Source organism: Manis pentadactyla, chromosome 5 (assembly GCF_030020395.1).
Source record: "Manis pentadactyla isolate mManPen7 chromosome 5, mManPen7.hap1, whole genome shotgun sequence".
Lineage (NCBI taxonomy): Eukaryota > Metazoa > Chordata > Mammalia > Pholidota > Manidae > Manis > Manis pentadactyla.
In genome coordinates, this window is record NC_080023.1 from 32,086,786 (window position 1) to 32,197,137 (window position 110,352).

Here is a 110,352-nt window from a genome sequence, read left to right on the forward strand (position 1 = left end):
GCACAGCTCAAAACAAAAGCACCTTCTTTGAAATGGTTTCATCTTGAAAGTTCATGCAAATTTTTTATTTTATACCATAATATATACTGTTTCAATATTGTTTCAATATTTAGATTACATTTTCAATTACTCACTAGTTAATTTACTTTTTTCCCATAAAGTTGATGCTCACAAAAAGTGCACCATATTATCCTTTGGTTTTCCATATTTATGAGAATCATGGATTTATGGGAAATATCCTGCCACACGACAATGGGCCCTCCATAAATGTCTGCTGGATCTTGATCAGTCCACCAGAGGAGCACCATGGTTGAATCAACAGGCAAAGCTCCTTCCAGAGAGCAGGATAATAAATTAATTAAAAGGTATAGGCCAGAAGTGACCTGGAACTTTATTTGAATCTATATAATCAAAAGGAGATAATCATTGCTGTACAAAAATGTAGGAGTTATGTAATAGATAATTGTATATTTATTATAAATAATCACAGTTATTTACAATAATGTCAATTTATAATATAATGTATTGGACTATTTACAGAGTGAAAAAGCTAATTATTGAATATTTCTCCAAGTTTTGGTTTTATTCTTAGAACCTAATGTTTAAAAAAAAAACAGACCTTTTCTACTCTAACATCCAGAAACTTGGTCAGTTCTGAATCTGAATAAGCCAGGAATATGAACTCCTATATATTTAACTGTGGCATGATTTCCATTTCCAAGCCTATGGCCAAAGGAAACATTGATCACAGTATTACTAAAGCAAACCCTCTACAAACTAACATGGTCTGCCCTCAGTTTCCTCGTTGTAAAGTGGGGGTAACAGTACTTACCTCATGGGCTCCTTACAGCATTAAATACAATGCACATGAGCGTGCCTGATACAGTGCTGGGCACCCTGCATGCAGGACCACCCATGTTGTCGGTTTTATTCACTGCTCTATCACCGATGTCCCCTTGTTCAGGGCTGAACTGTGTCCTTCTCAAAATTGATATATTGAAGTCCTAAATCCCAGTACCTCAGGACTGTGAAAATACTGGGACATAGGGTCTTTACCAAAGTAATTAACTTAAAATGAGGAGTAGGAACTTAATCCAATATGACTGGTATCCTTGTAAGAAGAAATCTGGACACAGACAAGTGCAGAGGGAAGACAAGGTGAGGACACATGGAGAGACAGCCATCTACAAGGCAAGGAAAGAGATAAGGAACAGATCCTTCCCTCGTGACCCAAACAAGGAACCAATTGTGCTGACCCCTGGATCTCAGACTTGTAGCCTCCAGAATTTTAAGAAAGTAAATTTCTGTTGTTTAAGACATTTAATATGTGGCAGTCTCAGCAAACTAATAAAGCACTAAAAGAAAAGCTCCATGAGGACAGAGATTGTTCTTTCTGTTCTATGATATACACAGAGTGCCCTAATAAATAATTGTTGAACGATTACATAAATATCTAGTCACATATTTGGCACAAGATATCGAGCACATCTTTGAAGACTGAATAAGTGATTTTATTTCCCAAATACCAAATCAAGACATAGTCTGAGAATTAAAAAAGTTATGCAAATTAATTTATATAAGCATTATAAAATTTTGAGTATGAAATCACATTTAACAAATAACCTTAATTGAAAAAGGTAAAATGTCATGAAATTCGAGCTGGTCTTGGAAAATCCAAATTGTCAAACTGTTTGATGTCCCTACTCCCTGGCCAAAATTTAAGCACTGTGCCACTTACATTTACCACATAACTCACTTGCCTTTCCAACCTTGTGCCCACGTTCCCCACAGGACCCCTTTGCTGGAACCAGTGGTATCTGCATCAATTCCCCACACACCTTGTAGGCTCAGCTCAAATTCCTCCTCTTACATAAAGCCTTTTCTGACCCTCTGAAGCCAAAGTGAAATCACTCTCTCTTGGGACTACTTTTTAAAAAATGTATCACTTATTTCCTCATGCCATTAATTACCTGTGTGTGAAGATATCTGACTGGTTTCCATTTTAGGTGAAAGGTCTCTGAGGACAAGAGCTTTTAAAAGTACTTATTTCTACCCCTATCTAAAGAGGGGTCTAGCAAATACTGTAAATAGATTTTGAATTAAATCATTGGAAAACAGCACAGTCAGCATTCACACCCAGCCCCAGCTCCAACAGTATGAAGAGCCTTCTAGAGAAGGCACTGGCAAATCTGTCTCTTTTAACAACTTGGGCACAAGTCCTACTAAGAGTAGGAAACAGAGAATTGCAATTATGTAGTTAGCAGGGGTAGTGTGACATCCAAAAGGTACAGCATCACCATTGACTTCAGTATGATAAACATGCACCGTGCCCTATTTTTGAATAATGCCTATTTGATTAATGCTGGGTGCTTCCTCTCCAAGGATTTTTAGTATTCTTCTGGGTGTTTTTTCAATCAAGTAGACACTTACCTCAGGCAGTCAAAACAGCAGCAGGATGTGGAAATATGTTTGATGTCTGCCTCCATGGACTTTGGAACACAGCAAATGTGTACCCGATTAAGGTAAAAGAAATACTGTAAATAATATATTACTTTTTTTAACTGTCTGATTTTTCTAATTCTTCCAATATGAAACATGAGCCAGTGTAAGGGGGAATCTTTCCTCTTGATTTAATGCAAAGTCTTTAGGAAAAACAAGTGGGATAGTCGTCAAGATGCTTTCTGACCACTTGCTCTCCTTTTCATTATGACCTTTAAAAATACTGTTACATTTCCTTTCATTTAATTGGATCCAAACAATAATGATAAATAAAAATACCTGGAGGAAGAGGATCCTAACTTCACACATAAGCATGGATGTCACCACCTTTGACTATTTTACTAAACATCCCTAAATTAATCCCCAAACTTTCCCCATTTATGTGATATAAGACATTTTGAATGGAGCTTTTAATTATATAATATTTTAATTATAACATTTAATTATAATATTTCTCCTTGGAAATTAGGCTCTAATAACAAGCATTATTTTGAGTAAAGCTTGGATTTTCAGGAATATATCTCAGAGATACTGAAGCAAGTCATATGCAATAAGGTATAAAATATAAAAATGCAAATCAGTAGTATATAAATCAGAGAGTATAGGCATCCTTTTATAGATAAATTCAAATGGAAACAAAAAGCCGCTTATATAGTCAAGGAAATTAGTTGAAATATTATAAAACTGTTAAGTGTAACAAGTTTAACAGGAGCTATAAAAAGATAAAGCCCTTGCCCAAATTAGTTTACAAACAACGACTGGAGTTCAAGTTAACTAGAAATATAAATTGTACAAGGGGCTGATGGGAGGTCATTAATTCTAGTATAAAAACAATTTTTAAAATTTTTTGGATAGATTTCATTTTTAGATTCAAAAAGAAAATGTGAATTATACTTTTTTTTTTAAACAGTGATACAGGAAAAGTTTTCATTAAAATAAGCTAAACAAACTTTGCCTTCCTTCCCTAGTTTCTAAAGACTATGGAATAGAAAGATTGCTATCTAAAATTGAAATAACATAATCAGCAGTGTTACTAGGGAGGACACGAGACATAGCAATCACTGTGTCTGAATTACACAATGCATCTTTGTCAGATCATCTGTACCAAATAGTCTAGATTAAATTAACCGACTTTTTAAAAAAATGATCCAAGTATACTTTTGCTTCAAGTACAAAGGAAAGTAAAATGAAAAACATTGAGAAATGTGACAAATTTTGCCATCCAAATGACACTACCACCTAATCAAAACCACAGATTCCTGAGGTCTGAAAAATGCAACAGAATAGGGCACGCCTTGAGATGTTTGGTAAGGGAAAGCAAACTGAGATTCTACCAAGAGTACCTCTTCTGGGACAGGGTAATAAATCCTCATCAGAATCTTCCGTTTCCTCCTGCACCTTGAGAACTGCTTTAAGATGCTCTCATCTTCTCAACACTGAGTGAAAGAAAGTGAATTTTATGTATTTGAAAAATTTGCCAAATAAACAAATACATGGAAAAGAAGAGAAACTGGTGTGAATCTGGGGTAAATCTTCACCTTTAAGACATCCATGAAGTAAGATGAGTTGAAGATCCCACCATCGTCAATTCCTGCTTCTTTCGAATCTTCATTTTTCCTATCTTCAACACAGAAAAGGACACTGCTTAGATAAATTACTGTGTAGCAAAAGTTGTATTTCAGGAGTTTTGAAAGTGCTTTCCTCCTTTTTTAAGAAAATGAATTTCCCTTTCTGTGAAGATACTGTAGACTGCTAGGCAGAACTATATGTTCAGCGGTATTGATGGCTTCTTTTATGATGGTATTCTAAAAATGTTTTTAATATTTCTCATAAACCTACAAAAATCAAGAGGTGTTAAATTCCACAATGTTTAGTAGCTAAAAGATCCATTTGCAGAAATAATGAACAAAATTGAATAAGTCTAAATAGTTCATATAAAATTACTGACAGGCTAACATATTCTTAAAATTTAACAAACTATACATTATAATGATGTGAGCATAAACACAGTATACATTTTGTTCTTATTATAAAGGAGTAACTTTAAATAGGCAAGATCACCAAAAACTCTTGGACATAGTTCAAAGTTCCCTGTATTTCCTTTTATCCCCTCTTCTCTTTCAAATTTTCTGGAAATACAGTGTCTTCAAGACAAGATGGGAGGAGTCAAACACTGGAATGTATTTGAGAATTATTTTAAAAGTATTCACAACAGAAGCAGCACACATCAATGAAAAAAAATTGGATGTATGACATGCCTCCTTTGGTGAGAGAACACTTATAAAAATAGAAATTTAAAATTAACTGAGAGAAGAAAACATGGCTAAAAGGACTGGTAGCTGAGTGGGGGTGGGGATGGGGCGGGGGACAGTGACAGGGAGACAAACAGGATGCTGGGAGGTGAGAAATAAGGGTGGGGAGTAGTGGGCGATCTCAAGAGGAACTAACAAGGTCTGTTGCTTATAGTTACATAGAAAACCTTAAGAACAATAACAGACAAACAAATGTAGCTTAGAAAGAAACCTGAGAGAAGGTAGAACCCCAATAGCTGAGAGGATGCAGTCCGCAGGGTTAGTGGTGCTCCGGGAAACTGAAGGTAGTCTCCCACACGTTCCCAGCCAGTGCAACTGTGGACACTGCTGCTTTCCGTTGAATCAACAGATCCTGGCAAAAGACCACAGTCCAGAGTGGGTGGACCTTGTGCTCCAGGAAGCATAGTACTCTCTTGAGAAATAGGAGCTTCAGCTCTATTCAGTTCAGTTTGTTGGGTTTTCTGGTTTTTTTTTTTTTTTTTTACCTTTCTCTTTTTGGAGTGGTTTTAAAAGTAAATACATGTTATTTTGAGGAAGAATTCCAATCCTAAGAACATATACAGGTCCTGCTAGTCAAGCAGCGGTTAAAAGCCAGAGTCAATAAAAAGAGATGTTCGCCTTCCCCCACTGCCTCACCTTCTAGAGCCCTGCCTTCCCGCCCACCTCACCCCCCTTCAAAACTCACAAGCCCAGAGCCACACTTCTGGTAGAGTGTTCTTTCAAGGGGCCACCTTGCAAAACTGTTCTTGAGGTCCCACATGTAATTATATGAACATGGTCCCACAGCATGAACATTTCTTTCTTAGCTATTTTTAAAAGCACACTTCTTTCTTATTACCAAAGTAATATACATTCATTAAAGAGAAAAATGCAGAAGAGTATTTACAGGCAAAGAAAAAAAACACCCTCAGTCCTATCACTTTGATATGACCATTATTACGATTTTAATATTGCCTCCTGTTAGCAAATCTTTCTGAATTACAAAAGTGAGGAACTCTCTGCTGTTGGTGCAATCCAACCATATGCTCCATTTTTTCTACGACACATTGGCAAAACTTCTAAAGCGTGTGTGAGTTTGGAGTGGATTGGCTTGCCATGTTGGGAGGCTAAGGTATGAAAAGTTGAAGTCTCTGTCCCAGATAAGTACCAGAGAACCAGAGCAACCGTGCTTTTACACAGAAGGAAAGGCTTCGAACCTCAGGGCATTCAGTGTGGGTGTGCAACACACTTTGGATGAACGAAAAAAGGAAGCAAGGCCACTTTCCTAGAGCATAATTCATACACTGTCTTTTTGCTGGCTTAATTACTGAGGGGGAAAAGTGTGTGTGTGTGTATGTGTGTGTGTGTGTGTGTGTGTGTGTGTACGCAATAAGAGATAGGGTATGTTTAAATACATGTATATATGTATGTCTCCCACTGGTGCGTGTATCACAGTTGCCCATTGGAATTGTGCACTGGATTGTACTTAATGTCATTTTATACCTTATCATGCAACTCACTTGTTCAGAAACCTTCCATGGTTTCCCAATGTCCTCTGAAAAATGTTGGAACTCCTCAGCTTTCTCTTTTCTTCAGCATGACCTCAAATGACATTTGCTACCTTGCCTCATACAACTCCTGAGAGGTTCCTGTTCCAGCCGGACCCTTTGTCCCATGCCCTTTCCGGACTCTGAAATGCAGCATGGAGTCCCCTCTCCCTCCAGCACTGGCATCACCTCCTCCATGAAGATTTTTGGGGATTTCCTGACCTGATATTTCTTTTGCAAGACTGTGAGCTCTTTGAAGACAAGGATGAAACCACACATGAATACTCATCGCTTTCAAATGAATCGATTTACCTTTTTAGTCTTTTAACTCCTATATCATGGTCCTTCTCTAAATTTTACTTATATTCTGCTTGTGTAATACTTAATTAAGCAATTATGTATATTACATGGATTACATATATATATAATTGCTTAATTATACCTATTGCTAATATGTATATATTTTCTCATATTCTTGAATACAGGGGTCATATTATACACATTTCTTGCACTCCTACACTCCCCCATACCTATGTAAATGTTCAACTAATGCTTCTGAATTAACTTAAACGCAGGATTTAAATACCAGTAATTTTTCCATAACATAGAGGAGAGGGTTAGAAACATAGAGTCAGCCTTATTCTTAAACCAGCTGAAGAATGGGAAGTAGTTTATCTTACTTTGTGACTCCCCATTCTCTACTCACAACACAAGAGAAATCTAGGTAGTCCCCAACTTAGAAATAAGGTACATTCTTTATACATGTTGTTCACTGATTTGGAAATTACAATTCATTTCCCGTTTAAATAATATAATAAATAGTGTTAAGATCCCTAACAAGTCCCCAAAAGCAAATTTGAACTCTCAATGAAGCAGAAATAATTTGCACTAAAAAGTAGAAAATGAAACTACTAATATATTTTATTAATAAAAGAACCAATAAACAAACAAATACAAGTGATTATTTTTAACTTGAATAATCGTGATTCAAGAAATGCAGATTTCACTATAGAAAAAGAAGGATATATATAATCATTCTCTCCTGGTGGCTACCATTTACCAGTTTCTGGAGACTTTAGTGGAATAGAGATGTGGCCTGAAGGCCTAGGTCTTACTCTTGATCGCAATTCTGGCTACAGTTGTGAGTAATTTCAGGATCCACATGAAACCATGTGCAATGCCCAGCCATTCTTTCCCTTTGTCTCCTCATCTTCAGGGATCTTCTCCACCATGCTCTAGACTCCTACTCCCACAGGCACACCCTGAACCACGCTATCCCCAGGATTGTGTCACCTTTAAATGTTAAACTCACATGTCCTCACTCTCTGCTCACCTCCTAATCTTCCAGGTCATTTGCTATGCTATTCCCAACACTCCTACTCTTCAACCTATTTGAAATATTCAGTTCACTGATCTTTTGGCTACCTCTCTTGAGTCTCCTTCTGTTTTAGATCTGCAACTTAGATTCCAAGATCCAATATTTCAACTATTTTTGTACCACTGTCCTTCAAATACATTGTCCTGTCAACCATAATCCAAGGCAGTGCCATCTGTCTACCTGCACTAGAAATGCTGAGAGCTCCTTGTCAGGGAAGAGAGAGGAGGGGTGTGAATCATACACCCAGTTTGAGCTTTCTTATAACTCCTGGTCACCTATCTCAATCTCAGTATTTCCTAGTCATCCTAAATTGGATGGATGGCTAGCTGGATGGGTGGATAGATGGATGGATGGATGGACGGATGGATGGATGGATGAATAATATAGATGGAAACTTCTAGAGGTGCTAAAGATAATCTCTGGACCCTTTGTAATGTGTTCAGGATGGATGACCATTAGTCTAGCATTTCTAATTTTACTCCAAAACATATGACTTTGCAATTCTAAGAAAGAACAAAGTTGGAAGCATCAATTTCTAATTTAAAACTATATTACAAAGCTATAGCAATCAAAACAGTACAGTACTAGCCTTAAAACAGAAACATAGACCAATGGAACAGAAGAGAAAGCCCAGAAATAAATCCATGCTTATATAGTCAGCTGAGCTTCAGCAAGGTTGCTAAGACTACAGAATAGGGAAAGGATGGTCTGATCAGCAAATGGTGCTGGAAAAACTTGTATTCAGATGCAAAAGAATGAAATTGGACCCCAATCTTGAACCACTCACAAAAATTAACTTGAAACAGATTAAAGCCTTAAATGCAAGGCTTGGAACAATAAAACTAGTAGAAGAAAACATAGGGAAAAATCTCCTTGACGTTGGTCCTCACAGTGGTTTTTTGGATATGACACCAAAAGCACAAGCAATAAAAGCCAAATCAACAAGTGGTACTATATCAAATGATAAAGCTTTGGTATAGCAAAAGAAACAATAAGCAAAATGAAAAAATCAGTCTATGGAATGGGAGAAAATATTTGCTAACCATGTATCTGACAAGGGATTAACATTAAAAAATATATGGAACTCATATAACTCAATAGCAAAAAATAAATTAACAGTCTAATTAAAAAATGGTCAAAGTAATTGAATAAAAATTTTTCCAAAGAAAACATCTAAATGGCCAACAGCTACATGAAGAGATGGCCAACATCAGTAGCCATCTGGGAAATGCAAATCAAAACCACAAGGTGTTAATGCAAATCAAACCCACCTCACATCTGTTAGAATGGCTATTACCAAAAAGACAAAAAATAACAAGTGTTGGTTAGAATGTGGAGAAAGGGGAACCCTTGTGTACTAGTGGTAGAAATGTAAAATGGTACAGCCAGTATGGAAAACAGCACGGAGATTCCTCAAAAACTTAAATATAGAACTACCATATGATCTAGCAATCCCACTTCTAGGTATATACCCAAAGGAAATAAAATCACTATCTCAAAGAGAGATCCATACTCACAAATTCATTGCAGCATTATTTACAATAGGAAACAACTAAGTATCAATGGATGAGTGTGTAAAGAAAATGTAGTGTATATATATATGTATACACAGTGGAATATTATTCAGCCATTAAAAAGAGAAGGAACTCCTGCCATTTGCTGCAACATGAATGGACTTGAGGGGATTTTGCTAAGTGAAACAAGTCAGAAAGAAAAAGATAAATACCATATGATTTCACTCACATGTGGAATGTAAAAAAGCTGAACTCATAGAAACAGAGTAGAATGGTAGTTGCTGGGGAGTGAGGAAGATGGGGAGATGTCAGTCAAAGGGTTCAAACTTCTAACTGTAAAATGAACAAGGTCTGGGGATATAATGTACAGCATGGTGGATATAATTAACAATACTGTATTATATACTTGAAAGTTATTAAGAGAGATCTTAAATGTTATCACTCCATAAACACACACACACACACATCAAGGTAATTAAGTAAAATGGAGGTGTTAACTAACCTTATTGTGGCAACCATTTTAGAGTATATCTGTGTATCTAACCATCATGCTGTAATTAACTTACATGTTATAGGTCAATAACATATCAATAAAACTGGGATTAAAAAAATATGGCCTTATTTTCCTTTAAAGTAGATGTATCTGTATTGCTCATAACATCATAAGCACATGACAGTTTTCTGCCTTCATAACTGTCCATTAACAAATGAGGAGGAGAACCTTTCCTGGGGAAGGAATGAAAAGCTCTGAAAGAGTGTGGAGGAGGAGGGAAGAGTCTCAAGAATATGTATCAGAAAGATTGCCTGAAAAGGAACTGTGATATAAACCATGAAAGAGACAATGGAGATTTGTAGTGAATTGTGTCCACTAGGCTCTGAATCAGTCTCAACCTAGTGTTATTGTTTAGTTGTCATCTGTTAATCAACAACTATTTTTGGAACACTTCATATTGACCAGACACTGTTCTAAGAGTTTGGGAAATAAGAGTGAAGACGATCAAGTCCCTACTGTCTTGGAGACCAGGTTCTAGTGACAAGAAAAGGCAACAAAAGAATGAACAAGGATGACTAGACAGTGAATGCAGAAAGAGGGATAATTCGGATGGTGTCAAGGAAGTCATCCCTGAAGGTAATATCTGAGCAAACACCAATGATGAAAACACAACTATCTGTATGGAAATCTGGAACCTTCCTTTCATCTCAGGATTACAAGATGGCTGCTGTAGCTTCCAGCATCACACCCTCACATAACTTCCAAAGCAGTTCTGGGGCTCTGTCCTTACAAAGGTTTCCTTTTACCAGAAGAAAAGAGATTTTCCATAAGCCCCAGCATACTTCCTTTCCTGTCTCACTGGCCAGAAGTAGGTCACCCATATCTACTCCTCAACAAGTCACAGGCAAAAGAGACTGTGACTAGAATGATTGGCTGGGCACAACAATGCTGGGGGCCAGGAAGGGGTATCATTCCCTGAGAATATACTGCCCCAAACCTAAACCAGACTAGCCTGCTCTTCTCAAAGAACAAGAGGGAAGCAGCTACCACAAGGACCAAGCTTGAGATATTTCATTTATCCAGGATTTACTGAACACCTAAGCATGGGCTAGACACTGGACTAGTGATAGGAAAAAAAGATGACCTAGGCACCACTTTCACCGTCTCACCCTACTGCTTAAAAGTCATCTGATGAGGGAACTCACACGTCCCTCTTTCCTATTTCAAAGGTACACTTATGGCCATTTGCCATCCTGAAGCGTCTACTCATCTCTTTTAGCTCTGAATTACTTCTCAATTCATAGCTTACATTTATTCATTTTACAAATATTCATTGAAAATCTGGGTTATTAAAGGATATGATTTTGCTAAGAAGACAAGGCCCGTGCCTGCACAGAGTTTCTGCTTCAGTGCCATAGGGAGTAAATAGCCAAAAAAAAAAAGAACAAAAAGTGTATAAGTGAGGCATGGGTGTTAACTGAGCACCAAGGAGGAGCACCTTCGCTAGTCCAAAGGTAGGGTGACAGATGGTGGTAAGAAAATATGTATTTTGTTGAAAATGTCATTTAAATCAATATTTAAAGGATAAATAGAATTCTGGGAAATGAGTGGAGGACAGGAGTTGGAGAAGGCAAGGAAGCTAGTCTACTTTAAAAAATGAGCATGTGCAAAGGGCCAGAGGTGGGGGGGTTGAGTTGGAGGAAAGGTGCTCAGTGTTGCTAGGGAATAGAGTGGGAGGGGAGAACAGGGAGAGGCAAATCTATAATGATAGGTAGAGGCCAAGTCAGCATGGGTAGTGAACTCTTGGGACTTTATCTGGAGGGAAGTCAGTGAAGGGAGTGATGTGTTTAGGCTTGCTTTTTAGAAAAGACATTCTTATTCCTTTGTACCTATCTCCTTTGCACACTTCAGCCACATTACAAACAGGATGATCAACAAGACACCGTGGTAAACAGGGTAGTGACCAGGGAGTGAGTAGTGATTGACAAGGTCTAGGATTTCTGAATGACAGGGAGGTAACCAGTCAGTGAAGGGAAGGAATCAAAGATGACTTCAGCCATTTCTGGTTTAGGCACCTGAGGATGGTGGTATCCTTCACTGGATGGCTTCTTTTCTGTACAAGTCGTGTTTGAGCTACCTCTCGTGGAACACTGCGTGTTCACTAATTAACCTTTTTTTGTGTGACTTTTCTCCTCCCTCCCCACCTTCCAAATTAAAGCCACTCCGTACATCTCTCCCATCACACTCTTGTCAGACGTACTTCACTCTTCTCCTTTGGGTTCACACTCCCGTGAACAACATAAAAAACATGGTTTATGTGCTTTGGGTTTTCATCATTCTGTGTACCTTGAGTGATGCCTGTATTTTTTGAGCCCCTACCATGAGCAAGGCACCAAAATGCAAAACAATTCCACCAGTCATCACTAATATGGTTTTTCACCTAATAAAAATCTAAGTCATCCAATCAGACACTTAATGAAGTCAGTGATCAATGAATTCCAATTAGTAATTGACATGAATCCAGCACTTTGTCTTGCATTTATCTTTTATTCATTAACAGAACAAATCCTCATGCCTTTACATTTTAAAGATTAATCTTATGGGGTACCATGATGGGTGTTCTCCATGTGGTCTTTTTTATATGTGCATTATTTACAATATGCAATCTGACTACTTGAGGTTACCCAGCACTAATTTTATAACTCCGTAGCTACCTCATGGGGCTCAAAATATACTTTCATCTCTACTTTTTAGGTAGTGCCATACCTGGATGAAGCATCAAGGTGAGAATGGTGAACCTAAAAGGTCTTTAAAACATCTTAAAGCAATAACAAACCACAGACTGAAGCAGCGGTGTTTTTAAACATTACACAGGACTAAAACAATTGAACCAATTTTTCCTTTGTTCTTTTTATTACACTAATATTGTTTTAAAGAAACTCAAAAACGTTATAAAGTCGGGTACCAAGCTATACAAAGTCCTCCAAGAGGCCTGGCTTGGACAAGAAGGCTCGTTTCCGCCACCCCGCTCTGAGCTCGGTGATGGCCACTGAGCACGCCCGCGCTTGGTTCCAGGGAAGCAAGCAGAAATGAAAGGTCGCGGGCCGAGCCCACAGCTCGGCCGCAGTTCTCCCCCGAGGCGGAGGTTCCGGACCTAAGTTTGCCAAGTTTTCAGGCAGGCCCCGCTGAGCAGATGCGGCTGCTACCGGTCTCGTTTTCTCTCCAGTGGCAGGCCTGGCCCGTGGGAAGTTTGCTTCGGGGGTCTCCAAGCCTTCAAACAAAAGTCCTGGCAGGCAGAGGGACGCCACCCGGGCCGCCCCTCCGAGCGGCGGGCGACGATGGGGACACGGCGCCCCGAGGCACAAAGACCGAGCGCGCTAACAGGATGTCAAATGACCTTGGCGACTTGGGACCATGTTAGGGTTTAAGTCACCCCAACTGCCCTCCCCTGGCCCGCTGCTCTCTCCCGAATCCGCCCGGCCCACCCGCTCCCTCGCCCAGGACGCCTTTCCCTGCTTTTTCTTTAAGGGAGTTGTGTGTACTCGGCCCCGAGGGGGCACGGCCGCGGGCCCAGCCCTTCCCGCCGCGCCCGGGGCCGCCCTTCCCGCCGGAGCCGCCGGCTGATTGATGGCCCCGGCCGGCGCGAGTCCCCAGCCTCGGCTCGCCCGCGAGCCCGGCTGTGTGTTTTGGAAGCGGCGCGGCGGGCTGCAGCGCGGTGACGCCCGGAGCGGGCAGCGCCGCCCTTCCTTCCCCCCGGGCTCGGGCGGTGCTGGCGGGGCCGGGCGGGCGGGGCGCGGGGCCCGGGAGGGGACGCCGGGGCCGGGGCCGGGGCGGGGCACGCGGGGTCGGAGGCTCCGGGGCGGGGGCCGCGCCGCGCACGCCCAGCCCCACGGCCGCGCCGCGCCCCGCCGGACAGGTTCGGCCGGCGGGGCGGCGCCCGGCTCCGGGGAATAATGAGTGTCTGTCAGGCCGTCCCCGGGTGACTGGGCGGGGCGGGCGGAGGCGGCGCGGGAGGCGGGGGCGGGGGGGAAGGGCGCAGGGCGGGGTGCGTGTTTGCGCGAGTGACTCGGCCGACCCCTCAGGCGGCCGCCTCCACCCAAGTGGGTGGGGACCCGCCCCGCCCGGCGGCCGCGGCGGCTCCCTCTCCCCTCCCACCCCGGGTCCCAGCCTCTACTTACCCCGCCAGCCCCGGGAGGCTCGCAGAGCGAGCGGCGCCGGCGTCATGTGACTGCCCGAGTCGGTGCCAGGAGCCAGAGGGGAGCCAGGCGCGGAGCCGCGCGGAGCCGGGCCGAGCCGGAGCGCAGCGCGAGCGTCCGCCGCACGCGCGCCCGTCCCCGTCCCCGTCCCGGTGCCCTGCGGCCGCCGCCGCCGCCCCACCCGGAGCCCTGACATTGCCGCGTTCGTGGGGTTCAAGGTTGCCCGGTTCCGGGCCTTTATTTCTCGTCTGCAGCGCTCAGCACGGCGCCTCGGAAAGTAAGTCCCGTCTCCCACACCTTTCATTTTCGCTCCGACGCCTGCTGCTCCCGTTTTTGGGTCGTCGGGCTTCAGTATTCTCGTGGGGGACGCGCAGTGAATGGGCTGGGGGTGCAGCGCGGGGGTGGGGGCGCCTGTGGGCTTGAGAAAGTGCAACAGCTCGCAGCCGCGGGTGGGGGCGGAAGGGGAGGGGGAGGGGCCCCGAGTTAAGCGGCTGGAAGTGTGGGATTGGGGGAGCCGCCGTGCGGATCCCGCGGTGCGGGCGGGAGGGCGGCAGCGCCCGCCGCGGCCCCAGCGAGAGCGAGGGCGCGGGCGGGGCTCACCTGTGTGGTCCCCCGATCGCCGCCCGCCCCCTCGCTCGCGATTCCCTCCGAAGCCCCAGAAATCTCGGTGCTCTCCGCGTGTGGCAACGTTGTTTGCAGAAAGGTAGCACCGAGGCCGCGCGCTCCTGCTCCTCCCCCTCCGAGTCCCCCGCTCCCGCGCCCTCCCCCTCTCCGCCCCCCTCTTCGGACGGGGCGCGCGGCCGTCCGCCAGCCGCAGCAAACTTGGAGCGGCCTCCGGGACCCTCTGGGAAGAAACTTGGGTCGATTGGGACTGGAGGCAGCATCCCATTCTCGTTTCTGGAGCCCGGGAGCTGCCAGGGCGTCTGGATCCTCAGGGGCAGGAGGAAAGAGCTGGCCGGGTTTGGAGAGTCCTCTTCGGGGCCAGGAGAGAACCTGCCGCAGTGCCTGGAGCAAGGATTGCAGCGTGGCTGGAGGCGGAGAGTGCCGTAGGCAATTGCCTGCAGCGTTAGGGACCCGAGCCGGGTGGGGACCCAGAGACTGATCCCTGGACCCGGACCTTTGGGACCTACCTAACATTTGAGTGGCTTTCTTGGAGACGCCAGATACCTGGAATTGTCATAGCTACTTTGGCACGTAAAAGGGAGAATCTTTTCTGCTTTAAATTTTACCGCAACATACAGTAATAATAGATGAACATTTGAATGGGACTTATTTTTAATAAGTCAGGTTAAACGGAAATTGGAAATCGCTCACTTTGTATCTCACTAAAATAAATCTTTTTTTATGTACTGAATCTTTTACTAACTCGAATGTATTTTTCCGTTAGTATCACTCAAGGCACTTGAAATATATTGATTATATTCTCACAGGAGTCTGGTATGTGAGGAAAAATATAAACTGGTATTCTGACTTCATTTAGATTTAGTATCTGTAATTATTAAGCAAAGTCAAGTGGGGAGGAGGAGGGCAGTTGTTCCTTACAGGTTTTTCCAGAGCAGTTTCGCGCTGTCCTTTAATGAGTTCTTTATGTATGAATTTGAAGAACATTTTTATAAGAGAAATCCACGGCATGATAATCTGCCTAACCTGAGCGAACACTTGCTTTTAGGGAAACAAAAAATAATTTGGACATTAACATCTCCAAAATTTTGTGAGTTAGTAGTTGCTTAAAAAGTAACCAAATGCGTTTTTGTCTGGCTTGAAACTGTGTATTAACCTTAGGCTATTAACAGAACCCTCTAGATTTAAACTCTCTAGAAAAACTCAGTTTCTACAGTCTGCGTGGTTTGCTGCAGAACTAGTGGAAGAAAAAAGCTTACTGTACTATTGGTAAGTTCAAGGAAGATACGCTGTAGGGAGAACATTTGCCTTGCATGAAGGAGAATGCAAGTATAAATATCATAATGTGAGAATGACAAAGAAACCTAGTCAGATAAAAAAACAGCAGTATAGCTTTAGAGAAAGCTATTGTTTTTTTCACTGCAAAGTTTCTAAATTAAAACCCAATCTTTTGGTTGCTCTGGGCGCAGTGATGCCTTTTTTTTCTTTACCTGTAGTTCTGTCTACACACAGATTCTTAAATCTATGATAATGGAAACCTGAGAACAGTCGTGGCTAACAAAATGAAGAAAAATAATAAGGAAAGGAGTGTGAATGGATTTTACTCCCGTAAAAATAACCTAAAGGAAAATAGACACTTTAGGATATCTTAGAGAGTCGTTAACTTTATTCTACAGATTGTGTAACAATTGTGAATTAAATGTCAGGAACCACATCACAGTCTCAAAAGTTGAATTTCCACAGTGTGTGCACATGTACAACAGATGTGCTGCTGTGTGCAAATGTGTACCTATGCAGAGACTGAAAATTTGGGGTGACTCTAGATGTCCAACCCTCGGTGCCTTGGAATTTAGTTCTGTGGCTGAGGGACACTTAAAGTCGGTTCCAGTTCAGTTATGTGGGATAACCCAATTGTCATCTGAATTCTTAATAGCAGTGCTCTGGCTTCATTTTCCTCATGATGCTGTAAGGCTGAACAGTAATCCAGAATTTGATCATGGCTAGAGACCATTCTTTGGGATGGGGGAGAAAGAGACAAAAGAAATCAAATCAGGAGAGAGGCTGGCGTTAATCAGGAAGGTCTCTGCTTCTTGAATATAATAAAATCACATGTTCAGTTCTGATGTTTACTGTATGTGGAAGCTCTTATTTGTAAATAGGGTAGGTCCCCTGTATAAAGCTAGTGTTATTATTCACACCCATAGAACAAACACCTCCACCCCCCTGTTGTTGTCTTAAAAAACTCCAGCTGCTCATGAATATAGGGTCAGGGAGGGCCGGCTAAATGTTTCTCTGTGCTTTCTCTCCAGCACAGCCAGCAGAGCTGTTTCCTGTTCTTTGTTTCAAGGCTGGGGTTTGCGTCATACATTCCAAGTGGCATATGTGTGCTCTTTCCTGTTTCAGGCTGTTTTATGGTAGATCAGTAGCCCAGACCAGGCCATGGTCCCTGCCCCTAAACTCCTGATCCCCACCCAGGGAGTTATCATGTCTCCACACACTTGAGATTGCTTAAGAAGCCTGTGTTATGTCATAATGAGAAGTCAGTTAACCTTTTTACATACACCCTTTGTCCAGTGTGTTTATATGGTTGAATAAATGCTTCTTTTTTAAAGAATTTATCATTGCCAAATTGTGATTTTTAAGAAATTTGTGTGCATGTTGGCTGCCTTTAGATTTTTTTATTTTTCATTCTTGTTTTGAGATGGGTAGGGTGTTTGTTTTTTGATAGGCATTTTGCCGTGAAGCTGTCAATTTTGGATCAAGATTACCACCTTAGAGGTGAGAGGACCTAGCAGTATCTGAAAGATGTGGCCACCTGTGTTCACATTTAGCACAGGACACTCAAGGCATAGGAGACTCCACTGGCTGGAGAACCTAAGTCGTCTTGGAAGCTGGACTGACTTGAAAGTCTTACTTTATGTTTTAAGGAAGGAATCTTTAGAAAAAGTATTGAAATAAAACCTAGTATATATTGAGAAAATCCCAGGGTTATTTCTTATTTAAGGACAAAGATTTCAGTACTGGGATAATTCTTTTTTTTCTTTAGGGACAAAGATTTTACTGTATTCTACATCTGCTTTCCAAGCTGTTTTAAGAATAAAGAACTTAAGGAAAAGGAGAACTTGAAATAAAGAAATACATCTACTGATAGTTTAGAAAATTTTAATCTTGTATTTTGAAAACAGAAGGAGAAAGATTTTTTTATTTTACAATAACTTTTTCATAATTCCATTTTTAATTTTCTATATGGTCTATATTTGTGGGTTAACAAATACCTTTAACTAAAACCTGCTTTAACAAGTTATTTTTCTTGTGGTTCAAGAAACTTAAGTTTTAAAAAAATGGTTGAAAAAGAAAACTTCAGGCAAGTTTCTTTTAAAAACATTTTTGGGTATTTTTTTAAATCTAAGAGAATTATCTACAGTGTCCTCTAATGTAATTAATTCACAGTTGCTGAGGTAGCAAATTAGACACTATCCTCTCCAGAATTGGTGATAATAGTGTTTTTGTTTTAACTTAATGTCCCACCACATTCTTTCTTTATGGATAAAGGGAAATATGTGATATTAAGAAAGCTATTAGAATCAAATCAGCTATTGATAACCTTCCTTGAAAAATGGGAATTTTGGAAACTTTCAATAAGATACTACCTTTCTCTTTTGGGTGAAGCAAACCTGAAGTGCTATGCTGACTCATAGGACAAGAGACCTTTAAACTAATATTCATAAGTGACCCAAATTGAAGCAACTTTTTTTGTTTTAGTTCCAAAGTTGTTAACAATCCAACTTGATGTGATAAGACAGTCTTTATTTGTCTTACCCCAATTCATTTTTTTCCTCCCCATTTGAGGGGAAAAGGAGGTTGTTAATAGAGATGATAAGGGTCTAGGTCTAATTTATTCTATTATAGAATAATAGAAAAAAAATCTGCAGGCTTTAAAATGATAAGCTCAACGATTGGAAAAAATTATACCAGTCTGATAGTTGCTATAATTAGAAAAAATGTATAGGAATAATAGTTTTGTTGCAAATCATTATTACTAATTTAAAGATACCTGCCTTTTTAATATTTCCAAATCAACATTTTTGCTATAATGAAAAGCTTTCTTAGGTGATATTTCTGTGTTTTCAAAACCTATTGTGTTTAAGAATAAATAATAAATACAAGCAAATTTATCCTTTACATACTAGGAATTACATTATTCTAGAAATTAAGTTTCTTTCTGAAGTGTTCATTTATCGTCAGTTTGATCTTTTTAAAAAAAATCCCTGGAGTCATAAAAAAATTGATAATCTGGTTTGCTAACGTGTGATACTCCAGTCAAAGTCTATTTTGGAGTGAGTTGGTTTTTAGCATTCTCATTTTCAAGCCTGATCTGTCCCTTTCATAGACTCCAGTTCTCATCTGAAGCAGTAATGCCCGAGCTCGAGACAGGAAACCAGACAGCATTCTGCCCTGATAAGAGAGCATTGTCTAAAGGAGGTAGCTCTGCTTCCCCTGCTCTCCACCCCCCACCCCCCCACCCCCCCGCAACTAGCCTTCCTTGAAATTTAGTAGTAATTAAAGAGACACAATGTTGTAGACACAGTTTCTCAACCAGAACTAGGACTTTTTTTCTCCCAAGGCAAGAAAATACCTTTTAACTGGCTCCAGGCTTTTTCTAGAAAGTCACCATAGTTAAGTGGAACATTTAAAAGAGGTATCAATGTATTTTGTATCCCTCTGTCAGTGGTTAATAGTAAAGTTCTTTTGCAAAACAGGTTCCTGGAGCTTTTTGAAACTCACTCCATTGTGTTGGCATGCCGAATACATTAACATTTCCCCCATGTAATTAAAGGGAGCAGGAGACTCAATGTAGCGAGTTAAGTGGTCCTTCAGCCCATGCATTCCATGCAACCCAGGGTCTAGCTCTTACCCTGATTTCCAGGAAGGCGGTGCTTCTTGAGCAGCCTCCCTCCAGGACAGCCTTGAAGAGCCCAGCTTAGCCTGGGACAAGCTCAGGATGGTTGCCAATCTCTCTAAAGCCTGAGGATCTCCAGAGATGGCTAGTTCAGTAGAGTTTTGGCTAATTCTAGACATCAAGTGAACATCGAGGTCAGTGCATTCTACCCTGGAGAGCGACCTGTGAATCAAGTGTGGTTTTTCTCCTTTGGCCTCCGCACTCCTCTTCCTACTAACTGCTGTTCTCTGAGTCTAATCACTGAAATCCACTTCTTTATTCTTGTACTTTACACCCTGGTACCTTCCATAGTTCTTCACCCCCAAAATACTGTCATTAGTTTCAAGTTCCTGTTCCGCTTAATTCTCCAAACAAGGGAGTTTTCTTTCCCGAGCTTCCCAAAGTTGTCACAGTTACTTTGCATTTTAGGTTTCGAAAATTATTTTCAGGCTAGCTTCCCTGGTCCCTGGGCAAGGTACCCTTGTGTGACACCTTTTGTATATTATTCTGAGGCCCTTGCCCTGCATCTTATTCTAGCATGTGAGCAGGGTAGTTGAATATCCATTTATTCATCTCACAAGTATTTATTGAGCACCTACTTATTAGAACTAATCTCAAATTACATGCAGTCATTATTCGTAGTTATGCCATGGGACGGAGTAGGTCCGGGTTGATCCAACCTGAAAAGGCATGTTGAAATCTTAATTGCTGGCTGGAACCTCCCCTTGGCACTGCCTAACATGGGCCAGTGTGGCACTGCACACATCCCACACCCTCTGTATTGGGAGAGGGACCCCAATATGAAATTATCTTACTTAGGCGTTGGTCCCACAGCACAGACTCCGAAGCAGAACAGAAAGAGCCCCGGGTCTGCAGAACACACTTCTGTACTTCTGCAGCTCCAGCCAGCTCTGCGAATTTGGGCAAGTCATTTCACCTCTGTTCCTCCATTTCCTCATTTCTAAAATGGGGATGAGGGCCTGACCCTTCCACCTTTGTACAGTTATGAGGATTTCCGTATTTCCTTGGGTAAAGCTGCCAATTTCTCTGAGCAGTTTTATGGACCAGTTGCAGGTGCATTGGCTAGGAAGAATAGCCTAATTTGGGGCCTTCAGAATGTGCCTTTTGATCTTGCGTCCAAGCTTGCACACGGAGAGGGTAGGCAGCTCCAGATGGGAGGGGTTGAAACAGCCACTGCTGTAAATACACCATTCCTACATTCCATATTCCCCATAGACAGATCTGTTTGAAGAAATTGCACTCTCGCTATTGCTGTTTTTCATGTAACATTGTCTTCTGCCTGGGGAGGTGGTAGAGTGGGATGCCAAGTCCACCAGCCTTGAAAATCAAGACTACTATGGGTTCAAATCCTCACTGTGTGGCTTAGCAGCTGTGTGACTTGGGCAGTTGACTTCACCTCTGTTCAGTGTTCCCCTCAGTAAAATGGAAAGGTAGTACCCACCCACCTCCTAGGCATTCAGTGACGCAGTCCATGTAACGATGCCAATCGTATATAGCCACTCGTGATGAGGAAGATGATTAACAGGAACCATGTGACATCACCTAGCCCCTGGCCTGCCTTGGCTAACAGACGTATCCTTTAAAAAAAAAAAATCCTTATGTTTTTTAAATATAAACAGCCTTCTCATGCAATTGTCTCTTCCCCTCGCTTTTCCGAGACCTTGACCCTAGACTGGTTTAGAAGATAGTTCTGGGAGGATAATAAAAATATTCTTTGAGGATGATGCTGACAAGGTCTCTGGAGGATCCATACATAACAGAACAGACAAGGTTAAGGTTAGGAGCAGTAACTTTTGAAGGAAGTTTCAACGAATAGGTTTCCTTTAGTGTTAGGCCCCCTCCCACCCGTATTAATTAAGGGCAGTGTTCATTAAGTGCTTTCCCAGGGAAGGGTAAGGACTGTAGCACTCCTAGAGGGCTGGGTGCTCTTGTGTTCAATCCTGTGCCTGACAAAAATTTCGTTTAGTGAACACGCCCATCTCCTTTGGGGAGTGGGGAGGGAAGCCACCCTCCGTAAGGCACATTTCCAATCCAGGTGGTGGTCTGAGACAGGCCATTTGGAAAATTAAAAGGCCCAGACTATCTAGGTAAGAAGCGGCCCCAGATAGAGAGGGTGCAGTCAGCTGGTTGCACAGAGTGGGGAGGGCCTTGAGCTGGTCTTTGAAGAATTAGAAGGATTTAGATAAGCCGGAAGGGGACGGGGCATTCCACACTGGTTGCCCAGCATCAGGGCCAAAAATGAACAAAGGCAAGGAGGTGTGGGGGAAACAGGGTGAGCAGCGGGAAGGGCACTTGTTGGAGCAGGGGGCAGCTGCTTAGAGGGGGTGCCAAGCATGGGCTCTTGAACCCATTCTGCAAGCTTTGCGGGTCCCGTTGGAGGGAGTTCCTAAGCTTGGGAAAGACTAGATGAGGAGAGGACTTAGGGTGATACAGGTGGCCAGGGGGTCAGGATGAATTGGAGGGACCAAGGGGCTGGGAGTGGGGGTTGGGAGACCAGCAGAGGAAAACCCCAGTAATGCAGTCTTGAGGCACTGAGGCCCTGGCTCCAGGTAGCACTAGTAGAACTGGAAATAAAAGTTGATGAGGAGGGCTTGAAAGATGACTGCTAGGTTTCCATGGTGAATGTCCAGAGAATAAGGCAGATAGGAGGTGGGGGTGGCGGGCTGTCTTTTGTAGGCAGGCGCAGGGAGGAGAATTTGGGTTTGGGACACGTAGGGTTATTTGTCTTACACAGCAGTGGTTCAAAATGCTTTTCTGTTTCTTTTTTGTTTACTTTTGAAGGGAGAGAGCAGTATTAGCTCATGGTTTCGTATCCAAAGGTTCAGTGGCTCTATGAGATAACTTTTAATGGAGAATCTTCAGGAGCTGCGGGAATTACCACCACCCTGACGATTCTTCCTGGTTATTTTTAAGGTTCCAGCCATCCCAGCTCAGGCTGGAATTTTCAGGAACTGGTTGCTGACTGGAGCCAATTGGTCCCTCCCAGACTCCCACTCCCTCCAGGGTGGGGCCCCATGGGTGGAGGCCCCTTAGGGTGGAGTAGGGTGGGTCCCCAGTGATAGGGCACCAGCAGAGAGGCAGTGTGGCCTCACACAGTCCTTCTGGATTTGATTATATAACGCCTCACAGAAGGGAACTGCAAGAGCTGAGACAGCCTTGAAAGAAATGTACCCAGTGAGATTATTCATTACGGGTATTTTTCAATTGATCCTAGGTTGCTTGCCCTTAAAACTAAAACACAAAATTGTCAGAGCATAAAGAAAGAAAACAAGTGTGTAACTTTAGTAGGGAAAATGATCAGTGTTTGCTAAAATTTAATTAAGGTGTGGGATGCTACCAACCAGGTGGCATTGAACTTGAGAATTTACTTGAAGAGTATGAGTTTGGGGTTCACCACCCCCCACCCCTGCTGTGCTGGGCCTCAGTCTGGGAAGGTGCAGGGCCCTTGCTGGGTTGTTACCTTTGCACCTGTCCTTATTTACATGCAAAATCAATTGCTTCGCTTGGTCTTTCCGAAGTACAGGGTGTGGGCAGAATCTTATCTGAAGCCGTGTCCTGTTTGGACAAGTTGGACTCGCCTTGGCAACTCTCCATAGGGTGGAGCAGATGGGTGGAGGCAGGAAAGTAAAATTGGGTGGCTTGTTAGCAGAGAGAGGAGAGAGGGCGGATTGTTTGCTCACTGGATCATTATATTTAACCTGAAACTAAATAATTAACTTCTTTCCCATTTGCAAAACATTTTGATGCAAAATAATGTAATTTATGAGGGGCACAGATTGAGATAGACTGCATGAAAGTTTTTCAGTAGAAGACTGAGGTTGGTGAAAAGCATCGAGTGGTATGAAAAGTGGACACATTTCCAGGTAAGTGCGAGCACTTAGCTATTGTGAAAGGAACCTCCAGCTTAAAAATGCCTACTTAACATCTGTTGCCTGGTCCCTTGTATTTCTGACCAGGGCAACTGCCATTAAATATTCGAGTCCTTGGAGCTCTTGAAGAGTTGGGGTACAGAAGTGAAGGAAGAAGAGTTTCTTGGGAGAGGAAGTTTAGTTCAGCGATGTTGCCTGCCTGCCCTTATTCTCCTCCTGACCAAGGATTACACAAACACAGATTTTTGTTTTGTTTCTTTTTCCCCTGAAGTTCCTTTGGGGACTAAAGGGTGGGGGCAGGCAACATACTTCCTCCTGACATCCAAACCCCTGGAGAAAATTGGAAAGGGGCACTAACCGATGCAGGGTCAGTTTGAGCATACTGTTTTTCTCCTTAACACCTGGCTACGGTCAGTTTAGAGACAAAGATTTGCTTTGAGGGATGCAGGTAATTTGGAGCTTTGGGGTCGGGCTGGGTTGGGGGAGGATAATGCAGGGTCCCAAAGAGGATCTGAGAAAGGAAAGAAAGATACGGAAAATGTATAAAAACGAGACACAAAGGGAGAATGTCCGAAGCAGATTCTGCTCTGTCCCTAAAAAACTTCCTTCAGACACACCTCTGTGTGTCTATCTCTCCGTCATGCCTCTAAGGATGGGGCAGTCATTTATAAGGTTATTCCTATAATAAAACATGCTTTCGCTTCAAGACAAACTACTTCCAAAGGCAGCTTGGTGACACCAACCTCCTCTTCCTTAAAGGGCTGTGTGTGTTTCTAAGCACCCTCTCAAAGCAGTTGTTCAGTAGGCCTCACAGAGCACTGAACAGGACTGAGACAGAACTATGTTGCTTTTGAAACACCGTGTAAATGATTCACCAACACTTTTTAATATGTAATCGTGCCATTTTGTGTTTTAGCAAAAATCTGACTCTTTTTTTTGAAGTCTGAAAAGTCAGAGGTGTGAGTGGAGAGACTGTGAAGGGAAATGTGTTTGTTTCTGTGGAGGAAAATTTTGGTTCTATCTGCCCTTCCCAGCAAAATAAACAGTTGGGAAAGATGACATTTGCTCCAGTTACAGAAAATTGTTTTGGCAATGATTATGTTCTTACATCTTCGCTTTAAGCACCTTGATAACTTGGAAGTTTGATGGGTTTTTGTTTTTGTTTTAACGAGGTTTGCTCCTTTTTTCTCATGCAGTTTTGGTATCCTGGGATTTCTTTGTTTAGAATGTATTTCTTGCTCAGCTAGTTAAATACAACTAAGATATAAAAGTAAAAGTATTAGGATTGGGAAATAATTGTGAGAAAAAAACAGAACTACATTTGGGGCCCTTTCATCTCTGTGATACCCACATAAAATAGCTAACAATTCCTGAGCCTGGTTAAAAACCCACTTAGTTTAAAGATCCTTAGGTTGGCAAATTTCAATTTACTGCTGGTGTCTGAAGCCCTAATATCTGTTTTAGTGCGCCACCTACTGGTTCTATTTAAGATTGCTGTCAGTGTTGTGTAATTTCTATAGCATTTGTAGGTGTTTTTTAGCGTTCTTTTAAAATGATGGGAATATCCCCAGAGCACAGAGTCGCCCATGCGTAATAAAAGCCACCACATTTAGGGACTCCAATTCTCCAGTGCATAGATTACTTCTCAGTTATACGGCAAGCATTTTGGAGACACTGCAGTCCTTCCTTTCTGATTCTAGACCAGAACCCAAAGACAAGGTCAATACTATCGGCGAAAGGGGTCTTAGGTCTTAGGACCAGTAGATACGGTGTATAGAAGTTTTTTTACAAATAAACCAAAGCCTGATTTGTATTAATGTGTTTGATTCTTTTCCTAAATTTGGTTTCTTTCCGGCTTTGCTTCCCTCTCCCGTTTTTATTAAGTTTTTAATTACAGAATTTGTAAATTTAATAATTGGCAACCCTCCCAGGAAGCTGTCTTGTTAACTGTTTAGATGTATCCGTTGCTTTGCATGTCCTTCTTCTCTTGTTCCATATCCTGCTACTTTTATTAAAATCATAATCAGTCATCTTAGCAGCTACCAGATTGGGAACAAAAGTGCTGTTAGACATGTGAATGGACAGTTTGGTTCTGTTCATAAGAGATATTTTAATTTCACACAGGCTTTTATTTTATTGTCTAGTGATGCATTATTTAGTTGGGAGTTTCAAAATGAGGCGTTCTGATTCTTTTTCATTCCTTCATTAGCTGAAATACTTGTAGTGAGAACTATCCCTTCATCCACAGCAGGGTGACTCTTGAGGTACAGTTCCAAACAAACAAACATACCCTCACAATTCTTTTTTAATAGATAAGTCAGGCTTTGTTAGGAAGGATGCTTCATATTAGACTTTAGTTTTTTCTCTTACAAGTCTTGCAAAGTACTAATTTCCTTAAATTTAGAAAAGCCATAAAATGTAAAGAGCAAAAGTGATTTAAATAATTTCTTTAAATGATAAAAGATATGGTAGGTTAATACGTAATTCATTTCTAATGGATTCAAGCAGTCATTGCTGTAGACATTAGAAAAAGTCATTGAAGGCTTTATGAGCTAAATGGTGGAGTTAGAATTTGAACCAAAATGAACTCTAGAAGCACATCATCTTAATTCCCATGCTGCTCTCATGGGTAATAGAGGCTGCGGGGTGACGTGAGGTGTGGTATATAGTAAAAGGGGTGGCAGTGGCGCTATTGTAAAGTGACAGGGTCACGTACAAGAGCCCATACAGCAGGCTGGCAGCTATTAACTTCTAAACTGAATGTAGTCTGAGGGTGTTTTTAAGGGTGGAGAGGACTGACCTGTAAAGCTAAGTATGTCAGCAAAGAGGCAAATGCTTGACATTGATTGCTCCGTGGGTTCGAGCCAACAAATGTGGTGCTGTGTAGTGTGCAGTATGTAGAGCCCAGAAATTCTTCACGTATTTATTGATGTAACTTACTTACAGAGCATGAGTTTTGTTTGTTTTGTGTTCAATCTCATTTGATATCCCTAAAAACACAGGTAAAGGCAGTGTCGCCTGACAGGAGTTACCCTAGAGCTGGGCTAAGGATGGAGATCTGCTGCTTGAGTCTCAAGACCGCGGCTCTTTCATTACATACCTGAGAATATGAGTGCTTTTATTTAGAGGATTTGTTTCAGATTACTGCCCAGTGGTATGTAGTGGAGTGGATGAATCTGTAAGAGTAAATTAAATTTGAAAGGCTTGGAGAAGGGGTGGCCAGCCATGGGTCAGGACTACTGAATTATCTGACCTCACTGATAAAAGCAGATCTCACATCTTTTGTTTACAGTCTGCTTATGGGGCACAGGACATCCATTCTTAGAACCTTACCCATCTGTTCAGCTGCTAGGCTGCGAATTGGTTAATAATAGATCCCCAGACACAAAAGTGGTTTTCATCCTTCATTATGAAATCATCCATTTTTCACTGGCTGTTAAGATTTGTTCTTGCTGGGATATATAAGAGGCTAGTAGCACCATTGATTTGAACAGCCTGGTGTTAAATTGTGTTTGCAGATTATAACACACCCTGTGATGTAGGAAAATAAAATTTTGAAGTTGGGGCCTTATGTTGAGTTAATGATGATATTCACGTGCTGTCATGAGACCCACAACGTTCCTTTTTCAATGAAGCATAAGAACTACATAGTATTGCTTTTATAATTGCATGTGAAGCTATCGGAGTATAACCGGTAGAGCATGGACACAACAAACTACAGGATTGCTATGATGGAGGTCGGGATAGGGAGTTTTAATACTGAAATACAGGAAGTAATCTAGAACCAGAGACTTTTGCAGTTTTTTCATGGAGAACTCAGTCTAGAACTTGTTCCCCTTCCCACCCAAACCAAGTGATCTATAAAGACCTCACCTTTAACCACAGTGTTTGATACTTAAACCAAATTTGGATGGTAGGTGCCTGAAGCAAGTTGTTGAAGATCTGGGTAGTAGCTGCGCAGTGATTCCATAACCTATGAAATGTAGCTGAATGTTGAGCCGACCGAACATCATTTTGTCTTGTGGAAGCAGTCAGCTTGATGTAGATGAGTGTGAGAAGTGGACTAGTATGGAACACAGAAGAAAATGGAGGGATGACATGAACACAATAATAGAAGAAAACAGAAAAACCAAACAGGATCAGGATGGACATTTCCTTTACATTAGGCTAAAGATTAGAATATTTCCTAATGAGGACAAATTGGAGTGAATTACAAGCTAGTAGCCTTCATATATACAGAGTGCTTAGAAAACGAGGTGCAGGGGAAAAGTCAAGATGTCAATAAGGCATCTCTCAAAAGAAGAAATGCAGATGGTAAATAAAGAGGAAAAAGATTCAACTTCAATTATTAAATCGATTTAGAATAATAGTTTGCCATTTAGATGCTAACAAATTGGCAGGTTTTTTTTTTAAAGTAATAATACACATTGCTGATAGAAATGTTGGGAAACAGGTTCTATTTATTGACGAAAATAATAGAACATCTTTGTCGACTGATACATTAAATGCTTTGGAAAATATCCTTGACTCCTCCAAGAATTCTCTTTCATAAAATTTATCCTAAAAATTAATTCAGAGTTTGCAAGAGGTTATAAGTATAAAGGTGCTCATTGCTGTGAAATGGTGGAAATTCAGAAACATCCTAAGTGCCTGATAAAAGGGTGATTTAAATAAACTCACGGAGTGGCACACTGGATTTGCTTTGGAACCATACTTCCTGAAAAAGAAACATTTTCACAATAAATTATCAAGTGCAACTATGGATACAAAATAGCATGCAGACTATAATCCATTTAAAAAGAGTTTGGAAGGTTAAAAACAAAGATATTAGTGATGGTTTTTAACATTCATATATAATGTGAACTTGTATTGAGTTGCACAGGGGTCTTAAGCAAGATTTGCTGCTCAGTAGGGGCTGTACATATAGTTCCAGAAATGTCAGGGTTTATGTATTTGAGTTAGAAATGCCAGTTGACTCCCATCTGGTTATGACTATGGAGTCTGGTTTTAATTATATAAAATGGCATCTTTCATAGGTAAGGGAAATAAATTCTAGCCATTCTGGGGGTGGGGAAGAGGAAAGAGCAAAGAAGGAGGGGTGAAAAAAATTATATTTTTACTAGTTTATATTTAAAGTAACCTCGGAATTTAATATCGATGGACACCTTGTTTGTTTTAGGCCAGAGCACCCTAGAAGGCTGAGCTGAAAGAATGCTCATGTTTGACCCAGTCCCTGTCAAGCAAGAGGCCATGGACCCTGTCTCGGTGGTAAGTTTTCCGACACTGAATGCTTTTTATTTATTCCAAGTGGTCATAACATTATTGTGTGCTGTGTTACTCCTTAAGGTTACTCATCGCTTGATGCATTTGATAGGTAAACTTTTCTCAAATACCCTGGTAAAAAGTGAGAGAAATACCCTCAAAGCAACTGTGCATCCTTTAATAAATGGGATCCATGTTTCCTTAAGACCTGCAACCCACAGCCCCCCAGGGTATGATCAGCACAGAACTTGGGCCACAGGCAAACCTCCTCACAACAGAAGTAGGTTTACAAAACTTCCTCAGTTACCAGTTTTTTATCTTAGTCTCCGGGGATTATTGGTTTTGGCAAAAAACATTTGGCCAGACTGATTTTTAAAAATTAATGTGCTTCTAGGGATATTAAAAAAAAAATGTTCACGATGTTTGTCATCATTAGGAAGCTATTTGTGAGTGTACCTACAAGAAATCTGCTCAAGAACATGATTACCTAATGGTGTATTTTTCTTCAGATCACACATCAATATAAAATGTTTGTCAGTGTCATTTTTTTTTTTTTTTAATAGTAGAAGAAAAAGATATTTTGTTTTGTCTCGCGTAGCGTTCAGGTGGTCCTTCGTGGAGGTGGTTAAAAAGATGAAACCTTGGATGGGGGAAGTCTCACTCTTTTAGCATGTAAAAAATACACTAAGAATAAAATGGTTTGCTGAGAAAACAATGACGACAGCCATATATGGAACTGTGATTGCAGGAGACAGGACCGGGGAGGAGCTAGTAAAAGAACTTGGTGGTGAGGATGGAATTTTTCCCTTGGAGGAGTCTCTGACTGGGAGGGAACTATATAGCCCGTGGTCTGTTTCAGCACCTTCATGCTAAGCGAGCCACTCTTGTGAGCCATTCCCCTCTAGATGCTCTTTGGCCACCTGGGGCTTAGTCCACGTGTTTATACAGGTCCAACACTAGTGCTATGGAGATGGAACATAGGTGATAAGGGAAAGGTGTCCAACTTCAGAGGCAGGAGTGGTGCAGACCTGAGGGTGGCTGGGTTAGTGAACATCAAGTGAAAAGGCAGCACTCCCATTCTGTCTTGCACTTTTCTTCCACGGCTTGGAAAATACTCACAAGGGGAAAAACTTGGCCTGAGTTGTGTATGTGAAGGTTGGTAATGACACGCTTGCAAAATTAGATCATCCTTATGCACTGACTGTGGAGGTTCCTGCCAAAAATGTTTATACGAGACGCAGGGGTCACTCGGAGGCCCTCGGAACTGAGTTGCCATGGATATTATTAAGCTAGTGAATTGTTTACCACCGTGTACGGTGAAAAGTTAGGTCAGGGTGGCTTTTAGGAGATAACATTTACATTCCAGCATGTTAACTGGATAACCCAGTGTCTGAATATGGTAATAATTGAGCAATAAGATTTATTAATCAAAAAACTAAATTGACTTCTAATGTTATTCAGTGCTCTCATTGTATCCATCAACCTCTTTCCCCCAACCATTGCAGAGCATGTTGAAGGAAAATTAAAGATATAAAATTTCCCCATTAATTATATCCTTGAAATATGAATAGGTTTTTAGTACCGGAGAATATGATTAATTTTGTAAATGATGCAGAACCATCTTTTATGCATTTTAATATTCAATATACTTGCAATACTTTTAATCAAGCATGAAAATATGGCTCAAGAGCCTAATTTAAAGTAAAATAAAGATCCACATTGCTTCATTGGTATGACATAATTAAGTGCAAGGAAATACACAACTAAAAAAATGGAAATAATGAATCTGAAATAACAGTTATTCTTGTAATACTGTAACCTATATAAATACATGAAATTAAGATGTATAGTATTTTTGCACTTAATGGTCTTTCTCTCCTTCATGCTCTAGTTTTCAACTTCAACTATTGCTTACAGAATTTAATTAGATTGTTTCACCAAAAGTTAGTGTCAGTCCTTACAAATAAATTCTTTTTCTTCACTCAGTGAAAGCTCAGTTAACTGAAATATTTAGGAAGCAATGAAATTAAATAAAAAGCATTTGTTTCCACTCTTAAACCTTCAAATTGCATTTTTCCTGCCTTCATGAGTGGACATTAAACCTAATTTATTATTCCTTTATGCCTTTTTTCTTTTTAATTCTGTCTTTAACCTGAAGGTCAAAGTCTGGACTCAGGTCAGTGTTCTGAACATTTAGGCCGTATAGGATATTTGTAAGATTCTTTTTGTTTTAATTCCACATATGAAGAAAAATAATGACTTATCTCCCCACCCCCACCACCCACCTTTTTCTTAAAAGGCAAATACAACAGATGCAATGTGTCTGTTTGGTGTTTTTCTATAGTTTAGAGAAAGTGAGGAAATGTAATTTCTCTCTCACTGAAATGTAAACCTCTTCTAAACCTTGTGCTTTGAGGTAAATGATAAGGCTTTGGGTTGTCCTATTAAAGTTTGCAAGAATAGGGAGCAGAGTAGACCCCCCTCCGTTGGTGCTGTGGATCTCTGCTACTTAGCAGGATGTTGGCAAAACCTCCAGCCCTCAAGGCCTCTTTTTTTTTTTTTTAATTTGTAAAATTGGAGATTGTCATTTGTAAAGTATGAGACAGCATGTATATATAAAATGTACATGTAAAGGATTTGCTTTTACCAATACATTTCCAAAGAGGGTTGAGAATTAAAGAATTTTATTCTATTTCTTTAAGCAAGATGACTTTTGAAGAAAATGTTTTTTTTCTTTTCTTGTAAATGAGAACTGTCGTCTGACAAGACTTCTTGAAGACTGAGAAATACTAAAACAGTAGTTCCTCTGGTCTGGTCTAACAAAAACTTTTCATGACTTTTCTGAGCCTGGTGGAAAAAGGCACTTTATGCTTTTGTTTGCATGGAAGGGCATGACGTTTGCTGTCTCCAGAGTGTGTGCTTATAAATGTACCACACCTTCCTGCACTTGGAACCCCACCCTTGGTATGAAGATCCCTTTGACTTGCCATAGCCCTGTCACGGATATTTTTTTTTCCATATTAATGCATAGTGAAATAGAGACTCACTCCATCCATGTGTTGTGCAGTCACTCCCACTTAAGCCATCTTGTAATGGAAAACTCTCCAAAACTACTTCCAGTGGAATAAGAAACTATTGAAATTCTCACTTGGGTATAGAGTGGTAGTTTTGGAAAATTATCCAAACCCTGTGCCCTTTTTCCCCACCACAATAAAAATCATTTTTTGAGAATCCAAAGAATTGGAATAATTGGTATTAGCCTTAGCCTTGTCAGTAGTAAAAACCTGCTCAGAAAGTGTGTTGATTCACTTCCTTCACTCATCGAGTGTTTATTAAACATCTGTGCCAGGCCTTAATCTCCCATTCTGATGAGAGGAAGCAGTCAGCAAATAAACACACATGCTGTGGAGGTATGAACACTCCTTTCAGTGTGTGTTACAACAGAAGGAAAGAACATTTCTTAATAACAGATCTTCTGAAAAGTAAAACCTATTACCACCCCAGGGAGGGTTGAGTCTTGTCTTCAGGCTGCTCTGTTCCAGGATATAGGGCTCGCTCGGTCTCGCTCGGTCAGCATATGCACTGGGGCATTGCACGTCAGTGGCCAGAGGAGGCTCCTTGCTTCATCAACACTCGCCTCTGATACGGATTTGGGGCCAGTGCAGCCACGCTTATTTGCATTGCTTTATGAGGAGATAGGAATGGTCTGGACAGGTCGCTTGTACCAGGGTGTACCCACCAAAGGCACCCATGCTGAGCACACCCTGGATCACTCCTTCCACTGTGGAGGGCAGACTGTTGCAAGCTGATTGCAGTAGCTTGTGTGCTCCACCCAAATAATTGAAGCAAACACATCTAATAGAAGGTTCTGGTCAACATTGCTATGGAATTTGCTAGTGAGTTTGAGGAACCACATTTTTTCACCCTTTTGTGAAGCAGTCAGACTGGAAATAGTTAATTGTGAACTCTGTTGTGTGTCCAAATGTGTGTCCCTACTCCTAGCCCAAGCCTTACAAACACCTTACATCAGCAAAGAGGGTGGGGGCATTCATGGCGAGCAGACTCACAGCTTGAGTGTGAATAATGTTTATAAAACATGGCTTTATATGTGGCTTTTTTTTTAATGGCTTGAGAAACCTGAGAGTATTATTAAATTTTCAAGTCTCCCAAGTTCTAAATTCCTATTCTCCTTAAACTCACCCCACGGTTAGAAAAAAACCAGCAATGACAGCAATGAAAGTGTGTCCTCGTTTCATTTCCTATTTAGCTGCCAATAACTTGTCATTAAAATCTAGGTCATAGGGGGAGGGGGAAGGTCTTTAAAGAATAGGGCTGAAAATAAGGGAGAAGCTACATTCTGGTGAGTAGAAACACCTAATATTGCCTCCCATTTCCTGCAGTTTTGTTTCTAGTATCAAAACTTGCGCCTTTTATATAAAGGAAATTATATAAAGCACGTTAAACTTTAGAATTAGGAGAAATCTTTTGTCCTCCTGTATTTAATTATTTCCTTAATCCCTCATTATCCATGACTTAATTTTTTTTGGTTAGTGAACCTTATGCCTCGTTTAATATTGCCTATTTAAATACGTCTAATGGTAATATCACTGTATGTTTTGGGCCTCTCACCTTATGTGTTACCTGTGTGTGTACCTTGTTCTAAAGAAAGGTAGAAATAATATTTTCCTCCTTTGATTCTTGATAAGTAACTCAGAGCTGCTTTTAAAAGCAGCAATTTATATTTATTTTCTGATTTTATATTCTTCATGTCCTTGTTTTTAAGCAGTGTTAGTGAAAATCCCCCCCCTTAAATAGTATTTAAATAATTCATCAAATTTGAATACTAAAAATTCATATTTTTATTCTGTATCTCTACCACTTAGAGCCATGCTTTCACAGGGCAGTCTGTGTACCTTGAGCCACTCACTCCCTCCCCAGTAATTCAGAATCTGCATTTTAACAAGACAGGCAGTTGAATTCATGTGCACAGTAAAGTTTGAGAAGCCCCATTTGGGAGGATCAAAGTCTATTACAGTAGGAACAGAAGAGACTCCTAGAAACAGTGTGTTAAACTCCTTACATCTGTTAATTGAATCCAATTTTAATTTTAACCTCATAACCTCCTAGAAGGTGGGTATTTAGTACCACCTTGACAAGTTTTGCCATATCCTCATGGGACTTGCACACCTAACATTTAGTTAGTAATTTTTCTTGCCCCCTTCCATAGAATTGCTTTTTTAACATAATACATTTGTTTTAAGAGGGAACTTTATGTCACTACTTCTGGAAAAAAACAGGTTTTTGTATTAGATATATAAACAATTATTTTAAAGCATCATACTGCAGTAATCACGGTTGTAGGAGAGCATACAGATTTTGATGATATGAATAAACAAAGGAAGGACAGAACAAAACACATAATCTTAATTATGAGGAAACTGACATAAAAAACAGATAAAGATAAATCCTCCCTGGCTCTCTCTCCCCTGATACTCAGGCTCATTGGGTCCAGAGAAGGGAGCAGACAACCAGAATTTTTTAAATAGCACAGGTGATTCTGAAGCACAGCCAGGTGGAGATTGGCCCAGCGTAGGCCCAAGGAGGAAAGGGTGTGATCTGAGTAGTAATCCCAGTCAAAACCACTGCTATCCCACAATTGTTTATAACTTTTAAAAATGGCCACTGGAGGGGCCAAGGAGGATCTGAAATTAATAGTGCCTTTAAGCTGTTTAATTATAAGGCCCCATTGGTGGGTATTCTTGGTTACATCATGAGCTAGTATTACCTCAATCATAAGTGCATAAGATTTTAGAGCTGGAAGAGAGGCACAGCTCATTGCTTACCACTCTCACTGTAAAACATTCAAATCCAAGTAATTTTTTGCAGACAGACTTGATGTTACCACTAAAATTTCAGTTCCTGAATGCCTACAAGTAAACAAAATGGCTTATGTTGAGTTTAATTTTTTTTAAAGCATTCTAACAACAAAGATACTTTTTTCATTTTCAAATGAGGATTAGAAGTGATTTTAGTGAATTCCATAGTGAAGGACAGTACTATAGTGTGCCATTATTATGATTTTGATTGATTTGTGTTTAAAGCTGATAGTATTAGGTTATTCTGATACTACAAGAAAGATATTTGAAGAAAAATTAGGTCAGTTGTGGAACAACTCAATTTGGGAGGAAATAGACCATTTCATCAGCCTCTTGATCAGGGGGTAGCAAGGTTTAGAGGAGGGGACACTGGGCCTCAAGTTTGTGTGCAAGTGGCTTAGAGCATTAAGTGGCCTTCCATGAGTCCTTAGCTGCTTCTTACACTTCTGTATCATCCACCGATTTAGAAATTATGTCATCTTCTGCACCTTCATTCAGACAGTGAATAAGACCATTGAGCAAGCTGGGGCCAAGGACATAGTTCCCCCAGACTGGATGGCCTTTGGTCTATATATAGTGTAACAGTGTAGGGTCAGTCAGGATCATCCTGGTTGACCTGAGATTGAGGTGTTTCTTGGAAGGTAGGGCTTTTAGTGCAAAAACCAGGACAGTCCTCAGCATACCAGGACTGTTGGCCACCCCAGGCATGGATTGGTCTGGTGGCTGAAGCCAATCATTTGTGCTACCATGCAGCTCCATTTCTCCATGTTATACACAAGAAAATCACAAGAAACATTAAGTGATCCTGTTGCTGAAGTCACACACCCTCAAGCTAGAGAGAGCATTTCCTGCTGATAAAGAAACTCTTTAGAAAAACAACAGGTTAGTGGGCTTGGCTGGCCTTGGTGAACCCCCCAGCACTGACTCCTAATAATAAAGGTTTCTGTTTATGACCTGTTTTAGAATTTTGCCAGGTGTCAACCTCAGCCTTAACATCTGACATGGAAATCACCTTAGAATTAATTCTGAGATTTTTTTTTTTTATGTGTCAGACCCAGTTACCCCATTATCTCTAGTTCTTACATTTATTAGACCAGCTCCCTCATAGCATTTTTTTAAAAGGTCCAGTATATATCTGAATCCAAATGGCTTAATAGAAAGTGCATGGTATTGAAAGCGCCTCCTTGTACATTTTCTTCCTGACTCATGTTTCCAGCAAACGCACTTAATGGCTGTTCACACGTTTCCCTCTTCCCTTTCCAATAGTCATACCCATCGAATTACATGGAGTCAATGAAGCCCAACAAGTATGGTGTCATCTACTCCACACCGTTACCTGACAAGTTCTTCCAGACCCCAGAAGGCCTGTCGCACGGGATGCAGATGGAGCCGGTGGACCTCACTGTGAACAAGCGGAGCTCCCCGCCCTCCGCTGGGAGCTCTCCTTCCTCGCTGAAGTTCCAGGCCTCGCACCGGAGAGGCTCGCCGGGGTTGAGCATGCCCTCTTCTAGCCCGCCTGTGAAAAAGTACTCACCGCCTCCCCCGGGAGTGCAGTCCTTCGGCGTGCCACTGTCCATGCCTCCCGTGATGGCCGCAGCCCTCTCCCGGCACGGGATCCGGAGCCCCGGGATCCTGCCCGTCATACAGCCGGTCGTGGTGCAGCCGGTCCCCTTTATGTACACCAGTCACCTCCAGCAGCCGCTTATGGTCTCCTTATCCGAGGAAATGGAAAATTCAAATAGTAGCATGCAAGGTAAATTGTACCACTGGTCTGCACTGCTGCTCCCACTTAGTCTATAGGGGTTCATCATCAGACGGTCCGGGTGAGGCAGCAAAGGAAGCAAGAACCAAGAGTTGTTAACACTCTTGAAAGGAAATATCCATCTTAGAGTCTGCCCAAGGCATTTCCTTTTTTCTTTTTTTAGTGTTGATCCTGGAAGCACTCCCACGAATCAGGCTGTCTGTTGAATGCCATGAAATGATTTCTTTCACTTAATTGTCACTTTGGGATAGTAAAAATGTTGATTTTTCTATTTTGCTTTATTGAATGCCAACATGATTCTATTAAAAAGGCATTTATTAAATACCTTTGGTCATGGTGGTAACCAGTGGCCATTAAAAGCCACATTGTTTACTGCCTGGTCGTAGCCAGAAGATTAGGGTTAAAAGGAAATAACCAAAAACCGTAAGGAAGAATCATTTGGGGGCTGATATATTTAAAGTCTGGCTTCCTGTGTGTGATGCTTACTGGCAAAATAATGGTCAGGAGAAACAAGACTCCCCAAAGATTCATTTCTGCTATAATTTTGCCCAAGGCAAATAAAAGAATGTTCATACATCAGTGCTATAGATAGAAGCTGTGCAATAAACTTTTAAAAGCTGAAATTGTTAAATTGTACATAGAATGACTTTTCTATTTTTATTTTTTAGTACCTGTAATTGAATCATATGAGAAGCCTATATTACAGAAAAAAATTAAAATAGAACCTGGGATTGAACCACAGAGGACAGATTATTATCCTGAAGAAATGTCACCCCCTTTAATGAACTCAGTGTCCCCCCCGCAAGCATTGTTGCAAGAGTAAGTATATTTAGGCCCTCCCATCATTTGCATAACAGTGTATATCTTGGGACCTGGAATGGAAACACAAACTTCCAACACAGGATGTGATCACAGATTGCAGAACACTTTGTAGTATGTGGCAGCCACTGGGCAAGATGGGAGAACCTCTCCAAAAACTGGGCTTGGTCACACGGACAGCGCTGTGACAGTTATGTGATGTTTTTAGTGAATTGGTCATCCATGATTTTGCCACCTGACCACATAAATCATTTTTGTCTTGCTTTTTCACCCTTCCAGACTATGTATACATGGTTCTCTTAATCCCAATGTGGACTGACTGTGGTGTCTTAGATATTTCACTTCAGGTTGGATCATGAAAACTTTTCATATAGACACACAGCTTCCTTCTAGTCGTCCCTTCTCAGAGGATATGCATACTGTTATTAAGGCAAATTCTTCAGTCAGAATTTCCAGGCCAACCGCAAGCCAAGGAAGACACTCCAGAAAAAAAGTCCTTTAAATAGTGGTGGCAACAGAAAGTTGTCCATGTAGCTCAGAGAAGTTCTTGATTGAAAGGTTATTTATTCTCTGGTCTTTTTAATCATACCTACCCTAGAATGTTCACTCTGCCTTCGAACTGCCCTCCAGTCGGAAGGTTACTGAGTTGCTTAGCAGCCAAGCTCCTGGACAGTGGTTTATTCTGGGTCTCACTTGGCTATAATGTGAAGGTGCCATACACAGGTGCAGTGACACCATTCATGGGCTTGCTCCTGTGGTGTCCTTGACTTCTACCAGTGATCACACTGGAAGGCTGTGTTTGTGGTAGCTTGGGTGACCTTTGGATCTGCCACCTTGGATCCCAGCTCTGCTCTCCACCTTATTATGTGTGGCTTGGGCTAGTCACTTACCTTGCTGCCTCTGTTTCCATTATTGGGTGTAATTATTTTTCTTGGTGTTATTGTCTTGTGTTGATGCTTCCAGCCCTGGATGTAGTGGCCAGCTTCCCACTGCAAAGGCAGTAGTGATTATCTCCTCCAGACCCCTTCTGTCATCATCTTCCCATATCACCTCTTCTCCAGCTTGAAACAAATGTTTTGCCCACCTCTTTACTTTTTATCTTTTCCCCTCTCTCTTACACAACTCTACAGCAGAATTGTGATTTTTCTCTGGTTTTAGGACAGCAACTATCTGGAACTTCAAATATATTCTGGTTGTATCCACATTCCACCCAAGTAGGTGCCTTCACAGTAGCTCAAGTATTGCCTCTTGTACCAAGTCATAATCAGTTGCGAGTCTCGGGATTGTCATGTACTTCCCGGTAGATGAAGAAAGGAATGAATCTTCTTGGAGCCAGCTACCTCAGCAGGGAGAAGGTGTGTCTGGAGGACTTGTACATTGCGTACCCTTCACAATTGCATAATGCCCCTTCATCCCACAAAAAGAAATTTTTCCCAGTGTTCTCAAAGGAATTATTTCATTCCCCTATAAGTCATGTGGGAGTGGGAGCAAATAGAGATCTGGTGAGCCAAGGCATTAGATAACTAGCCTATAATCACACCAGTCACAGCAGAGGAGGCTGGGCTTGATCTGCTCCCAGATGAGTGCTCATAGCCACCCAATGCATCCACTCGTGCATTCATCTGGAAGGAAACACAGACTAACCAAAATGGACACATCTTGCAGGCTGAACTACCTCTTTTTTATCATAGGGGGGTGTCTCTGGCAAGGTTACCAGCAACATGATTTTGCACTGGTATTATAACTGCACAAGTGATGAAGAAAATCAAGAGGGCTCCATTGACTGAAAAAGGGTTCTTTCAAAGTCTGGGTTATCATGAATTACAGTGTAAAACATTATGGCAGAAAAATACCTGAAGGGCAATATTCTCTGCTCTGAATGCTGCTGAAAACAGGTTCTCTTTTCTCTCTTAAGCAATGTTCTTTTGATGATCTCAAGCTCAGTGGTTTTTAATGATTAATGAGTAATATGCTTATTTTAATGCTGACCTAGGAATGCATTTTGCTCCTCAAAAAATTCAACAGATTAGCCACAACTGCTACACGTAGTCTTTGAGTAATTCTCCCCCAGATGTGATTAGGTAATGTCTTGGAGTGTGCCCAGTAGCAGCCCACATAGGAAACCAGCTAGCCAGCAAAGAATCACTTCAAGCCAAGTGCCTAGTACCATTGCAGTGAGGCAGCCCCAATAATATTTGCCTTAGGAAGCCCCTCCTTTCCAGAGGCAGGCTACAGCTTTGAAATCCATTCCCTTGAATATAGAGTTACAGCTTGAGGATTATTTTTAAAGGCACTCAAATATATATTGGATTTCTTTTGTTGTATATTTACATACGTGAAAATGTATTTAGGACAGAAGGCCTGAGGATCAGATTGACCCATCTCATTGTGTGTGTGAATTGTAGCACACTTAAGAGGAGTTGGCTTAACTCAAAACAATGACCAGGTATCTGGTACTCAATAGGTATTTTAACTTCTTGGTTGTAATGACCCCAAACAACCTCTTTAAAAATGAGCATTGAGTAGTCCAAAAAGGGTGAGCACTTGAAGGCCTGTTCACTAGGCTCAGACCATTACCACTTCTGGCTCTTTAGAGATGAGGCTGCAAATTACTCTCAGAATGATGCTGCTTTTCAAGGTGCACATTAGCTTTAGTAGACATTTGCTGATCTGGTGTTGGGACATCCCCCCAAAATGCATGAAATTAACAACTAGGGGCAAAGTTTGCAAATGGATTCCTGAACCTCAGAGTATTAACAGCTACAATTTAATAGGTTGACATCCAGGACGGGTAGTATTCTCAAGTGCTTTGTGTACATTACAGCAACTTTCTGAGATCACATTTTATGATCTTCCCCATTTTACAGACAGTAAAGGAGCACAGAGAGGGTAAATGCCTTGCCCAGGGCCACAGGGACTGAGCTGGGATTTGAGGTTGGAGCACGCAGCCTGTTAGCATATATTGCTTTCAAAAATGAGCAACTAGAAAAAGCAATTGTACCTGCTGTGCAGAAACTTAGATTCCCAAACCGTAGCGTCTAAGAATTGGGAGAGACTTCTGAAGTCATCAGGGATCACTCTTTGTACTGCAGGGGCAGATGAGATATATTAAACCATTCAGTTTTCTCCCCCCAGCATTTTATTTCTTGAAGTTCTCTTAATGAAGATGACACATTTCAAACAACGGCATTAAAGTTGAAAGTTTAAAAAAAAAAAACATGATAAGTTTTTTTCTCTTTAATAAAGGGTTTTAAATTAACAATTCGGCTTTATAAGAATTGTATGTATCCACAAACCCCTCACTTACTTTCTCTATTTGTCTGTATATGTAATCACAGTCCTTACTCTCCCCCTCACTTTTCCATGCTCACTTTTCCATGTGTTTAAACTTGACTATCTTATTCTTCTGCTTTGCCCCTCTAAGTATCAAGGTAGGGAGGTAAAGTGGTACTCAAAGCTGACAGTGTTCTTAAGTGAGAAATAAGTAAAGTCCTTAAAGTAAACATCCTTTTAATTTTCCTTGTCACTCCTTAGCCTGCCTGGGAAAGTTACTGGTAAGGGACAGGTACTCAAATTTTTACCAAGATAAAAACAAGTTTCAATTCAGGGACTCCCTTTTGTTTTTTATGGCTAAATTTCACATTATCCTTTTGTGCCTCACAAGCTTGAGTGTTTACCCTCATCAAATTGTTTTTCCCTTTCACCTGCCTTTTTTTCCTCCCATACACTTGTACAAAACATTCATATGTTATTTGGAACATTTATTTAAGAGCTTCAAATTCAAACTGAAAAGACAAAAAAGTTCATTAACAGAGGCCAACAACATAAACCTGCAATGTGTCGAGTAAATCAGTCATTAGGAAAGTGAGTGAAAGGATTAGAATTTTTTTAATTACTTGACATTAATCAGAGGAAGCCTGAGAAAACTACAGACTTTCCCAACTCATCCCCATCTGCCTTTTCTCTCCACAAACTTCCTTTCTGATGCCGGACATGATTTGGTTTCAGAAAGGCAGAGAGGATGTCAGGCACCGGTGGGCAGCAGACTCTGGTGTGGAGCCAGCGCCTCGCCTCCCCACCTGACTCGCACTGCAGCCTCCCTCCAACAAGAGTATTAACAACAGTAAAGGTTTGAGCTTGGGGAGAGAACAGTGCCAACTTTTTTTTTTTTTAATGAGCCAGAATTTGAGAACCAAATGTGAATTGGTGATCTTTAAGAGACTCAGACCAAATGCCAATTTCATAAAGGATAAAATGTAGATACATCCCAGAGTATGGTTGCCTGAGACTTCTTTGGAATTTGATCTTTTCACATTTTTCCCTGAAGAACCATAATGAAAATCAGGGCAGCCTGTGAAACACATAGAACAATGCTCTGCAGTGCCTGGTACCACAAAATTTTATAAGTAGGTGAATCTTTTTGGAGGGAATGCAACTCAGTACTTTGTACCTCCCTCTAGCGTAGCACCTGTAACCCTCCTTACTGTCATTACTTATCTACATGTCTGTCTCCCCCTAGAGTGTGAGCTCCTCGAGGGCAGGAACCCTGTTTTTATTCATCTTTGTGTCCCGGTGCCAAGCACAGTGCCTGGCTCATGGTAGGTGCTCACTCCATGTTTGTTGAATGAATATAGCAGTGCTTCTTGGGGTGATCAGCTCATTTCTTTTTGTCTATTTCATTGGGTTTTTTGTTTGTTTGTTTTTGCGCAGTGTTGTTAATGCTTTTGGTAGGCTGCAAAAAAAAGGAGGAGTCTCTTTCAACATTTTGCGTTTAATATTGGCTTTTATAGGAACCACCCTTCCGTCATAGTGCAGCCGGGGAAGAGACCTTTACCTGTGGAATCTCCCGACACCCAGAGGAAGCGGCGGATACACAGATGTGATTATGATGGATGCAACAAAGTGTACACTAAGAGCTCTCACTTGAAAGCACACAGAAGAACACATACAGGTATTAGAAGTCCAAGACTCGCTCCATCTTTCTCCTTAAGAAGTACTAGAATGGAATGTTAGGCTCAAGTGTTCTAGCTTTCAAAGGTTGTTGTGGTGAAATTGTCCAGGGCTTCTTGAAAAGTATTTAGTTTGTCTATAGATGTCTCTATTGGTCATGAGAAGTCAAGGTTTTGATAGCAATATACTTTTATACTAAGTTAGGATAAACTCAAGGTTATCTGTAGAGCAAGGTTCCCTGCAGCCCTTGGCAGTTCTATACTGTCTGTAGTAAGGGAGAGGGACCTGGAACCTGCTGGAGCAGAGGCTCTTAAACCATGGGCGTGTTGCATCGAGATTGTGGCCCTTCGTATGGGCTATCCACCTAATAAATGTACCTTACCAAATTCACAGTAAAAAAAAACCAGCTCCTTATGCAGAACAAATAAATGCAGCAATTTTTGGAAGTGGAATTCAAGTAGAAGACTGTCATTGACAAAAAGAAAAGGGAAGAGATTTGGGTAATTCATCTCTTCTAAAATTGAAGGAACTTCTGTGCCATTGCCTGCCATATTTGTTCTTGGGTATTTTCCATCTTGCCCAGAGGGCTCAGTCAGATCTTATAAAAATTATGTAGGTGAAGAAAACATAAAATTGCTCTGTGCTCTTGAACGTTTTGTAAGCAAAACATCTTCAGGATTTCATACAAAAATGTTTTAAATAACCTGATTAATTGCTGTCACTCTCAGTGATTATAACATTTACAGTTAATTATCCAACCTAACCTCAAACTCCTCCATGTAGAATTCTACTGTAACAGCATTTGGTCTCTACATACATTACTCAGAATGTAGGTTTTGTTGTTTGAGTCTTACAAGACATTCCTATGAAGAATATTTACCAAGAGAAAATTCTGGAATTTGGAAGAGAGGGGGAAAGGAAGGCGTCTAGCACAGGGGAAGTGAAGGTTTTTCAGCAAATCCTGGGGAGGAGGAAATCAGCGTTCGTACAGCTGAGATCTTTGGCACTGTTGTAATGCTCTTAACAGAGAGAGAACTGAGGGTGATGCCTAATGTTTAAATGAACATCCAATCAGCAATGCCAAGTAGACTAATAAAAGCATCCTTAGGGCATTATTAGGACCTGAGAGGTGGATGTTACCCACTTCCAATTTAAGATTAAAAACACAAGGAATATTTGGATAACAATTCAGACGTAGGGAAAATACCTCTTAGCATTTATATTCTGTGCAGCAAAGCAGGTAATAGAAATTCTGACTATCTCACTGAAATACCAAGGAACGGCAATCCTTCAGGTTTCTAGAGAACATGGAGATGTAAATGGATTGATTTGTGATGCCCATTACCAATTATTACAAATTTAAACATGTAAGTTTGCCATGAAAAGCCTTTTTGTCTGTGAATGCTTTCACATGGCTCTCCCAGTGGTTTTCCCAAAAGGGTCTCCTGTACTTCACCTGCCAAGTACCATTATCCTCCAGGAGAGGGTTGGAGAAACCTGGCTTCTGACAGGGTGGGGAGGAGTTACTATAGTTTTAGTACTTCAAAATTAAAGCCTTATGCTTAAGCATAATTGTTACTGAGTAAACAAAAGTTAAGATGTTGAAATCCCTGACAGATATTTCAGATGATTGAGACTTCATATTTTGGGGAAAATATTGAAAAAAAATAGGAAAATCTCACATACTTTCAGTTTGGGCTCTCGTTAAATAAACTGATAGCACTGTATATAACTAGACCACAGTAGGTTTGAGACTTGGAGATAAATACAGATCATCAGGTGTTTCTTAAGCTAGTCATCCCTACTATCGAGGGCAAAACCAAAATTATTCGGTAGCCCCTCACAATGGATTTCAGTGGCTTGATGCCTTGGGAATCCTTAAAATCCTTCCCCCACTTTTTTGGCAGAGAGCCAGCTAAATGTTTAGAGAATTAAGTCATTGTTCCTTTTTGTCCTATAGTGATTTATAAGGCACTGTGTTACTGAGGGACAAATGGATGAATAGATCTTGAAAATAACTTCTCAAGAGCTTTAGCTCGAAATCTTAACTTTACACTATCTTTACAAATTAATAGCCTTTTGTGCTAAAAAAAAATAAGCTCTTTTCATTTTTCCTTTTTGCAGGAGAAAAACCCTACAAATGTACATGGGAAGGATGCACATGGAAGTTTGCTCGGTCTGATGAACTAACAAGACATTTCCGAAAACATACTGGAATCAAACCTTTCCAGTGTCCAGACTGTGACCGCAGCTTCTCCCGTTCCGACCATCTTGCCCTACACAGGAAACGCCACATGCTAGTTTGAAGGCCTCCTCAGCGCGGCTCCCCACTCTCCCGGCTCTATCTCTCTGTCCTCCCTCCCATTATGTAACTCATTTTTTACATGTACATTTTAATTTGGATTCAGCTGGTCTGAATCTCTGAATTTATATCATTCAAACTTCTGTATGGTCAGTAGTAAATACTCTCTAACCCTCCCTCTCCTTACCACGGGTCAGACCTAAAGAATGTGAACACTTTTTTTTCCGGGGATGCTAAGCAAACCCTTCTTACAAAGATGTTTAATGAGAACAAGGGAACATGTAAACAAACATAACCAACTGTTGGTTTCTCCATGTATTCCTCAGAAGAATGTCAAAGTAAATGTATTAGAAATACAGTATCTAGCCTGCTAGTCCTTGCCAGAGACATTCATACCTCTGTGCCTGTGATCTCATTTTCTGCTTTACAGAGGAAAGAAGGGTGGATCCTTCCCCAGGCCAGCTAGAAGTGCAGCAAAATCTCAGGCTAGTACACACAAAAGGCTCTTCCTTCACAAATCTCGTCAGCTTGGATATATCATTCAACTAAATAAGTCCTTGACCCTCCTCTGTGCCTGCACTAGGAAGGTGGTCTTGGCCTTCATTGAGAGGTGAGCCAGAGCTGCTGTTTTAGGTGGGTGATGTCTGTCACTCTCAGTTCAAGGGGTGGATGCTGAACTTGCATAGCCTGGAGTTGGAACAGAGGGGGGCACAGAAGGAAGCCGGCCACTCCTCCAGGGCGAGGTGTTTTCAGTGAGGTTTCATGATTTTGTTAGCTGCGCAGTGCATTCCCAGAGTCTCTGGCATATTCAGCTGTGCAGAACCATACCGCAAAGCCAGATACTGAGGGGATTATCTATGCGCCTGTCTCCATTCCTAGATGTCCTTAATGTGGATCATCAAGCATTGATAGGGATACCACAGAAATATTTGCCCACTAATGGTAAAAAAAAATATTTTGGGTAAGAATATTGACGGCCTTTCTTTTACCCAAACTACTAAGAGCTCTTTTGCAAACAGGGAAGTGTTGAGTGGTAATTGTATTCCCATGCCACATTAATCATATAGCTTTTATACAGAAACTCTTCTGTATGAGCTGTAAGGTGCCAAACTGTCATTTGTGTTCATGACACATATCATAAATAGACATCTGCTAATGCTTTTGTAGATTGATTCAATTTAAGGCCTGAGTGACATTATTTGTAACTATAACTGGTTGTGAAGCACACATACCTTTACTTGAGGCACAGATTTCTGAAAGATATAGACAACCACAGTTCAGGGATTTATGTGTGTGTGTGTGTATATATATATATATATATATATATTCCCAAATGTTTACTGTTAGAACTAACAGTAACCGTTAATCTCCTATCACTATCAAGTATCCTGTCAGAAGAACCTGAAAATGACTCGTGTTTATGTTGAGGATGAATAGCACCATCATTTGGGGGAAGTTTTTTTCAAAAGCTGGCTTTTGAGCACTATAGTCTAAATGCCAATAAAAATAATTCATGCATAAAAATGCCATTGGTTCTAAATTTGAAGAAAGTGGGTGATGGTGGTCAAATGTGGGTGTGTATAGCCAAATGTGCCTTCATCCCTCGATAAAGGGTGGAGGAGAAGAGAGAAGAATGGAATCCTGAAGATTCATCCCAGCCACAACTCAGGATCCAGCACAGCCTTAACTGGGGGATGCATTGTGTTTAATTGTTCTTAAAACATCAGGGAATGAGTGATTCTGGAGGCCTGCAAATTGTGTGGGGAGCTGAACTTGGATGGCACTATGTTAGTGAAAGTTGGTTGTAGGGACTGTGCACCTAAGAGAACCCACTCATTGGCCCTGTGAACCACCTGAAAAGAAATGTAGTCGAGAAACGCAAAGTAAATTGTTATCTTTGCACTTGGTTCTGATGTTCTTTTGTAAGCACTGCAAAATCTGTTAAGAATATTAAAGCATCCTAATTGGGCTTTTTTTCTTTTTTTTTTTTTTGCAATTAAGATGTTAATTGAGGGATAAAAATGGCTCTGGGAAAAGTAGGTATCATCTATGTTGTAAATGCTTAGTCACATTCATGCCAGAGTGTCTATTTCTTGATATGGTTCTTCCACAACACACGAATGAAGTTGCAACGCAAGGAACTTTTTTGTTTTGATGGAGACGACCAGTTTATGTGTTCTGATGTAGTTGTAGGAACAGGGGCAAGAAAGGGTAGAATTAATCTTTAAATAATTAGCTTTGAGTGTGAGTCCAGTTCATAGAAAGCTTCATGAGTTCTCATGAAACCTGATGTGTTTGCTATGGCATATTTAAATTCTTGTTCAAAAGAGCAAGACTCTGTGAAGACTATGCTATTCAGTTTGCTTAGATTATGTTAACCGTTTATTAACAAATTTCCATTTTAACTCAAAGAAAAGCAGCCCAGAGAGACAGTACTCTGTTCCCACGCTGGTCTGTATACCTTAGTTACCAATTGGCTCTTAAGCAAATTTTCCTTTTTTATATATATTTGTATTTTACTATGTTAGTTGAGAAATTTAGTCTCTTAGTCATTTTTAGCTGTTATTGTGGAAGACCTCAAATATAAGATAAGATGCCCTTGACTATGTGGTTTAAATGATGTGCCATGTTACTATCAATGGTGATTTTAATTGCAAGTTTAAATTGATGAGAATGATTTGTAAACATGAAGTTAGTTTGTGTAAGTTCTGTTTGTTAGAGAATTTCTTTGATTATCCAAGTGTCAGCTTGGAGAATTCAGAAAAATAAAATCTGAATCCAGTATATGTTAGATTTCTAAAATGTGAATCTACATCATAAATGGGCATTAACATTCTAAATCACCTGGATTGGAGAATGTGTTAGCAGCATAGCTATGTTCAACCAAGGAAATGCTAAATACACAGAAATTTCAAGAGCCTTGGAACAGATATACAGGGGAACTATATATGTATATGTATATTTTATTAAACACCTGTCTGCACTATCAGTGTTGCACTAATGTGGAATTTGAAAGACTATATTTCTGATACTGTATATCTGCATGTCATCCTTGATTAGATTGTTTTAAAGACAATCTCAAAGATCTGAGGTTTTGAAATGATTGGTTTGAAAATACAGTCATCTTGAAGGAATTACTGTCATACATGAAGTTGCTCAGAGTTGTCTTTATTTTCTCAGTCAAGGTTAACAATTTCTCAATGATAGCAAATTCACTTAAGAAATAATACATTTACAAAGCCATTTTACATGCATTAAATGAGGGCTACAACAATACTATGTTTTACAAATACTAGCACTTTTTTTTTTTGGCTGTTATGTACTTAGTGTTAGAGGGTCAAAATAATCTTTCTGCTTAGCATCTCTTAAACCACACCTGCAAGTATAGCAGGATTATTACATTTACAGTACTTTACTACTTGTATAAACTATGCAGAAATTTTTAATAAAGTGTAATATATTTTATAAGCTAATAAGACTGAGTGGGTAAAGGTTTTTAGCATGCGTTAGTATACTTGCAAATACTGAAACATTTTGGTAATCTTTCTTACTAAAGATGTGAATGTTTAATGTACCTTCTCTGTTTCTACTCTAGTCCAATGGGAATTCAGTAATGACATTTTGTCATGTCAAACTGTGAACATAAATTTGTACTGTACAGTCCTCATATACTATATACAGTATGCAATATATGTATTATATACTTGTTAATAAAACCATCAGAACATTAAGTGTGATCATGTGATTGCTATATATGCGTGATCACTAGGAACAAAACCAATGCAACATGTAAGAGACCTACTTAGAAATTTCAAGGTCATTGACTCTGATAGGCAATTATTGATAGAGGGAAAGAAAAGTTTATCTAATTGGAAAATGCACTAAACAAGTTAACTCAGTCCTAAAGCTATGTCCCTGCTTTTGTGTTAACAGCAACAGGAAGTCTTAACAAACCATAGATTTGTAGACAACCCTGCATAAATCTACAAACTCACCTAGTACATTCTTGGGATACATTATTTATATGTTGTTTATAACTCCCACCTGCTTCCAAAAGGGATTTTCAGTGCCTTGTATTAAAAGACACATACGTATAATACTTTAAATTTTTTAAAAAGATAAAAGGTCAATTTACTTGCGTGCACTTGCACAAGTTAGGTAATGTCTTTGATCTCAATTTTTCCTTCTATATAATGGAGATACAATGGATGTGAACATTCTTATTTAGAGACTTGTTATGATGAATAAACAATATAATGGATGTAAAAAAAAAGATAAAAAGTCAGGACTAATAGCTTAGGGAGTGGGGGACTCAAGAATGGGACAGTAACTACATAAGTAAATAGTTCTAGATAAACATGAGTAGTCTGGGCACTCTAGCCCAGTCTAGTTGACATAAAATGAACCATCACACTAACTTGGTCAGCCTAAGGACTTGGCTTCTAGAGAACTCTAGGAGAAGAGGCCTTTGAGCACCTTCAAGGCTTTCCATGCTGCTCCAGATCTCATCTCTTGCTGCAAAGTCCAACTGCTTCCCTGACAGTTAAACACCCCCATGGCTGTTGTGGTGCCATCCCTCAGTGGAACTAAAATCCCAGCACACATTCAAACCACCACCTCCTACCTTATCAGCCCTTATTTGTTCTACACACTTGACCCTGCCCTCCCTGAAATCACTCATTACAATCTAATCTTTCCAAGACTCTTCCCTACCAGACTGAGAACCCCATGGGCTGGGGTGGGACCTGCTCACCTTGTACCCTCAGTACCACACGCAGACAGCAATTGAAAGAATTGGTGAATCTGAGTTCTAGTCCTAGCTCAGGCGATAACAACTTTATCCCTTTACATCCAACTGCCCACCTCCAAATCCTCCCCTGAATTTGTCCTCTCATGTCCATTGCCATTCCCCTGCCCCAGCTTAGGCCTCTGGGACTTAGCATAAAAGTCCCCTCACTGTCTCACTGCAGTCAACCTCTTCCACAGTCAACAGGTCCATCCAAAACAAGATCTGATCGTGTCATTGCCCCTCATTTAAAATCCTTCTGTGTTCCTCATGGCATCTGATCTGGTTCTTCTTAATTCAGCCCTACTCCCTTTAAAGCTTCATCTATTAACAATAAACCTGTTTTCCTTTTTCATTTTTCCCCCAAGAATTTTCAAACATTCCTTGAACTCTGACTTTCATAGGTGCACAAAGTATTCAGGGTTATACTCACCAAACTCCCAACTCACCTTTCAAAACCCCACTCAAAAGTCACCACTTCTTTGGGTTTTCCTTGGGTAAACACTCACCCTCAGCACAAAGATACTCTCTCCCTCGTTGGTTTTCTGCCCCCATAACCTTTATGTTTCCCTCAACCATTAGCATTTACCCCTGCATTGTCAGTTTCCCGTCTGTCTCCTTCCCTCAGTAGATCTCAGATCATCCAAAGATGATTCTATTCCAGGTGTCCAATGTCCAATCCTCGGGGCCAGGCACAAGGTGGTACTCAGGGAAGGTGTGTTGAGGGAGCAAATAGATAATAGCTAACATTAATTGAGCGTTTACTGTATGCTCGCACTATTCTAAGCACTTTGCAAGTATTAATTAGTTCGCCTCAACACCATAAGGCATGTAGCTATCATTCCCTGTACAGATGGAACTCGAGGCACAGACAGGCAAAGTGATTTACCCTAGGTCACAAAGATAGGCAGTGGAAGAGCCAGATTCAAATTCAGACTAATTGCACAGCCTGCTTTCTTAACTGCTGCAGGAGTTTCTTGTCTGGGTGTCCTTCAGGCCATTGGTGCCTCCTCTCAAAATGCCAGCCACACCTGCTTGCCTTTGCTCATAGAGCCATTTTCTAGGTTGCCCTCCCCCACCATCCCAGGCCCCACTCATCTGTCCCTTAACTAGACAAATACTACTAATTCTTCAATAATTGTAAATCCTGAACTCTCTGTGGGGTGAAAGAGGCCGAAATTCTGCTGATTTCCATTAATGAGGCTTGATATCTTCTTTTAAGTGCCAGATATATTGAGGTATAACTTACATAAAGTAAAATTATTATTTTTGGTGTGCATTCCAAAGAGTTTTGACAAACACATACAGTCAAGTAAGCACCACCATCAAGACACAGAACAATTCTAAACTCCTTAATATTCCCTCATGCCCCTTTGCAGTCAGCCCCCACCTCCAGGCCTATTTTGTTTCCCAGGACTTTCTGACTTTTTTCAGAATGGATATAGCCCTTTGAGTCTGGCTTCTATCACTTGGCATTTGTATCTGAGATTCAGCCATGGTGCTACATGTATCAGTATTTTGTTCCTTTTAATTATTTAATATGGATGCACCACAGTATGCTTACACATTCACCAGCTGAAGGATACTTGGATTGTTGCCAAATTGAAGCAATTATGAATAAACCTGCTGCAAATATTCACATAGTTTTTTGTGTTAACATAAGTTTTTGTTTCTCTCAGGCAAATGCCGTAAGTGGGATTGCTATATTGTGTGGTAAATAATGTTTGGTTCTATAACAAGCTGCCAGACCTGTCTTCAAGAGTCACTGTAACGTTCTGCATTTCTACCAGCAATGTCTGAGAGCTCCAAGGTACCCTACAATCTCACCAGCTCTTGGTATTGGTTTCTTTTGTTTTATCCCTCTTAATGAGTGGAGCAGCATCTCATTGTGCTTTTAATTTGCATTTCCCTCATGACTTATGATGAGCACCTTTTTGTGTGCTTATTTGCCATCTGATCTGTGTATCTTCTTTGATGGAGTACCTGTTCAAGTCTTTTGCCCATTTTTGACCGAGTTGTTTTATTATTGAGATTTGAAAAGTATATATCCTAGATACAAGCTCAGTTTTACTAATATTTTCTCCCAGCATGTGACTTATCTTTTCATTCTCTTAACAGTGTCTTTTGAAAAGCATGTGTTTTAAATTTTGATGAAAGTTATCAATTTATTCCTTTTATGGATCATACTTCCTGTGTTCTATCTAATAAATCTTTGTGTAATCCAAGGCACAAACATTTTCTCCTATTTTTTCCTCTGGAGGCTTTATAGTCTTATGTTTTATGTTTAGGTCTGGACCCATTTTGGGTTAAGTTTCATTTATAATGTATGAGTCAAGGTCCATTTTCAAAGTATGCTTGTCGAATGGTTCCAGTGCCATGTTTGATAAGACTATTCTCTATCAAATTGCCTTTGCATCTTTGTCAAAAAATCAACTAACCATAGGTGTATGGGTCAATTTCTGGACATTGTGTTTCTGTAATCCATATGTCCATCCTTTTACCACATGATTTTAATTACAGTAACTGAAACTGAGACCTTCTACATAAATCACCAGGCACAAGCAAACACCAAACACCTCCTGAACAACACAGTGTGACCTGTGACACAGAGAAAACCCTACTTTGATTTAAGTTCACAAACCAAACTAATAAAACCCATGAGGAAACATATACTATAAGCAGAAATTAACAGTCACTGCACGTGGCACAGGAAATCCATACAGTGGAATTGTTAGGAAGAAACTAAGTACATTTAAAGACATAATAGAATTAATTAAAGCTTAAGAAAAGTGTCTCTGGTTCCATTGAAGATGTGAATAAATGAATTCCACTCTATTCCTCCTGCTAATTACAGCAGAAAACATATAAAGCACCTACCAGTAGACTCTAAAGGGTGAAGAGAAGACAGTAGACTGGCTATAGAACTTGGGACTTGAAGGGCAGCCCAGCAGTACGTTCCTTGGGGTATGTTTTGGTTTGTCTGTTTTCCTGCTGTATATCCTGATGTGAGAGTTAGAGCAGCCCACAACCTGGAATCACTACCAGATACAGACAGAAACAAAAAACAAAACAAAAGACCCAAGAAAATCCCACTGTCTCTCAACAAAGGACCAGGAAGAGGATGGCCCTACAGGATGGAGACTTTTTGACTATAACTCTCCAAGGAGAGGCAAATACTATGAAAGATGCAATGTGCCCCACTGCCCACCCACCACTGAGTCTGTGAGATGGAGCCCAGTCACCATCCCCACTCTACACTAAGTGATGGTCAGCAAAGAAGTGGATGCCCTCCCCCTTTCCACTGCTGCAGTGTCAGCAGACTGTGGAAGGAGTCCTGTCCACTATTCCTGTTCCCCATCCAGTAAATGCGTGCTCAGGCAGCACTCCTGCTCCAGCCTCCAGGCGCTGTGTTGAGAGACTGTGGAGTGGGACTCTGCTGATGATGCCCACCCAGCCCTAAGCAGCCAAGAGGCAGCCTCCCCTCCCCCTTCCAGTAGAGAACTGGGAGAGGATGATGGAAAGGACAGAGCAGGAAAAGAAAAAAAAAGACCTGTTAAATCTAAGTATGAAGTCCAGGCTCATCTCTGAGTGGCCTAAGCACTAAAATGCCCAGAATCGACACAGCAGAAGCTTTCAGAATTGAACTACAGGGTGGAATACCACCCAGGTTTTAACCTGGCCTCTCAGTTCTGCATAGTGGGACTGACCAGAATAGTACAGCAAAGGTTCAAAAGTTAAATTAACATTTAAACTATAGCCCACAAAAGTGGGCCAGGATGAGTGTTCTAGATCTAAATGTGTTGACTGCTAAAATAGAATATTTAAAGGGGAAGCAGAGTCTCCTAATGCAATACAAAGAATTTCTAAGATGCAATCCAAAGTTACTTGGCATAACAAGAACTAGGAAAATCTCATCTTACATGAGAAAAGAAATCAGTAGACACTAACACCCAAAGGCAGAAATGTTGGAATTATCTGACAAAGATTTCAAAGGAACTATCAGGAAAGTTTTCCTAAAAGCAATTATGAACTCTTGAAACAAATGGAAAACTAGAAAATCTCAGCAAAGGAATTGAGAATATAAAGGAAAGAATCAAACGGAAATTTATAAATGAAAATACAATATCCAAATAAAAGTACTCACTGGATGAACTCATGTAACAGAGATCATGAAGGAAAGAGCCAATGATCTTCAAGATAGATCAGTACAAATTACCCAATCTAAACAAAAGAGAAAACAGATTGAAAAAAAAAAGGAACACAGCCTTAGGAACTGTGGGAAAAATCACAAAAGATCTAACATTCATGTTATTGCAGTGACAAGAGAGAATAAAGTGCAGGGCTGAAGAAATAGTTGAAGAAATAATGTCTGAAAACTCCCCCAAAATGTTGAAAGAAAAAAAAAACACCCCTACAGATTCAAGTAGCTGATTGAATCCCAAAAAATGATAAACCCAAAGAAATCTCCACCCAAGCACACCATTAGCAAACCACTGAAAATGCAAGACAAAGGAAAAAAAAATGTAGGTTGACATAATATGCATGGAGCATGATAATGAATTTTCACTTCGTAAGGTAGATAGATATTAAATACTAGAATTGTGAATGGTTTCATTTTATAGAAACATTCAATAATACGTCATGAGTTTTTCCAAAAATTAAGTAAAACTTCTCAGTTTCTCCCTTTGCCCAATCCTGCTTGCCTTACTCTCATGCAAGGCCCATTCTCTACTGCGGGTGTTGTTCCCCATTAGACCACTTGCATGCAAATCTCTGTCCTGGAGTTTATTTCCAGGGGGCCCAAGCTAGACATGTGCAGTTGGCATGACAGAAACGTTGGCCATCTGCCACCCCTTTCAGATGGTGGTGTGGTGAGACACACAAATGTTAAGTTGACAGATATTGTTAAATGGCCCCATTTTATAGCTTAATTTGAATAGCTTTGATTTTTAATTTTAGATATTTAAATATATGATACAATCTTGGCAATAAAATGAGTTGTAAAAAATATATATTTGATCATTCAGATGACCAAATATATATTTCCCAGGTATATTTGGCCTTCATCCACAGTTCCTAAAACACTACAGAGCCTTAAAGGTAAAATGGGTGTCTTGTCATGTTAATGAGAGACTTTTGGACCCCTACGCAAGTGAATCAGCCAATGGCCAGTGATTTAGTCAATCCTGACTATGCAGTGAAGCCCTCACAAAAGCCCCTGAGAAGAGTTTATCACTCTCTTGACTCTCTGGGGTCCTGCTTCTCTGTTGGAGAGAGAGCTTCTAAGCTTGGGGAACCAGGACGCCTCCACGTGCCACAGAGCCAGGCCCAAAGCTCCACAAGGATAGGAGCTCCTTTATTTGTGACCTTGCCCTGTGGACCTTTTCATCTGGCTGTAAATGAGTATCCTCTATGGTATCCTTTATTAAACTGTTAGTGTTTTTCTGAGTTCTGTGAGCTGATGTAGCAAATTAATCAAACCTAAGGGGGAGGTCATGGGAACCTCCAGTCCGTAGTCGGTAGGTCAGAAGCACAGGTAACTGCCTGGGGCTTGCGACTGGCTCTGGAGAGGGGGCGTGGAGTACAGGACAGAGCCTTTAACCTGGGGAATCTGGTGCTGTCTCCAGACAGACAGCATCAGAATTGAGTTGAGTTCTCGGACATCCTGCTGGTGTTTGAGAACTGCTTGGTGTTGTGTGTGGGGGAGACCTCCCCGTCCCCGACACACATGCATTGGAACTGGGCCCAGGAACCTGAAAGGGGTTGCACAATTACTGCTGTGTGTACTATTGTTTTATATGAAAAAACACAATCTTCACTCATATTCTTGTTACAGGTTCCACAAATTTTTGGGTGTGATCCTGCTCACCCTCTTCATTTCTGTTATATTGTCTAGTTTCTGCTAAAGAGGAACACTAGTGGTTTAATGAGATGACCTTGTATCTGGCAAGCAGGCTGTACTATCTTACTAGTTCTATTTGCCTGATGATGCTAGTAGTTATTTTTTAATGAGGATAATTATTATAACACCTGCAATAATAGCTATTTAATTTTTCCTTTTAATTCTCATCTCTAATATGCTTTTCTCCTGTCTTAAAATGTTGGCTAAATTCTGCAATATCATGTTAAGTGGTAGTGGCATCCATGTGGCATCCTTGTCTTACTGATCTTCATAGAAATGTATCCAAAACATCTCCAATAAGCATGATTTCTGTTATAGGAGTTTTGGTGCACTAGCTTTTATCTGAGCAAAGAGGTTCCTCCTTTATCTAGTATTCTCAGTGTTTTTATTGTACATAGGTGTTAAACTTTAATGAATGCTCTTTCTTCATCTATTTAGATACTCTTACAGTTTTTCTCCTTTAGACCACATAAGTTAAAGTGATAGATTTTTTTTTAATGTGGAAACTTTCTTACAGTTTTTGTATAAGTCTGCTTGTGCATATGGTATATAAATATGTATATTTTAATAACATGTAAAATTTGGTTAGATGACATTTTACTTAGGATTTTGCATCTTTGACAATAAGTAAAATGAGCCTGTAGTTGCCTGATCAAGGTTTCACTAGTTTCCTAAACTGTGTGGAAGAAAACAATGACCAGCCAGCTAAGAACAGGCAAGGGCTATTATTCAGAATTTTCTTTAGCAAGTCACTGTCTCTTGTGTTTTGGCAGGGACTCAAAGGCAACGGAGAAGGAAAGCTTGGTAGTGGAAAGAAGGAAAGGCTTCAAGTATGCCCTGGAGGCCGCTGCCTTGGGGAAGCTGTAGGAGGGCAAGCTAGCAGCAGGGCATTTTGTGTGATTGGTTCAGAGGGCACATTGCCTTTCTCTGGTTGGGCCTAAGTTGGAAGTGGGAACAAAAATTAGGGAAACCGTCAGTTATGAATCAAGTCCTGGTTATTTGGCACCAGTTGTTACAGGATTTATTGTTTGGCTTCTTGGATAGTTTGATAGAGGTAGTGGTCTGACTTCTTACAAGTCTAACTTGTAGATAGTAATTTAGCTTCCTGGGCTGGTCACTGTAAATAATTAATCTGCTTCCTGGGCTGATTATTATATATTGTAGGTCAGAGTTCTGTCTCTACATGTGATCTGGCCATTATCTGTTCGTATACTCAGTCTTTCAACTGAAGTGTACACCTTTCCCTCTTTTTCAATTTTTTGGAAAAATTTATAACAGAGACTCTTGAAAGTTTGGTAAAATTCCTTTGAAAAATTGCCTAAGCCAAGTCCTGGACAGGGGAAGTCTTTGTTTTTAACATCACTAAATAATCAAAATTTCAAATAATCATTATTAAAATTTTCTCTTTCTTCTTCTATAAATTTTTGCCCTTCATATTTTTCCAGAAATGTATCTGGTTCATCTAAGTTATCATATTTACTTGAAAACAGTTAGTCATAATAGCATTTTACAATTCTTTTAATCTGCATGCTTATTTCTATTTTCCTTTTTATTATATATTTTGTGTATTTCTGTCTTCTGTTTTCTTTCTTTGATCAGTCCTGCCTCGAGTCTATTATCCCAGTTTTTTGAAACAGGCAAATAGGCTTTGTTAATTTTCTGGAGTGCTTTGTGTTTGTTTTATTAGTATCTGATTTCATCACTTTCTTTACCTTTATTATTTCCTTACTTCTTGTTGGGTTTGCATTGTTGCTATTTTTCAACTTCTTGAGGATATTGTCTAACTCATTTGTTTTCCATCTCCCTTGTTTGTTTGTTTTAAAAATGTATTTAAACTTACACATTTCTTTCTGAATTCTGCTTTAACTGAGTCCCCTGAGTTTTGGTACCCAGGCCAAGTAGCTACATAGAGTGGTGCATTCGGCTCCATGCACAGTCAGGCCTGGAAGGAGTGGAAGCTCTCTTCTCTGCAGTAAAGAAGAAATTCTGTTTCCATGTGCAAAAGGGACTGTAGGTCACTCCTCATGGCCCTCACTGTTGAGGTCACCCAAAGCAGGTGCCTCTTTCTGACTGAAACACATACTATATGAGACTCACAAGGTGGCACTGAGAAAATATTTTTTTGTCTTCTGATTTTTTTTCTGAATATCACCTTTTTGTCCACTAATAAATTATTTGTGGGGAAGAGTTGAAAAAGGCAAGGATTTAAAATTATTTATGGAAAAAGGGCAGGATCTCTAAAAGATTACAGAGAGAATTAGTTTAAGTTCACTAGTAAACTTTTTGGGAGTGGCTCAGTGAGTAATTATTGAATGAAGGAAGGAAGAACTAAACAGATAGGAGTATTAGTATAGGAGTAGTCCCTAAAAACTTAAATCCTTTTTCTCATTTTCTTTTTTTTTTTTTTTGTAGATAATTACTTTTTTATTGAAGGGTAGTTGACACACAGTATTACATTACATTACATTAGTTTCAGGTGTGCAACATAGTGATTCAACATTTATATACATGACAATTCTAGGTACCAGCTATCACCATACCAAGCTGTTACAATATCTTGACTATATTCATTACATCCCGGTTACTTATTATTTTACCATTGGAAGTGTATACTTTTTTTTTTTTTTTTGTGAGGGCATCTCTCATATTTATTGATCAAATGGTTGTTAACAACAAAAAAATTCTGTATAGGGGAGTCAATGCTCAATGCACAATCACTAATCCACCCCAAGCCTAATTTACGTCAGTCTCCAATCTTCTGAGGCATAACAAACAAGTTCTTACATGGAGAACAAATTCTTACATAGTGAATAAGTTCTTACATGGTGAACAGTACAAGGGCAGCCATCACAGAAACCTTCGGTTTTGCTCATGCATTATGAACTATAAACAGTCAGTTCAAATATGAATACTCATTTGGTTTTTATACTTGATTTATATGTGGATACCACATTTCTCTCTTTATTATTATTATTTTTAATAAAATGCTGAAGTGGTAGGTAGATACAAGATAAAGGTAGAAAACATAGTTTAGTGTTGTAAGAGAGCAAATGTAGATGATCAGGTGTGTGCCTGTAGACTATGTGTTAATACAAGCTAGACAAGGGCAATAAAACATCCACGTATGCAGAAGATTTCTCTCAGAACAGGGGGGGTGAGGTTCTAAGCCTCATCTCTGTTGATCCCCAATTTCTCACCTGATGACCCCTCTGTGACTGTGCCTGTCTTAGGTTGTTCCTCCCTTGAGGAATCTTACCCATCTCTGGCTAACCAGTCATCTTCCGGAGCCATACAGGGAAATGTAAAGTTGGTGAGAGAGAAGCCTTATTGATTGAAATGGTTAGCTTTTTATTTCTTTGCATATTTATGCCCTGTAGCTTCTATGCCCAGCATTTGTCTTGAGGTATCTTTACCACTTGGAAGAATTATGATACTCGGTAAATTTGATATGAGGCACAAATTCTATTTAAGGGTTGTAATTAGGAAGGAAGAAGAAAAGCTAAAGAAGTAGCAGGCGGAAGAAAACATGGGAAGATTGATTATTTCTTTGACATATCTTCTTGTAGAGTAACTTCAGCATGTATAGGTTTTAAGCTACTACTTAAATTGCACACACACATTAACATAATAGGAGTATAGTTACATAACCAAAGCATACCTGTAATTACCAGCCATCTCCAGTGAAACCAAGAAAACCAGATAGAAACCTTAGGCATTTGTGAAAACTTATCTATGATATGGTGGATATTGTCCAACTGAACTTGAACAGTCTGAGAGAAATCAGACAAATTAAAACAACCCATTCCTGGGGACTGTTCACATCCCTTATGTTCTTTTAACAGTAAATAGTCTGTAGTTGTAAGATTTTGGAGCACTACAATTTGCACTTCTCCTAATTCTTGATTGAGTTCCAACAGTATAGATCCAGTCAAATTTGTTGTTTTACTGTATGCACAGGCCAGCTTAGATATCTCCTTCCTCATTCCCACGGCAAGTCCAGGAACTGGTGGGATGAGTGCATCTACAGCTGTAGCAGTGCGTGGATCTTTGTTGGGGTTTTTTGATGATCATCTTCTGGCATGAGTCTTCCAGAGAGTGCTGATGTTGGAAGTTCTTTTTCATATTGTATCTTAGTTCATTTTCGGGGTAGCCCAATTAGGCTTTGATTCTCTGTATAAACACAAACAGACCCTTTGCCTACACTTTTATATGCCCTTTATACTCTTGTGTAGAACTCATTGGAGGTTACCACACAGGAACTGCCCTTTTTTTTTGGTATCACTAATCTACACTTACATGACGAATATTATGTTTACTAGGCTCTCCCCTATACCAGGTCCCCCCTATAAACCCCTTTACAGTCACTGTCCGTCAGCATAGCAAAATGTTGTAGAATCCCTACTTGCCTCTTCAGTGTTGTACAGCCCTTCCTTTTCTCCTACCCACCTATGCATGCTAATCTTAATATCCCCCTACTTCTCCCCCACCCCTTATCCCTCCCTACCCACCCATCCTCCCCAGTCCCTTTCCCTTTGGTACCGGTTAGTCCATTCTTGAGTTCAGTGATTCTGCTGCTGTTTTGTTCCTTCAGTTTTTCCTTTGTTCTTATATTCCACAGATAAGTGAAATAATTTGGTATTTCTCTTTCTCTGCTTGGCTTGTTTCACTGAGCATAATACCCTCCAGCTCCATCCATGTTGCTGCAAATGGTTGGATTTGCCCTTTTCTTATGGCTGAGTAGTATTCCATTGTGTATATGTACCACATCTTCTTTATCCATTCATCTATCGATGGACATTTAGGTTGCCTCCAATTCTTGGCTATTGTAAATAGTGCTGCGATAAACATAGGGGTGCACTGATCTTTCTCATACTTGATTGCTGCATTCTTAGGGTAAATTCCTAGGAGTGCAATTCCTGGGTCAAATGGTAAGTCTGTTTTGAGCATTTTGATGTACCTCCATACTGCTTTCCACAATGGTTGAACTAACTTACATTCCCACCAGCAGTGTAGGAGGGTTCCCCTTTCTCCACAGCCTCGCCAACATTTGTTGTTCTCTGTCTTTTGGATAGCAGCCATCCTTACTGGTGTGAGGTGATACCTCATTGTAGTTTTAATTTGCATTTCTCTGATAATTAGCGATGTGGAGCATCTTTTCATGTGTCTGTTGGCCATCTGTATTTCTTTTTTGGAGAACTGTCTGTTCAGTTCTTCTGCCCATTTTTTAATTGGGTTATTTGTTTTTTGTTTGTTGAGGCATGTGAGCTCTTTATATATTCTGGACGTCAAGCCTTTATCGGATGTGTCATTTTCAAATATATTCTCCCATACTGTAGGGATCCTTTTTGTTCTATTGATGGTGTCTTTTGCTGTACAGAAGCTTTTCAGCTTAATATAGTCCCACTTACTCATTTTTGCTGTTGTTTTCCTTGCCCGGGGAGATATGTTCAAGAAGAGGTCACTCATGTTTATGTCTAAGAGGTTTTTGCCTATGTTTTCTTCCAAGAGTTTAATGGTTTCATGACTTACATTCAGGTCTTTGATCCATTTTGAGTTTACTTTTGTATATGGGGTTAGACAATGGTCCAGTTTCATTCTCCTACATGTAGCTGTCCAGTTTTGCCAGCACCACCTGTTGAAGAGACTGTCATTTCGCCATTGTATGTCCATGGCTCCTTTATCAAATATTAATTGACCATATATGTCTGGGTTAATGTCTGGATTCTCTAGCCTGTTCCATTGGTCTGTGGCTCTGCTCTTGTGCCAGTACCAAATTGTCTTGATTACTATGGCTTTATAGTAGAGCTTGAAGTTGGGGAGTGAGATCCACCCTACTTTATTCTTCTTTCTCATGATTGCTTTGGCTATTCGGGGTCTTTGGTGTTTCCATATGAATTTTTGAATTATTTGTTCCAGTTCATTGAAGAATGTTGCTGGTAGTCTCATAGGGATTGCATCAAATCTGTATATTGCTTTGGGCAGGATGGCCATTTTGACGATATTAATTCTTCCTAGCCATGAGCATGGGATGAGTTTCCATCTGTTAGTGTCCCCTTTAATTTCTCTTAAGAGTTACTTGTAGTTTTCAGAGTATAAGTCTTTCACTTCTTTGGTTAGGTTTATTCCTAGGTATTTTATTTTTTTGGATGCAATTGTGAATGGAGTTGTTTTCCTGATTTCCCTTTCTGTTGGTTCATTGTTAGTGTGTAGGAAAGCCACAGATTTCTGTGTGTTGATTTTGTATCCTGTAACTTTGCTGTATTCCGATATCAGTTCTAGTAGTTTTGGGGTGGAGTCTTTAGGGTTTTTTATGTACAGTATCATGTCATCTGCAAATAGTGACAGTTTAACTTCTTCTTTACCAATCTGGATTCATTGTATTTCTTTGTTTTGTCTGATTGCCGTGGCTAGGACCTCCAGTACTATGTTAAATAACAGTGGAGAGAGTGGGCATCCCTGTCTAGTTCCCGATCTCAGGGGAAATGCTTTCAGCTTCTCGCTGTTCAATATAATGTTGGCTGTGGGTTTATCATAGATGGCCTTTATTATGTTGAGGTTCTTGCCCTCTATTCCCATTTTGCTGAGAGTTTTTATCATGAATGGCTGTTGAACTTTGTCAAATGCTTTTTCAGCATCTATGGAGATGATCATGTGGTTTTTGTCTTTCTTTTTGTTGATGATGTTTGTGGATGATGTTGATGGACTTTCGAATGTTGTACCATCCTTGCATCCCTGGGATGAATCCCACTTGGTCATGGTGTATGATCCTTTTGATGTATTTTTGAATTCGGTTTGCTAATATTTTGTTGAGTATTTTTGCATCTACATTCATCAGGGATTTTGGTCTGTAGTTTTCTTTTTTGGTGGGGTCTTTGCCTGGTTTTGGTATTAGGGTGATGTTAGCTTCATAGAATGACTTTGGGAGTATCCCCTCCTCCTCTATTTTTTGGAAAACTGTAAGGAGAATGGGTATTATGTCTTCCCTGTATGTCTGATAAAATTCCGAGGTAAATCCATCTGGCCCGGGGGTTTTGTTCTTTGGTAGTTTTTTGATTACCGCTTCAATTTCGTTGCTGGTAATTGGTCGGTTTAGATTTTCTGTTTCTTTCTGGGTCAATCGTGGAAGGTTGCATTTTTCTAGGAAGTTGTCCATTTCTCCTAGTTTTCCCAGCTTGTTAGCATATAGGTTTTCATAGTATTCTCTAATAATTCTTTGTATTTCTGTGGGGTCCGTCGTGATTTTTCCTTTCTCATTTCTGATACTGTTGATTTGTGTTGACTCTCTTTTCTTCTTAATAAGTCTGGCTAGAGGCTTATCTATTTTGTTTATTTTCTCGAAGAACCAGCTCTTGGTTTCATTGATTTTTGCTATTGTTTTATTCTTCTCAATTTTATTTATTTCTTCTCTGATCTTTATTATGTCCCTCCTTCTGCTGACCTTAGGCCTCATCTGTTCTTCTTTTTCCAATTTCGATAATTGTGACATTAGACCATTCATTTGGGATTGCTCTTCCTTTTTTAAATATGCTTGGATTGCTATATACTTTCCTCTTAAGACTGCTTTTGCTGTGTCCCACAGAAGTTGGGGCTTAGTGTTGTTGTTGTCATTTGTTTCCATATATTGCTGGATCTCCATTTTGATTTGGTCATTGATCCATTGATTATTTAGGAGCGTGTTGTTAAGCCTCCATGTGTTTGTGAGCCTCTTTGCTTTATTTGTACAGTTTATTTCTAGTTTTATGCCTTTGTGGTCTGAAAAGTTGGTTGGTAGGATTTCAATCTTTTGGAATTTTCTGAGGCTCTTTTTGTGGCCTAGTATGTGGTCTATTCTGGAGAATGTTCCATGTGCACTTGAGAAGAATGTATATCCTGTTGCTTTTGGATGTAGAGTTCTGTAGATGTCTATTAGGTCCATCTGCTCTACTGTGTTGTTCAGTGCTTCCATGTCCTTACTTATTTTCTGCCCAGTGGATCTATCCTTTGGGGTGAGTGGTGTGTTGAAGTCTCCTAGAATGAATGCATTTCAGTCTATTTCCCCCTTTAGTTCTGTTAGTATTTGTTTCACATATGCTGGTGCTCCTGTGTTGGGTGCATATATATTTAGAATGGTTATATCCTCTTGTTGGACTGAGCCCTTTATCATTATGTAGTGTCCTTCTTTATCTCTTGTTACTTTCTTTGTTTTGAAGTCTATTTTGTCTGATATTAGTACTGCAACCCCTGCTTTCTTCTCGCTGTTGTTTGCTTGAAATATGTTTTTCCATCCCTTGACTTTTAGTCTGTACATGTCTTTGGGTTTGAGGTGAGTTTCTTGTAAGCAGCATATAGATGGATCTTGCTTTTTTATCCATTCTATTACTCTATGTCTTTTGATTGGTGCATTCAGCCCATTAACATTTAGGGTGACTATTGAAAGATATGTACTTATTGCCATTGCAGGCTTTAAATTTGTGGTTACCAAAGGTTCAAGGTTAGCCTCTTTAGTATCTTACTGCCTAACTTAGCTCGCTTATTGAGCTGTTATATACACTGTCTGGAGATTCTTTTCTTCTCTCCCTTCTTGTTCCTCCTCCTCGATTCTTCATATGTTGGGTGTTTTGTGCTGTGCTCTTTCTAGGAGTGCTCCCATCTAGAGCAGTCCCTGTAAGATGTTCTGTAGAGGTGGTTTGTGGGAAGCAAATTCCCTCAGCTTTTGTTTGTCTGGGAATTGTTTAATCCCACCGTCATATTTGAATGATAGTCATGCTGGATACAGTATCCTTGGTTCAAGGCCCTTCTGTTTCATTGTATTAAATATATCATGCCATTCTCTTCTGGCCTGTAGGGTTTCTGTCGAGAAGTCTGCTGTTAGCCTGATGGGTTTTCCTTTATAGGTGACCTTTTTCTCTCTAGCTGCCTTTAAAACTCTTTCTTTGTCCTTGATCTTTGCCATTTTAATTATTATGTGTCTTGGTGTTGTCCTCCTTGGATCCTTTCTGTTGGGGGTTCTGTGTATTTCCGTGGTCTATTCGATTATTTCCTCCCCCAGTTTGGGGAAATTTTCATCAATTATTTCTTCTAAGATACTTTCCATCTCTTTCCTCTCTCTTCTTCTTCTGGAACCCCTATAATACGGATATTGTTCCTTTTGGATTGGTCACACAGTTCTTTTAACATTGTTTCATTCCTGGAGATCTTTTTCTCATTTTCTTCCCACACTTACTCTAGAGTCCCACTTTTTTTCCACATTCTGTCACTTAGGAAATTTCATTTTTAAAAGTGGAAGAAGAGTTATTGATGATTTTATCTTCCCTTAATAATGTAAAAAGCATGGAATCATACCTGGGTACTAGTAATTATAAAGAAATGGGAGATCTGGGCTTATAATTCTTAGGTCTGGCTTATATTTCCCAGTGAAAAGTTTCCTTTAAAAAGAGGAACAAAGCCAAGACATGTTGCTGGAGGGTTCCCGGCCCCATCCTGGAGTTAAGGCTGCTCGTAGTACCCAGTAGAGTCCACCACTGGGCCTGCATACTTGCATGTGTCAGACGGTCATACGATTTTTTATTTTTTGACCCAAGAGTTATTTGGTAGTATTTATTCCATTTCCAGATATTTGTGATTTTGTTTTAGCAATACAGTAGAGTAGGAAGGGGGAAATAGATCAATGAAACTGAATAGGCAAATCAGAAATACATCCTGATATGCAAGGACTCTTATATGTAAGAAAAGTCATACCTCACATTAACGGGGGAAAGGCTATCTAGGAAATGACTCAAAAAGAACTGGATCACTATATGGAGAAAAATAAGCTGGATTTTCTACTTATATCATATACAGAGATGGGTGTCTGGTATAAAAGAAAAACTTGAAAGCTAACTGAAGAAAATGTAGGGGGAGGAGAGATTTCTTCAACAAGACTGAAAATGTATAAACCACAGAGTAAGATTTCAAAGGATTTGATTGCACCAAAACTCATTTCTTTCAGCAAAGTAATAGTTAACAGAATGGAAGAAGGTATTTCCAGCATCTGTACAAGGATTATCCAAAAACTACATGTAAATCAATATTGATAGATCCCCGTAAGAGTGTTGAATGAGAAAAGTAAGAAACAATATTAATATCGCACACCATTCATGTAAATTAGGTACACATATATATCCGAAACAAAACTACATGTTTTATAAGAATACATGCATATTCAAGGTTACAACTTGAAGTGTGTATCGGTGGAGGTAGGAGAATGACAGTAGGAACTAAGGAAACGGGGAAAACAATGAAAGGAAGAAGGGAGACTTCGGCCCCAGCTCAGAGCATAAGGTCATCATTAGTCTATACATGAGAACTCAATTCCATGCAGAAAAAAAATCAGACTGGAAAATGTTTGTAAAATGTCTTGTCTTGTAACTCCTCTACCAGCTATGTTCCCTCAACTATCTTAGAAACACACATAAGCTTGTGCAATCCCCAGCCTAGGTTTGTTGCACATATTTTTTTTCAATGAACAGAAGCTTCCAAGGTTACTAATCAAAACTTTATTTTTATTAAAAATAAAATGGTGAGCAAATGGTAGAACTGAATATTCAAAATGACAGAAAGAGTCATCTGGCTAATTTCTTTTAAAGGCCTCTCTTCCCAATAAAGAATGGAGTGAAACAATTGGTTGCATTTGGGCTTTTAATTAGACCCCATTTAATATGCCTACAAGAATTTTGCCTGCCAGGCCTCGCAAAAGTCTGTGCTGCTGATTTTACAAGAATTGAATTCGTGGAAAGACAAGTTGGCTGGAATTAAATAGGAGATTATCTTGGTAAATGAGAATGACAAAAAAATCAAGGAGAAATGCAACCTTATTGGAAGGGGTAGGAGGAAAAACAGAGATGGGTTGGCAGGGATGGGCCAGCAGCCATATGGGAAGTAAATCTCAGAAATGCAGGATAATTTAGTCAGAGCTGATATAGGTTTTGTGGAACTTGAAGCTTTCTTAAGAGGGGCTCTTAAGAAAAATAATATAAAAATATGAGCACAGATTCAGCTGTGATTGTGAATATTTATTTCAAATGAGAAAAGAAATCACAAAAAATCATAAATTTTAAAAGCTGATAGGGTAAATATTTCAAAATCTAAAAAGAAACCATACTGTCTCTTAGAACTGCCTGACCATCTCTGTAATACTTGTTTTCTACACTTTTTGGCTGCATAGTCTTTTATAGCATTTTCTTATGACAATATTTCATGATTTTTTTAGCAGGGAGAAGGTATAAAGATAAGTCAGCCTTTCCTCTGGTATGATTGATTAAAATTTGTTTTTTATTATTAATAATTGGATGCATAAAACATGATTTCACACAGATGTACTTGCTTTTGTTGAGACTGCTAAAGTTTTGAACCCTATAAAAACAAGTTCTGAAAAAAATCTGTTTCATGTAAGTCCATCCAAAAGGGAGGACATACATGTTTCATTTATCATTTTATTTGTTGCATTATTGAGCAGGTTCTTCACAGGAAAGAAGTTCTGGTTAGACCAAGTATTGAAAACTGAGTCCCGGCTGATGATTTTACATGCCTGAGGACTAGATGAATTTTCCATGGATTAGCTTCTGACCCTGTACATTTCAAACCTCATTTCTCTTCCACAAGATGCCACAAGACACACTTACTGTAATACAACCTCTGATGCCTGAGCTTCATGTTTCCATGCAGGTGGAGCCAGCCTAGTGGGTGGTAAAAGTATTCCTGGATGTTATTCCCACACAGGGATGAGCTGACAATAACTCAGCATGGAAGTACTGTGAAAACATGAATGTATCCTACTAAGCCCAAATAAAATTAAATTTCCCAGTTAATAGTTCTGCAGGTGAATCCCAAGAGTGCCCGCAGCTACTCCGGTCCCATTAACACAAGCAGAAATCAGAAAGGAACAAAACAGCAATCTTGACCAATTGCAGTTAAAATGTCATTCTTTTGTAAATTGCACAAAAACAAATGGCAAGCGAGCATGACACTGGTGCCCTCCCAGAACTTGGAAGGGGCCTGCAAATGAATCCCTTAAAATTCATTAGCTTCACCGTAAATCCACCTCTGACCCTACCCGGCTGCAAACCGGCAGATAAACTCAACTGCAGACCCTGTTAGAAAGTGCAGAGTCTCTGGTCTCCCCATTGGGGACCCTGACTCAACAAAGGAGAGTGGTACTTTTGGAGCTAAGTGGGATGGGATATGGTAGGTGTGGAGGTGGGAGGGAGGAGAGGACAGAGGGAACCTACTGAGTCCTCATTATCTTATACTAAATAAATGAAATCATTATCTCCAGGGCTGGTCCTGGCAAAGTATGAACTCATCATCTTTTAAAGTCTCCTGGTGTTCCAAGAAGTGATGGCCAGGGCCAGCTTCCCCAGACTGCTGTTACTCTCCTGCCACACACACACACACACACACACACACACACACACACACACACACACACACACACACACACACACACACACAACACACCTTTGTGTCTTCTCCTGAGTTACCTCCACAAGGGCAAACTTTAAGTCAGGAGCTGAGTCTGTCGATTGGAATCTTGGACTGCTGCTTGGAAACTGGAGACCTTTGGTCTTCTCCTTGTGTTCTAAAATGGAGGCAATTCTACCTCACCTCACAGTTCAGGGGCCATTAAATCAATGTGATCCAGTTAGAGAGCATAGGAAGCTCCTTAAATCCTAAGGATGATTTTCCTCCTAAAAAACAAGCCTTTATTTCTGCACTACTTGGAAGGTTAGGGAACTTGATATTCATAACTATGACTTTAAGATACCACTTGAATAATCAAATACCAACTAAATACTACTTTTAAAAAAACAACAACCTTTGCCATTAAATCTCTCTCTCTCTCTCTTTTTTTTTTTTTTGACACCTCTGGTCTGCAAGCCTTGGAACAGATTGCCTTTGTTCACGATTCTGCTTTGTCCCCTCCCATTCCGAACATCCAGCAAGCTTTCTAATCTCTCTGTGCTTCGGTTGCCTGGTCTGTAGAACAGGGGCGGTTTATCTCTGATGGGGTTGTCGGAGTTAACTGAAAGAGTGTTTGTAAAGTGCTTAGAGTAATATGGGACTTTCTTAATAAGCCATAGTTATTATATTCACTACATACTACTTGGGTTTTCAGAATGAATAAGGAGGACATCTGGATGAAAAGAAGATAAACACCCCAGAGTTGCTGAGGTTAGAAGGACATTCCTGACCACTGTTAATGGGAGGATTGATAAGAACTTTTAGAAAGTAACTAACTTTAGGAAGTTTTATCAAAATTTTATAAGTGGATATCTATATCTAATTTCTAGGAATCTTACAAATTGATTTAAATTAATTTGACCAGGCGACCACTGTCAGGTTCTTATGGTAAAATTCAGTTGGCTCCGGGGAATAGAGGGAGATGATACAACTTTAATACTTAGCCACATACCTCCACTTGGGGTTTCTAATTAGGGTAATTCAAACATTAATTAACTGCTCTAGGATATAGATGAGAGATAAGCTGTCATACAGGCTACTAATGTGTGATGGGCATGGTGAACTGTCCTTCTGCACACTGTGCTGCCATTTTCAAACATGCCTCCCTGTGCTACAGAGCTTGGCAAAACTAAACACCGCGTTTTCTACACTCTCTTGCAGCTGAGATTGGTGTGTGAATTAGGTCCCACCAAAGGCATGTCAGATGTAGACATGTCAAAATAGTCCCTTTTTTACTGATAAAGGCTAAGCTGGAGGCTATGCTTAGTGTGAGGTCCAGATGGGCAGCTAATTAAAGCCCAGGCTTGGGCCAATTTACCGTCCCCATGAGGACACCATAGGGCTGGTAGTGGCCTTCCTGAGCTGGGAGAAGAGGGTGGAAGTGAGGATCACTTAGTAAAACTATGGCTCAGGAGAACTTGTATTTCTTGCAGGCAGCTCACTCCCAGGAGGAAGAAAGGGAAACCAGGACTGAGCATGCCCGGTTGTGTTCCCAAATGCACCAAACTAAGCCACCTCCTTCCTCTCCAGAAAGTGAGAGAAAGAGAGAGGCCAGGAGTGTCCCAACTTCACATGGAGGACAGACATGAAAGAAGATAAGAAGGGTTCACATTTAACTGTTATTTATTGGCAGAAAGCCTTGAAGAGGGCAGAGAGCTGTCACGATTTCCTCCATCTACTCCTATTTTGAATTAATTTGTATAAACATATTCACCAGTGCATAACCTGTGTAGTTAAAAAAGAAAGAAATGTGTGAAAGTCACAGCCATGTGACTTCCACTTCTATGAAGGCTAGAGTAGCCTTCAGCAGACCAAAGCTTCTGTCAGGAAAAACTGGAAAATCCAGACACAATAACTTTTTTGTAAATGTTTTAGAAGCATTGGGGTTGAATGAAGCAATAAGGAGTAGGGAGTGCTGATTCTGGAGAAGGGAGAACTGCAGAGGAGAGCTGCTAATCAATCGGCAGCCACTTTCCCCTGGAGGATCCTCATCCTGCAAGCCCAAGAGGAGAGTCATTTCCTTCAAGGGCCTCCTATCGAAAGCAGCTCTCCTCCTTTATTCTCTGTCACAAATGGCTGATGGCATGCACTGGAGATTGTAAGTAAATGTTGATTTAGTTGTGTTTTTATCTGTCTCTGTCTTTAGACTATAAACTTCTTGGAGGCAGGTGAACAGTGTGTCTTCACTGTTGTATTCGGAGCTTCCAGCCCAGCACCTGTCACACAGTAAATGTGTAGTTGAGTATGTTGATCTGAGTTCAGCGGAGGTGAAGTGAGGTGAGCTGAACTGAAGCAGTGAATGCTTTCTGGCTCTCTCAGGTATCTTATGCTCTAGAGGCATCTTCTTCCTCTGAAGCCCCTATTCCCATAAGACTTTGTCAAACCCAAACTCCTTTCTGACCAGAACTGTATCCCCTGGGCCCTGCTCTACTACCTCTAGGGCTTGGAAGTCGGTGGGGTTGGGAGCCTTATCCTCCACCCTCTGAGCTCCCAGGATCCTTATCCTCGGCCCTCTGAGCTCTCATGACTAAAGGCAAGGAAACTGGGTCCTGGTCCTGATCCTGCTGCTGTATGATCTCGTACCATCTGCTTTGCGATGGGACCCTGACTCACTCACTTTGGGGTTTTGTCCTTTCGTGTTCCTGTAGGAAATCTGACTTTCTTCTGAGCACTCTGAAGTGTCAGGGAAGCCGATGCAAGGGGCCCACATTTATATGAGACTAGGGTATAAATCCAAACCCCTATAATTAAATTGCAATGAGAGGCATGCCTGGACTGTGTCCTACCTGCCCAGGATCAAGTGACCATGGAAGCCAAACCCTCGTGAGAGGGCTCCTTTGGTGCCTGCAGAAGAACTGCTGGCACTGTGGTCAGAGCAGGGGCCCAAGGGCCAGGCAGCCGCCCCTGCTGCCTAACCAGTTGTAGGGGATACTTGCCCTGAATGTGTTACCTGACCCTCAGGGCCTCAGATTTTGGAGTTTAGGGATGGACAGTTCATCTATTCCATGTGCTTCTGATGAGAATTAAGTGGACCACCAGACCTCCAGTGCCTAGAATAACCCTGGGCACAGAGGACGCCTCTGTAAGCACTCACATGACAAATTTAACCAGGTCTGGAGAGTTCAAAAAAGCTTCCTCTGGCCCAGACAACCTCTCCTGATCAGAACTTAGACCCTTCTGGGGCCTGGCTGAGCATTAAGGGAATGGAGTCAAATGCTCCCTTTCTAGGACTCCATGCTGACAACTTAATTTTATTTTTAAGATATTATTGATATACACGCTTATGAACGTTTCACATGAAATAACAATGTGGTTACTACATTTACCCATATTATCGAGTCCCCACCCATACCCCAATGCAGTCACTGTCCATCAGTGTAGTAAGATACTGGCCACCCACTTTCATTGTCATGTCAGGGATTTAAACCCTCAGATTAATTCGTTTGGTTATGTAACACTTTCCCTTGTTTACATTTAAATCCAGATTATTCTGGGAGTTAGCTAGGGGCAGGGGCTGGCGTTTGTTTCATCTTCACCCACGGTCCCTCATAGTGTCTACAGAGTATTCCATTTCATAAATGCATGGATTTGCTTTTGGTGTTTTACGACCCCCGGGGCAGCAGCCTCCAGCGCGTCTCGAGGCGGGTTCCACCTGCAGACAGCCCATCTCATCAACTACTTTCTCCTTAGTTTCTCAGTGAGTACCATTTTCATGATCTCTTTTCCAGAATCTGGCAGCTATTTTCCAAAGTCCACTGCTTAGAGGAAGCCTGTGCCTAAGAAGAGTAGATACCCCACAAGCTTTTCCTTTCCTCAAAACCCTTATCACATCTTTCTAAGTCCTTCAAGGATAAACTAACTAATAAATGGATGATCAGTGTCTCTCTCCCAATTCATTTTATGTAAGAACCTACTTTAGGCCTCAAACCTCAAAGTGGGAATTTCAGGCAAAACGGGGTAGATGTTTTTAGTTAAGGCCCTCAAAAGAGGTAAGGATGTTCAAGAAATTGTCCAAATGGAATTGCAAGCAGAGAGAATCATTAGACTTGGAAAGGTACTTGATCACAACACGGGCTTGTCTGTAGGCACGTTGGCCAGTGAGCTCCTTGGGGCCAAGACCAACTCCCGACTCATGGAGGCAGATGCAGGACCCAGCCCCTGGCCATCAGAAGAGCTATGTAAGTCCTTCTGAACTGAGTTACACTGGAACTCTCAACCGATTTAGTAAGGTCACAGTGGCTTGGCTCATAGTAAGGCACTCTGTCAGCGTCTTTTCAGATGAACTTGGTAGGAAGGCAGTAAGACACAGTGAATTTGAGATTCAGAGTTTGGAATTCAGAATCAGATAATCCAGGGGTCGAATCCCAGTTTTACTTGCTTCTTGCAGTGTGCCCTAAGCCTCTCTCTGTAGACCTATTTAACAGGACTGCTATGAGAATGGTGTGAAATCATGCATGTGAGATGTACATTGGTAAATTGCTAGTACTTACTCAACATTACCTTGGGCCAGAAACTATTCTAGGGCTTTCTCACTTTATCTTCCAATAACCTGAAGAGGGAGATGCTTTTCCTGCCTTTTTTAAAAAACAATTTACAAAAAAAAAAAATTTACTTGATTGAAAGCCTTCTTATGGTACATACACTATTTTATGTAGCTCAGCTGTATTCGCACTGACCTCAGCAGGCTGTAGTTTGGTTTTCAAAATTCTGCTCAATTACTGCTGTTGTCAGTTGGTTTATTTTCTTTCAGGATCTCAGCCAGGCCCAGAAGGGTCTAAGTTCTGATCAGGAGAGGTTGATACATTCACATTATATCTTATTTTTAATCCCTTCTCTGGTTGATGCTTCCCTGGATCCTTAGCTTTGTATACTCACACCTGGAACCAGCATCCCTGAAGGCTCTAAGATGAATTCCCCTACTCCAACATCCCATGCTCTAATTCTACCCTCCTCGACCTGGGCTCGCCCCAGCTGCAGCACCCTGGCTGTGGGGTCCGGTGGGAGTCTTCAGCCCTGACCACAAGGAAGTGCTTTAACCATCCCACTTCTTAGGGTGAGGGCGTCGAGGAGCAGAGAGGTTAAGTCAAGTCCCCAAGGTCACACAGCTAGTGAGTGGTAATGCCGGGATCCATAAGAGGCCCGTGATCCGAACCATTAAAGGACAGCTGTGGGGTTCCAGGTGTGGGGTGCCACGTGTGGAGTGCCATGTGTGGCTAATAACTACTCAGTAATTACAGTGGTGGTGTTTGAGGCGGAGAGAACCTCAGTTCCCTCAGCGGACCCACACAGGGGCCTCCGCCTTCAGACCAGGGCTGCCATGTCCTGTTTGCCGGCTGCTTTCTCCAAAGCCTGCCCTGGCCGGCCACACCGGCCTTCTCACCACACCCCAGTGCTCTTACCACCCGAAAAGTTCTGGCCACACCCTGCCTGCTCCCGGAAGGTAAACAGGGCCACCGGAGAAGGGCGCATTGTTGTGCCTGCAGACTTGGCCCTGGAGGCCGAACACTTTGGCTTATAAATGCCACAAATCAATAAACAATAAAAGTCAGAATTGAGGCCCTCTTGAACTTCAGCTGACCTCAACTTCAAGGCAGTTAGTCATGAGGATAAATGTCCAGGACTCAATTCGAGAAAACTTCCGCATGGCATCTAGTTAACTATCTGGAAGGAAGGGGTTTGCAGTTTGGAGGAGGTAATGGGGGCATTGTGTTCTTGGAGAAAGACAGAAAGTTTGCCAATGTCACCCAGAGCTGAAAAAACTGCCCTGGTACCAATAAAGATCACAGTACCGAGAGAGTGCAAGATTCCTTTCCCGCAAAGTGCTGGCCTGCGTGAATAGGTTTAATCACAACAGCTATGATTTATTGAGTGCTTTCTACATGCTAAGCACTGTGCTTAATCTTTACATGCCTTAATTCACTGGATGTGCTCGATGACCCTATGAGGTGAGTTTTATTATCTTCATTTTACACATGAGAAAGCCGCAGTATGGAGAGCGTAAATAACCTGCCTAGGGTTGCTCAGTCCATCTGAGGCAGAACTAAAATCTGAACCTGGGATCTTCCATAGCCCGTGCCTGGAGGCTGGCATTGGGATATTTCTCTATTTTCTCTGCACTTAATTTTGAATTGGATTTATTATACCAAAGTATATACAGAAAAGAGATCACTTAGAGGGGCTGATGAGCTAAGGCTCCCCGGGGTGGCTGCGGAATGTAGGGGATGTTGGAAAAGCTTGCATTCCCTGGGCAATCAATTCTGTCCCTGCTCTTAGTCTAAGAGGCTCCTGTTAAAAGTTAGGCCTCTCATCCAATGCTGAATGCAGAGTACTGCAGGGGTGAAGGGGGCACCTGCGAAAGGGTACAGGCCCCTCACAGAGCCCTTCTCCTCCCTCTGTTATGAAAGGCACAAATTCTGCCAAACCTGGTCTCCTGGCATTTCTGTCTATGGTGCAGGTTGACGTTTGGCTTTCGTTGCACCTCTGAACTAATCTTCTGCAGACAAAGGCTACCAGAGAGAAACGACCTCAGCAACAGCTCCAGAGGAGCCAGGCGGTGAGTACAACACAACTCCATAACCTTACCGACAGGGTGGGATCACTGATGTGTTCAAGGCCACCCCGAGAGCTGGGGCAGGTTTGAGTAGCATGCTTTCTGAGTGTGGTAAGAAAAATCTCTACCTCTAATGCGTCTGTGGTTTATCTGGAGTCAGGAAGTGCTGCATAAGCTCGGGGCCTATGCAGATTTATTGGACGTAGGGTTTTCAATGCCCATTGCAGGTCTTCCAAGAATTGTAGTGGAAACTTTCCCTTTATTATTCCTATGTATGGGGTCATTCCTTTGTCTAGTACACTATAAATACTTCAAGTATGGTAGACGAAGTTTTAACATGATTCTTCCCAGTAAGGTTCAGGAGTTCTGGTTCTCAATCGCTGAGGCATCTGTTCCTAAGAGGGAAACTAGGAAATGTGGCCTCCAGGCGCCCCCTGCTGGAAAAAGAGGATGCAGGCATTTGGGACCTGGAGTTCAGAGCCTAGAGTCTTCTGAGAGTTTGTGAACATCTCCTGCTCGGTTCATATACATGGGGAGCTTATTCTGCTCGGACTGGATTGCATGAGAATAATGAAAGGTAATGGCCTAGTGGTGAAGAGGGCGGATTCTAGAGCTGGGCTGCTCGGGTTCAAGTCCTCTCTCTGCTACCGCCTCTGTGACTTCAGGTAGATCACTATCCTGGGTACCCTTCCTTCCTTGTCTGTATCATCAGAATGATAATCCTAGAACCTACCTTACACAGCATAGATAAATAAAGTATATTTAGACATATTTAAAAAGATGTAAATAAAGTAATATGTCAAACACTAAGACATAAATGAGGTAATATGTGTAAATGAATTATAATTGTTAATTACATGTGTTGATTATTATTACAAATTCTATCATTATTCTCATAATTATTATAAATAAAACCTAAGAGAAGGTTTTCTTCCTGTCTCTGAACCCTAAGGGTCACTCTCCTGGCCATCAAAAATTCTAATAATGGGGGAGTCATTAATAAGGAGATACCACAGAAAGGAAGTATGGCAGAGATTATGACATATATAAAATACATCTCCCATTCCACCTCTCAGAAAATATTCAATTATCATCAGCTGTTAGTCATTCAAACCTTGGGATGTCTCAATGACACATTATTCTAGACACCAAAAGCAGGGAAGAAATTGTTAACAATCTTCCAAGAATAAAGCATTCCCAAAGGAAAAAGGGACAGTAACTGTTGTATCAGCCAGGTGCTTCCAAACTTTGTTGGGTCTGTTGGCTTTCTCTGTGATAGCAGAATAATTTGTTTACTGCCTTTTATTTCTGCTTTGGAGGGAATTTAATAAAGTTTGGTGCCTCAGGCAGAAATGGGTAACCCCAGCTGAACAATTAGTTTTCTTGGGAACCTGGATATTGTATGTATGTATATTTACATATATATATATATGCACTGCATGTATGTATGTGGATACCTATATTCAGAATGCTTTAAGATGCTTATGCCCTTTAGGGTGCAACTTTAGTGGTCATGGAGAGGGCGGTGGGCATGAAAGAACCTCTGATAGCTATAGGGCTACACGGGGTACTGTATTCTTAACAAGTTTTGAAGTTGGACAGGACAGAGCTTAGAAAGGGAAGTGGTGGTGGTGGTGATGTATCTATATGGTGCAGTCAGCAAGTGGAGACCCTATAGCTTGACATCAGGGGGAGCTGGTAGCTGTAGAAGAAGCTCTGCCATCCTTTGGCCTGAAAAAGCTCATGCTAGGCATCATGTCAGCCTTGTGAAGTAGGCTTGATTGTTCTACGTATCAGAAAACTGCACCTCAGAGAAGATGGATGAGCTGCCTGAAGGCACACCACTGGTATCTATAAGGACAAAGAGAAAAGGTAGGAAAAAAAATATTTTGGAAGCTGGAAAGCATATGGACAAGTGATTAATGACTTAACTGAGAGAAGGAAACTAAAGCAATGTTAACGTCAGCCTGGAGGCAGACTGATTGAGTCACAGAACCTTGGAAAGACTCAAAAGTTAGTGGCTCTTGGGTGAAAGTGAGGCTGAAAACACAAGAGAGTTATAACTGTGTAAAATGCACACAGACACCCCCACCAAGATCTGCCGTCCATCTGTCTCCAGCGTCAGAAGTCCAGAGGCTGATTCTCTAAAGAAAGTAAGCCAGAGAGATTCTGAAATTCAGTGACATTTAGGGCAGGACACCATATAGGAAACTGAGGATCAAGTGGAATTCTACTTCCTAAACTGTGAACCCTATCTCCTTTCCTCCATTCCAGTCTCAGAACGTAACTGTCAGGTTTGTATCCCTCAGATCAAAGACTGGAGGATTCCTCTCTGGGGAAATGACTAGATTAACAAAAAAGACCCAAAGAGTCTGACAAATGGGAGTCTCCTAATGAAACAGCCCAGCAAGATCACCCTGCAGAAAATTCCACCCACGGGCAAGCTCCCCATCACCTTAATTCCACATGTGTGTACACACACACACACACACACACACACACACACACACACACACACACACACACCATAGCTTCCTGTCCGTTTTTTAGTGCCTCAATACTATGAGATGGAGCTAAGTGTAACCAAATGTCTGAGGAAACTTTCTAATAGGAAAACTGAGATCAAAACAAAAACTTTTTTAAAGAGTTCAGTAGAAACAGAAATAATGCCAGGATTCAGAAGAAAGCATCAAAAAGTTGTAAATAATATGCTCAGGGGATATAAAGAGAAGGAAAAGAGGTTATATAAAGATAAAAAGAGATTATATAAAAGTTAATCAAAAATTAAACTCCTGAAAATTAAAGCTATGACATCAGACATGCAAAATACCATAGAAAGTTTGGAAGATAAAGTTGGGAAATATGCCAGAAAGCAGCAGAAATATCAGAGGTGGAAAATTAAGGGGAAATAAAGAAGAAAATTTGGAGACCAGATCAAATATTATAATATTCAAATAAATTAGGAGTTCTAGAAAGAGGAAAGAGAGAAAAATGGAGAGATTGAAATTATTCAAAAAGTAATTCAAGAGAATTCCTCAAGAACTAAAGGATATGAGTTTTTATATTGATAGGCCTCCCTGAGTTCCCTGCATAATGGGTTTTAAAAGTCCCACACCAAGATACACCATAATAAAATTTGGAACTTCCAAGGACAAAAAAAGGATTTTAAACACATCCAGAGAGGAGTAACAGGTCTCACTCAAAAAATAAATATCAGACTTCTCAACAGCTATACTGGAAGCCAGAAAAGCAATGCCTTCAAATATCTAAGTGAAAAATACTTGTAACTTAGAATTCTTTACATAACCCAACTATCAGTCATGTACAAAGGTGAATTAATTTTTTAGACATTCATGGTGTAGAAGCTACTGAAGGATGTACTCACTCAAAATGAAAGTGTAAAACAAGAAAGGTCATGTCACAGGGTGGGAAAAAGGAAGATCCAATATGGAGAAGAACAGAAAGGAAAATTGAGGTTGTAAAAGGAAATCCCAGAGCAGCCGCTATGCATGATGCTTAGAGAGCTGCAGTCCAGATTGTAGCAGGAGGAGCAAGGGCTCTGGGAAGGATATCTTCCCTCCCAAATTTTTACACCATTAGAACATATTGAGAAAAGACCTATGTTTCCGATGGAGGATTTGGGAATGATTCAAGTAGTACACCAAAAGCTAAGTGTGATATTGTGAGTTATAATAAGAAACATGTATTTGGTCTTCCTATTCCTGGCACAGAGCTCCTAAAACCCTTGAAATTTCCTAAGTGAAAGGTGTCTTTTGTTATGTTAATGAAGTGACTTTGGGGAAGTCCATATGTAACCTAAGGATGGGAGGTAATTGTCAGGAGTGCAACCTTGTGATTAGAGGGCTGGAACTTTCAGTCCCATCCCCTGGTCCCCAGGGAGGGGAGAGGGTTGGAGGTTGAATCGGTTGCCAGTGGCCAATGATTTAATCAAACATGCCTATGTAATGAAGCCTCCATAAAAAACAAAAGGATGGGGTTTGGAGAGCCTCCAGAATGGTGGACGTATGGATACAACATACCTCTGAGATATTTTGGGTTTGTTCCAGACAACTACAATAAAGTGATTATCACAATAAAAGGTGTCAAATGAATTTTTTGGTTTCCCAGTGCATATGAAAGTTATGTTTATACTATTTGTTGCTCTATTAAGTGTGCAATAGCATTATGTCTAAACAATGTTTATAACTGCTCACTATCATCTGAGCTTTCAGTGAGTTATAGTGTTTTTGCTGGGGGGGTGTCTTTCCTCCATGTTGATGGCCACTGACTGATCAGGGTGATTGTTGCCGAAGGTTGGGGTGGCTGTGGCAGTTTCTTAAAATAGACGTTGAGGTTTGCCCCATTGATTAACTCTAACTTTCACAAATTTATCTATAACATGTGATGCTGTTTGATAGCATTTTACCAATAGTAGAACTTTCAAAATTGGAGGCTATCCTCCCAAACCTTGCTGCTACTTATCAACTAAGTTTACATAATATTCTAAATTCACTGTCATTTCAACAGGCTTCACAGCATCTTTACCAGGAGCAGTTTCTATTTCATAAAACCACTTTTTTGTTCATCCATAAGGAGCAATTCCTCATCCATTCAAGTTTTATCATGAGATTGCAGCAATTCAGTGACATCTTCAGGCTGTACTTCTAATTCTAGTTCTCTTCCTGTTTCCACCACATGTGTAGTTATTTCTTCTACCAAAGTCTTGAACCCCTCAAAATCATCTGTATGGGTTGGAATCAACTTCTTTCAAACTCCTGTTAATGTTGATATTTTGACCTTTTCCCACAATTCATGAATATTCTTAATGGCATTTAGAATGGTAAATACTTTTCAGAGGTTTTCGGTTGACTGCCCAGATCCATCAAAGGAATCACAATCTAAGGCAGCTATAGCTGCCTTATATAATTAATATAAAAATGTATTTCTTAAATAAGAAGACTTGAAAATTGAAATGACCACTTGATCCAAAGCCTGCAAAGTGGATGTCATATTAGCAGGCATGCAAACAACTTTAGTCTCATTGTCCCTCTCCATCAGAGCTCTTGGGTGTACTGTCAATGAGCAGTCATATTTTAAAAGGAATCTTTTTTCTGACCAATAGGTCTTGACAGTGGGCTTCAAATATTTATTAAACCATGTTGTAAACATATGTGCTGTCATTCACCCAGGCTTTGCTGATCTATTTATAAAGCACAGGAAGTGTAGATTTAGCATAATTCTTAAGGGCCTTAGGATTTTTCAAATGGTAAATGAGAATTGACTTTAACTTTAAGTCACTAGCTGCATTAGCCCCTCACAAGAGAGTCAGCCTGTTCTTGGAAGATTTGAAGCCAGGCAACAACTTTTCCTCTCTATCTATGGAAGTCCTAGATGGAATCTTCTTCCATTAGAAGGCTGTTTGATCTACACTGAAATCTATTGGTCAGTGTAGCTACCTTCATTAATGATCTGAGCTGGATCTTCTGGATAACTTACTGCAGCTTCTACATCAGCTCTTGTTCCTTTACCTTGAACTTTGATGTTTTGGAAACGGCTTCTTACCTTAAACCTCATGAACCAAACCCTGCTGGCTTCAAATTTTCCTTCTGCAGCTTCCTCACAGAACTGCAGAGAGTTAGGGCCTTGCTCTGGATTAGGCTTTGGCTCAAGGGAATGTTGTAGCTGGTTTGATCTTCTATCCAGACCACTCAAATTTTCTCTGTATCAGCAGTAAGTCTGCTTCACTTTCTTATCATTCTTATGTTCACTGGCGTAACACTTTTAATACTTTGAAGAACTTTTCCTTTGCGTTTGCAGCTTGCCTTACTGTTTGGCACAAGAGGCCTAGTTTTCGGTCTGTCTCAGCTTTTGACATGCCTTCCTCACTTAGAGGCCATCATGGGGTTATTAATTGGCCTAATTTCAATAAGGAGGGTCAGGAGAGTAGGGTAGAGACAGGGGAATGGCCTGTCAGTGGAGGAGTCAGAATACACAACTGATAGATTAAGTTCACTATTTTATATGGATGTGGTTGCCTAGAGAGAAGGAGGAATCCCTGGGCACTTAAATGAATAAGATGATATTTAAATGACCCATTTTTTATAGCCTTTATTTTTTAGAGAGTTTTAGGCTTACAGCACAATTGAATGGAAAGAAAAAATATAATTAAATAGAAAGTGCAGGGGGCTCCCATATCACCCCTGCCCCGAGGTGAGCACAGGCGCCCCTCCTTCTGCACTAGAGGGGTACATTTGTTATGATTTCAGAACCGACACCAGCACATCATCACGCAGAGCCTGTAGTTTACATTGCACACTCGGTCTTGGAGGTGAACATTCCATGGGTTTGGATAAATATCTGATGACATGTATCCACCATAATAGCATCATATAGAATAGTCTCAGAGCCCTAAAATTGCCCTGTGCTCTGCCCACTCATCCCTTCCCCACTAGCCCCTGGTAACCACTGATATCTGTTTTACTGTCTCTCATTTCACCTTTTTCAAAGTGTCATATTAGTTGGAATCATACAGTGTATGGCCTTTGCAGACTGGCCTCTTTCCCTTAGTAATATGCATTTGTTTCCTCCATGTCCTTTCACACCTTGACAGGACCCTGATTTTTAGATGAATCTTTTCTACTGTGGAATAGTAGATATTTACGTTTACGACTTTAGAGGAACACAATACACCTCCACCCCTTTCCTGGAATACCTATTCTCTTTTCCACCTTATAGGAGGGTCCAGGGATCTGACGGAACCCACGGCCGACCATTCACTAATGTATTTAGAGTCTAACATTGATCATTGTTCCGATTACTATGACTGCATAACAACCCCAACACTTAATGGTGCAGTACAAACATTTCATATGCTCACAGATTCTGTGGGCCGAGAGTTTGGATGCGGCACACCGGGCATAAATAGTCTCTACCCTACTATGTCTGAGGCCTCAGCTGGAGAATGTAAAGCCGAGAGGATGGAATCATGTAAGGGCTCCTTCACTGTCTGGAGATTGAAGTTGGCTGTAGGCTAGGCACATCATTTGTTCTCCACATGGTTTCGTTTATGCTTCCTCAGATCCTGGTGGCTGGTTGCAAGGATGAAGGTCCCAAGGGAGAGAGCATCAGACAGAAGCTTTATTGCTTTTTATAATCTAGCCTTTGAAGAGAAGCCTTCTGTGGCATTATACTTACTGAAGCAGTCATGGAGTCCACGCTCCCTCTCCCTGCCGATCTCAGGGGAGGGGAAATAGATTCTGCCACATCATGGGGAGTGGAAAGTTTGTGGAAGAACACATAAAACTGGAAGTAGAGCTGTTGCTATTTTTGGAAAATACAATCACCTTTGTATGTCAGATACTTTGCTAGGTCCTGGGGATTACTAGTGAAAGCCATGTTTCCTGACCTCTAAACCAGAGAAAGGATACACGAAGAGTGGGTGAACAGGCAATCACACCAACAATTTTAAGTTCTAGGGCAGTTGAATAAACCAGGGTGCTTTGGAAAACATAAGAAAACATCATAACCAAACTTTGGAGCTCAAAAAAGCTTTCACAGGAAAAAATTGCTACAGAATCTTAAGCAAAAACTCACCTGCATTTGTGAAAATACAGGTGTGGGTCTGTGGGAATCCCACTTAGCACAGGCCATGGGGCTACCTCCTGAAGCTACTAGCGTAGAGCCTGTGGGTGCTCACTACCCACATGGAGTCACAGGCCTTCCCCTGTCACCTTGAGAAAGACACCATGCTGGCAGTAACCTTCCACCCTTCCTGCAAGGTGGCAATATGATCCACACCAGTGCAGAGGCCATGGCTCTGACCTCTGGAGTCACCTAAAATTGTAAGCAGAGTCGGCATGTCCCAGAAATAGGCTTGTTAGAATGAACTGTTCAACCTGGTTGTGTTAAAAATGCGCAGGTCAAAGATGACAGAAGCAGACATGGGCTAAATCGCTCCATTAGTATTTCCATTTCCCTTCCTTCCACCTATACCAAGCTTTAGAGGATTCAAGAAAGCCTTGTTGGGAAGGACCTGATCTAGTTCATACCTTCATTTTACTGAGGAAAAAGCTAGAGAAATCGAAGTGACTCAACATGACCCAAACCCAAGGTCATGTTTTGTTTTGTTTTTCCCACACATTGCAAAGCACTGGAAAACATTCCATTGAAATGTGTGAATAGATGTCCAATTTTGGGTGGGGTTTTGGAAAATTATCATTCAGTTAAATCCCCAATTCACAAATTAGCATTTGGCATCCACAGACAGACGCTTAAGCCAGTATCCCTACTTCCTCATGGTTAGCTCCCCACCTCTGAGGGGACAGTGCTCCCCCACCTCTTCCTCAGCCCCCTGAAGCATACTCATTTCCCTCAGAGCTGAGAGGGGTAACAGAGGCTGAATGAGTGACATCGCCTTTTAATTTGCTTTTAATCATGGTGGCTTGGTAACCCTTCCAGACACCCTTCACAGAGAACAGTTTTCTTTTTCCACTTGTTAACCTCATTCATTAGACTGGAAAAAGAATTCCTCATTCCTCAAGACCTCTCACTTTCATTCTTCTAATTCCTTTTTTGTGCACCACCAGGAAAGTAATGTGTGTGAAATCAGAGCCAAGTATATTGTGGTTTCAAACACAAGCCTGTTTGGATCAGAAGCCTGGGGGATTGTTGCGTTTCAGCCTCAGGGGACAGCCCAGGGGCCTGACTTAAAAGGGAGGGGCCCGGATGGCCCTTTGATTCAGCCCAAATCTGGGGGTGGATATGGCACAGGCTTGTCATTTGGCACTGTGGGTCTTGGCCCTGGGCCTGTTTCCCAATTCAGGCCTCCCTGGAGCCTGCTGGCAGCTCTGACGGTGCCCTGACTGGGCTGGTGCTATGTCTGAGATTCCTGGCTGCTCGGGGAGTATACCAGCAACCCCCAGGGTTTGGCAAATTCCATTCCCTCCAAGAATGCTGTTCCTCATCAAGTGTCTCCTCCCCCTACCCCCCACACACCCTGTGCACTGCTTTAATAGGATGTTAACCTTGTGTTTGCTAGTTGATTTTTGAAGCATTTATTGTTTTTGTTGTTTGCATGGAAAATCTAAGAGAATAGACAGGCAAATAATTAGAATTAATGCAAGAGCTTAATTAACAAGGTTAAGAAGCAGATACAGTGTTGTGGTTATAGCCCTAGATATTGTCCAATGAGTTTGAATCCTAGTTTCACCCCTTCCTTGGCCAATTTACTTAACTTCTTTGCACTTCTCTGGACTTCAGTTCCTTCAACTGTAAATAGTTATTAATATCTCTCTCATAGAGTCCTTGTGAGATTGAATGCCTTTCAAACATATAAGATGTATAGGAAGGTGCCTGGCTCATGCTGAGAATTATACAAATGTTAGCTATTATATTAAAGGTTGCTGGCTTTGAGCTAAGTATGTAAGAATTGATTATATTCTATATACAGCAGTAGTTAAAATGTCACATTTATATAATTTAAAATAGCCTAAAAATAAAATACATAGGAATCAATTTAACAAACGACAGCAGTCTTTAAGAAGAAAATTATAACATTTTATTGAGTATAATTAACGATGGCCCAAATAAATGAAGAGCTATTCTATGTTCATAGACAGGAAGATTCATTATCTTGAAGACCTTTTTCTCCCCATATTAATCTTTAATCCACAGAAATTCCAAATAAAATATTGATTGACATTTTAGTGTACATATGTGGAACTTGACAAGTTGATTCTAAATGAAGATTAAATAGCAAATAATTGGGAAGTACAATGTTAGCACAGAGGTTAATGACTAGAATAATGAAGCAGAGTAGAGAGAACAGGATGACACTCCCTCATTTATGAACACTGGATAAATGGCAAACGTGACATTACAGATCAGTGGGAACAGGATGCATTATCCAAAAACCAGGGCTGGGGCAATTGGTCAGCCATTAGAAGACTTCAGAACTGGATCCCTGCCTCACCCACACCTTGGACTAATGCCGTAAGTATGAAAAATAAAGAATAATAATGTCTTTTTGGGTCAGAGAAGAATTTCTTAAGAGTTGGAAAGCACAGACCATAAAAGCAAAGATTGATACATTTGACTCTGCTAAAATTAATTTCTGTTAACATTTTATTATTTTCTGGTTAACAAGGTAGGTTCATGGTCCCAACTTTACCCTTTCCTCACAAGAGAATAATAGAAATACATCAACGTGCTCATTATGGTGACTTTGCAGTGCCGGCCTGTGGAGCAGGCAGAGGCGCATGTCTCCAAACACTTGCGTTGGCACTTGAACATGTGACTTGCTTTGGCCAACAGAGTGCAGGATGACATATATGATGCTCAACCAGAGATTTTAAATGTGCTTCTGTGGTTCACATCCACCATCTGTCATGAGAAGAACATGCCCTGAGTAGCTGCTAATGTCTTCAAATGAGAGGTACATGGAGCAAACCTAACCAGACCTGACGCCTGGAACAGAACCACCCTGGCGACCAGCAAACCTGAGTTAAGAAAATTAATTTATGTTGGTATAAACCACTGAGACTTTGAGGGTTGTTTTTATACAACATATGCTCGCAATTGTTGACTATCACATTAACTTAATCCAAAGAAGTTTTTCCTTTTTGGAAGGATGTTGGGGGATCACAGAATCAATAAGTGGTGGAGGCTTGGAAACAGGCAGGAAGTAGGATATTTCTGGAGGACAGCATTCAAAGACCACCAAAAACTTTCGAACCAGGCTCTGGAAGGCCAGGGCACTGCTGCAGGGATAAAATAGAATTCTTTTTTATTTCTTTGATCCTCTGAAAGAGAATATGCAAAAATATACCTTTCTAAGAGCTTGGGCCACCTATTTACCCACTAACTAGGGAGTGCCAGAATCCTGGTCACTGCCTTCCAGACTATCTTCCCAGTGGAAGAAAGAATGCCTCAAAAGAAAATAATGTACTTTTAAGAAGAGGAGATTGATACTGGGCAGCCAGAAACAATAAATGGCCAAGACTTGTGCTGTCCAAGCAACCTTTTGGGTATGCTATTTCTTCCAATGAGAGCCAGCAGAAGGGAACATCCGCCAGCAAGAGCACCTACCTGGTCAACTCGGTAGTTATATTTTTCACAGTCAACTTGTGTTTGCTCTTGAGAAAAGGCTGTCTATCTGTTACTTGCCTGAAGTGTTTTCCTGTGTCTGCACGGGACCTAACTGCATTCTAAGTGAGTTAACAAAGGCAGTGCTTCCCACAGAGGGTCACCCTGGCCATGACTGGTCTCCTAGGGTCTCCTCTGAGGCCATTATTTTCCACTAGTAACACAGAGGACAAGAGGAATAGTCTAGACAGCACAGAGGACAGAGTAGCAACAACCTGGTTGGTTGGTGTAAGATTTTGTTTTGAAAACCAAGGTAATCAGAATGGGTTTATCGTAACCAACTGGACAGAGCTGAAGGTAACTTTGAGTTGGAGAACAACCCAAAAAGACTATAGTATAGAAAAATTATTCTTCTTTGGGTGTATAGTTTAGAGAACAGAAGAGAGAGATTGACCATGGACTTTGTCTCTATAGTAGCTTTTCAAGCTAGAAATATAGCCACAGGCAACTTCTCTAAAGTCAATTTCTCATCTACTACTCCCCCAAAGTCTCACATTCAAGACCAAGGCAAGTCTGATCCTGCCAGGCCTCTGATGAAATCAGCTGTGTTCAGGATTGTATAGTAGGGCATCAGTAAAATGGCTATGAACCGTTTGAAGAGTCTTGGAGCCATTGCAAAAAGCCCCAGGCCTACATATGCTCATCCACAGTCTGAGGTTGAGTAGATAACGTATCTTATATACTTGCACTACTCTTCCCAAAATATATAGAGAGAAATGACTGGGTTTATTTCTACATTAATTCATTTTCAAGAGTTGTTAGATCCATGATAGTTTCTTGTTAGTATAGATATTTCTCATGCAACAACTACAGAAAAATTACTGTCAGAAGGGGATATGCAAAATAAAGATACTACAGCACCTGCCCACTGAATTGTGAGGTTTAAACGACTAAATGCATGCAGCTGTTTAGAACAGTGCTTGAAATAAGGTAAATGTTCAATAAATACCAGTCACTGTTATAAAGGGATCCTTAGCCTTGAAAGGTGGGAACTACTCATCTATATGATCTCTGAAATCATCCTTGTGCCTCTACATTTTAATGGCTTAATGAATTTTATGAAAAATCTTGTGAAAGGGAAATAAATTATTTGAGATCTGTTGATCCTGCTATTTCTAATGCAGAAAATAGCTAGGCCTATAAACCATCCTAGGCTCAGGTAGAAGCTATCCTTGGAAAAGGGCCCATATCTCTTCAACTGACAGTGTGATGGAGAGAGGTTGAACTTGGATACCCCTGGGCACTGGCAGGAGTTCAAGTTTTTTTCAACATTTAATTATTTTCTGGTTAACATGTTCATTCATGAACTCTGCTGTTCTGTCTGAAGCAACTTGCCCAGTGGAAAACTCCATAGCAACGACTAAAGTAACCGCAAGGTGTCGCTCTAACCCAAAAATTTCACACAAGTCAATGCCCCTGGTGGCAAGACCTCAATTTCTTTTTTTATTATAATTTTTTTTAACTGAAGTATCGTTGATATGCAATCTTACACTGGTTTCAAGTATACAACACAGTGGTTCAACAGTTATTCATATTATTAAATCCTCACTCCCACTAGTGTGTTTATCTGTCAACAAAGGAATGTTACAGAATCACTGCCTGTATTCTCCATGCTGTACTGCTATCCCCGTGACTGACTTATATTATGATTGAGCATTTTTGTGCCCCTTTATCCCCCCACCTCCATGAATGAACCTTGTTAACCAGAAGGTAACTACCAGTCATTTCTCAGTGACTATGAGTGTACTGATATTTTGTTCATTTTCTTTTGTTTTTAGATTCCATAAATAAGTGGTATTTGTCTTTGTCCACCTGGATTATTTCACTTAGCATAATACACTCTAGGTCCATCCATGTTGTCAAAAATGGCAGGATTTCTTTCTTTTATGGCTAAATAATATAACATGTATATGTACCACTTCTTCTTAATCCATCCATCTATTGATGTTGCTTCCATATCTTGGTTATTGGGAATAATGTGGCAATAAACATAGGGGTGCATGTATCTTTTTGAATCAGGGATTTTGTTTTCCTTGGGTAAATTCCTAGAAGTGGGATTACTGGGTCATATGGCAATTCTACTTTTAGTTTTTGAGGAACATCCATGCTGCTATCCACAGTGGCTGTACCAATTTACATTCCCACCAGCAGTGTAGGTGGGTTCCTATTTCTCCACATCCTCTTCAACACTTGTTATTTCTTGTCTACTGGATAATGGCCACTCTAACTGGTGTGAAGTGATATCTTATTGTGGTTTTGATTTGCATTTCGCTGATGATTAATAATGTGGAGCATTTTTTCATGTGCCTTTGGCCATCCATATTTCTTCTTAGGAAAAGTGTTCAGGTCATCCACCCATTTTTCAATCAGGTTTTTTTGTTTTTTGTTTTTTGTGTTTTGTCATATGAGTTCTTTTTATATTTTGGGTGTTAACCCCTTATTGGATAAATCATTTACAAATATATTCTCCCATTCTGTAGGTTGCCTTTTTGTTCTGCTGAGGGTGTCCTTTACTATGTAGAAGCTTTTTAGTTTGATGTAGTCCCACTTCTTCATTTTTTATTTTGTTTCCCTTGCCTGAGGAGATGTGTCCAGGAAGAAATTGCTCATGGTTATTATGTTCAAGAGATTTTTGCCTATGTTTTCTTCTAAGAGTTTCATGGTTTAATGCCTTATATTTAGGTCTTTGATCTATTTCAAGTTTACTTTGTGTATAGAGTTAGACAGTACCCCAGTTTCATTCTCTTGCATGTGGCTGTTCAGTTTTCCCAATGCCAGTCAGTTAAGAGACTGCCTTTTTATATTCATGGCTCTTTCATTGTATATAAATTCACCATATATTGGGGGGGTATTTCTGGGCTCTCTATTCTATTCCGTTGATCAATGGGACTGTTCTTGTGTCAATACCAAATTGTTTTGATTACTGTAGCTTTGTAGTAGAGCTTGGAGTCAGGGAGCATAATCACCCCAGCTTTGTTCTCTTTTCTCAGGATTGCTTTGGCTTTTTGGGGTCTTTTATGATTCCACATGAATTTTAGGATTATTTGCTTTAGTTCATTGAAAAATGCCATTGGTATTTTGATAGAGATTGCGTTGAATCTGTAAATTACTTCAGTTTGGATGGACACTTTGACAATATTAATTCTTCCTATCAATGAGCATAGGATAGATTTCCATTTATTTATGTCTTCTTTAATTTCTCTCATGAGTGTCTTATAGTTTTCAGAGCACAGGTCTTTCACCTCCTTGGTTAGGTTTATTCCTAGGTTTTTTTTTTTATGCAATTGTAAATGGAATTATTTTCCTGACTTCTCTTTCTGGTAATTCATTGTTAGTATATAGGAACACAACAGATTTCTGTGTAATAATTTTGTATCCTGCAACTTTTCTGAATCCAGTTATTAGTTCTAAATAGTTTTTTGGTAGAGTCTTTAGGGTTTTCTAAGTATAATACAATGTCATCTGCATATAATGACAGTTTAACTTCTTCCTTACCAACCTGGATGCCTTTTATCTCTTTATCTTATCTGATTGCCATGGCTAGGACCTCCAGTACTATGTTGAATAAAAGTGGTGAGAGTGGACATCCTTGTCTTGTTCCTGGTCTTAGAAGAGAAGCTCAGCTTTTCAACATTGAATATTACATTACCTGTGCATTTGTCATATATGGCCTTTATTATGTTACCTTCTATACCCATTTCATTGAGAGTTTTTATAATGAATGGATGTTGAATTTTGCCAAATGCTTTTCAGAATCTTAAGATGATCCCGTGGTTTTTATCCGTTCTGTTAATGTGCTGTGTGCTGCTGATTGATTTATGAATATTGTACCATCCTTGCATCCCTGGAATAAATCCCACTTAGTCATAATGGATGATCCTTTTGATGTATTTTTTACTTAGGTTTTCTAATATTTTGTTGAGAATTTTTTCATCTACTTCCATCAGGGATATTGGTCTAAATTTTTCTTTTTTTGAAGTGTTTTTGTCTGGTTTTGGTATTAGAGTGATGCTGGCCTCATAGAATGAGTTTGGAAGTATTCCCTCCTCTTCTGCATTTTGGAATACTTTAAGAAGGATGGGTATTAGCTCTTTAAATGATTGCTGGAATTCAGCTGTAAAGCCATCTGGTGCAGGGATTTTTGTTTGTTAGGAGGGAGGTTTTTGATTACCAATTCAATTTCTTTACTGATAATTGGACTATTCAGGTTTTCTGTTTCTTCTTGGGTCAATCTTTGAAGACATATTTTTCTAGGAATTTTTCCATTTCTTCTAGGTTGTCCAATTACTGGCATATAATTTTTCATAGAATTCTCTAATAAGCCTTTGCATTTCTGTGTTATCCATTGTGACTATTCTTTTTTTTTCTGATTCTGTTTATGTGTGTACACTCTTTTTTTCTTGCTAAGTCCAGTTAGAGGTTTATCTATTTTGCTTATTTCCTCAAGAAGCCAGCTCCTGGTTTCATTGATATTTTTCTGGTTGTATTATTCTTCTCTATTTTTTTCTACTTCTGCTCTGGTCTTTATTGTGTCCCTCCTTCTACTAACTTCAAGTTTCATTTGTTTCTCTTTTTCTCTTTTCTATAATTGTGAGTTTAGACTGTTTGGGGAGATTGTTTTTGTTTTTTGATCCTGTATTGCTATGTACCTCCCTTTTAAAACTGCTTTTGCAGCACCCCACAAATTTTAGACTATTGTATTTTTGTTTTCACTTGTCTGCATGTATCACTTGATTTCTGTTTTAATTTGTTCATTGACCCATTGATGATTTAGAACCATGTTGTTTAGCCTTGATGTGTTCGTAGGCTATTTTGTTTTCTCTGTGTACTTAATTTCTAGTTTCATACCATTGTAGTCTGAGAAGTTGCTTGATACAATTTCAATCTTTTTTAATTTATAGAGGCTCTCTTTGTGGCCTAGGACATGATCTCTTCTGGGGAATGTTCTATGTACATTTGAGAAAAATATGTATCCTGCTGCCCTTGCATGGAGTATTCTGTAGATATCTGTTAAGTCCATCTGATCTGATGTGTTGTTCAGTGCCTTAGTTTCCTTACTTATTTTCTGTCTGGCTGTTCTCTTGATGTAAACTGTGTGTTAAAGTCTACTAATATGAATGAGTTCTGATCTATTTCCCCCTTTAATTCTGTTAGTATTTGTTTTACATATTTAGGTGCTCCTAATTATGTAATTAGGTGTTCAGTGCACAGAGATTTATAATGGTTATATCCTCTTGTTGGACTGATCCCTTTTTCATTATGCAATGTCTTTCTTTGTCTCTTGTTACTTTCTTTGTTTTGAAGCCTACTTTGCCTAATATAAGTACTGCTACTCCTGCTTTTGCTCCCTATTATTTGCATGAAATATCTTTTTCTATCCCTTCACTTTCAGTCCGTGTGTGTGTTTGGGTCTGAAATGAGTTTCTTGTAGCCAGCATATAGATGGGTCTTGTTTATCCATTCTGCCACTCTATGTCTTTTGATTGGTGCATTTAGTCCATTTACATTTAAGGCAATTATTGATAGGTATGTACTTATTGTCATTTTATTAACTGTTTTCTGGTTGTTTTTATAGTCCCTCTGTGTTCCTTTCTTCCTCTCTTTTAGTCTTCTTATGGTGGTTTTATTTAGTGTTAGGATTAGATTTCTCTTCTTAAATGTTTGTATATCTATTATAGGCTTTAGCTGTGGTTACCATATGTTAAAAGATAGCTTCTTAACTATATAAGAGTCTATATTAAGTTTGATTATTGCTCTATTTCAGACACAATCTAAAAGTACTTCTTTTTCATATCCTCCTCCACACTTTATGTATTAGATGTCATAATCTGCATTTTTTGTATATCCCTTGACTGTGTATAGTAGGGTTTACTATTTTTGTTTTGTTTTCATTTTTTTTTTGTTTTGTTTTAATTTCATACTTGCTTGGTAAGTAATTAGTCTACTACCTTTGCTGTGGGTTTGTTTTCACTGGTAAAAATTATTTAGGCTTAGGAACATTTCCATCTATAAAAGTCCCTATAACATATCCTGTAATACAGATTTAGTGGTTATAAATTCCTTCAGGCTTTGTTTATCTTGGAAATATTAAAACTCTCATTCAAATCTGAATGATAATCTTGCTGGGTAGAGGATTCTTGGTTGAAGGCCCTTCTGTTTCAATAAGTTAAATATTTCATACCATTCCCTTGTGGCCTATAAAGTTTCTGTGGAGAAGTTTGCTGAATGCCTGATGGGGTTTCCCTTATAAGTAATCTTTTTTCTCTGACTGATTTCAATACTACCTCCTTATCCTTATGTTTGTCGTTTTAATTATGAGGTTGTCTTGAGGTTGTCTTCCTGGGGTTCCTTTTGTAGGGGCTCTCTGTGCTTCCAGGACCTGCATGTCTATTTCTTTTCCTGGATTGGGGAAGTTTTCAACAATTATTTCTTCAAAGAGACTTTTATCCTTTTGTGTCTCTCTTCTCCTTTTGGTACCCATATTATGTGAATATTATTTGGCTTGGAGTTGTCACACAGTTCTCTTAGCATTCTTTCATTTCTAGAGAGTCCTCTTTCTCTCTGTTCTTAGCTTCATTGTTTTTTTTGTTCTCTAATTTCCATCCATTGATGGCTCCTCTACTTGCAGCAGTCTATTATTCATTCTCTCCATTGTATGTTCTATTTCAGTTGCTGTATTCTTTAGCTCTGAGTGGCTCTTTTTCAACTCTGCTATCTCTTTGTTGAAGCCCTCTCTGAGATTCAATACTTCTCCACAGATCAGTGAGCATATTTATGACTCTTACTTTGAAATCTTTATCAAGAAGATTGGTGATCTCTGTTTCATTTAGCCCTTTATGATGTCTTATCCTGTAGTTTTGTTTGGAACATATTCCTCTGCCTCCTCATTTTGTCAGGGTATCTGTTTTTCTTCCTTTGTATTAGATGGATATGCTATGCTTCCTGGTCTAGAAAGTAGTGGCTTTATGAAGAAGGTGTCCTGTAGTATCCAGAAGCTCAAGACTCTTTACTCTCCAGTGTCTGGCTCTCCTTTGTGGTGGAGCCTCAGTTGCTGTTGGCGGGCTGTGGGCAGGGCCTCCTTTCTGTCTGTCTGCCAGCAGTGATCCAACTCAGACCACCATAGACAGAAGTTCACCACAGTTGGCCATTTTTGAGCTGAGCAATGGTACCTCTGCTGAGATCGTTGTGGGTGTGGCCACCCCTGCCTGCCTTGCAGTGATGGCAGCACTGCTTGGCTAATAGAATTGGCAGGGTGGTTGTGTGACTCTGGGGCAGGTGCCCAGTCATATGCATGGTGGAAGCTGGCCTGGGGCATGGGGTTGCATGGTGGTGGAGGGGTGAGCAGCACCAGGCTGGGCCACCCACAAGGAAGAAGGAGCAATTAGAGCTGGCTCCCACAGGTGCCTCCCTATTTGGGCCGAGACAGAAACAAGAAAGCTGGGAAAGCCTCCCCCTGCCTGCCAGGCAACAAAGCCTGACACTACTGGTCTGAGCAGATGCACAGGGAGATGAACCACCAGCAAGGGAGATGTAGCATTTGGAGCTCTCTTGAGTTCCTGACCTGTTGGGCCAAAGGATGGCTGAAGAAGTGTCATCTATCTGCCCTTTCTCCTGCAGAGAAATCTCTATCAAACCCCCTGCCCCTCTGGCACCCCTCCTGCTGCTGGCAAATCTTTCAAATGGCTACCTCTGTTTTGGGTCTTGGCAGGACTGGTGGAGCGTGCCTGTACCCCCCAAGTGGCTAGAGTCTCACCCTCCCAGAGTGCTCCAACTATCCTGAGGGTCCAGCCCCACTAATCACCAGAACTCAGTGCAATGTGGACTCATGTTCCCTGAGCAGATCTCCAGGGCCAGGTGTGCAAAGTTCCTGAGTTCCTGTCCCCTTCTCTCTCTGTTCCTTTTCCCTCCACTTGTGGACTGGGATGGGTGAAGGGCTGGGATTCTGACTGATCATGGCTTTACCACTTCACCCTTCTCTGTGTGTTCTTCTCTTTTTCACCAAGTATAGATGGTCTGTTTTGAAGTCTTCAGGTTGTTTCCAGGGTTAATTGTATTTGCTGTAGTTGCTTCCTTGGTGTGTGTGGGGGAGGAGGTTTCTGCCTTGCCTTCCTACTCTGCCATCTTTCCCACACCTAGTTCCTTTTTACAGCTTTCTCTCCAGTGCTTCTCAAACCTTACTAGGCATACAGATCGGCTGGGGGTCTTGTTAAAATGCAGATTCTAATTCATTAGGTCTGAGATAGAGCCTAAAATTCTGAATTTTAATAAGCTCTCAGGTGAAGCTGATACTGCAGCAGGGTTCTGGCTTTCAGCAAATGTCATTATTTCTTTCCAAATGTTTTTTCAGTTGTTTCTGATTTGGGAGGGGAGTAAGGATTAAGCAGACCCAAAAAGCAGATTCATTTTATGTCTTTAGGAGGTAGTGAAGAGGAAGAAGAAGAAGAAGGAAAAGAGAGAAAAAACAAAAGAAAAACCAGGGCCGCTTCCTTAACATTCCAGTCCCATGAGTCTCTTGTAGCTGTGCCTCTGAAGAACTATTGATGTGGTAGGTGAGACAAGGTGAGCCGCAGGAGGCTCAGAATGATTCTTGCCTGTATGATCTTTCTCTGACCCAGGGTTCATTAAGGAATTTTTTTGCAGACTTTACAAAATATTGAGTGACCAAATGCTTCAGGAAACACTCCATTGCTTCCCCCAGAAGCCAAGTCAGGATTTCTGACAGAGTCCATGTAAATACACTGGAAAGAACCAACCTGAGAATTGAAGAAGTGAACTAACAGGAAGAGATGCTTTGCTGATGGTGTTACTCTTGCATGCCCAATGGGATCTATTTTAATGTCATGAACTTCTGCTTTCCACATCCGGAAGGATGGGGAACAAGCAATGAACTGAAACTGCCTCTAGCCCCAGTGCCGGGTGTATGACTTCTAAGGGCCCTTGCTTTAAGTTAGATGCATACCACAGAAAGACAAGCTGCTGATAGCTGGCTCCTGCTGCATTTCTCTTTCTCTTGGTCCTTTTTTGATATTGTTTGGTTTTTCCTTCTTAATGATCTTATGTCGTTTTCCAGCTGCTTATTCTTGAACCTGAAGCTGAGTTCTAAGACGTACAGATTTAAAAATTAAAACCAACATTGTATCTATTCAGTTTTTATTATATCCATTCAAGTTAAAGCATATCCAGCTTCCTGCTTATAATGGCTAAAGAAGATGTTGGCTCTAAGTTTTGCCTAAGGTTCTGACAATGGAGTGCATTTCTGCCTCCATCTTCTCCTGGGCCTCCTTATGGGGAAAATCCCCCCATCAATTTGCATAAAATATGTAGCAGCATGTCCTAGCTGAACCCAAACTGGGAATGAAAGTTTGGTTTTCCGAGTGATTTTCACACTTCTCTATTTATAGGTATAAATAGATATGCATAGGTAGGAAGAGAGAAGAGTGTTCGGGGGGTTGCAAAGGAAAGGTGGGAAGGAATAAGGATGATGGGAGGGATGGGCTTCTGTTCATACTCCTTGCTCCCCTGTACTGGTTTGGAGCTCCCATGAAGGGCAGGAGTGAGTGATGAACAAATGGATCTCATGAAAGACTTGGTGAGACTGTGGATTCCAGCACTGCAGTGTTGGGATGCTGAGAATGTTGGTACCTGGTTTTGTGAACCAGTGTACCTGTGTAACATGCGGTTCAGCAGTTTCTTTATTATATAAACCACATATTTGACTTTGAGAAGCTGATCTCCTGAACTTTTTAAAGAATAAAATGTTTTGAAATTTTAATTCTATTTGCTATATAAATTGTAAATACTAAGAAATAAGACATGACTTCAGTCTTTGCATAATTATGAATCCTGCAGTGATAATATACAAAAACAAGAAAAAGAAACAGCAAAAAGCCAAAATTTATTTTTTCCCAATTGGCTAATTGTTCACAATTTCACCCTCATAAATTTAGTAAGCATCAAAAGATTTAGTGATTTTCTTTAGTTTTACTTTTCAGAAAAATAGTATAGAAGAGACCAAATGATGTTTTTAAAATGAACAGAAATTTTAATTTTCATTTTATAATAGAGAAAAAATTCACAGCCCATTATTAGGTTGATTATACACACATACTCCTGGTCCTCTTTTTATTGGACTCTACATATAGTGTTTTCCTTTTTCCTTAATGTCTCTTTAATTATTAATGTTTCTCAGATTGTGTGAATAGCTACAGTCACTTTTTATTTTAAAACAGGAGGCAGTTATTTTATAGATTTAGTAATTTATAATGTGTATTTATATGTATCCAATGGAGTAATAATTTCCAACTTTGTTCTCGAAGCTTTATTTATCCGTTTTCTAACAGTCATTTAATGTGATACTAGGTTTCTAATAATTAGGCATTTTAAAATTAACTCTAGGCACTGGTATGATTGTCTTCTTTTCCCCCCAAATTTTTATTCAGTCATAATTGACATATTACATTGTTTTCAGGCATACACATAAGGATTCAATATTTGTATATATTGTGAAATGGCCATCACAATAAGTTAGTCACCATACATAGTTACAAATTTTTTTTCTTGTGATAAGAACTTTAAAGATCTACTGTCTTAGCAACTTTCAAATACGCAACACAGTATTATTAACTATGGTCCCCATGCAGTACATTACATCCCCACACTTATTTATTTTACAACTGGTAAATTTATACCTTTTCACTCCCTTCATCCATTTTACCCACCCTCACCCCCTCCCTCTGGCAACCATCAGTCTGTTCTCTGTATCTGTGACTGTGTGTTTTGTTTCTTTCTTTAGATTCCACATATGATATTTGTATTTCTCTGTCTGACTTATTTCCCTTGGCATAATGCACTCAAGTTGCATCCATGTGTTCACAAATGTCTGGACATCCTTTTTTGTTAAGACTAAGTAATATCCTATTGTGTGTATATATCACATTTTCTTTATCAATTCATCCATTGATGCACACTTAGGTTGCCCACATATTTTGGCTTTTATACATAATGCTGCAGTGAACATAGGGGTGCATGTATCTTTTCAAGTTAATGTTTCATTTTCTTTGGCATTTCTGTATTGTATGGTAGTTCTGTTTTTAATTTTTTGAAGAACCTCTATTCTGGCTGCACAAATTACATTCCCACCAGCAGGGCACAAGGGTTCCCTTTCTTCATATCCATGCCAATACTGTTATCGTTTTTTTAAATTTTATTTTAATATAGTTAATCTACAATTACTTGAACAACATTATGGTTACTAAACTCCCCCTGTTATCAAACCCCCCCTGCCCCCTGCCACATACCACATTACAGTCACTGTCCATCAGCGTAGCAAGATGCTATCGAATCATTACTTGTCTTCTCTGTATATACTGTCTTCCCCATGTCTGCAGCCCCTACATTATGTGTGCTAATCATAATGCCCCATTTTCCCCCTTATCCCTCCCTTCCCACCCATCCTCCCCAGTCCCTTTCCCTTTGGTAACCGTTAGTCCATTCTTGGGTTCTGTGAGTCTGCTATTGTTTTGTTCCTTCAGTTCTTTCTTTGTTCTTATACTCCACAGATAAGTGAAATAATGTGGTACTTGCCTTTTCCGCCTGGCTTATTTCACTGAGAATAATACCCTCTAGCTCCATCCATGTTGTTGCAAAGGGTAGGATTTGTTTTCTTCTTATGGCTGAATAATATTCCATTGTGTATATGTACCACACCTTCTTTATGCATTCATCTACTGATGGACACTTAGGTTGTTTCCATTTCTTGCCTATTGTAAATAGTACTGCGATAAACATAGGAGTGCATCTTTTTCAAACTGGCCTGCTGCATTCTTAGGGTAAATTTCTAGGAGTGGAATTCCTGGGTCAAATGGTATTTCTATTTTGAGCTTTTTGAGGAACCTCCATACTGCTTCCCACAATGGTTGAACTAATTCGCATTCCCACCAGCAGTGTAGGAGGGTTCCCCTTTCTCCGCAGCCTCACCAACATTGGTTGTTGTTTGTCTTTTGGATGGTGGTGATCCTTACTGGTGTGAGGTGATATCTCATTGTAGTTTTAATTTGCATTTCAATGATGACAAGTGACATGGAGCATCTTTTCATGTGTCTGTTGGCCATCAGAATTTCTTCTTTGGAGAACTGTCTGTTCAGCTCCTCTGCCCATTTTTTAATTGGATTATTTGCTTTTTGTTTGTTGAGGTGCGTGAGCTCTTTATATATTTTGGATGTCAACCCTTTATCAGATCTGTCATTTACGAATATATTCTCCCACACTGTAGGGTTCCTTTTTGTTCTATTAATAGTGTCCTTTGCTGTACAGAAGCTTTTCAGCTTGATATAGTCCCACTTGTTCATTTTTGCTTTTGTTTTCCTTGCCCGGGGAGATGTGTTCATGAAGAAGTTGCTAATGTTTATGTCCGAGAGATTTTTGCCTATGTTTTTTTCTAAGAGTTTTATGGTTTCATGACTTACATTCAGGTCTTTGATCCATTTCGAATTTACTTTTGTGTATGGGGTTAGACAGTGATCCAGTTTGATTCTCTTACGTGTAGCTGTCCAGTTTTGCCAGCAGCATCTGTTGAAGAGACTGTCATTTCCCATTGTATGTCCATGGCTCCTTTATCATATATTAATTGACCATATATGTTTGGGTTAATATCTGGAGTCTCTATTCTGTTCCACTGGTCTGTGGGTTTGTTCTTGTGCCAGTACCAAATTGTCTTGATTACTGTGGCTTTGTAGTAGAGCTTGAAGTTGGGGAGTGAGATCCCCCCACCTCACTTTATTCTTCCTTCTCAGGATTGCTTTGGCTATTCGGGGTCTTTGGTGTTTCCATATGAATTTTTGAACTATTTGTTCTAGTTCATTGAAGAATGTTGTTGGTAATTTGATAGAGATTGCATGAAATCTGTATATTGCTTTGGGCAGCATGGCCATTTTGACGATATTAATTCTTCCTAGCCAAGAGTATGGGATGAGTTTCCATTTGTTAGTGTCCTCTTTAATTTCTCTTAAAAGTGTCTTATAGTTTTCAGGGTATAGGTCTTTCACGTCCTTGGTAAGGTTTATTCCTAAGTATTTTATTCTTTTTGATTCAATTGTGAATGGAATTGTTTTCCTGATTTCTTTTTCTATTAGTTCATCATAGGTCTATAGGAAAGCCACAGATTTCTGTGTGTTAATTTTGTATCCTGCAACTTTGCTGTATTCCGATATCGGTTCTGCTCAATTTGGAGTGAGTCTTTAGGGTTTTTTATGTACAATATCATGTCATCTTCAAATAGTGACAGTTTAACTTCTTCTTTACCAATTTGGATTCCTTTTATTTCTTTTTTTTGTCTAATTGCTGTGGCTAGGACCTCCAGTACTATGTTGAATAACAGTGGGGAGAGTGGGCATCCCTGTCTTGTTCCCGATCTCAGAGGAAAAGCTTTCAGCTTCTCACTGTTCAGTATGATGTTGGCTGTGGGTTTATCATAGATGGCCTTTATTATGTTGAGGTACTTGCCCTCTATTCCCATTTTGTTGAGAGTTTTTTATCATGAATGGGTGTTGAATTTTTTCAAATGCTTTCTCAGCATCTATGGAGATGATCATGTGGTTTTTGTCCTTTATGTTTATGTGGTGGATGATGTTGATGGATTTTCAAATGTTGTACCATCCTTGCATCCCTGGAATGAATCCCACTTGGTCATGGTGTATGATCCTTTTGATGTATTTTTGAATTCGGTTTCCTAATATTTTGTTGAGTATTTTTGCATCTACGTTCATCAGCGATATTGGTCTGTAGTTTTCTTTTTTGGCGGGGTCTTTGCCTGGTTTTGGTATTAGGGTGATGTTGGCTTCATAGAATGAGTTTGGGAGTATTCCCTCCTCTTCTATTTTTTGGAAAACTTTAAGGAGAATGGGTATGATATCTTCTCTGTATGTCTGATAAAATTCCGAGGTAAATCCATCTGGCCCAGGTTTTTTTTTCTTGGGTAGTTTTTTGATTAACACTTCAATTTCTTTGCTGGTAATTGGTTTGTTTAGATTTCATGTTTCTTCCTTGGTCAGTCTTGGAAGGTTGTATTTTTCTAGGAAGTTGTCCATTTCTTCTAGGTTTTCCAGCTTGTTAGCATATAGGCTTTCATAGTAGTCTCTAATAATTCTTTGTATTTCTGTTGGGTCCATCGTGATGTTTCCTTTCTCGTTTCTGATTCTGTTGATGTCTGTTGATTCTCTTTTTCCCTTAATAAGTCTGGCTAGAGGCTTATCTATTTTGTTTATTTTCTCAAAGATCCAGCTCTTGGTTTCATTGATTTTTCTATTGTTTTATTCTTCTCAATTTTGTTTATTACTTCTCTGATCTTTATTATATCCCTCCTTCTGCTGACTTTAGGCCTCATTTGTTCTTCTTTTTCCAATTTTGATAATTGTGACATTAGACTATTCATTTGGGTTTGTTCTTCCTTCTTTAAATATGCCTGGATTGCTATATACTTTCCTCTTAAGAGTGCTTTTGCTGTGTCCCACAGAAGTTGGGGCTTTGTGTTGTTGTTATTTGTTTCCATATATTGCTGGATCTCCATTTTAATTTGGTCATTGATCCATTGACTATTTAGGAGCGTGTTGTTAAACCTCCATGTGTTTGTGAGCCTTTTTGCTTTCTTTGTACAATTTATTTCTAGTTTTATACCTTTGTGGTCTGAAAAGTTGGTTGGTAGGATTTCAATCTTTTGGAATTTACTGAGACTCTTTTTGTGGCCTAGTATGTGGTCTATTCTGGAGAATGTTCCATGTGCACTTGAGAAGAATGTGTATCCTGTTGCTTTTGGATGTAGAGTTCTATAGATGTCTATTAGGTCCATCTGTTCTAGTGTGTTGTTCAGTGCTTCCATGTCCTTACTTATTTTCTGTCTGGTGGACCTGTCCTTTGGAGTGAATGGTGTGTTGAAGTCTCCTAAAATGAATGCATTGCATTCTATTTCCTCCTTTAGTTCTGTTAGTATTTGTTTCGCATATGCTGGTGCTCCTGTGTTGGGTGCATATATCTTTATAATGGTTATATCTTCTTGTTGGACTGACCCCTTTATCATTATGGAATATCCTTATTTATCTCTTGTTACTTTCTTTGTTTTGAAGTCTATTTTGTCTGATACTAGTACTGCAACACCTGCTTTTTTCTCCCTATTGTTTGCATGAAATAGCTTTTTCCATCCCTTGACTTTTAGTCTGTGCATGTCTTTGGGTTTGAGGTGAGTCTCTTGTAAGCAGCATATAGATGGGTCTTGTTTTTTTATCCATTCAGTGACTCTATGTCTTTTGATTGGTCATTCAGTCCATTTACATTTAGGGTGATTATCGATAGGTATGTACTTATTGCCATTGCAGGCTTTAGATTCATTGTTATCAAAGGTTCAAGGTTAATTTCCTTACTATCTAAGAGTCTAACTTAACTCACTTAGTGTGCTGTTATAAACACAATCTAAAGGTTCTTTTCTATTTGTCTTCCTTTTTCTTCCTCCTCCATTCTTCATATATTATGTATCATATTCTGTACATTTTATCTATCTCTTGATTGTCTTTGGGGATAGTTAATTTAGTTTTGCATTTGCTTAGTAATTAGCTGTTCTACTTTCTTTACTGTGATTTTATTACCTCTGGTGACAACTATTCAACCTTAGGAACACTTCCATCTATAGCAGTCCCTCCAAAATAGACTGTAGAGATGGTCTGTGGGAGGCAAATTCTCTCAGCTTTTGCTTATCTGGAAATTGTTTAATCCTTCCTTCAAATTTATATGATAATCTTGCCGGATAAAGTTTAATCTTGGTTCCAGGCCCTTGTGCTTCATGGCATTAAATACATCATGCCACTCCCTTCTGGCCTGTAAGGTTTCTGCTGAGAAGTCTGATGTTACCCTGACGGGCTTTCCTTTGTATGTGGTCTTATTTCTGTCTCTGGCTGCTTTTAACAGTCTGTCCTTATCCTTTATCTTTTCCATTTTAATTACTATGTGTCTTGGTGTTGTCTTCCTTGGGTCTCTTGTGTTGGGAGATCTGTGGATCTCCATGGCCTGAGAGACTATCTCCTTCCCCAGATTGGGGAAGTTTTCAGCAACTACCTCCTCAAAGACACTTTCTATCCCTTTCTCTCTCTTCTTCTTCTTCTTCCTGCATCCCTATAATGCAAATATTGTTCCACTTGGATTGGTTACACAGTTCTCTCAATATTCTTTCATTTTTAGAGATCCTTTTTTCTCTCTGTGCCTCAGCTTCTTTGTGTTCCTCTTCTCTAGTTTCTGTTTCAGTTATTGTCTCCTCCACCACCTCCAACCTGCTTTTAATACCCTCCATCGTGCTCTTCAACGACTGGATCTCCGACCTGAATTCATTCCTGAGTTCTTGGGTGTTTTTCCGTACCTCTATTAGAATGTTGATGATTTTTATTTTGAACTCCCTTTCAGGAAGAGTCACAAGGTCCATATCATTTAAATCTTTCTTGGGAGTTGTATTAATAATTTTACTCTGGACAAGGTTCCTTTGGCATTTCATGTTTGTATATGGCGCCCTCTAGTGTCCAGAAGCCCTATTCTGGAGCTGCTCAGCCCCTGAAGCAAAGTTGGGGGTCGCAGGGGAGTGGTACTGGTGCCTGGGGGGAGGAAAGAGCTGTTCCCCACCTCCTGGCTGCTGTGCCTGTCTCCACTGCCTGAGCCAGTGGGCCGGTCACACAGGTATAAGTTTTTGTCCCAGAGCAGCCAGATATGGATCCCTGCTTTCCACAAGTGGCCAGAATCCCAGTCTCCCCAGGAACTCTGCCTGTATTAACTTTCCAACCCAGTAGTCGTGCGAGTCTCATGAAAGCACCATGAAATGTAGGTTTGTGCTCCCAGCTCAGATCTCTGGAACTAGGTATTCAGCAGTCCCAAGCCTTCCACTCCCTCCCTGCTCCATTTCTCTTCCTCCCGCCGGTGAGCTGGGGTTGGGGAAGGGCTCAGCTCCCGTGGAGCCACAGCTCTGGTACGTTACCCCGTTCAGTGAGGTCTGCTCTTTTCTCCAGGTTTATGCAGTCTGATGCTGTCCTCTTTCCTGTTGCTCTCTCAGGATTAGTTGCGCCAACTAAATTTTCTAATTGTATCCAGTTTTAGGAGGAAGCTTCTGTCTCTCCTCTCACGCCGCCATCTTTAATCTCTTAAGAATCATTGTGGTTTTAGTTTGCATTTCTCTGATGATTAGTGATGTGGAGCATCTTTTCATGTTCCTGTAGGTCATCTGAATTTCTTCTTTGGAGAAGTGTCAGTTCAGCTCCTCTGCCCATTTTTTAATTGGCTTATTTGCTTTTTGTTTGTTGAGGTGCATGAGCTCTTTATATATTTTGGATGTCAACTCCTTATCAGATATGTCATTTATGAATATATTCTCCCATACTATAGGATGTCTTTTTGTTCTACTGATGGTATCCTTTGCTGTACAGAAGCTTGTTAGTTTGACATAGTCCCAATTGTTCATATTTGCTTTTGTTTCCCTTGCCCAGGAAGATATGTTCATGAAGAAGTTGCTCATGTTTATGTTGAAGAGATTTTTGCCTATATTTTTTTCTAAGAGTTTTATGGTTTCATGACTTACATTCAGATCTTTGATCCATTCTGAGTTTACTTTTGCATACAGGGTTAGACAATAATCCAATTTCATTCTCTCACATGTAGCTGTCCAGTTTTGCCAACACCAGCTGTTGAAGAGGCTATCATTTCCCCATTGTATATCCATGGCTTCTTTATCGTATATTAATTGACCACATATGTTTGGTTTATATCTGGATTCTCTGTTGTGTTCCACTGGTCTATGGGTCTGTTCTTGTGCCAGTACCAAATTGTCTAGATTACTGTGGCTTTGTAGTAGAGCTTGAAGTCAGGGAGTGTAATTCCCCCTGCTTTATTCTTCCTTCTCAAGATTGCTTTGGCTATTCGGGGTCTTTTATGGTTCCATATGAATTTTAAAACTATTTGCCCTAGCTCATTGAAGACTGCTGTAGATATTTTGATAGGGATTTCATTGAATCTGTATATTGCTTTGGGCAGGATGGCTATTTTGACAATATTAATTCTTCCTAGCCAAGAGCATGGGATGAATTTCCATTTGTTAGTGTCTTCTTTAATTTCTCTTAAGATTGTCCTATAGTTTTCAGTGTATAGGTCTTTCACTTCCTTGGTTAGGTTTATTCCTAGATATTTTATTCTTTTGGTGCAATTGTGAATGGAATTGTTTTCCTGATTTCTCTTTCTGCTAGTTCATCATTAGTGTATAGGAATGCAACAGATTTCTGTGTATTAATTTTGTATCCCGCAACTTTGCTGAATTCAGATATTAGATCCAGGAGTTTTGGGGTGGATTCTTTAGGTTTTTTTATGTACAATATCATGTCGTTTGCAAACAGGGGAAGTTTGACTTCTTCCTTGCCAATCTGGATGCCTTTTACTTCTTTGTATTGTCTGATTGCCATGGCTAGGACCTCCATAACTATGTTGAATAAAGTGGGGAGAGTAGGCATCCTTGTCTTGTTCCCGATCTTAAAGGAAAAGCTTTCAGCTTCTCGCTGTTAAGTATAATGTTGGCTGTGGGTTTGTCATATATGGCCTTTATTATGTTGAAGTACTTTCCCTCTATACCCATTTTGTTGAGAGTTTTTAACATGAATGGATGTTGAATTTTGTCAAATGCTTTTTCAGCATCTATGGAGATGATCATGTGGTTTTTGTCCTTCTTTTTGTTGATGTATTGGATGATGTTGATGGATTTTTTAATGTTGTGCCATCCTTGCATCCATTTGATGAATCCCACTTGATCATGATGGATGATCTTTTTGATGTATTTTTTAATTCAGTTTGCTAATATTTTGTTGAGTATTTTTGCATCTGTGTTCATCAAGGATATTGGTCTGTAATTTTCTTTTTTTGTGGTGTCTTTACCTGGTTTTGTTATTAGAGTGATGCTAGCCTTGTAGAATGAGTTTGGGAGTATTCCCTCCTCTTCTATTTTTTGGGAAATTTTAAGGAGGGTGGGTATTAGGTCTTCACTAAATGTTTGATAAAATTCAGCAGTGAAACCATCTGGTCCAGGAGTTTTGTATTTAGGTAGTTTTTTGATTACCACTGCAATTTCTTTGCTGGTAGTTGGTCTATTCAGATTTTCTGTTTCTTCCTGGGTCAGCCTTAGAAGGTTGTATATTTCTAGAAAGTTGTCCATTTCTTCTAGGTTATCCAGTTTGTTACCATATAATTTTTCATAGTATTCTTTCATAATTCTTTGTGTTTCTGTGTTGTCTGTAGTGATTTTTCCTTTCTCATTTCTGATTGTGTTTAAGTGTGTAGACTCTATTTTTCTTGATAAGTCTGGTTGGGGTTTATCTATTTTGTTCATTGTCTCGAAGAACCAGCTCCTGCTTTCATTGATTCTTTTCTATTGTTTTATTCTTCTCAATTTTATTTATTTCTGCTTTAATCTTTATTATGTCCCTCCTTCTACTGACTTTGGGCCTCATTTGTTCTTCCTTGTCTAGTTTCATTAATTGTAAGTTTAAACTGTTCCTTTGGGATTGTTCTTCTTTCCTGAGGTAGGCCTGTATTGCAATATATTTCCCTCTTCACATGGCCTTCGTTGCATCCCACAGATTTTGTGTTGTTGAATTATTGTTGTCATTTATCCCCATATATTGCTTGATCTCTGTTTTTATTTGGTCATTGATCCATTGATTATTTAGGAGCATGTTATTAAGCCTCCACGTGTTTGTGGGCTTTTTCATTTTCTTTGTGTAATTTATTTCTAGCTTTATACCTTTGTGATCTGAGAAGCTGGTTGGTACAATTTCAATCTTTTTGAATTTACTGAGGTTCTTTTTGTGGCCTAGTATATGACCTATTCTTTAAAATGTTCCATGTGCACTTGAGAAGAATGTGTATCCTGTTGATTTTGGATGGAGTGTTCTGTAGATGTCCGTTAGGTCCATCTGTTGTAATAGATTGTTCAGTGCCTCTGTCTCTTTACTTATTTTCTGTCTGATTGATCTGTCCTTTGTAGTGAGTGGTGTGTTGAAGTCTCCTAAAATGCATGCATTGCATTCTATTTCCCTAAAATGCATGCATTGCATTATATTTCCCCCTTTAATTCTGTTAGTATTTGTTTCACATATGTAGGTGCTCCTCTGTTAGGTACATAGATATTTATAATAGTTATATCTTCTTGTTGGACTGAGCTCTTTATCATTGTGTAATGTCCTTCTTTGTCTCTTGTTACATTCTTTGTTTTGAAGTCTATTTTTTCTGATACAAGTACTGCAACTCCTGCTTTTTTCTCCCTTTAATGTTGCATGAAATATCTTTTTCCACCCCTTTACTTTCAGTCTGTGTATGTCTTTGGGCTTCAAGTGAGTCTCTTTTAGGCAGCATGTAGATGGTTCTTGCTTTTTTAATCCATTCAGTGACTCTATTTCTTTTGATTGGTGCATTCAGACCATTTATATTTAGGGTGATTATCAATAGGCACGTACTTATTGCCATTGCAGGCTTTAGATTCATGGTTACCAAAGGTTCAAGGGTAATTCCCTTACTATCTAACAGTCTAATTTAACTCACTTCGTGTACTTTTTACAAACACAACCTGAAGGTTCTTTTTCTTTCTTCCTTTTTAATTCACTTCGTGTACTTATTACAAACACAACCTAAAAGGTTCTTTTTCTTTCTCCTTTTTCTTCCTCCTCCATTCTTTGTATGTTATGTACTCTTTGTCTATCCCTTGGGTGACATCTATTTAGCCTTAGGAATACTTCCATCTATAGGAGTCCCTCCAAAGCACTGTAGAGGTTTTTTAATGGGAGGTAAATTCTCTCAACTTTTTCTTATCTGAAAATTGTTTAATCCCTCCTTCAAATTTAAATGATAACTTTGCCAGGTACAGTATCCTTGGTTCAAGGCCCTTCTGCTTCATTGTATTAAATATATCATGCCACTCCCTTCTGGCCTGTAAGGTTTCTGTTGAGAAGTCTGATCATAACCTGATGGGTTTTTGTTTGTATGTGATCTTTTTTCTCTCCCTAGCTGCTTTTAAAAGTCTGTCTTTATCCTTGATCTTTGCCATTTTAATTATTATATGTCTTGGTGTTGTCTTCCTTGATTCCCTTGTGTTGGGAGATCTGTTTATCTCCATGGCTTGAGAGACTATCTCCTTCCCCAGATTGGGGAAGTTTTCAGCAATTACCTCCTCAAAGACACTTCCTATCCCTTTTTCTCTCTCTTCTTCTTCTGTTACTTCTATAATACAAATATTATTCCATTTGGATTGGCCACACAGTTCTCTCAGTATTCTTTCATTCTTAGAGATTCTTTTTTCTCTCTGTGCCTCAGCTTCTTTGTATTCCTCTTCTCTAATTTCTATTTCATTTACCGTCTCTTCTACTACATCTAATCTGCTTTTAAATCCCTCCATTGTATGTTTCATTTCAGATAGGGAATTTCTTAATGATTGAGTCTCCAACTTAAATTTGTTCCTGAGTGCTTGAATATTTTTCTGTACCTCCATAAGTATGTTTATGATTTTTATTTTGAACTCTATTTCAGGCAGACTGGTGAGTTCAGTTTCATTTGACCCCTTTTCTTGGGTTTGTGAGACTTTGGTGTGAACCATGTTCTTTTGACATTTCATATTTCTGTGTGGTGCCCACTAGTGCCCAGAAGCTGCAGTCTCTGGAGCTGCTCAGCCCCTAGAGTGAAGTTGTGGGTCATAGGGGAGCGGCAGTGGTGCCTGGGGGGAAGAAAGAGCTGTTTCCTGATCCCTGTTTGCGGTGCCTGTCTCTGGTGTCAGAGCCAGTGGGCCAAGCACACAGGTGTAAGCCCCTGTGCTTTGCGTCTCTAGCTGTTGTAGGCGGGACCTCCCTCTGGCTGGCCTGATGCCAGCACAGTGACTGCAGGTCTGTGAGCCAGTGCTGGCAGGCTAGGAGAAAGGCGCAGCAGTCTGCATATCACAGTGGGAGGGCCTTGGAGCTGGGCAGCCAGCCAGGAGGCCTGAAGCTCCTCAAATTTCCCAACCAGCTGGGCCGAGTGCACCCAGACAACTTTGTCCAGTTCTCTCCTCCCCCGCACAGCAAGCTCCATGCAAACCCTGCTCCTTCAGCAGCCCTCCCACTGCTAGGAAGCCTCTCCGACTGCCTGCCTTTCCCTTGTCCCAGGGCAGCTGTGTGTGGATCCCGTCCTCCACAAATAGCCGGAATCTGTCTCTCAGGCACTCCACCTGTCTGAGCTCCCCAACGTCCAGAGCACCATGCAGTGTAGGTTTCTGCTCCCAAAGCAGACCTCCAGGGCTCGGTGTTCAGCAGTTCTAGGCTTCCACCCCCTCCCGGGCTCCATTTCTCTTCCTCCCACTGGTGAGCTGTGGTGGGGGAAGGGATTGGGTCCCACCTGATTAAGGCTTTTGTACGTTACCCTGTTTCATGAGGTCTGCTCTGTTCCTGAGGTCTGTATGCAGTCTGGTGCAGCCTTCTTTCTTGTTGCTGTTTTAGGTTAGTTGTATCAATTAACTACATTTTCAAACTATTTGTGGTTTTGGGAGGAATTCTCCATCTCACCTCTCACACCGCCATCTTGGATCTCCATCTCTTATCTTTTTTATAATAGACATTCTAGCAAATGGATGGTGATACCTCATTGTGGTTTTGATTTGCATTTCCTGGAGGATTCATGGTGATGAGCATGTTGACTGAGACTCTGGATCCCAGCATTACAGCTTCAGAACACTGAACCTACCACTCTGTGGGACTCACATGGCTCCTCACCTCAAGGATAAGTGACTTGAGATTACTGGGAGAAAGCATCCTCAGCATGGACATTCACATCATCTAGGAGGCATCTTCATTCGGCAATGTCAATAGTGCAAGGACTTTGAAAGGCCCCAGGTCTAGTCACCTGAGTTAGCTAGAGTGGAGTGGACTGTATTACAGCAAATGGTGAGTGTAAACAACAGTGTGGTGTGTGGGCACAAGCGAGGCTTCTTGGGGTCTCATAGAAATACTCATGGGGACCTTTGCAGGAGAGTGAGAAGTCCTGGTTAGTAGGTGGGGGCAAGAATAAGAATTTGGAGTCATTGCTGTTGATGTGCCACCTGCCAGCGAGAACTGGCAGCATTTGGGTTAGTCACTAAATGATGAGAATTGCTCTGAAGCAACAAGATACTTCCATCCAAAAACAGAGCTAGCAGGAACAACAATTTCCATGGGGAATATAAGTATGAAAGAAACCACTAGTTAGTTACCAAATTCTGGAGTAGCAGAGGAGATTTGCAAACAGGCTCTATAATCAGACTGCCTCCAGTTTCTGTCATTTATTAGCCATGAAACCTGGACTTTTTAGTACCTTGAGTACTTTATCTGTTACATGATAATAATGATAAATTTTAGCTTATAAGTTTAGACAATTAGACAATTAACAAGTGTAACTCATGACAGCCTTTGAAGAGTGGTATCCTCAAGAAGGGTTAGTAATCAGTATTGCACTCAAGGCCAGGATACTAAAAGCAGCTCCATGGAGATGATTCAACTGTTTTCTGGAAGCAAAAGAACCAAGAGGCAGCTGAAGGCTCATGGGCCTCTGGACTGCAAGGCTAGTAGGCCCAGGAATCAGAAGACACTGGTCCTCACAGCCGATTAGAGCTGACTGACCTGCTGTGGCTTCTTTCAGCATCTTTCTCTGGCCTGTTTTTCCCCAAGGCCAAAGACACTGCTGCCAGGAAGTTAAACCCTTCAGGTCCTGAAATTTAGAAGCTTCCAGCACAACTAAAAACCTAACTTCTTCCAGGGGGAGAATAGTACTTAATCGTGTGGTGCTTTCAACCATCACGATGTGAAATAAGGAATGCCTCTTGTTTCAATTTTTTAATAAAAACTATAGGAAGAACTTCCAATAATCTTGATATTGTGGTACTAGAATTTGTCTTTTCCAATCTATCAGCTCCACCAGTCTTACCACTGAATTTCACCATTTAATCCATTAGCATTCAAAACAAAAACTGTCTTGCTGCCAATGACTTACTCTAAAACTGAAATCAGTTGTACATCCAAAAAATAAGAAGCAGTATATGTTCTGGCTTCATTAACCAGGGTATTCTCTTCTCAGAGCTGCCTCTAGGGTGGGCAAGACACACATAGGGAAAAGTTTTTGCAGTGCAGGGCTCCCATCTATAGAAATAATTTTATTTATTTATTTTTTATTCAAGTATCATTGATATACAAAGCCAAAAATAATATTATTTTTAAATGTCTTGAAATTTATGGACCCATGGGAGACATAATTACTTATTAATGAAGGTAGGTACAGAATAGTTACTCATGTATTATTTATTGTCCAGTTGGTTCATTGAAAGATAAAGATCAAAGGTATGGTCCAAGCATCATCTCCTCCTGTTCAAATCCAGGAACTATCTCTTTTGGCATTTTATTGTCCAATGCAGTCTTCCTGATTTATATTTTATATCTCCCTCCAAGAGAAAACAGTAGAAGTGCTGTAATTAATCACAAGGACATGGCTCTTCAGAACCTGTTTACATTAAACAGTATACATCTTCTTGCCTCTGCAGCTCCCTAATACCATGTCTGTGGTGCTGGTTCCATTATTACTCACAGCACTGCATCATCTGTCCACACTGCCTTCCAATAACTTTGAAATTCAAGAAAGGTCCTCTAAAGTGTTGGGGTTGATAAGGGTGACCCGGGTCTGAGGCAGTGGGGAGAGACTATGGAGTCTAGATCTCAAATAATTATGGGCAGTATACACAGGTTATCAAAGGGCCCCATCCAGGGCTCTGATCTTGAGAATGGAAATGAAAGGATCGAGATGATAAAATCAAATACAAAAAGTGAAAGCTGCCTTGTGGATTGGAAGGAAAAGCCATTAGTCAAGGGGATATTGGATGAGTTATTTAAAATTCAGACACCTCAATTTTCCCATATACAGGTGAGAGTAATTCTCAATAAGCTCTAAGTTCTTACTCAGTTTAAATATTCCTAGTTTATGCTTTTCTTGAATGGCTCTTCATAATACATAAAGGAGTCGAACCTTTGGAAACATTTGTCATAAGTGTGATTTCAAACTTTCCTTTTCCCTCCAAAACACTTGGGATTCGAGGATTATGATATTATTTTAG

At 40.3% G+C, this 110,352-nt stretch overlaps 2 protein-coding genes and 1 long non-coding RNA gene across 4 annotated transcripts; 2 read left to right on the top strand and 1 right to left on the bottom strand.

The window, feature by feature from the left end:
* Window positions 1-12,245: 12,245 nt before the first annotated feature.
* Window positions 12,246-15,055, bottom strand: LOC118924030 (triple functional domain protein-like). The gene is made up of 3 exons (XM_036908421.2): window positions 14,519-15,055; window positions 13,901-14,336; window positions 12,246-12,993 (listed from the first exon to the last, which is right to left on the bottom strand). Exons 1-3 carry the CDS (start codon window positions 15,053-15,055, stop codon window positions 12,692-12,694), a joined length of 1,275 nt encoding a protein of 424 aa, XP_036764316.2. The 3' UTR covers window positions 12,246-12,691.
* Window positions 14,005-48,070, top strand: KLF3 (KLF transcription factor 3). 2 transcript variants are annotated; one of them, XM_036908466.2, is made up of 6 exons: window positions 14,005-14,195; window positions 28,548-28,636; window positions 35,773-36,259; window positions 36,937-37,087; window positions 41,878-42,038; window positions 44,162-48,070. In XM_036908466.2, the coding sequence occupies exons 2-6, from the start codon at window positions 28,580-28,582 to the stop codon at window positions 44,341-44,343; spliced, it is 1,038 nt and encodes a 345-aa protein (XP_036764361.1). In that variant the 5' UTR covers window positions 14,005-14,195; window positions 28,548-28,579; the 3' UTR covers window positions 44,344-48,070. The 2 variants fall into 2 exon arrangements, with proteins under 2 accessions (XP_036764361.1, XP_036764362.1); XM_036908467.2 differs by lacking the exon at window positions 14,005-14,195 and adding an exon at window positions 21,791-23,362.
* Window positions 48,071-69,392: 21,322 nt separating this feature from the next.
* On the top strand, window positions 69,393-81,703 carry LOC130683933 (uncharacterized). Its single transcript, XR_008998066.1, has 3 exons — window positions 69,393-69,602; window positions 73,959-74,057; window positions 81,133-81,703. It is a non-coding gene; the product is annotated as an uncharacterized LOC130683933 (long non-coding RNA).
* The last annotated feature ends 28,649 nt before the right edge of the window (window positions 81,704-110,352 follow it).

Excerpts from the sequence above, each read along its gene's own strand:
- LOC118924030 (XM_036908421.2), bottom strand. The coding sequence starts at position 15,055 with ATGTTAGGTAGGTCCCAAAGGTCCGGGTCCAGGGATCAGTCTCTGGGT. Across the intron at positions 14,337-14,518 it reads GCGATCGGGGGACCACACAG|CCCACAGGCGCCCCCACCCC; the intron begins GTGAGCCCCGCC and ends CACTTTCTCAAG. Across the intron at positions 12,994-13,900 it reads AGCCTCCCGGGGCTGGCGGG|GCTTGGAGACCCCCGAAGCA; the intron begins GTAAGTAGAGGC and ends TTTTGTTTGAAG.
- KLF3 (XM_036908466.2), top strand. The coding sequence starts at position 28,580 with ATGCTCATGTTTGACCCAGTCCCTGTCAAGCAAGAGGCCATGGACCCT. Across the intron at positions 28,637-35,772 it reads CCATGGACCCTGTCTCGGTG|TCATACCCATCGAATTACAT; the intron begins GTAAGTTTTCCG and ends CCTTTCCAATAG. Across the intron at positions 36,260-36,936 it reads TTCAAATAGTAGCATGCAAG|TACCTGTAATTGAATCATAT; the intron begins GTAAATTGTACC and ends TTTATTTTTTAG.